Source organism: Dryas octopetala, chromosome 1 (genome assembly GCF_963921425.1).
Source record: "Dryas octopetala chromosome 1, drDryOcto1.1, whole genome shotgun sequence".
NCBI lineage: Eukaryota > Viridiplantae > Streptophyta > Magnoliopsida > Rosales > Rosaceae > Dryas > Dryas octopetala.
The window spans coordinates 30,662,880-30,806,610 of NC_141366.1; the positions used below are offsets into that span (position 1 = coordinate 30,662,880).

General features: G+C 37.9%; 10 protein-coding genes, 1 long non-coding RNA gene and 4 pseudogenes across 13 annotated transcripts; 10 read left to right on the forward strand and 5 right to left on the reverse strand.

The window, feature by feature from the left end:
• Positions 1–1,373: 1,373 nt before the first annotated feature.
• LOC147299699 (zinc transporter 11-like) lies at positions 1,374–3,238 on the forward strand. The gene is made up of 3 exons (XM_086240746.1): positions 1,374–1,901; positions 2,292–2,350; positions 2,500–3,238. Exons 1-3 carry the CDS (start codon positions 1,430–1,432, stop codon positions 3,013–3,015), a joined length of 1,047 nt encoding a protein of 348 aa, XP_086096872.1. The 5' UTR covers positions 1,374–1,429; the 3' UTR covers positions 3,016–3,238.
• Positions 3,239–3,384: 146 nt separating this feature from the next.
• On the forward strand, positions 3,385–5,686 carry LOC147299700 (zinc transporter 11-like; annotated as a pseudogene). The gene is made up of 3 exons (XR_015121788.1): positions 3,385–4,463; positions 4,772–4,788; positions 4,973–5,686. The product of XR_015121788.1 is annotated as a zinc transporter 11-like (transcript).
• Positions 5,687–18,229: 12,543 nt separating this feature from the next.
• LOC147299701 (uncharacterized) lies at positions 18,230–22,095 on the reverse strand. Its single transcript, XM_086254383.1, has one exon. The coding sequence runs from the start codon at positions 21,900–21,902 to the stop codon at positions 19,086–19,088; it is 2,817 nt and encodes a 938-aa protein (XP_086110509.1). The 5' UTR covers positions 21,903–22,095; the 3' UTR covers positions 18,230–19,085.
• On the reverse strand, positions 18,230–22,491 carry LOC147299702 (uncharacterized). The gene is made up of 2 exons (XR_015123886.1): positions 22,082–22,491; positions 18,230–18,945 (listed from the first exon to the last, which is right to left on the reverse strand). It is a non-coding gene; the product is annotated as an uncharacterized LOC147299702 (long non-coding RNA).
• A 6,165-nt stretch (positions 22,492–28,656) lies between these two features.
• LOC147299703 (uncharacterized) lies at positions 28,657–32,358 on the forward strand. The gene is made up of 5 exons (XM_086227981.1): positions 28,657–29,033; positions 29,601–29,796; positions 29,877–30,593; positions 30,778–30,980; positions 31,963–32,358. Exons 1-4 carry the CDS (start codon positions 28,876–28,878, stop codon positions 30,967–30,969), a joined length of 1,263 nt encoding a protein of 420 aa, XP_086084107.1. The 5' UTR covers positions 28,657–28,875; the 3' UTR covers positions 30,970–30,980; positions 31,963–32,358.
• Positions 32,359–36,100: 3,742 nt separating this feature from the next.
• On the forward strand, positions 36,101–41,619 carry LOC147299704 (uncharacterized). The gene is made up of 6 exons (XM_086229184.1): positions 36,101–37,401; positions 37,755–37,849; positions 37,944–38,072; positions 38,793–39,611; positions 40,317–40,530; positions 40,648–41,619. Exons 1-6 carry the CDS (start codon positions 37,107–37,109, stop codon positions 41,205–41,207), a joined length of 2,112 nt encoding a protein of 703 aa, XP_086085310.1. The 5' UTR covers positions 36,101–37,106; the 3' UTR covers positions 41,208–41,619.
• Positions 41,620–41,973: 354 nt separating this feature from the next.
• Positions 41,974–43,728, reverse strand: QRT1 (Pectin lyase-like superfamily protein). The gene is made up of 5 exons (XM_086229850.1): positions 43,424–43,728; positions 42,886–43,081; positions 42,549–42,752; positions 42,217–42,452; positions 41,974–42,121 (listed from the first exon to the last, which is right to left on the reverse strand). Exons 1-5 carry the CDS (start codon positions 43,726–43,728, stop codon positions 41,974–41,976), a joined length of 1,089 nt encoding a protein of 362 aa, XP_086085976.1.
• A 2,783-nt stretch (positions 43,729–46,511) lies between these two features.
• LOC147299706 (Ribosomal protein S10p/S20e family protein) lies at positions 46,512–50,321 on the forward strand. Its single transcript, XM_086229982.1, has 4 exons — positions 46,512–46,799; positions 47,339–47,398; positions 48,960–49,292; positions 50,009–50,321. The coding sequence occupies exons 1-3, from the start codon at positions 46,572–46,574 to the stop codon at positions 49,269–49,271; spliced, it is 600 nt and encodes a 199-aa protein (XP_086086108.1). The 5' UTR covers positions 46,512–46,571; the 3' UTR covers positions 49,272–49,292; positions 50,009–50,321.
• A 426-nt stretch (positions 50,322–50,747) lies between these two features.
• Positions 50,748–52,197, forward strand: LOC147299707 (serine acetyltransferase 1, chloroplastic pseudogene; annotated as a pseudogene).
• Positions 52,198–64,583: 12,386 nt separating this feature from the next.
• LOC147299708 (serine acetyltransferase 1, chloroplastic-like) lies at positions 64,584–66,222 on the forward strand. The gene has a single exon (XM_086245121.1). The coding sequence runs from the start codon at positions 64,682–64,684 to the stop codon at positions 65,864–65,866; it is 1,185 nt and encodes a 394-aa protein (XP_086101247.1). The 5' UTR covers positions 64,584–64,681; the 3' UTR covers positions 65,867–66,222.
• Positions 66,223–66,327: 105 nt separating this feature from the next.
• On the forward strand, positions 66,328–68,952 carry LOC147299709 (premnaspirodiene oxygenase pseudogene; annotated as a pseudogene). The gene is made up of 2 exons (XR_015120356.1): positions 66,328–68,172; positions 68,424–68,952. The product of XR_015120356.1 is annotated as a premnaspirodiene oxygenase pseudogene (transcript).
• Positions 68,953–75,949: 6,997 nt separating this feature from the next.
• LOC147299710 (uncharacterized) lies at positions 75,950–77,967 on the reverse strand. Its single transcript, XM_086231887.1, has 4 exons — positions 76,525–77,967; positions 76,371–76,436; positions 76,223–76,288; positions 75,950–76,132 (listed from the first exon to the last, which is right to left on the reverse strand). The coding sequence occupies exons 1-4, from the start codon at positions 77,965–77,967 to the stop codon at positions 75,950–75,952; spliced, it is 1,758 nt and encodes a 585-aa protein (XP_086088013.1).
• A 33,085-nt stretch (positions 77,968–111,052) lies between these two features.
• On the forward strand, positions 111,053–111,724 carry LOC147299711 (uncharacterized). Its single transcript, XM_086231922.1, has one exon. The coding sequence runs from the start codon at positions 111,053–111,055 to the stop codon at positions 111,722–111,724; it is 672 nt and encodes a 223-aa protein (XP_086088048.1).
• Positions 111,725–115,137: 3,413 nt separating this feature from the next.
• Positions 115,138–119,478, reverse strand: LOC147299712 (uncharacterized). The gene is made up of 5 exons (XM_086229386.1): positions 119,374–119,478; positions 117,724–118,036; positions 117,095–117,648; positions 116,356–116,525; positions 115,138–115,603 (listed from the first exon to the last, which is right to left on the reverse strand). Exons 2-5 carry the CDS (start codon positions 118,015–118,017, stop codon positions 115,224–115,226), a joined length of 1,398 nt encoding a protein of 465 aa, XP_086085512.1. The 5' UTR covers positions 118,018–118,036; positions 119,374–119,478; the 3' UTR covers positions 115,138–115,223.
• A 9,575-nt stretch (positions 119,479–129,053) lies between these two features.
• LOC147299713 (cytochrome P450 71D9-like) lies at positions 129,054–133,091 on the forward strand (annotated as a pseudogene).
• The last annotated feature ends 10,640 nt before the right edge of the window (positions 133,092–143,731 follow it).

Consider the following 143,731-nt stretch of genomic DNA (forward strand, 5'->3'; position numbering starts at 1 on the left):
ATAATAATTAATACAGAAAATTAGGTTTAGGTCGTTTAGGATGACATTGTTGGTGATATTAGGGATTCACAGTCAAATCCGCATAACTTATATTCACGTCCTTTTATTGAGTGCCACGTATGATTATCAATATACACGTCAGCACTTTTTTTTTTCTACAAAATTTGATTTTTCCAATTCCCAACTGTCCCTGAAATTTTTTTGCTAATAATTATCATTTAATCTATAGTTTATACCAAGATTATTATGTGAATTTTCAAATTTGAATTTGAATTTAAGTAGAATGTGGATATTCATTTACAGGGAAAAAGAATTGTACAATTCTTATGCATCTCTCTCCCTCTCTCTTCATTGTTCTCTTATGAAAGAACATACGTCTAGCCAATAAGGTAGATGACGAATCTCTCTCTGTCTCTGTCTCTCTTTCTCCTTTTCTCTCTCTATCTCTCTAGATTGTCCTCTCTTAGATCATTCTCTTACACAAAGTTGTTGCGGTGGATCTAAACAACTATTATTTGATCATATCATGATCGATGATGAACATACAATATTTGTAGATGCTATGACTTCCACCTTGGGTTTGAGTCAAGATCTATTATGGATTTCTGTGATGGTTGTTATATATACCAATAATTGTAGGTACATTGTTTCATATATAGTTAAGGGTTTTAAATGGGCATTCTTTTTAGAATTTTTGCTGGTTATGCATGTTCTCAAATGTACCACCTCTTGTATTTGTGAATATACCAATTCACGTATCGGTACGGTCAAATTGTACCAGTCCATGTGTTGGTACAGTTGAAATGTACGAACTCACGTAATGGTCTAGTCAAATGTAACAATTCAAGTATTGGCAGGTTGAAACAAAATGTACCAAGTGAAGTATTAAATGTATCAATCCGCATATTTGGTAAACTAAAATTTACCAACAAAAAATAGGTACAAAAGAAATGTACCAAACGACGTCTTTAGGGGAGATCAAGATTTAGTTTTCTCTAACTCCTTTATTTTAAAATATTTTTTATTAAATTTTTGAAGAAAATTTGCATTAGAAACAAAGGTTTTGTTGCCTAATTTGGAACCGCAACCCACCCAACAGAAAGATCGAGAGTGCGTTTGCTCCAAGTCAAGTCTTCGGTGGAGTCGAAAGAAGGCAGAGGCAGAGAACCACCCATTTATTCTTCTGTCTCTGTCATATTATTGTAGTACAAGTACAACCCACACCCAACGCAACGCTCTTTCCAATTTCGTCTTCTTTGTACTACTCCAAAAGTTTCTCTTCCACACATGTTTGTAGTTTGTACTACACAGTCTACACCCAAACCCCGTTGACCAAATTATAGCAACACCCAAACCCGTTGACCAAATTACAACAACACCCATTATACCCAATGCCCCCCCTCCTTCTCTCAAACCCACAACGCCAATCATGGCTCGCTCAAATTCCCTCATCTTCTTTCTCCTCATCCTCCTCCTCTGCCTCACCATCACTGCCTTAGCCCACGGTGGCCACGACGACGACGAACCCATCACAAACGACGACGAACCCACTCCCAACCTCCGCTCAAAGCCTCTAATTCGGGTGAAGATATGGTGCTTGATCATAATCTTTGTTGGGACCTTCATACCTGGGGTGTCCCCTTACTTCTTGAAGTGGAACGAGGGGTTCTTGGTTTTGGGTACCCAGTTTGCTGGGGGGGTGTTTCTGGGTACGGCTTTGATGCACTTTCTGAGTGATGCCAATGAGACTTTCGAGGACTTGACTCCGAAAAAGTACCCTTTTGCGTTTATGTTGGCTTGTGCGGGGTTCTTGCTCACATTGCTTGCTGATTGTGTGATTTCCTATGTGTTTTCCAAGAAAAATGATGCTGTGTCTGTTGCTGCTGACCTTGAGCTTCAGGGTAAGTACTGTGGTTATTCAGATTATGTTTTGGGTTTGAATTCTCTTTCGTTGTTCAGTTATTGGCTTTTGGCTTTTGATTCTTGTTTGTTTCCGTTATTTTACGGTTTCGGCTGTCTGATTTGTGTTTTTGCTGAGAATTGTAATTGGGGTTACTATATACTAAGTTGTGAATAATTAAATCAAGGAGAAAAAACTAGGCTTAAGGTGTGTTGTAGAAGTAGATTCGAAGGACAATATTTAATTGACTTTTTCATAGATACTTTTTTTAAGAATCATGATGCAGAGTAAAGAAAACGAACAAATCAGATATGCATGAATATTTTCTCTGCTACCGTAAGGAAGATGTAAAATTGTTGGGACAATCAATTGATAATGTTCTTCATTCCAGGGAGTGTTGAGCAGGGAAAGCGTGTTCAAAATGGCATGTCTTCACAATCACAGTTTCAGGTGAGATATAGCTCCTGTTCATATGTCTACTGGGAGTATTAAGATCTGTTATGGGGGATTACTTGGCGTGGTTTTGAGACGGACTCAATACTTTTGCTTTAATTTTGGCTAATGACTGACTCAATACTTGTTATTGAATGCCTTGACAGAGCCATAACCATTTTGCAAACGCATCTGTTGCAAGTGTTAGTTCACTTGGGGATAGCATCTTGTTGATAATAGCCTTGTGCTTCCACTCTGTCTTTGAGGGCATTGCCATTGGGGTTACCGAGACTAAAGCTGATGCTTGGAAAGCTTTATGGACGATTTCTCTGCACAAGGTATTCGCAGCTGTTGCTATGGGCATTGCTCTCCTTAGGATGATGCCTAACCGTCCCTTCTTATCATGCGCTGCCTATGCTTTTGCATTTGCTATTTCAAGTCCTATTGGTGTGGCCATCGGAATCATAATAGATGCGACAACTGAAGGTGATTTGGCAGATTGGATATTCGCCATTTCAATGGGTCTAGCATGTGGAGTGTTCATCTATGTAGCAATAAATCATCTATTGGCAAAGGGTTACACACCCTATAAGAATATTTCTGTCAACAAACCCCAGTACAAATTTTTGGCCGTGTTGTTGGGCATTGGGGTAATAGCTGTTGTGATGATTTGGGACACTTGAAGCCATGCCAAAGATTGTGCCTATATGATATTTGCTTGTGGAAAACTGCATGATGAAGCATATATGGAGTGCAGCTAATTAAATAGTAGCAAGGCAAGGGTGATAAATACATGGTTCTGTTTTATATAAATTTTTGCTAGTCATAAGTTATTAGTTCAGGTTATGACACTCCTAATGATCTCCAAGAATGTTTATTCCCAATATTTCAAATTATTACACAGATCACATATCTCTTCTCTTCTGGATCTTTTCCGTGTATTGGTTGTCAGTGTCATTCAGAATTTACTGCTTAGACGGCTTGGCAATTATCTGGATGAGTATTAATATGCTAATTAACAAAAATGAATCCATATGGTTGGGTAGCATGACAATGTCTGACTTCTGTTTATATGCAAGAAAGGGGGAAACAAAGCGCTATCTTTGTTGACTTACATATCCTGATTGTCTGACTATCACAATGTACAAAGGAGGCCTACAGTCAAATTTTGGCTTTAGGTGTGGGGTAAATGCTTTTACCACTGGAGCCACAAGTTCCTATCACCACAGCTAAATTTGGCGATGCATGAACATGTCTTGGTACAATGTACATAATCATATTAATATACAAAACATCTGTTTGATATTTACATCCAAGTCCTGTGGACTCTCTCCAGATGTTGTTCAATGGTACATGTATGATGTTTGTAATTGTACCAATCAGAATCTGATTAGGTATCAGGGTAGTTTTCATTTCTAAAATTTTATTTCATGGTGATAACTGCAGCTGATTCTTTTAATTGAAAAAAAGAAAGAATTGTAAATGAGATTTGCCTAAACAATGATATTACTTAAGCGTGCTGATACTTGGTCAAAATAAAATTCTTTTTATAAAGAAGTTGATGCCTTGTAAAATGATATCTGATTAGTGATTAATGATTGTTTTTTCCCTATTTGTTAAGTAAAGTCCAAACCACCAGTGTATTATAACAGAATATGCGCTTCAACCCCTTCCATGCACCACTGAAGAATGGCTTGCTACAATCTTCTCAGGCTCTCTCTCTTCCTCTGCCTCACCCTTTCTGCCTTGGCCCACAGCAGCCCCGACGACAATGAAACCGACAAAGGCAACAACGTTCACAGCCTTCGCTCTAAGCCTCTTATACTGGTCAAGAGTTGGTGCTTGGTTTTGGTTTTTGTCGGGACTTTTGCAGCTGGAATGTCACCCTACTTCTTAAAGTGGAACGAGGGGTTCTTGGTTCTGGGCACACAGTTTGCTGGTGGTGTGTTTCTGGGAACAGCTCTCATTCACTTTCTGAATGATTCAAACAAGACTTTCCGGGGCTTGACAGAGAAGGAGTACCCTTTTGCATTGATGTTGGCCACCGTGGGTTTCTTGATAACTATGCTTGCGGATTGTGTGGTTTCCTATGTGTATACTATGCAGAAGGGCAGTGACCCTGAAGTTCAAGGTAGGTGGTGATTCAGACTTGATTCCATTTAGCTTTTGTAAGGTGAACATTTAACCATCTGTGATTTCAAAGCCTCTGAGGTTCTTGCTGAGGCTGTTATAAGCTGTCTTTTTTTTTTGTCTGAATTATAAGCTGTCTTAAAAATTGGGTGGACTTGTAGAAAATGATATAATTACATAAGTTAATAAAGAAAATTGATCAAATCTGGTATCTTGGATATCTTCTGCTTATTACCCTAAAAAAGATGTTAATTTATTTTGACAATTCGATTTAAGATATTGATTTTACAATCTTTTTTCCTATTACAGGTAAGGACAGTCACAAGGTGAGATTTTTAACCTTATACTCTGTATAGGAGATATTTTCAATTTTTGAATCAGGATGTAGATATGATTCTACCTGATTAATGATTCATATCAGACTGCTTGACAAGATTGACTGGATATTTTGCTTGTTAGTAATTACTAGATTGACTGGATATTTTGCTTGTGTATATGCTTTGACTGCAGGGTCATGATAGCCACCACCTTGCAACAGTTGGTTCACTTGGGGATAGCATTATGTTGATCGTAGCCTTGTGTTTCCACTCTTTCTTTGAGGGCATTGCAATTGGAATTGCTAAGACAAAAGCCGAAGCTTGGAGGGGTCTGTAGACAGTGTCTCTGCACAAAATCATTGCAGCTGTTGCCATGAGCATTGCTCTCCTCCGCAAGATTCCGAACTGCCCCTTCTTATCATGCATGGCTTATGCTTTTGTATTTGCCATTTCTAGTCCAGTTGGTGTGGGCGTTGGGATCATAATAGATGCCACAACCCAAGGTGCCACAGCAGATTGGATCTTTGCCATTTCTTAGGTCGAGCATGTGGGGTGTTCATTTATGTATCAGTACACCATCTACTGTCAAAGGGTTACACAACTCATAACGCAGTCTCTGTTACCTCATTACAAGTTTTTGGCTGTGTTGTCGGGCATCGGAGTCATCGCTGTTGTCATGATCTGGGACACTTAAAAGTATGCCCAATATGGTGAAAAATTATTACGTGTGATGATAACACCACATTGCATGCAGACGTAATATTACAAATTCACACAAGTTATAACACGTGTATTATAATTTATTTGCATTCGTAACGCAACGTTGGCATGCCACATACAATTACTATCACACAATAATTTCTTAATTATTGTCGCTCCTTCAGTCTAATATTGTCGTACTTTCCTATATTTTTCTGTTAAGGTAAATTAGAATCTAATGCATATTTATGGCCTGGGAAATATTTTATTCCCTTTAGTTCAAGTTCACATTTTCATATTAGTTGCCAAAAGACATAAATTTGTACCTCATTTACACTGACAGAAAAACCAGTGTGACAGAAAGTTGAAATCAAACCATAATGGAAGGAAATTTTCTTTTGTAAATTTAAACCACATTGAAAACTTCGAAAAACTATAAGAAAAAATTTGTTCCAATTACGGAGATAAAAAATATAATTTAGTAAAAAGAAAAACAAGCTAGACGGATTGTACAAAGTACAAACTCAACTATACGGATGCCGTGCAACATATATGTTGGATTTATGGCCTGTCTTTAATCACTAGTTTATGAAAAGGAAGAAGAAAGAGAGGTTAAAGACTGCAAGTTACAGCCTCTGATTTTTTTTTTTTTTTATTTTATAATAATCGAGTGATAATTCTGCAGCTTAGGACAAGTTCCTAAGTCAACACCTAAAGAGATCTTAGCCATCCATGTGGCACTAGATCAACCAGACATAACAAGCTAAGTTAGACATTAACTTAAATAAGAAATAAAACACTTCTAAGGCTAAAACAGTAAAGGAAGACATTATATTTCAACACTCCCTCTTAATGTCTTATTGTTTAACTCCCAATAATTGCTTTAAATGGATAAATTTATCTTTAGGCAGAACTTTTGTGACGATATCAACCGCTTGATCTTGAGTCTTGCAGTAAACAACTTCAACCTCTTTGTCATCCACAATATTCTTAATAAAATGATGCTTTAAAGAAAAAGTTAAATGTATCGTTGGTTCACTTACTTTCACGTTTTTCTCAGATTGGTCTACGATCTTTTTTTTGTACCAAATTAGTCCACTTTCTTTTCGACGTTTACCTTCTTGGTCCATTCCGTCAATTTTTAACAATTTTCCGTCAAATTAGAAAGCATAATAGACTTTTCATTTATTTTTCTTCTTTTCTTCTACTTCTTTCTTTATGTTTCTGCAACACACCCCCAACCAAGGAATAAAATTTTGAGTTTCGACGAAATTTCGATGGAAATTTCGATGGAAATTTCGACGGAAATTTCGAAGATTTTTAAATTTCGACAGAAATTAGACCGAAACAATGGAAATTATTATCAAAATACAGAAATTTTGAATGAAACTTTACTATATGTTTATTTAACATATTATCTACTACATTGATAAAAAACATTGAAGAAACCAAATTATATAGTAAGTTTCATGTGATATAAGATGAATATAATGAGCGCTGAAGGTAAATATTGTGAAATAAAATTAGTATAATAAATAAATAAAATTAATATATTCTTTATATTCTATAATATATACACTAAATTCTATATACTTTATAATCTATACTCTATATTGTTTAAGATATCGTATAGGATATTAGGGTTTAGGTCCTTTAGGATATTTTTAATTATTTTTTATATAAAAATGTATTAGAGTTTATTGGTTTAGGGTTTAAAAACAATTAAACGAAACCCCAAAACAGCCAAACGAAATCTCAAATCATTTTTTTTTTCAATTTCCCAAAAACCTCAAACTAGGATATGGTATATGATATTAGGGTTTAGGCCCTTTAGAGTATTTTAAATTATTTTTTATATAGAAATATATTAGAGTTTACAAATTTAGGGTTTAAAAATAACTAAACAAAACTCCAAAAAGGGCAAACGAAAACCCAAACTATTTTTTTTCTTTACAATTGCCCAAAGGTCTCAAACCCCAATCAACCCTAAATCTTTTAATTTTTTTTCTCTTTTTTACTTTTTTTTTTTTTTTTCTTCTTCTTTTTCTTTCCTTCTTTTTCTTTTTTTCTTTTCTTTTTTTCTTCTTCTTTTTCGTTCCTTCTTTTTCTTTTTTTCCTTTCTTTTTTTTTTCTTTCTTTTCTTTCCCTTCCTTCCCTTTCCTTCTTTTCCCCCCGAGTCTCCAGCACGCCTCCACTGTTTTTCTTCTTCATCCTCTCTCTCTCTCTCTCTCTCTCTCTCTCTCTCTCTCTCTCTCTCTCTCTCCCCCCAATCCATCACCAACCCACCCTCACCCTCACCACTTTCTCCCTCATCTCCCCCTGCCGTCGCCCCTCCTGCCGCGCCACCTGCCCCTCCTGCCGCCGCCCCCTCCTCTTTCTCCCTCAATCTCCCCCTGTCGCGCCCCCTTGCCGCCCCCTGCCACCGCCCCATTTTTCTCCCAAAACCATCTTTTTCTCTCAAAACCCAGCCTCCTCTCCAAAAACCCAAAAGACCAAAACCAGATCACCGGCGAAAATTTCGCCGAAATTATCCCGAAAATTTAACAAAACTGGGTTTCGATTTCGGTCCCTCCTCAAATCGAAAATTCAGCCGAAATTTTCGAAATTTAAACCCTTGCCCCCAACCACTTTTATTATAGTTTTTTTTTTAAAAAAAAAAATTAGAAAGAAAAAAGGGGTAAAAAGAAAAAAAAAATAAAAAAAAAAAGAGGAAATAAAAAACCCAAAAAATCAAACCCACCATCCCCCTCCCCTCCCAAACCCGTGCCCAGGCCACTCCACCATTAGAAACTCACCTCATCAGCCTCCCCTCTCGATCACCCACCTGCACCGGCCCCACCACCACACCCGGCCATTGACCCCCTCTTTCCTTTTTCCTCTCTCCCTCTCTCTCTCTCACTCTCTCTCTCTGCCCCTTTGTTTTCCCCTTTCTCTCTATTCCTTTCTCTCTCTAGATCAGCAAATCCAGCTTTGTCTTCTTTGTTTGATAATTGTTGTTTTTTTAATTATTAAGTTGGTTGAATTGGATCTACAAATCAAATTTCACAATTACTTCATGGTTTGTTGGATTAGTGGGCTTTTGAATTAGATATTTTATATTTGGTTTTGGTTTGCAGATTTAAAAGAGACAGAGAGAGAGAGAGAGAAGGGAAGGGGAAGAAGGGTTGTCGCCCGATGCAGATGCACTAACACGTTGATGCCGCAAGTGGTGCCTTTGTGGCCAGTATAGATGGTGGTGGAAGGGAAGAGAAGTGAAGAGAGATGGGGAAATAAAGGGAGACAAAAAGAGAGGGGAAGGGGAAGATGGGGTCACCAGCCGTTGCAGAGGTGGGGAGGGTGGTCGGTGGGTTGCAGGCCAATGGTGGTGGGGTTGGCCAATAGGGAGGGAGGGGGTTGTGTGAGGGCCTACAGGTGGGGTTGGGGTTTGTTTTGGTGATTTTTTTTAATTTTTAATTTTTAATTTATTTTTTCTATTTTAGTTTTAATATTTTTTAAAGGGTTAATTACATATATATACCTCAACAATACATCACTTATCAACTTAGTACCTCAGTTCAAAAACTTTCATTTGGGTACATTAATTTCAATATTTCGTCAACTTTGTACTTTCGTTACTTTGACCGTTAGAAAAACCGTTAACTGCCTACTTGGCGCTGACGTGGTATACGCAAACCCACCACTAAATGTTGACATGTCTTTTAGAAATAGCCACATGTACAAAAATTAATAAAAAAAATCAACAAAACCATTAAAATTATATATAAAATAGAAAAAGAATTGAAAAAAAAGACAAAAAAACAAACCAGCCCCCTCCCTTGCCCAGCTTCACCTCCCTACCCAGCCCCCTCCCTCCCAGGTGAGAAAAATGAAAAAGAGATCATTGGTTCTTAGCTATTGTGGAGCTATCATTCTTCAATTTCCAGGTGAGAAAAATGAAAAAGAGTTCATTGGTTCTTAGCTATTGATGGAAAATCGGAAATAGATCTCTTTCTTTGTTTGTCTCTGTTAAAGAATGGTTCTTTGTATTTGGATTTGCTGCTGCATTAACATTTTCAGTACTGTCTGGGATTGTGGATAATCAGTTTTCAATTGCTTATCTTTTCCTTTTATGTTCTCTGAATTTTTCTATGTTGGTCTGAACCCTGAGATCTAACTTGGGTAATTTTCATTTCCTCCCACCCACCCAGCCTTGTCCCTCCTCCCTCATTCATAACTAAGAAATGGCTTGGAAAACAAAAGAATTGGTTTGTTGCTTTATTTGAGTTTTGGGATTATGATTTGCGATTTTGGTCTGTTTTTGTTGGTTTTTGTTTTGAATTCAATTAATTGCTTATTGGGTTTTGGTTGTTGTGGCTGGAGAGCGGGAGGAGAGAGAGAGAGAGAGAGAGAGAGAGACACACACACACACACACACACACACACGAAAGATTGGAGGTTGGGGAGGGGCTGGGTTTGAGACGGGGGCTGGGTGCAGAGTGGACGAGGTGGTGGTAGGAAGCCGAGCTCGCGGAGCAACTAGCCATCGTCGTCGAGGTAGGAAGCCGAGCTTGCGGAGCAGCTAGAGTGAGAGGGAAAGAGAGTGACAGAGAGAAAAAGATAGAGTGAGAGATAAAGAGATGCGGCCGGGAGAAGGTTGCCAATGCAGGGGGGAAGGGGTTGCCAGCCAGTGGCCGGAGAGGGGGAGGGAGGTGGATGGGTTAGGTCGGCGATGCGACGAAGGGGGAGGGATGAGAGTTTCTGTTTGCCTTTTTTTTTTTTTTTTCAAAATTCAATAATTTTTTTTTCTATTTTATATTATTTTTATTGATTTTTTTAATTATTTTTTGTCCATGTAGCTTTTTTTAAAAGACAAGTCAACGTTTAGTGGTGAGTCCGCGTGTGCCACATCAGCGCTACGTAGGCAATTAACGGTCCTCCTAATAGTCAAAGTAACGGAGGTACTAAGTTGACGAGATATTGAAGTTAATGGACCCTAATAAAAGTTTTTAAACCTAAGGTACCAAGTTAATAAGTGATATATAGTTGAGGTATATACAATGAATTAAATTTCGAGTTTCGAGGAAATTTCGATGGAAATTTCAAAGATTTTTAAATTTTGACAGAAATTAGACGGAAACGATGGAAATTACTATTAAAATACATAAATTTTGAATGAAACTTTACCATATGTTTATTTAACATATTATCTACTACATTGATAAAAAATATTGAAGAAACTAAATTATATAGTAGATTTCATGTGAAATAAGATGAATATAATGCACGCTGGAGGCAAATACTGTTAAATAAAATTAATATAATGAATAAATGAAATTAGTATATTCTTATACTTTATAAATCTATAATTTATACGCTAAATCCTAATACTAAACTCTATATACTCTATATACCCTAATACTCTTTATACTTTATAATCTATACACTAAACTCTATATATTCTATAATCTATACTCTATATTGTTTAGGATATGATATAAGATATTAGAGTTTAGGTCTTTTAAGATATTTTTAATTATTTTTTTATATAAAAATGTGTTGGGTTTAAAAATAACTAAACGAAATCTCAAAACGGCCAAACAAACCCTAATAATTTTTTTTTTCTTTCTACTTGCCCAAAGGCCCCAAATCCCAATCAATCCTAAATTTATTTTTTTCTTTCCTTTTTTTTTTTTTCTTTTCTTTTCGTTTTTTTCTTTTATTTTCTTTTATTTCTTTTCTTTTCTCTTTTCATTTTTTCTTTTCTTTACTTTCATTTTTTCTTTTCTTTTCTTTTTCCTTTTTTTTTCTTTTCTTTGCTTTTTTATTTCTTTCCTTCCTTTCTTTTCTTTTTTCTTTCGTTCTTTCCTTTCTTTTCTTTCTTTTCTTTCTTTTCTTTCTTTCCTTGCTGTTCTTGTTTCCTTCCTTTTCCCGTAACTCTCCACCTTCTCCAGTCATCTTCCCTCTCAATTTCTCATTACTTCATTAGTCACCTTCTCTTTCTCTCTCCCTCAATCAGTCGCTCCCTCGAGATATATCCTTCCCTCTCTTATCTCTTCTCTCTCCTCCATCTCTCTCTCCCTCCCCGATCTCCCTCTCTTCTCTCCGCGCGCCGATCTCCTCTCCCCCCACCGATCTCTTCCTCCTCTCTTCTCTATCCCCGACGACGACAAGCGACGAGGCCGGCTCTCCTTTTCCTCCCATCTCTCCCTCTGGTCGCTGCCTTCTTGGCTCAAGCCGAAAATTTCCATACCCCTAAAAATCAAAATTTAACACCTTCAGTATATATATGTAATTAACCCTTTTTTAAATTAGAAATAGAATTAAAAATTTATTTAATATGAAAAGACCATTCTGTCCTTCTTTTTAACATAATTTATAACAAATTTGACAGAATGGACCAAGTAGGTAAACGTCAAAAAAAAAGTGGACTAACTTTTTTTAATATGAAAAGACCATTCCGTCCTTCTTTTTAACATAATTTATAACAGATTTGACGGAATGGACCAAGTAGGTAAACGTCGAAAAAAAAGTGGACTAACTTGGTACAAAAAAAAGATCGTGAACCAACTTGAGAAAAACGTGAAAGTAAGTGGACCAACGATGTATTTTGCTCTTAAAGAAATGTGTTTTGATCAACCATGGAAGACTAGATTTTCAGTCATTGAAATTGTAGACTTGTTGTCACATAAAATTGGAGTAGACTCTCCTTGCTTCTCACCAACATCCTTTAGGATCCTCTTCATCCACATAGCATGACTGGTGGCAAATGCAGCTGAAACATACTCAGCTTCGGCAATGGATTGAGCAACAGTCTATTGCTTCTTGGAATCCCAAGATACAACACCAGAACCAATAGAAAATGCATAACCAAAGGTGCTCTTCAAGTCATCTACACTTCCTCCTCAATCACTATCACAAAACCCAACTAATCTTGGCCAAATATTCTTTTCATAATGCCAAAGTCAATTGTGCCTTGCACATTTCTTAGTATTCTTTTTGCAATTCCATAGTGAATTAGAGAAGGCATATGCATGAACCTTGATAACAAACTTGTAACAAACATAATATATGGACAAGTTGTTGTAAGATAAAGTAAGCTTCCCACCAAGCTTCTGTAAGGAGTTATGTCTGTAGCTCCACTCCCATCTTCTTTTGAGAATTTTTCATTTACAATTAGAGGTGTAGAAACAGGTTTACAACCACCCATTCCAAACTTTTCAAGGAGAGATTTTGTATATTTCTTTTGAGAGATAAAGATGCCAACACTATTTTGATAGGTCTCAATTCCCAAAAAATAATGCAAGAGACCAAAATCATTCATTTCATATTTTTTCATCATCTTCTTTTTAAAATTCAGAACCATATCCTTGTTACTTCCAGTAAACACTAAATCATCTACATAGATAGAGAGAATAATGATTTCGTTTTACCTTCAGTCTTGATGTACAAAGTTGCTTTATTCTGGTTCCTTTGAAAGCCATTCTTGATGAAGTAAGCATCAATCACCCCATAACGGAAATTTTTTTCAAAAAGGACACATACTTTGAGGTCAATCTTATTTTAGGACACGCATTTGAGTTTGTGTTAGTGTAGGGCACATATTTACAATTTGTGTTATTGTAGGACGCACCGTCAACTCTGTTAACTTTTCCTTCCAAATGAGGGATAATTTGGTCATTTCATATTAAATGAAACTTTAATTCAATTTCTAACTTAATAAATATTATTAAAACTAAAAAATTAAAAAGATTAATACTAAAAATAAATTAAAATATTTAAAATTAATTTTAAAAAGGTTAAAAAAAAAAACAATGAAAGAACAGTAGATCGATGTCACACCCTCCTCCTCACTAGGCCCTCCACTCCCAGCCCCAACCCACCTCCGACGACGGCCCACCCTCCCCTCTCTCTCCATCTCTCCATCTCTTCCTTTCTTCTTCTCTGTCTCTTTCTCTCTTTCGATCTTTATGTCTCTTTCCTATCTCTCTATATCTCTGTCACTTTCTCTCTCTATCTATTCTTCTTTCTCTCTCTCTCTCTCTCTCTTCACTGTAACCCACTACCGGAGCGGTGAGGGAGGCCGGCGAAGTCACTGCTCTTCAGATCGACGTCAAACTGATATGGGCAATTGATTGTTTTTCTTTCAGCTACAAAATTTGGGAAATTGGGGGTTTTGAAAGGCATTTGATTGTGGTTGTTCTGTAGGTTCTTGGCGTGGAGACAATCTCTTTGTGGTTGTTGTTGTTCTGTAGGTTCTGTATAGGGCTAACGAGAAGTTTGAGCAATTGCAAAATGTGATCTCAATTCTTGGGAGAGGGAGAAAGAGACAGAGAGGAAGAAAGGAATTGAAGAAATGGAGAGATGGAGTGAGTAGGGAAGATGAGCCGTCGTCGAAGGTGGGTTGGGGCTGTGTGTGGGGGGGGGGGGTGCGCTGCCTGCCTCCTCCCTTTCTTTTATTTTTTTAAGTTTTTATTTGTTTTTAAAATATAGAGAGTGAATTGTCAATTTTGCCCCATCAAAATACGTCACGTGTTGTGTACATGATCTATTTTTAACAGAATTATTAACAGAGTTGACGGTGTGTCCCACAATAACACAAATTGTAAATATGTGTCCTACACTAACACAAACTCAAACGCGTATCCTAAAATAAGATTGACCCTAAAATACGTGTCCTTTTTGAAAATTTTTCCCCCCTATACCAAGCTCTGGGTGCTTGGTTTAGGCCATACAAAGCCTTGTTCAACTTGTTCACCTTCAATTCTTCATTTGAATAACAAAGCCATGTGGTTGATCAACATAAACTTCCTCAGTTAAGACATCATTCAAGAAAGCTGATTGACATCTAATTGATAGATAGACCATTTTTTTTTAGCTGCCAAAGCAATTAGAGTCCTGATGGTATCCAATCTAGCTACTAGAGATAAGGTTTCATAGTAATCCACCTTTGGCTGTAGAGAATACCATTTTGCAACTATTCTAGCCTTGTTTCTTTGTATTGATTCATCCACATTCATCTTTGTCTTGTAGATCCACTTCACACCAATCAGTTCCTTGTCTATCACTTCGTCTTTCACTAGCTGCCAAGTTGAATTTTTCTCAATGACTAGGATTTCTTTCTCCTTAGCCTTTTTCCATGCTATATCCTTCATTTCTTGTTAAAAAGTTTGAGGTTCAATCACCAGAAGTTGCAGCTAGCATAGACATCACTAAGACTTCTCATCCTAATTGGGGTTGAACTAGAAGTTGAATCTTGTGAAACTGCATTGAGGGCTTGTATTTTCAAGTGACTAAACTGGTGTTTAGGATGATTCTCAGCTTCATTTTCATCTTCTTGGAAGTTATCATCAACTTGGAGAGTAGATTCTTGAACTGATTTCTTTTTCATTAAACGTCACATCTTTAGAAATGACAACATGTTCTTTCTTTAAATTGTAGAGCCTGTAACCTTTGGTGTGATTGTTATATCCACAAACACATACTTCTCACTTGTTTTTTCAAGCTTGTGCCTCAGCTATTTTGGTACATGAGCAAATCATTAAGAACCAAACACCTTTAAGTGATTTACATATGGTTTTCTGCCGCTCCAACTTCAAATGGTATTTTAATTTCCCTCTACTGCTCTAGTTGGACACATATTCATTAAGTAGACAGCAGTATAGACTTCTCCCAAAACACATAAGGCATTCCCTTCTCATATAATTAACATGGACTTTGCCATTTTGACAATAGTCCTATTTTTCTTCTCAACCACTCCATTTTTTTGTGGAGTATAGGCTTGTGTGAGTTATCCCTCAAGCCTCTCATTTTCACAGAACTTGATAAACTCTTTTGAATTATACTCACCACCTTTTTATTGTTTTAATAATCAGGCCACTTTTTTTTCCACCATCACTTGAAACTTTTTAAACACAAAAAATACCTCTAATTTTTGCCTAAGAAAGTAAAGCCATGTCATTCTTAAATAATCATCTAAATAAGACTAACCACACTATCCTTTTTTTCTCTGTTTCTCCCAATCTCTTTATCTTTTTCTCTTAATTTCTCTATCTCCATCTCTCTAACTCCCTCATCTCTCTATTTCGCTCAATCTCTATCTCCTTCATCTCTCTAACTTGATCCCTCATCTCTCTATCTCCTTCATCTCTCTAACTCCTTCATCTCTCTGTTTGTCTCAATTTCTCAATCTCCTTCATCTCTCTAACTCCCTCATCTCTCTGTCTTCTTCATCTCTCTAACTTCCTTATCTCTCTATTTATCTCAATCTCTCTATCCCCTTCTCTTTACTGTACCAAGGTGGATTGTGATTCATTTATTTGGTTTTTCTTATTTTTCTAGGATTGATCTACTAGATAGATGGATTGATGGCGTGGAATTGATCTACCGATTAATGGCTTAGGTTTTTTCTGTGTTTTTTCTCATGTTTACAACCATAACGCCGGAGCATTGCTGAGCACTTCGGGCGTATTCTTTCCTAGCATTGTTGGAGTTGCCACAGATGGTATTAACTCGCCCCCATCGTTGTCCTTCGGCCTTGGCCTTCTCAGTGGCCTCCTTGTCCACAAAACCATCCAACTTTCCTGCCTGTACCAAAGTCTTTATTGCCTCCTTAAAGGCTCTGCATACCTAGGTGTCATGGCCATGGTCGTCATGGTAAAGGCAAAAAACGTTCTTATTAGCCCGGTACCGTGTTTGTGGTGGGCGGGGTGGGAGCTTAGAAAGTATGTCCTTGATCTGGGGATATAATTATGTATAAGTGACAGTGAGGATGGTATACATCTTGAACCTAGAGGCATAGGATGTCTGATAATTTTCCTCCTTTCGCTGTCCTCCACCTCTACCATCACCAAAGTGTTTCTTGGTGAATTTCTTGAACTTTTTCCCGGACCCCTCATACAGGTTACCTGAGTAGGGCTCGGGCTGGGGTGGCACTATGATGGCCTGGTCGGTACTTGGACGGTCCATGGTAGGCGGCTTTTTCCCATACGTTTTGAATTCAACAGTAGCATAGGCAATGGCCTCTTGCATGAGTTCCTTGTAGGTGTGCGGATTGCGGCGGTTGATTTCAGACAAGAAGTCCCCCTCTAGGAGACCACCCTTGAAAGCAGCGAAGGCTACCTTCTCATCACAGTCGCGACACCTAGATCGCTCTAGCTGAAATCGGGTGATATATTCCCGAAGGGATTCCCTGCTGCCCTGACGGACCCGCGTCAAGTCATCCGTTGTGTAAATCTTATCGATCTGGATGATATACTGGCCTAGGAAGAGCTCTCGGAGCTCGTTGAAACAATCAACCGAGCCGGAAGGAAGTTGATAGAACCAATCCTGTGCAGTGCCAGAAAGGGTAGAAGGGAAGATCCGACACTTTGTAATGTCATCGACACCCTTGGACTCCAGAGCTGACCGGAAACTCATATATGAGGTGGTCATATGGGCCTTCCTTCCCTGTGTACGGAGCTATTTTGGGAGGTCGGACGTCGCCAACCGGGGGGATGGACAGGATGCGAGCTGTGAAAGGTCCAGGTAGCTCTCTTGTTTCCAAAGATGGGTGTCCACCACGACTTCCCCCCTCCACTCTCCTCAGGCGCTCGCTGATGTCCATGAGGAGTTGTGTGAGCTAGTCGGGTGGAAGAGATCCGCTGTTACCGGAGTCAGCGATTTGTTCGCCCGTGAAAGCATCATCTCCTGCACGGCGTCTGGTTGAAAAAGCATGCTCTTCTCCCCGTTGTCTCTTGGGACGAATAGCCTCCTCCTCCTCAAAGTCTTGGGGACGTGGGTTGGATTCACCCCAGGTCGTCCGCTGCTCTTCTCGTCTAGAACGGTTGTCGTAGAGCAGATGACGGCAGTCCCCATAAATATGGAACTCTTCAGAGCGGGTAGGATGCTCGGCAGATCGGGCCCGGCCGACCGGGTGAACAAGTCTCTTGGGGAAACCTGGGGGTGGGCGGCTAGCTTGCCTTGCGTTCAGTTGATGCGGAACATTTCGGTCCCTTCTAGGGTTCCTCCTCTCACCACTCCGAAGAGTGGTATGTTCTTCCCCTCGTGGAGAAGTCGCTCGTTGATGGAAATCCTGCAAGTATACAGGGTGGATGTAATATAGTATATGGATAAAAGGTTGTCGTACCCACGAGGATTATTAATTTAATTCAAAAACTTAAATTCCTTATTTAGATCTAATAAAAATAAACACAACTTAAAAATTAAAAAATGACTTTGAGAAGGGTATTGTGATGATTTATGATGAGAACAAATGAAAACGCAACAATTAAAAACAAGGATCAAGAACAATAAGTAAACTAATGAAAATAAAATATTATGGTTTAACAATCAATTGGAAGAACTAGGGATTCAGAATCAACCACAAGCAATCCAGTTTAGGTTTTAATACATTCAACAAATTCTTTTGATTCTTTAGATGATAATTCTCGTATCTAAGTTCCTCTCAGATACTTAGACCATAGTTTTCCTTAAGTGCATGATTCTTTCCTTCTCAGGCAAAGGTCGTATACCCTAACATGCAATTTATCCTTCTCAGGCACAAATTTAACAAATAGGATTCATTACGGTCTAGAAAACAAGAGAACCAAGCAAATCATTATTCTCTCTCGAGCAACAATGTAATTTACCACACTCAACCACAAGAAGCTAATTCAAATTATATTGCCTCTCAGCCTCAAATTCAACTTCAAATTTACTAGATGCAAAGCCCTAAGGTGCGCAGTCAAAGAACTTAACAAATAGCAACAATTAAAACAGTGATTAAGCATTCATCTAAAAGAAACTAAAAATCCATTAAATAAATATTAAAAACCATAAACATTCATGCTAGGGCATCATCCTATCCCTAGAAAAAGAGTTTAGTTGCTCATGTTTAAAGAAAACATAATTAAAAATCTAGAAAACATTAAAAAAAACTTATGAACTATGACGACGGATGGAATAAAACAATGATGGCAGCCACTTCTTCTCTCTCTTTCTTCCCTCTCAGCTCACCCGAAAAGATGATGATCTCCTTCCTTTAAATAAGAAACAAATCTTTTTCTTCTTTGGTAAAAGCTTTCCTTGTTGGACTTGGATTACTCTTATGATGAGTTGTCATTGATGATTTGGCACCCAAAATCCCAACAAAGATAGGATTAGACCTTAAAAGAATAAACCTGGATCCCTCTAGATATTTCCCAAATACACATAACATCAATTGGGCTCCAAGAAAGAAATCTAAAAAAAATTACTTTGCATTTTCGCACAAACTTTTCTGCCTGAACTGCCTTCAGTCAAATAGCCATAACTTCTCCTAGAAAAATGCAAATCACGAACCGTAAAATTCCTCGGAAAGCTAACATCCGTATCTTTCCAACGGTATAGGGCACAACATCTGGTTTGCTCCGAGGAGGTGCAGTTTATTCCGCGAACTTGACTGATTTGCCCAGTAATTTCCACTTCAAAAATATCCCTTTTGCTTTGTTTTCTCCTCTTTACTCTTCAAACCTATAAAAATATAAAACTAAATTAAAACGAACTAAAAACACTCTAAAACATAACAATAATCCAAGAACAAGAGTATAAAAGTATATGAAATAATGGTCAGATCAAATACCCCCAAACTTGAACTTTGCTTGTCCTCAATGTTAAAAGATTGAAAATAACATGCAAGGAATCAGATAAATAAGGGAGGAACAAATAGACACAGTAAAGAAGAGAAAATATATATGTGTAAAGATCAAGGAGGTTAAGTTGAGAGCTCCCTGGGTATTAGAAGTCATGGTCGGCAGCAGTGCGCGAATACGAAGGTCAAGCTCCCATCTCATCCATCCCAACACTTGGGTTGCCTCCCAAGAAGCGTTGAATTTAAAGTCGTCAGCCCGACTCAGCAAATATACATATTTTAAAGTCTTTGGAAGGGGCTTCAGTTCAAGTGTTGGAGGTTGGATGATGGAAGGAACGAGTTTGGCATGTGAGGATGGCAACACTTCGAACTTAGGATGGCTTGTAGGAGGGTAAGAGTTCACAGCTTGAAGTTCTTGGGCTGCTGCTAGTACTGAGACTTTGTCAAAATTCATGCCATGTTGAGTTATGCAAACTTCTAGAGGATCGGTGGAGCTTGATTCAATAAATGTAGTCTCAATTATGCGATCCACAGCTTCCACATGAAAACAATCATACAGATCCATGGGTTTCTTCAAAACCTCAAAGACCTGAAATTTAACAGTAGTATCTTGCACAGTCATGGTTAGTAACCCTTCTTTAACATCAATTTTTGTGCCCGCAGTGGCCATGAAGGGTCTACCAAGAATGAGAGGTAGCTTGCGGTCCGGAAGTTCAACTTCTTCCATGTCCAAAACAATAAAATCAGCAGGGAGAATAAATTCATCAACTTTGACAAGTACGTCCTCAATGATGCCTCTTGGATATTTTACAGAACGATCCGCGAATTGTAGAGATATTGAAATAGGTTTCAGCTCACCCAAACCAAGGTGTTCATAAACAGAATAAGGCATTAAGTTCACACTTGCTCCCAGATCCAGTAATGCTCTGTCAAAATTCCTTGCTCCAATTGTACATGGTACTGTAAAGCTGCCAGGATCTTTGAGTTTCGGTGGCAATTTCCTTTGAAGCACAGCACTAACTTCCTCTGACAACATCACCTTTTCATGTTCATCAAATTTCCTTTTGTTGGTGCATAAATCCTTCAAAAACTTTGCATAAGAAGGAATTTGTTTGATAGCCTCTAGCAAAGGAATATTAATTTGCACCTTCTTGAATTGCTCTAGAATATCTCCCATGTTCTTCTCTTTTCTTGCTTGCTTTGCACGTTGAGGAAAAGGCAAAGAAGTTATTGGAGGGCTGGGCAAGGTATCTTGCTGCAATGAAGCAGTTTTAAAACCTTGTTGGTCTGCATTGGAACTAAAGGACACTTGCTGGTCTGATTTGGCAGCTTTAGCAAGGCTAGTTGTCTGCTTGTCATGCTCAGATTCGACCTTTCTTTCTTCCATCTCTCCATGATTTCCAACCTTGTTATCTATTATTTTTCCACTCCTCAAAGTTGTAATAGCTTGAACTTGCTCATTATTCCTTGGATTAGCTTCCGTTTGGCTAGGAAATTGTCCTTGTCCTCTCGCCAAACTACTCACAGCAGTAGCTATTTGACTTAATTGAACCTCGAGCTTTGACTGACTTTTCTCCAAAATTGATTGGCTTTGTTTCAGTGATGCTACCTCTTGTTTATAGCTTGACATCTCCTTTACGAGATGAGTTAACATCTCCTTGATAGAAGGGTCCTCTTGTTGCACTGGAGGAGCTTGATAGGATTGCTGATACGGCCTTGAAAAATTAGATGGTCCCAAGGTATTCTGTGAGTTACTCCAAGAAAAGTTAGGATGTTGTTTCCACCCCGGATTATAAGTGTTTGAATAAGGATCATTCCGCGGCCTTCCATTGAATGCATTAACCTCTTGCACATCTTCTAATGTAGGATTCGACGGACAATTTGCGGTGTCATGAGCGATGCTAGCACACAAAGTACATGGTTGTGCTGTGACCTTGGTCACTAATGGTGCGAGAAGCTTTGTTAGAGCTGCAACCTGTGCTTCCAAACCTGTCCTAGAATTAACTTCATACATGCCTCCTTTCTTTGTTACTGGTGGAGCCGTAACTTGAGAATCTGTCGTAGGAAGGTCCCAATGCTCAGAGTTCTCACAAATAGTCTCAAAAATATCGATCGCCTCATCTGCAGTTTTATCCATTAAGCTTCCACCCACTGTTGAATCAACCATACTCCTGCTCTGAGGTTTAAGCCCTCTATAAAAATACTGGACTTTCTGCCAAGTATCTATCCCATGATGAGGACATTGAAGATAAAAATCCTTGTAACGTTCCCAGCTTTCATGAAATTGTTCGCCGTCCAGTTGACGGAAACTCATAATGTTATTCAACACAGCATTAGTTTTTCGAGCAGGAAAATATTTACTCAGAAATTTCTTGGATAACTCTGTCCAAGAGTTGATAGATGCCGCAGGAAGAGAGTCTAACCAATTCAATGCCTTATCCCTCAACGAGAATGGAAACAAACGGAGTCGAACTTGTTCCTCAGTTATCCCAGCATAGCTGAATGTGGAGCAAATATTGAAAAATGTCTTGAGATGGTTGTAAGGATTTTCTTCTTCTTTTCCATGGAAGATGGGCAAGGATTGAATGGTTTGTGGACGAATCTCGAAACGTTGCACGATCGGAGTTAAGACAATACATGAAGGAGCACTGTATTCTGCAGGGGCGGTGTAATCTCGAAGCTTCTTGGGTGGTTCTGGGTTAGGTAGTATTAGTTGATCCCCCATAGTTGGTCTTAAAATAGTCTGCTGCGTTTTCTCCCTTCGCTGATTACGGAGAGTGTGCTCAAGTTCGTGATCGATTGGAATAAGCGCTAGATTGAGCGATCGTCTCCCGTGCATACACTTTGTGCAAACTTGTACTTATTGACCCCCAAATTAAATGGGCAAATAGAGAATACCAACAAATACCGGAAAATAACCAATAAAATCCAAATACACTTTGTGCTATTTACCTCTGTTTCAAATGGATTGGCAGCAAATCCAAACTAATTAGAATCTCAAATTAAATATCAACTCACCAGAAGTCTGGAGCGGTTAATCGACGGGGCTCCACTGTGGGCTGTCGTCAAAACAAAGCTATGATACCCATTTGCTCTGCTCGACGGGGAGAGAGGGATTCTAGTGGCTGGAAGTCTTGGGAAGCGTCGACTTGGACTCAAATCGGTAGTGCCAACTTAGCTGATGGGTCAAACTCAGATCACCCAAAAACGTGATGAATCTTTGCTGTGATGCCAATGGGCTTTGCTGAGAAAATAGGAAAGGAACTTGCCGATAATGCCGAAGTCGAAGATGGTGGTTTCGGCGTCGAGCTTGATGTTGATGGAGCTTTGCTGATAAGAGAAGAGAGATCGGATATCCTTTTGAGTTGAAAAAAAAAATTCCGCTTGCTGCAAGTGAACGAGCCTTTTTGATTTGAGAAGAGATATATGTATTGCTGGTAGGAATGGATGCTAGAAAGAGAAGAAGCCCATCTCTTAGAGTAGATAATGGGTCCTACACCAATTAGCTTTCCTTGTCTTCTCCTTTTTCAATTTCAACCCCACTTGCCAAAATCAATCACGTGCACATTTTTTTTGGAAGGAAGAGATATTTCTTTTTCTTGCTGTATCTAGGAAATGGGCACAAACAAAAAAATTCAGCTCCTTATCTAGAAAGGAAAGAAAAGTCAAAATAGTCTTTTTTTTTTTTTTTTTTTAAGAAAGTAAAAATTGTATTCCTAAACTAACTAGAAAACAAAAAAAAATTAGATGAAAATTAGCAATCCAAATTCTAAACTAAATTAAATAATCCCCGGCAACGGCGCCAAAAACTTGATGGAAATCCTGCAAGTATACAGGGTGGATGTAATATAGTATATGGATAAAAGGTTGTCGTACCCACGAGGATTATTAATTTAATTCAAAAACTTAAATTCCTTATTTAGATCTAATAAAAATAAACACAACTTAAAAATTAAAAAATGACTTTGAGAAGGGTATTGTGATGATTTATGATGAGAACAAATGAAAACGCAACAATTAAAAACAAGGATCAAGAACAATAAGTAAACTAATGAAAATAAAATATTATGGTTTAACAATCAATTGGAAGAACTAGGGATTCAGAATCAACCACAAGCAATCCAGTTTAGGTTTTAATACATTCAACAAATTCTTTTGATTCTTTAGATGATAATTCTCGTATCTAAGTTCCTCTCAGATACTTAGACCATAGTTTTCCTTAAGTGCATGATTCTTTCCTTCTCAGGCAAAGGTCGTATACCCTAACATGCAATTTATCCTTCTCAGGCACAAATTTAACAAATAGGATTCATTACGGTCTAGAAAACAAGAGAACCAAGCAAATCATTATTCTCTCTCGAGCAACAATGTAATTTACCACACTCAACCACAAGAAGCTAATTCAAATTATATTGCCTCTCAGCCTCAAATTCAACTTCAAATTTACTAGATGCAAAGCCCTAAGGTGCGCAGTCAAAGAACTTAACAAATAGCAACAATTAAAACAGTGATTAAGCATTCATCTAAAAGAAACTAAAAATCCATTAAATAAATATTAAAAACCATAAACATTCATGCTAGGGCATCATCCTATCCCTAGAAAAAGAGTTTAGTTGCTCATGTTTAAAGAAAACATAATTAAAAATCTAGAAAACATTAAAAAAAACTTATGAACTATGACGACGGATGGAATAAAACAATGATGGCAGCCACTTCTTCTCTCTCTTTCTTCCCTCTCAGCTCACCCGAAAAGATGATGATCTCCTTCCTTTAAATAAGAAACAAATCTTTTTCTTCTTTGGTAAAAGCTTTCCTTGTTGGACTTGGATTACTCTTATGATGAGTTGTCATTGATGATTTGGCACCCAAAATCCCAACAAAGATAGGATTAGACCTTAAAAGAATAAACCTGGATCCCTCTAGATATTTCCCAAATACACATAACATCAATTGGGCTCCAAGAAAGAAATCTAAAAAAAATTACTTTGCATTTTCGCACAAACTTTTCTGCCTGAACTGCCTTCAGTCAAATAGCCATAACTTCTCCTAGAAAAATGCAAATCACGAACCGTAAAATTCCTCGGAAAGCTAACATCCGTATCTTTCCAACGGTATAGGGCACAACATCTGGTTTGCTCCGAGGAGGTGCAGTTTATTCCGCGAACTTGACTGATTTGCCCAGTAATTTCCACTTCAAAAATATCCCTTTTGCTTTGTTTTCTCCTCTTTACTCTTCAAACCTATAAAAATATAAAACTAAATTAAAACGAACTAAAAACACTCTAAAACATAACAATAATCCAAGAACAAGAGTATAAAAGTATATGAAATAATGGTCAGATCACTCGTATAGTTGTGTTGTGTCCTTTTGGAGGTCGAGCTGTTCTTGGGTTCGTTGGAGTTGAGCTTCCAACCGTTGGATGTATGCCTCCTAATCAGGTTTGGCAACCCTCTTGCCTTGTTTGTTACCCCAGTGGGGTGTTGTCGACTTGGTCGAGAATAGGACCTCTGTCAGACATTGCGGGGGTCGGAAGGTCGGAAGGTTTTTGCACCTCAACTGAGGGTAAAGAATCAAATGGGGAAAAGTTGTAACTTTCCCACAGACGCCGCCAAACTGTTGATGCTCAAAAATGGTAGAGCAGTCAATGTCGAAGTCAAACCACGTGGACCCGTTGACCTCCCACTGAGAGGATGCCACGTCGAGTGGAATAGGAACAAGTAGCTGGGTTTGACTAATGAACAGTGGAGAAAACGTAATATCTGAAGCACCCTGCGCAAATACACAAAAGTGAGCGGGAAGGGCACCGGTCTGGTACCGTCCGAACCTCCTCCGACGCTCAAGTCAGTGTCAAGAGAATTTTTGAGCAGAGTGAGTGAATAGTATAATATTGATTGAATTCCCTTTTCTGACAAGAAAGTACCTCTTTTATAGTAATTTTGGAAGAGTGTCAACCAATTCGGTGATGACACGTGTTCCTTATAACGATTCGCACTGTAGGAGCGCCACGTGTCACCTATTTCGAGGATCTGAATGAGTTGACACAGGTCGGGGCCTAGGAGGCTGGAGCTTGGGATGCCGGAACCTAGGAGGTTAGGGCCTAGGAGGTCAGGGGCTAGGAGCCTAGGAGCCTAGGAAGGACTTAGTCTTTGGGCCTAGGAAGTCGGTGCCTAGTAGCCTAGGAAGAGCTTAGCCTTTGGGCCTAGGAAAACCTTTGCTTAGGCCTAAACGACATGATGCTAAGCTTTATGTGACTTGTCGTTATGTTTTAGATGATTAGTCATACGAACACTACCCTAGGAAGGTATGAGGTAAACACGTATTCTATACACTAAAAAAATAATAACATATTTTTTTGACAAGGCTAGGTAATGGTTAAAGGACTTTATTAAAAAAAAAAAAAAAAACAAAGGCTTTATTTAGAAGGAAAAAAAAAAAAAAAGCCATATGGTTTTTTTTTTCAAATAAGAAATGTTAGAAAGACTGAACTCTAATTTTTTCTTTAAAAATTAAAATGATCATAGCTCAGTCTGGTCATGTCCTAAATATAGGACAATGCTATTTTACTTATCCAACTTCTTAATCTGACACAGTACTAAATACAGGATATCACTTAATATAACTTACTCCAGTCCAACATAATCCAACACAATTCTTAACAATAGTGCAGTCGAACATAGTCCAGTGTAACAAACAAAGCCTAGTACTACACCACTACTACTAAGCCGTGAATGATTTATGAGCAAATTACACAGAAGTACCTTAAGTATACTCTATATTACAACTTAGTACCTCAAGTTCAAAAAATTGCAAGTTGATACCTCAACTTTCATTTCATTACAACTGCATACCTCCGTTAGTTTTTCCGTTTGAGAGCACGTTAACTGCCTATGTGGCATACTGACGTGGCTTTAAAAAATGCCACATAGACAAAAAAATAATAATAAAATGAATAAACTTTTAAAAATAAAATAAATAATTATGAAAAATAGAAAAATTAAAAACCCTAATAATTAAATTATAAAAAACAAAAAAAAAATTTATTTTTATTTTTCTCTCCAATCTCCATCTCTCACCCCCCCCCCCCCATTATGTCTCTCTCCTCACTTTTTTCTCCTCACTTCTCTCTCTTCCCGATCTCTTTCTTTGACGCCCATCTCCGGCGAGACCACCTCCATGTTCTTCCTCTCTCCTTCTCCGGTGATTGGTGGTTCTCGAGTTCCCCTCCCCCCGATCTCTTTTCCGGCGCCCATCTCCTTTCTTTTCTCTCCTCACTTCTCTCTTCCTGATCTCTTTCTCCGACGAGACCTGGTGGGTCTCGGGTTGCTCAATTTTTGGGGTTTCAGGTGGTGGGTTGATTTGTGTGGCTGGGAGGGAGGAGGGTTGCTCGGGTGGGTCTCGGGTGGTGGTTGTAGGTTGGGGTGGGTCTCGGGTGGTGGTTTTGGGTTGTGGTTCGGCGATGGGATGTGTGGCTGGGAGGGAGGAAGGTTGCTCGGGTGGTGGTTGTAGGTCTCGGGTGGTGACTGGTGGGTCTCTGGTTTTGAGTTGCAAAAGCACAATAAAGGGAGGAGGGTTGATTTGTGTGGGTCTCAAGTGGTGGTTTTGGGTTGTGGTTCGGCGGCGGGGTGTATGGCTAGGAGGGAGGAGGGTTGATTTGTGTGGGTCTCAGGTGGTGGTTTTGGGTTGTGGTTCGGCGGCGGGGTGTATGGTTGGAAGGGAAGAGGGTTGCTCGAGCTTTGGGGGGTGGCTGTTGGGTGGGGAAGGAGAAGGGGTTGCTGGGTGGGGAAGGAGAAGAGGTTGTGGTTTGCGTTTACTGGATTTTAGTTTGATTTGTGTTGATTTATTTTGATGATTTTTGTTCTTTTTTTTTTTTTTTTTTTTTTTTTTTTATGGTTTTGGGTTGATTTGTTGGGGAAGAAGGAGGCATTGTGGGTTTGGGTTTACTGCAAATGAATTTTGGGTTGATTTGTGTTGAATGGATTTTGGGTTGATTTGTGTTGATATATTTTGATGATTTTTGTTGATTTTTTTTATGGTTTTGGATTGATTTGTTGTTTGTTTGTTATTTTTTAAATAAAATTATTGGTTTTTTTAATTTTGTTTTTATAATTATTTCAATTTTAAAAGTTTATTTTATTTTTTATTATTTTTGTTATTTATGTGGCATTTTTTAAAGCCACGTTAGTATGCCACGTAGGCAATTAACGTACTCTCAGACGGAAAAGCTAACGGAGGTATGCAGTTGTAACGAAATAAAAGTTAAAGTACTAATTTACAACTTTTTAAACTTAAGCTACTAAGTTAAAAGGTTTTTTAGCAAGATACCCACATGAACTTTAACTCGATTTGCATGTTACCACATAAATTAAAAATTGAAGCAAGTTGCCCCCTGAATTAAATTTTGTTTGCAAGTTACCACCTCCATCCAAATCCTCATGGGTTTTTTTAGTCTTTTTATAGAGAAGAACTTGGGTGGAGAAGCTTTTGCCACCTCACCATGCTGAGTGGCAAGGCCCAACCAATTACAAGTGGCCACATGTACAACCATTTTTTTATTTCTCTTTTCCTATTTTTACAAACTTTGAAAATTAATTAAAAATAATTATGGATTCAGAAAAATACACGAAAAATTCTCACGGACTCGTCTTGACTAATAGTAATTAACTGTGGAGTCAAATTATCAATTTGCCCTTTGAGAGTTTCCAGAAAATTTATGAAGTCCAAATTTATTTCTAAAAAATTAAAATACTCTGGATTCTTTAAAAATTCATAGGATAATCTCTCGAACTTCTAAAAATACAAAGTCTGCACCATTGGTCTTCTAAAAACTAATACTACCTTTCCTGTGAACACTTGCTACCCTAATAACACTACCTTTCATAAAAATTAACATTCCGGAGTTTGAATTTATTTTCCCCTAAGACCTCTCGATTTTTGGGTAGCAAGTATTCACGACAAAGGTAGTGTTAGTTTTTAGAAGACCAATGATGCAGACCTTGTATTTTTTGGAGTTTGGGAGATTATCCTATGAATTTTTAAAGAATTCAAAGTATTTTAATTTTTTAGAAATAAATTTGGACTTCCTAAATTTTCTGGAAACTCTCATAGGGCAAATTAATAATTTGACTCCATAGTAAATTACTATTAGTCAAGACGAGTCCGTAAGAATTTTTCGTGTATTTTTCTGAGTTCGGAACTATTTTTAATTAATTTTCAAAATTTGTAAAACTAGGAAAAGAGAAATAAAAAAATGATTATACATGTGGCCACTTGTAATTGGTTAGGCTTTGCCACTCAGCATGGTGAGGTGGCAAAAGCTTTCCCACCCAAGTTCTTCTCTATAAAAAGACCAAAAAATTCATGAAGATTTGGATGGAGGTGGTAACTTACAAACAGAATTTAATTTAGGGAACAACTTACTTCAATTTTTAATTTAAGTGATAATATATAAATCGAGTCAAAGTTCAGATAGTTATCTTATTAAAAAACCAAGTTAAAATCGAAGGTATACTTGAAGAAACTTCTGTTTAATTTGCTCATGATTTACATGTTCAGCCAACGAAAGCAAGCAACCAAAACATCGATCCCCACTGCCCCGCACACAATTGACCAAACAAAAAACTAGCCCCGCACAGGCGCACACGTGCGATACATTCGAAAACCCGCCAACCTCGATCGCGACAAAATCCAAAAGAAAAGACCCTTCCCAATCTTCTCCAAATTCAAACCCCAAGCCAAAATCGAAATTGGCGATTCAATACTAGGGTTCAAGTACGAAAGGGGCTTTGTCAAATTTTCATTGTTCCAGAAAAATATGAATTTGGGGGACCTAAACAAGGTGTGGGAAATCAAAGCCCTGAAAAGAAAGGATCAGGAAGAGGAAGCCAGGAAGATTCTAGAGAAAGTGGCCAAACAGGTTCAGCCCATTATGCGCAAACACAAATGGCGAGTCAAGCTTCTCTCTGAATTCTGGTACTTCATCTTCTTATTGTTCTTTTGATCATTATGCTCTGTTTGGTTGCCGATAAAGTGTGGAAAAGTAGGGAACAAAATGTTTTTGGTTTTGTGTTTTGGATATGTTTTATTGGTATTCTTAAAATGATGGAAATGTATTCAACTATGTGAAGTACTCACATTGGTATTAATTAAATCGACAATTTTTTCTTCTTTGGGTTTTTTTTTGTTTAATAATTTTTAATTTTGAGTAAATATTGCTAGTAAAAAAACTTAATGTAGTTATTTTGTTTTGATCGGCCATAATCGGCCAGGCTTTATTGCCAGTGGCAATGCTCTATTTAAATCTCTCATGCCATTTTGAATGGAAAATATTAAATTGTTTCTGTCCACTGTCTTTAGAGTTTTAGTGCTATCTTTAAATTTTTAAATTTACTGCAATTTTGATTTTGCAGCGATGTCACGGAGCATTAAATTTACTCTATATGAATTTTTCACCCTTAAAGTGTGTTTTTTCCTTGAAATGTTCATTCTTTTTTGGCCATTAACTCGTTAAGTAATGGAAGTTATTTGATGATATTGCAGCCCGAACAATCCTCGTCTTCTGGGGTTGAATGTGAACCGCGGTGTGCATGTGAAGCTGAGGCTGCGTAGGCCAAACAGGGATTGGGATTTCTATCCGTTTGATCAAGTTCTTGATACAATGCTTCACGAGCTGTGTCACAATGTTCATGGTCCTCACAATGCCAACTTCTACAAGCTTTGGGATGAACTCAGAAAGGTGTTTTTGTTATGAACCTTCATTAGTTTGGTGTTTATTACAGGATTTCTGCATCTGTTAAAATTTCATTGTTTTTATAGGAATGTGAGGAGCTGATGGCTAAGGGAATAACTGGCATGGGAGAGGGGTTTGATCTGCCTGGGAGGCGTTTGGGTTCTCATTCACGTCAACCCCCTCTTTCTTCTCTCCGCAAAACTGCACTTGCTGCTGCCGAAAAGCGAGTGCTTTTGGGATCTCTGATGACATCGGGACCTAAGCGTCTTGGTGGTGATAGCTCTATTATGGTTGCACTTAGTCCGGTGCAAGCTGCTGCAATGGCTGCTGAGAGGAGATTGCAGGATGATATCTGGTGTGGTTCAGTGTCTTTTGAAGCTTCTAAGGATGGAGAATGCTGCTCTGATAAAGCAGATGACCATGAAATTATAAATGCAAATACAGGAAGTTCAAGGGTTCACAGTGGTGCAAAAGCACAATCCTCAGATACATTATCGCAAAAAAGAAGTCGTGAACCAAATAACAATATCTTTTCTCAATCTTCCAAATGCCATTTAGAATCCAAGTTTGTAGATTTGTCCCAGGATGACTCAATATCCATGATTAATTGTGACATCAGATCTCAAAAAAGAAGTCGGGAATCAGAAAACAGTTCATTTTCCCTGTCCAGTTGTCATCCAGAATCTAGTTTTGTTGATTTATCAGGTATTTCATCTTCCTGGTCCAAATCTAATAATGATGGAACACATAATCCCAAGGAAACTGCTATGTGGGAGTGTGGAACATGCACTCTGTTGAATCAGGTAAGTGACTCTATTTCTAAGTCACAATATATGTTGTTACTGATATGGATCTCTTTCTATTCGAAGTTCAATCACATGATTTCCTTTTGGGATATCTAATGAATGTAAATCTCCTCTATACTCTTTATGTGTTGAACTTGTAATATACTTGTTTTGCATGTGAATGGTGGGTGGAACGCTGCAGCCATTAGCTCCAATATGCGAGCTCTGTAGCACACAGAAACCAAAAGATGTTGGTGCAAATTACAAAATCTGGTCCTGTGGATTCTGCACTTTGGAAAACAGTGTGAAGTTGGAGAAATGCTCAGCATGTGGTCAATGGAGATATTCACATGGCCCACCAATAGCAGCCCAACCACCAAATCTGGGCACTTGAGAAGGACAACAGTATAAACCAATTGGCCTTGGACATCTTCTAGTTTTTGAAATCGATAGTCTGATTACTTTTCTTTTTGGCATTGCTATTTAAGTTGTTAACTTCTTGTTAGCTTTCTTATATCTTTCTTATTTGGTAAGACTCTTTTGCATCATTGTAGATATTGGTATAAATTGAATGTAAAAATTATTTGTCTTAAAGCAGATGTGGAATTTCCCCTCCCTAAAAATGTTATTTATTATCATGAGACACCCATGGAGAGGCACATTACAGTACTTGTATGCTTTTAGCCGGAATCTTATCAATACAAAGTGAATCATTTAGGTTGCTGATTTTTATCCCATTCTATTTTGGTTGTTCGACCGTGAAATTTCTTTGTTTCTGTATTTCCGGAATATGAGTGTGTGACTTGGTATAATTGATCCTATGGATAGTACAGAGAATGGGTCTGTCATTTTGATAGAAATGGTTTTACTTCGTCGGATATTCATTTTGGCACTTGACAGCTTAAAGGGAAGAGGTGAGAAAGTGAAATACGGTCTATTTTATTGAAACTACGTTTGAATTCTCAAGGGGTGGGCCTGCACGTTGGAGCCAAACAAAATATGTAGTTGATGTTTAGGTGACAGAATTCATGGTGTATGCTTGTAGCATTGAAGACACCTTTGAGTTGTAGCTTCTCATAATCTTTTATGAAGTTCACCTAAGGAGTGATTGTTAACATGATGGAAATATGGTTAGTACAGATTATAATCTTATTGTCCAGAATTCAGAGATTGGAAATACTAAGATTACTTATTAAGAAAACATGAACGATGAATGAAAATAGAAGATAACGGTACAATTGTTTTGGATTATTCAATACATATCAACTTATCAAGGAGAAAATGTGTGTGTGTGTGTGTGTGTGTGTTGATTGCATGCTTCTTCAAATTCCCAAATTCTTTTCCAAAGTTGTGGAGGACTGCTGAGCATTTTCTCTATTTCTTGCAGTAAGAGGAGGATAATGGATGAGGTAAAGCACAATTTTGATTTCTTGGAGAGATGTTTGAGGAAAAGCACATCTCATGGGTGACGTGGTTGAAGGCATAGAAGACAAAGAGCCAAACTAAGACGGCAACAATGATTCGAGCTGAGAAGAAGAGGAAGTCTTGAAAGTTGATGAAGAAAAGGAGATGAGAGATGCACGCTGTAGCTGAAGAAGAAAAGGAGGTTGGATGCTGAAGAAGATGAAGACGTTGGAGGGCAATTTCAAAGAATAAAATATATAAAAACACGTTTAGACATTTGACTTCCAATAAGTTAAAAAACAAATATAAGCTTATATCTTAATGCTAAATTAAGATCGATTAAGACTTTAGTGAAAAGCATAAGCATTTAGCCATGTGCTTTGAATTACCTAATTAATACTTTATGTCAATCCTCTAATTAACACTAGTTTTTGTCAATCCTCTAATTAACACTTATGTTTTTGTCAATCTTCTAAATCTCTAATTAATACTTGAGCAAATTATAATTTAATATATCAATTTTACATGTTATTTCAACTTAGTATTTCAACTTTGAAAATTTATAAAAAAGTACCTCAACTTTCATTTTGTAACAAAATAATACCTCCGTTAGTTTTTCTGTCAAATAAACCGGTATCTGCTGACGTGATAGAAGTATTTTTATCTTTTTTCTCAAATTAAAAAAAAATAATATTTTTAAAAACTTTTTATTAAAATAAAAACCTTTCCCCCCTCCCCCTTACCCAGCCCCCTCCCTCAGCCCCTCCCCGCCTCTCTCCCTCCCAACCAACCAAGCCCCCCCGACCCACCACCTCTCACCCAGCCTCGACCTACTGGCCACCCCTCCCCGACCCACCCCCTCCCCTCACCCCTTACCCTACCCAAGCCACCGCCTCCCTTACCCCGCAGCCCCCCCGACCCCGTCACACCTAAAAGTCTAAAACGAAGGGGAAAATAAACCAGAAAAACCCATCGAGAGAATGTTCCAGAGCTTGTGAATGTCGTCGACCAAGAGCATGTCTGAGTCCAAGTAAATGACCCGGTCCACGCAGCAATCCAACATGTCGCCCAGGTAATTTCTCACGTAGTTAAGTGGGTTCTCGAGCGCGAGACGAATCGAGGACGAGATGAGGTTGATGACGGTGTCCTCGCAGAAGGGAAAGTGGATTGGACAAGTTGGGTAAGGACCCGGGCATCACGCCCAAGCCTAGTTGTTCCAAACCAGCTTGTTCGCCGTTGATCGCTCTCGTCGTTATGGGTGCGGGACTGAGTGAGGAGCGGTGGGTGGGTCAAGGCTGGGTGAGAGGTGGTGGGTCGGGGGGGTTGCGTTGGTGGGGAGGGAGAGAGGCAGGGAGGGGCTGAGGAAGGGGGAGGGGGGAAAAAGTTTAAGAAATTTTTTTATTTAAAAGTTTTTAAAAATATTATTATTTTTAAAATTTGGGAAAAAAGACGAAAATATCCCTATCACATCAGCAGATAACGATTTATTTGAAAGAAAAACTAACAAAGGTACTATTTTGACATCAAATGAAAGTTGAGGTACTTTTTTGCAAGTTTTTAAAGTTAAGGTACTAAGTTGAAACAACATATAAACTTGAGATACTAAATTGTAATTTGCTCTTAATACTGTATATCCCGTTAAATGTGTGAGTATAGAGAGTTAGTTCGAATTATTCTTTCCTAAATTAAAAAAAAATTTATCATAACCGCGAGGTATATTATGCACAAGTTTTATATACAAATTATCACTCTGATATGGTATTACCCCATATACGTAGCCAACATTTAACACTCATCCACAACTGCTGGGAGGCAAAACATTTTCACACTATTTTTCTTTGGAAGACTTTCATTCATGTTCTTTAATTTTATATTCTACAAACTAAAGCCTTAAAACTTTTAGAATTATAAATAAACTCCAATAATATTGTAACTATTCCACGTTACATAATATTGATTCATTAGTTTTTATTTTTTATTTTCACGTATACTAGGCACTGAGCACTGGCGGCCATTGCCGAGTATTCAGCAGTGCATTTTTGCTACTTCTTCGAGCCCTCAATATTGGCTTGTCGGACCAAAAATTTCAAAGTTAAAACTTAATATGCAGCTTCTAAAAAACTCCATTTTATACCCTAAGAGAGTATAGGGTGAACCCATACCCTATATCTTTAAAAAATAAAAAATTGATGACATATTTCTTTGACGTGACAAGGGTCAAATGACTTTATTTAGAAAAAACAATGGCTTTATTTAGAAAAAACAAACCTATCAAATTTCAGTCCAAAAAAGAAATGTAATAAAGACTAAACTCTAAGTTTGTTTTTTTCTTATCTTGTTTAATAAAAGTCAGTCTGACTGTCTCAACTTTTTTGATACTACTACATAATGGCTGGTTTATTATTATTATTATTATTTTGCAATTTCTAAGCAACCAAATAGAAGTTAGATATAAACTAGTTATTAGTTAAGTGTCATTTCTTTCTCAAATTAGTGTTAAGAGAGATCATTCAAATTTTTTTTTTTTTATTACAAGGGATGGGGAGGGTTCGAACCCAAGTGTATAGTGGGAGCTTTTGTTCTCGGCCAATTAGGCCAACCCCAATTCACAGGTCATTTGAATATTTAACAACAGTGTCTATTTGAGCGATTTATCATAGAGATTATGAATTATGAATTTCATAAGATATTTAACTCCAACAATCACATACAAAGCAGAACCATCACCAAATTCACCAAATTAGGCACAAAATGCTATAAAGAAATTGATTGAAAAAGATAACCAAAGCAATTGAAATTGAGCTATAAATAAAAAAAATTACGCCAAAATATGAAATTGAACTCTCCTTGAAGAAAAAGATCAAGCCTCACTGAATTTAAAATTCTGATTACTTTTTAAGAAATAATAGGAAGTGAAAACAAAAAATGGAGCCCTAACTTTCATTTTCTTTTATTTTCCTATGGTTTCTTGGCAACCAAACAGAGTTTGATTTGAAAATAAAACTTAAGAAATCAAAAGCAAAAATCAGAAACTCACAAGTAGTTTATTGAAGTAGCCGATCATGTAGAGAGATAGAAAGAGAAAATTAGAAACTCACAGATTGATTATTGAAGCAGCCGATGACGTAGAGAGAGAGTCATAGGAAAGAAGAGATGTGAAGTAAGTGAGAGACTGAGACACGTACAGAGTGAGAGAGACAGTCAGACAACGACAACTAAAGGAAGGATAAGATGGTACAAATATTAAATTGCCTTAGACACTATGTAGGCAACCATTATTGACCAAAAATTTTAATCCCATTGATCATTATGGGGAAAACAAAGTCTACATTGATTATTATGCAATTTAATTATGTTTTATTGGTTTATATGGTATTTTCTATATAAAAAATTAAATTTGTATTAATCATTCTACGTATGACTCTATGAGTAACTTTTTCTTTTTCAATAAATCATACATAAATTTTTCTTTTGTATAATAAAAGTCCAACAACTTTTTTTATAAGATTTAAATTTAAATTTTTTATTCCAACATTACCCCTAACATCATTTAATAAGTTATACTTTGCAACTTATGAGATTATATTGTAGAGATTCACAATTTAAGGTATTTCAATTTGGAATAATTAGGCTCCAGCGCTTTTCAATTTTAATTACAGACTAAAATTTTATGAATTTGTTTCATAAGAAAGAAAAAAAAAATCATTATTAAGTTTCAAATGCTAAAAAAAGAGTGAAGAGTCAGAATAAAAAAGGTCGGGTCTCCGCGGGTATATTTGCCATGGTGATATCCATACCCATACCCAAGTTGCACCTACACTAATAGTGGGCCACTGGGCCTTGTAATCCAGAGTGGAGATGGATGATTCTGAAAAGAACTCCTTCATGGGCCTACCCATTGGATAAATGGACTGGCCCCAATGGTGTCGTGGGTTGTGTTGAACCAGTTCGTCGTAGTAAACAATCCAACCTCCTCCACCAGCACCTACCTCTTCACCCAAAATTAAATGCAAGAATTTGACTAAAAAAAAAATTAAAAGCAAGAAGTAAATTACAATTTTTCTTTTTTGGTACGAATTATAAACATATTTTTAATTTAACAAATAGTTTACCTTTTTCTTGTTCAACTAGTCCCTCTGTTCAATAGCTGCACATACGTTTCCAAAGCTCTGCAACTCTCACGCTTTCCATGTCTATGGCTTCTTCAAGAAATCTTTTTTTTTCTCCTTCTCTTCCTTCATCTTCGCCTCCTCTAGTCCCTCTCTTTCTCTACTCTCCCACGTACTCACCAAAACAAACGCAAAGCTTTCTCTTCTCACCCTTCTCTTAAAACCCTCCCACACCAACATCACCTAGTCTGTTCTATCAAATAAGCTTAAGCTTTTGCAGCTCCTTTTTTGTAAGCATAAGTTTCTCTTTTGGTTCAAACTAAGATACCCATTTCATTTTTTTTTTTTTTCTTTTTCCAATTCTCTTGGAAGAAGTAGTCAAGGCAATGTCTTTGTGCCTCTTTGGGGCTTTCAAGCTGAGATTGAGTCGTATTGAGTACAGGGGGTTCAGATCCGCCTTTAGACCATCAAAGAACAGGTCTTTGTGGCTTTGGCGAAGTTTTTTCATGTACCCAGTTCTTGTTGGTTTGACTTCTTACAAGGTTTGGTTTCAAGGTAGAGTTAGTAGTGATTAAAGTGTGCCTTGATTGAATGGTATAGGCCTCCTGATGATCCCTGGTTGCTGATTTTGAAGATAATTGAACAAATTGGGTGTGGTTTTGGAAACTTTTTCCATCTATTTGGGGGCATTTTCAGCTATAAAGTCAGGGCTTTTGATCTGCTTAGGTTTCCAAGCCCTAAGCTTTTCTATATTCTGGTTAGTTTTTCATATACCAATTTTTCTTGTTTGCTAGAGGTGTTCCAACTTGGGGAGATATATTATATTTATTCCTAGGCTAAGGTAATAAATGATTGCAAGATTGAAGCTTTTGGTCTGAAAATTACTTCATTGTTACCATTTAGGCAGTGCAGTCAGGACCTTTTTTCTTTCTTTCATTTAGGCATCTTGAGCTATGTAATTAGAAATTCAAGTAGGTTTCTGGTGTTTTGTTAAACCCTCTTTGTGCATTCTGTCAAAATGTCTGGAAATGGTCCTTGTTTCGTGGAGTGGAAAGAGCACTTTGTTTCGCAGGAGAGGGGCAACCGTGTGGTTCACTATTTCTTGAAGGATTCTGCCGGAGAATCCATCCTTGCAGTTGTGGGTACTGAGAGGAGTGTTAGGCACATGTTCTATGTTGTAGCTGAGGAATTTTTGCAAGTGCACGGAAAGGAAAGCTCCACCAATGCTAACTTCAAATGGAGGTCAAGAAGGGAGGTTGTGGATTGGCTTACATCTATGCTGTCAAAGCAACATCTTCATGGAGATCTGTCCGGTATGTGTTGTCCTATGTAATTTTCAGTTCCTTATAGTGTCTATAAGATGTAGGCTTACCTTTGCCATTGTCAAAACAATGCTTTGATGGCTCTGGAGATTTAAGAACCATGAAATATGTTGTAAGGCAATATTTTGACTTTTCCATACAGGCTAGTATCAAATGAATTGATAGTTTGAGTGGCTGATAAGAAATATTAAATATGTTCCACCACTTATGGATATTAGTATACCGTTACTATTCTGAAAATCAATATTCATACGTAGTAGCTTATACCCTTTTACTGTATTTGCAAGAAATGAGGGGAATGTGTAACTAAAATATTATTACTTTGATACGTTATTTGATGACAGAATCACCTCAACATGATTCATCACAAGCTTTAGGGACTCCTGAATATCCACTGAATGGAGTTAGTGGTCCACAGACCCAAGTACCCAAGGACTCGGTGATTCTCTTGTCCTTTTCTATATAAGTATTGCTTTGAACTTATTATGCTTTCAATCTTTGTCTGACAACTGACTTTGAAACCTATGTATCAGGGCCATCTTTCGAAGAACTTCAAGTTCAAGGGACACAATCCTGACATTGTTTGGTCAGGTGTTGCATGGACATGTGGTAAACAGCTCAAGCATTTCCCGGCATTCTGTAGGGATGGGATTACAATTGCGGTAAGAATTTTCTGGTTGAAGTGGAAATGCATTTGTGAGGTGTTTGAATTTCAAGTGCATGAGGTGCAACTGTACAAGGCATAGATCTCCTCGCTTAAACTCTCAGACTTTTATATAATCTTACATTAAATATTTAAAATGAAATTATGCAAGAAGTGCGGCAGGAAAAATCAACCATTCCTGAAACAATTGCTCTGACATTACTTGTAAAATTTTATTATTATTGCATTAATATCTAAGTTAAAGTATATTCTCCACATGAGTACTTCAAAGACATTACATTCATGCAATGAAGCATTTCCTTATTCAAATTTCAAAGATTACTTAAAAGATAAAGAGAAGATTGTCTTTATTTTGTTACAGTGAACTGTGGTTGCTTTTAATAAAACACTCAAGCACAAGTCACAATTATGTGATAGAGACACTAGTTGCCTCGTGATGCCTATTAATGCATTGCATGTATAATATGCTTTATAACCTTTTGTAATTGCACCTGATCCAAGTTTGATATATTGATGCATGAACTTCTGGGGACTTAGTTCATTCTTAAAAGACTAAGAATCAAGGTGTTTTGTTGAAGATTTCCTTGATGTGTACCTGTTGGTCTAATCACTAATGCACACTTGCATTCTGTAAATGATGGAATCAACTTGCTACTCTGAGTTTTACTGTCAATTGTAATTCTTTTCCTCTGATTGTTTTTCTCCCTCTTGCATCCAGATTAAGTCGTTTGTCTTTGTCATGGCAAAGGGAGAAAATCACTATGTTGCTTATTTGGAAGATATGTATGAAGACAAGAGGGGTCAGAAAAAGGTCAAAGTGAGATGGTTTCACCATAATCAGGAAGTCAAGGGGGTAACTCCTCTACGAAATCCTCACCCAAAGGAAGTTTTCATCACTCCCTATGTGCAGGTCATTAGTGCAGAATGTGTTGATGGTCCCGCAACAGTCTTAACTCGTGAACATTTTGAAAAATGCTTAGCTGTGTTTCCTCAGGCTTTATTGGCCAGAGTACATCTTTGCTGTAGGCAGTTTAGAAGTAACAGGGTGAAGCCATTTGATTTGAGTAAAATGCATGGGTATTTTGATCAGCCAATTCTCTCTTGTTTGGGTCCAGACATTTTACCAAAATCTGAGTTTATAAGTGATAGTCTGATTGGAGAAGAAGATGAATTGGACCCAAGTGACTATGTAAAGCTGGGAAATAAGAGGACTAGAAGTGGAAGGCCATGTCAGAGGTTTGCAACTGATCGTTCAAGAGCGAGAAGTTCTACTAGCGATAGCCAGATGATGACATATGGACCTTCTCAGAACTCAAATTATGGTTTCCTAGACAGGAAGTTTTTTTCCATGAAGCTTCTGGATTGTCAGCCTTGGTATACCCCACTCTTTAAGGTTGATGAAAAGATAGAATTGCTATGCCAAGATAGTGGCATTCGAGGCTGCTGGTTTAGGTGTACAGTCTTGCAGATATCACGAAAACAGATGAAAGTCCAATATGATGATTTGCAAGATGAGGAAGGATGTGGCAATCTTGAGGTATGCTTTGCCACTGATATACTCTCTTCTTTGTTTACTGTATGGGTTGAACTATAAGTTGTGGTGTAAAATGTTAACGTTGTGTCTAATTAGGTACCCAACATTTTGGGTAGACATACATGATTTCCATTCAAGATTCTATTTTAATCAGCTGTTCATTGTAGTTTTAATTCCACATATATCTTCACTATTCTTTCTTTGTACATCCCTTTAGATTTTAAAGTTGCGTGCATCTCTCTCTTGCTAATAACGTTAACTCTGGAGTATCTCCTCTTTATCTTTGCATTCTGAACTCTTACATTGCAAAGTGAGCTAAGCTTCACTCTTTTATGATGGTGTGTCTTGAACATTACTGGTTGCATTGACCCCAACATAAGCCCCTTGTGACCTGACATCATCCGGATGTACAGGATTTAAACCATTTTGATCCAGTCAGTTTAAAACTTTTAAAGGTAAACTCGTGTTCTTAGTTTAGGGTTACAGTTTAGAAAGATGGTCCTATTTTTGGGTGTAACGGCCTTTTTGTTATGAGAGAGATGGAGCTCCCTGTGCATTTTGTTTTTGTTCCTTGTTGCCTGTAGGCATAGGCTAAATCAGACCACATAAACTATTCTGTTCTCTTGAGTGATTGTTCTGTGTTTTCTTGATTTCCTTTGGGTCCTGAACTGTATTCTGGAGGCGTGACTCTAACTCTCCAACTTGTAGGAATGGATCCCAGCTCTTAGACTGGCTATGCCTGATAAGCTTGGCATGAGGCGTCTAGGCCGCCCAATGATCCGGCCAGCCCCTCCTAAGGAGCAAATGGACCTTGCTCTCGAGGTTGGGGCTGCAATTGATGCATGGTGGAGCGATGGCTGGTGGGAAGGGATTATAACTGGAATCGGCAGCTGTGAAGATAATTTTCAAGTTTTCTTTCCAGGTATGCTTAGTAGAAAATCGATATGGTTTTATCTCTTCCTTTATGTTCCTGTTACATTTTTTTCCCTAAATTTGCTTTCTTTCCTTTGTTATAATGCAATTACTGTGGTGGTATCAGGTGAAAACTTACTCTTGAACATGCACAAAAGGGATCTAAGAATATCCAGAGATTGGTTGGGGGACCAGTGGGTTGATGTTGAAGCAAAGCCTGGTGTACTTTCAACCATATCTTCAAAAATTAGCTCATGCACTAGGCCCCTTGTGTCGTCCACTGCTGTCAAAGATGTCGACTCTTGTGGTTTTGCTTTGTCACATATTGAAGTTCCTTGTAGTACTAAACATATGGAAGAGGAAAAACTGAACTTGGCTGCATCAGTCAGTTCTGATGCTCCTGAAAATATGGACTTGGTCAATCATAAGAAGTCACCATCATTAAAAAACATTGGTACTGAAGGTGTTGATGCTAATGACAGTTGTGGTAATGTACAGGATGCCCAAAGTAATGATGATGATGACATCAAAGTTGACAACAATGGTGATGATGACAAAGATGACAACAATGGTGATAATGACAAAGATGACAACAATGGTGATAATGAGGGCCAAGAAGGCATGGAGGTGTTTGAAACTTCTAGGCAGAGCCCTAAAGCAGTAGAAATCATAGAAGTGGCATCATAAGATGTCCAACTTGAGTCGGTTCCCCTTAAATTGTGACAGTTAAATGATGTTAGTGTTGTTGGCTAATGTTGAAAGTCTCTCTCTCACTTAGGATGTCTGTAAATAGTTAACACAGAGATGTTGGAGAAGCTCACTGCATTGATTTGAGTTGGTGGCCTTCATGGGTGTACAGTAATGGGATTAGAGTCTTATGATTTTATTTTTCTGGTTTTCAATGATTGCATTAGAATTCAGTTCCTTAGTTAGAAGCCTCACAATGAGTTTAGTGACCTCGTTCATGTACTTCTGCTTGTAACTTGTACCAAAAATTCCGAAGACTCTTGTAATGTTAAATAATTCTTTTCTTGTCTCCATGTTGTTTATAACTTAAAAAATAATCTGAAAATGAAGTGTCAGAAACGTGTTGAAATAATTATCCGTTTTATACTTGTGTGCGTATACTTGGCATAGAATGCATGTGTTTTTGATTTATCTCATCTTATATGGTGTTGGAGGGTGGACCAAACTGTTGAATATATATATTTACATTATGATATTAATAGGCATGGGTTGATATTTGAACACATTTTTAACAAGTGACATCCTGTTTGAACGTACATCTTTAAGGTCACCTTGTCATTTACACTTTTAATACATAGGTAAGGGGAAAAAATACACTCAATTTCCTTGACTTGTATATTTAGCCTATTTGCACAATTGCACAGACGTGGAGGAAAGTAGGAAAGAATGAAGATAGAAAAAAAATAAAAGAGAATAATGAACAATTCTATAGTCTAAGCCATTGCTCTCCATATATGAATTTGGTATCCAGAAAAGGCCTTATCTCCTCGTAGCTGAAATACTTCAACCATGGCACCCTACCTCTTCTATCTGCTCCTCCGCCCCGGCATTGGTATTCTCCAAATTCCACAGTCCTGTAAATGCACAAATTTCTGTTCCATTAGATGCTTATGACTTTCAACATTTTCAAGAAACTATTAAGAGGCAATCTAAGAGAGGTTGTAAATACTTTTGCCTGGATGGGTAGTTCCAGTCACTCCATCCTGAGGGAGTTATTATATTGTCAATATGACAGTAGGCATATATTGCTCTTGAATAAGTTCCCCAAGCCCTTCCCAAGTAGATGTTGCCTGATCCAATGATTTTGCAGTTTACAAAAGAGAACCCTGTATCTTCATTTGGTGAGTCCCTGTGATGAGCTGCTATTGCTCCAGAGTTCTTAGCTGTTGATTGAATAACACAGTCCTGGTGACAAGGACCAAATTCAAGCATCAGAATCATGAAGAAACTTGAAGTGCAAGCTATATATAGAAATTAATGCTAGACATGCAAATATTGTACCTGGTAGAGTGATCTTGATCTGCCAAATATGAAGTCCACACTTCCTTGAATGTGACAATAGTAGAAGTAGTGTGATCCAGTCTCATCTAAGAGTGTATCCTGTGCCCCCAACACCCTCACTCTGTAGAACATGGCTTTATCACCTGCAACTCTGAGAGCTACTGCTTGCATACCATATCCTCCAGGCACTGCAACCACAGTGTTCTGCAACCACCACTTAAAATTGCATACCAATTACTTACTGAATGATTTCTGTGATCAATTTCCATGAAATTCATTTTTTTAATTTGTTCTCATTGCGTTACATGTTACATCCAAGTTCGTTATTAATCATTACCTCGAAAGTGATCCCAGTTGCGCAAAAGTAATCGGCCTCTACAGCCACAGATGCTGTTCTATATGTTCCCAGTTCACAACCATTACTGTCCATATCAGATGCCTTATTGTTCCAAGTAATTACAGTATCAGAAGTTTGATTCTGGTTCCCAATAAATGATATGTATGGCTTGGAAATTGGTACAAGTACCTTCTCTCTGCATAAATTTACAGAAAAAAGAAAGTAAAGATTAATTTAAACTCTCAAATAAAGCACATAAGCCTTGTATAGGTAGTTTTTCTTGGAAGACCCCCACTAAAAGCATTTGTAACTTCCAGTACCCACGTAGGCTACATAGCTCAAATGGCTTTGAACTCAACCCCCCAAAACAATAGAAACTGTCAAAAACTGCAAAGCCTGAAAATCCTTTTGGGTTTCCAGAAACAATTTGAGTCTCAGAATTTCATATATAGCCAAAGATCAAGAAAGAGTGAAAGAGAGGCTTGCTTTACATGCAACAAAGTAGTGTAAAATGAATGTTATTCATTGAGAGATAGACCTGTAAATTCCTGGAAGAATGTAGATTTTGACTCTTTGTGTATTATGCTGTGGAACCATATCAACTGCTCCTTGAACTGTGAGAGAATCTCCTCCTCCATTCTTGTCAACCACAATGACACGTGTCCCATTGCTTTCATCTCTGGAGTTTAACCCCACCTTATGCTCATCCACCTCCAAATCATCCCAGCTAATATAATTCCTTGCATATGCTTCACTTGCTGAGAAACCCACTTGAATCCCACCCAACAAAACCATTGCCAATGCCAAAGCACCAACAAAAGCACTAAAAGCACCCAATTCCATGACCCTGTCTCAAATTGCTTTAAAACCCAGAAAAGATAACAAATGCATGAAACAAAACGCTAATCTTCTTTGTACAAGTCTTGATGAACTTTTCTTTGTGCCCAAGTTTTTTGAAGGTGAAGAAGAGTGAAAGAGGTGAAGGCAATAAATGAAGGAGCGTGGTGTGTTGTCTGTTGAGGTCCTTGTGATGAGACTCCAAGTATGAGAATACCATAAGAAGAATCATACTATATAAAAAGAAGATGAAGTACAATTATGGAATTAAGGATCACGAAAATAGATATATGGGAAATGAACAAAGGAATTTAAAGAGACTTGGGTCAGTCATGCATCAAACAGACTTGTGCTAAAAGCAGAACAAAGACAAAACTTATGCTTAAATGGGGAGTTAATATTTGGGTTCATAATTTGCTTAGAAGTTAAAAAGATGAACACACTGAAGAAGCCAAAGAGCGGTTATGCAATTTTCTTAATTAGCTGATCGTGAAACTGACAAAAATAAAAAGAAAAAGAAAAAAACCGATTGAAATTTCAAATGGGATTTGATTATATAGAGGTAGCTGCAGTATCTCTTTGCATGAGCATTAGAGAAAATATGGTTAAGGATTCAGAAATTGCTCACACGCACAGAGCAGTTCACGCACGTTACACACGCACCTCAAATTATAGGGTCCAAAACTGCTTCATTTTATTTTTTTTTGGTCTGAAAAACTGCTTCATTTTAATAGGTAGCTACTTGCCAATTAGCACTATAGAGAAAAATATATTATAGAAAAAATTGTCTTTTTCTTTTTTATTTTCTTTAATTTGCTAACCTTAATTTATGATAATTTTCTAATAAATTAAAATCAATTTTATTAGGAAGGAGTTACAATCTTGTTAATTACAGTTAGCCTAGCTTCAAAGCTAGGTTCTAGGCTTCAAAATCTAGCAACAGCAGTAATTAATTAAGGCCTATCTTCCAAAACTTATTGTGTGTAATTACGCATCCACTTAATTATGACACATGTATAATTATTAAAATTAAAGGTTTTTATTTTAGACATTAATAATTGTATACGTGTTACAATTTGGGTAAATTTGTAACACCATATCTCATGGTGTTATTGCCTCATAGAATAATAATCTTGAATGTTATTTATTTTTAGGGCAAACAACCATTTTGATCCTTATAATTTGGTATTGTTTCAGTTTTGTCCCTATTATTTCAATTTTTTCAATCAAGTCTTTATAGTTTTGAAATTGTTTCAATCAAGTCCAAAATTAGATTTCTATTATGTTTTAACTTTTAAGATGATAAAATCGTTAAAAGAGGAGTAAATGGTCCAAGAATAAAAAAATTATTACCATAAGCTTTTTATTAAAACAATTATACTCTTACCTTAACAGTTCTACCATCTACAAATAAGGGCAATATACCGACATGTCAGATACCACGTTATGACTACTACTATATTGCTACACTCATCAAATTTGGGTACAGTCTAAACTTTATTTTTTATTAACATTAAGATATTAATATACGAGCTAACACATCATTTGATAACTATAATATTTACGCCACGTTATTTGTTGACTAAGAATTGGGAAAATTTTTGTTGACTAGTTGAGAAATAAGATTTGTTACGTGATATATGATATTTTGTGAGTACTTCTAGGCTTGTGTTCTAGCATTTACTCGAATTTTTTTTGCTGCAGCAAGTAAAAAGTAGGAATGGATAGCACTTCCACATTTGCTCACAGTCCCATGCTGAATCATTTTGACTTGCCTTAATTTCATAGTGATCGTAGGCCTTCTAGCCATGTAAAATAAATGAACAGTCATATATGGCCTCCAAGTCTTCATTGTGATTGAGCAGCTCTCTCTCTCTCTCTCTCTCTCTCTCTCTCTCTCTCTCTCTCTCTCTCTCTCTCTCTCTCTCTCTCTCAGTTCGTTGGTAACTTGGTCAAGTATGCACATGGGCTGATGATCATGTACAACTTTAATGACTTTCACCATATTCATAATTAATTAATTCAGCTAAATTTATATAACTATGCCACCATCTTGTAATAAAATTAGAAAATTAAAACCCTTTTTCGAGTACTCAAATTCCCTATAAAATCATGCATTTTTAGGATTTGATCTCCAATCTTTAGCAAGATTATGATGTTTTTATTCAATCTCTAACTACAATTAGAAGCCTGTATACATACACCACAATCTTGAAAGATCAGATGTGGTTGATCTTTAATCAAAATTATTGATAAAGAGCATTTACTCTTACACCAATGTCTAAGTGCTAACTTCTCATTTTTTTATGACTTATTTTGTAAAAATATGGGCCCTTAATCAATATACCAAAAATTCTTCTTAAAAAAAAAAAATCAATATACCAAATAGCAAGAAGGGGGGATTTTATTTACTAGCAGTCTAGCACTCCCAAAAGCATATGAGATTCGTCAAATAAATTAAGAAATAGGACAAATGAAAAATAAATATAAAGCTCTTGCATTTTCACTATTGAAGGGAAGATAAATTTTGAGCAATTGTTAGTTGCTCAAAATTTATCTGAAAACATTTCTAGATATTTTCCCATGAAAATATTTTCTGGTTTAGGTAAATTGGGAAGCCCAAGCCCACTTATAACACAATTGGGCTTCAACATACCAACCTATCACCAGCCCAGAATAGGGGTAATATCGTAATTTCATGAACTGACATTTTATTTCTGTCAAATAAAAATAAACAAAAATATTTTGGATAATTCTAGCCTTCTAGGCACTAGGCAGAGTAAGCAAACAGAGGCCTTCTTCTAAACACGGAAGAGAGAGAGAGAGATAGCAAACAGAGGCCTTCTTCCATGGCAGTTTCTTCTATGTCTGCAATCCTAATTCCTTCTCTTCCACTCTCCCATTCTTCTCCATTTCCTTCCTATAAACCAAAGCTCTCTTCTTTCTCTTTTCCCTCTGCAAACAATGCCTCAAAGCTTAGAGCTATAAAACCCTCACAGTCATCCACTAGGGTTTATGCTGCGCCTGAAGTTTTGGAGTCCCAAGAGAGCCTAGTCCCACCTCCAGAAACACCTGAGGTTTGTGTTTCTTGCCATTTGTTTTCATTTCCCTTTCTTTTAACCTGCAATTTGCTAATGTTCTGTTTGTCTGCTGAGAAAATGTGGGTAAACAAGAATCATTTTCACTCCTTTTTCTTACTCATTGTTGAATGTAGAAATATTTTGAGCAGTGGGGTTCAATTTTTATTTTGAGGACTTTAAAATTTGAAAATTTATCATACCTTATCCTGGCAGCTCACTTGAAATTGAGTAATTTTTCTGTTTGGTGATTGAGAAAACATTGAAATAGAAAGAACTTCATTTTCTTTTTAGCTGTAATTAGCCTTTTCTACCTAATTGTCTAGTTTGTTGGAATTTTTTTTTTTGAAATCTATTTTCTGAAACCAGAACAACATGAAGTGTTATAGAATTGAAATCGAGCTTCCTTTATATTCTATAGACCATCTTCTTCTCAGCTATCTAATGAATCTTAATTATTATACCATTATATTTCTGTTAATCAAATGGTGTTAATTTTTCTTTACATTTCTATCTAATGTTTACTATCTGTGATTTAGGTTGGAAGTTCCGAGACTCCAAGTACTTCATCACTCAGTGTCGGTGGGGATGCAGATAAGGTCTACTATTACTAATATATAATTGCCAGTATCTTATAGAAGGGAAACAAAATCTGAAAAGTTTAAGTATTTTGATATTTTGAACTGAGGAATAAAAAAGAAAGAAAGGTTCACACACTAAACCATTGTATGTTTAATAAACTAAGGCGATGTGTTGAAGTTCATAAATTAATTGGTAATTTTAAATGCATCTAGAGGTTTTTTTCCTTGGTGTTTTGGCTTCTTGTGAGGCTAATAGACAAGATTAAATTTCATTAATTAAAGATGCAGAAGAAGACTTTTGTTTCACAGTGTAACTACAACTTTGATGCAAATGAATCTGTGAAGTAAGTTGCTTGAATGCTAGCTGTTTTTATCAGCTGCAAAATTATATTAATTTGCATCATATACATTATGTTTGATATTTTCTACTATACTCAGTATTCTAGTTTCTCATGTAGATTGATTTTGAAATTAAATTGAACTACGATTAAAGGATTTGCAAGAAAACTGTGGTGGTCAAAGATTTATTTTCTTAGTGGAGTTTTGATGCAATACTTAAAACCATGTCCAAATCTGCCTCTATTGGATAAGGTGATGCAGACTGAAAATATATGAGTAGCCCTTCCGAATTTGTATATTGATGTCAAGTAAGAAGGTTAATGTTATCTTTTAGTAAGGAGTTGAGGGGATATTAGCGCAAGTGTGGCATCCATAAAGGAATGTGTGGAGACTGGAGAGCTAATGTTCTTGCAAGACTGCATTCTTTGGTGGAATGATGCTTAAAGAGAATTAATACTGCTGAGAATTTGGTGAGGAGGGAGAAATTTGTCGTTAGCTGTGTTATTGAGTATAGACATAACATGGATGGGAAACACCCAGCCATTTACTTTTACTTTGTTTTTTTCTTGAGTGGATGGCTTTCTTGTTGTTTGGTATGACCTGGGTTGTGCCTTGGTCCCTGAGTGAGCTTTTGAGTAAATGGTGTCCTATGCTGAGATCCTTATTTGTAACGATCTTCTCCAAAGTCTACTTTGTTGACTGTGCCATTACATATTCAGTTGAATAGAGCTTTGCCTTACTTCTTATGACTTTTCGTTGATACACCTGACCTGGGAATGGACTTTAAGTAATGAATAATTGCGTAGTGTATTGGGCATGTAGATTCTGGTGTTTAATCTTAAAGTAGAATACAGAAAGATTGTAGAGGGGCACAACCTTTTCTTTTACCTTTCAACACCCTCCAACATGTGAAGAGTTTGAGCTTGTGGCAAATCGAGCTCCATAGTTGATTCCTTACAGAGTTGATCATGGATTGCATGTAGGATTGGGGCTGTTTGGTTAGAATGATTTATTACCCATCTATCTGGGACAGTTTGGAATGGAAGATAAGTAACTTAGTGGTTGAGGACCAGCTAGATGACTCCTGACACTGCTATTCTTGATTTGTCTAATTAGACTATAGAATTTCAAAATTAAAAAGAAAAAGTCTAATTTGAGTATACTTATAAATTAAAATTATCCCCCTATTTTTAACAGTTTCACATGTATTCTGATAAGCTAAAGGTGTTGCTTTTTTCAGGTATCACCCAAGCAGAAAATCAGGATTAAACTTAGGTCTTACTTTGTGCCTCTGATAGAGGATTCTTGCAAGCAGATAATGGATGCTGCAAGGACCACTAACGCAAAAACAATGGGTCCCGTGCCCTTACCAACCAAAAAGAGAATCTACTGTGTTCTGAAATCACCCCATGTCCACAAGGATGCAAGGTTCCATTTTGAGATTCGTACCCACCAACGCCTCATTGATATTCTTTACCCAACAGCCCAAACAATAGATTCGTTGATGCAACTTGACCTTCCTGCTGGAGTTGATGTGGAGGTCAAGCTGTGAAGAAGCAGGGCAGCAGCTTAGGTAGATTTCTCTCAGAAAATTGTTGCTTCCTTTTATTAATATCATCATTTCCTATGTCTAAATAAAAATATTTGACACAAATTAAGTGTTTGAATTTGGAATGCAGGTTGATAAGAAGCTTTTTCATGTTTTCTTTTAATTGATGTCCATTTTTTTGCTCATGCATTATACTGGAATTGGTCTACTCCATTCCCATTCCCTTTGTTCAACCATTGCTAGAATGTTTTAATTCTTTTCACATGAACTGTTTTTGGTCACGCATGGTGGATAATAAACTTACATCCCTATATGTAATGCTGTAGCTCTGTTTTACATACCCTTTCTGTCGGAATTGATGTGCATGGTCTTGCTTTACTACTTCACTGTGGTCCAAGCTCAATTATCTCTCAAGTGTAATTGTCTTGTGGTTTACAAGTGAAAAATTCCTGCTCCATTTTCTAGTCCAAGCTCAATAATCTCTATTTCGTCCTTCATGATTATTTTCACTTCATGGTTTTTACAATCTTCAAAACACAACTTTTTTGGTTATTGTGAATTTGTGATGCATATCCTTAATGCTTGTCATCCTAATGCTTGTCATCCTGCTGTTCTCATAGCTAACTTTCCAAATGTTTGTTTTTATCATGTTTCTTGGGGGGTCATCTATGTACCTTTCTTCAATATATTTGCTACTATCTTCCTGTTTAATACTTTTGTTGTTGGCTTTTTCGTGTTAGGTGCTGGATTTCTTCCAAGAACAAGTATCTGAAATAGAACACAACGATTCACGTTCATTTTGTGTAGGGTGACCAGAGGCAGGAGCAAGTTTATTGATTACATTTGACCCTTTCCTGAAATTCTTATGTTTTGGGTATGTTGTAAGGAATATTATACGAAAATTAGAAACTGCTGGCCTTGGATTGGAATTGAAGAGTAGAGATAAAGAGTTAGTACTTTATATCCTTGCATTCTTTTTACTCTCTCTTTGATGTAATCATATTAGAACTTTATACACTTTCTAACATGCAATGTCATTTCCAAATTAATTCAGCATTGTTGATTTTTTTATCATTGTATATTTTGTAGGCCTCTTTTTGCTTTCTGGATAGATCTGTTGAGAAATTCTGTTGGTAATGTGTCAATTGGAGAAAAACAATCTCAAACCTTTTATTCAGTGAAAAAAGAAGTGGTCGGGTTTCAACTTCGGTTAAGAAACTCGAATCTTGTGTGAAAAGCGACCTAAAAACTTGTGTCATTGTGTGCTGTGTGGATCAAAGTTAATATATGGTCAATAAAAGAATTTCAACCCTCTGAAAGCAGATAAAAGAAGGCTGCGTTTACGCTACCTAGCTGCTTAAATTCCTAAGGATCAACAATAGTATTCAAGATTGCTATCCAATCGAATTCTGCAATTGCTTTTGGTCATTTTGGTACAAGTTTGGGGATCTTCATCTAAAATTGGGGATTAAACTCTTTTTCTACTTTTCTTAATGTTGTTGGAATCGTACTCTCTTTTTCTCTATTGGTGAAGAGGAATATGTCATTTGGAGTGAAGAAGACTCATGGCATTTTCACAACTTGAGATCTGAGATTCAGTTGCATTTGGACTCCCATACAGACATAATGCATGCCACATCCAAACCCATTTCCCTGTCAAATATTTTCAATTCCCATTTCCATTCCTTATATATTTTTACTGGACATCTCATTTTACAACATCCACCACCACTATCTATTCACATATTTCCACGTTTCCCATGTACTCTGCATAGCTAAAAATATCCAAACCTCTCTCTTTGCCTCTCAATGTCTACTTCATTTGTTGGTTCATCTGTCTTTGCAACTATCAACCCCATTTATTCTCACAAACCACACAAAACAATGGCCACATGTGTGGACAATTCAAGAACGTCTCAACCCACTCCAGGCCATCTCTCAGTCTCATATCAACCTCGTTTTGACAATTCCGTTTCCAAGTACTTGAAATTTTGCAGACCCTGTTTGACAGATCTTGTTTCACACAAACCTACTAACCTAAAACAAGAGAAATTCCCTCAAACCCGCAGAAGTGTCAGTGTCACCAAAGATCGCAACGAAGAAGACACAAAGGAAGATTATATATGGATGAAAATGAGAGAGGAGGCTTGTATGGATATTGAACAAGAACCTGTCTTGTCTAGATACTATTTTACTTCAATTTTGACTCATAATTCTTTAGACAGCGCGCTGGTGAATCACCTTGCAATTAAACTGAGCAATTCTAGCCTGCCTGTAAATTCCCTTTATGATGTTTTTGTTGGAGTTCTCAACGAAGATCAAGAAATTGTGGAAGCCATTAAAGATGATTTGAAGGCAGTGAAAGAGAGAGACCCAGCATGCACAAGTTACGTGCACTGTTTCTTGAACTACAAAGGCTTCCTGGCATGCCAAGCTCATAGGGTGGCACATAAGCTATGGTTACAGAGTAGGAAGGCTTTGGCACTATGGATTCAGAATAGGGTGTCTGAGGTGTTTGCAGTGGATATCCATCCCGGAGCCAAGATCGGACGTGGGATATTGCTTGATCATGCTACCGGAGTAGTAATCGGAGAGACAGTCATGATAGGGAACAATGTGTCAATTCTGCATAATGTGACTTTGGGTGGAACTGGCAAGGAGTCTGGGGATAGGCACCCAAAAATTGGGGATGGGGTGCTAATAGGGGCAGGGACCAATGTGTTAGGGAATGTTAGGATTGGGGAGGGTGCTAAGATTGGTGCTGGTGCAGTTGTTTTGAAAGATGTACTTCCAAGAACTACTGCAGTTGGGAACCCAGCAAGGTTGGTTGGAGTGAATGAGGACCCATTTAGGCTTGACAACACTCCAAGTAAAACCATGGACCATACTTCAATCATATCGATCTGAGTGGTCTGATCATGTTATCTAGCACTTAATGAAACATGTGTTTTTCTAATTCCCAAGTAATAATAGAATGAATAGAAAAAGTGATTCTGGAAAGAACTGATGCTATCTCATAGCAATCCCCTGGGTGATATGTGCAATTTCTTCTTTGCATTTAAATTCTTTTGTGAGCTAAATAAATTAGTCAGTATACTACTTGCTTGAAAAAAATATCAACCAGTATAATTTGCAAGATAATAGGGAATATGGGTTGAGTTCTTATTCACATGGCACTGGGCTGAGTGAACTCAATTATGGATTTCTGGTTATTTTCTTTGTCATTGCATTCAATTGTTGGATATGATGAATGCTACTAATAATAGCCAATATCAGCCACTGCTGTGCTAAAACCCACCTCGACAAAACCTTCATACAAATTAACAACATAAATGCTTGGCTTCTTACCTATATAAGGAGCCATTCCTCCTTATAAACTAATTACAAAATTACAATTTGACACGTAATTAATTGTTTGGTTAATTTCATTCGTTATTCAATTTTTTTTATCAATTTTTTATTTTTTTCATTATAACTCAATACGTGTCCCATTATGATTAATTTGTAAAGAGAAATGGCTCCTTATATTGTTCATACAAAAATCAATTTCATAATTAGCGAATTTTTACAATGCATTCAGCTTTGAGCTTAGATTTCTGGAACTAGTTCAGGCTATTTTTAATTTCTTCTCTCTACCTCCAACAACACATGCACGTTCACAATGAATTAACCATATGACTTGGGTTCAATATTCTTATCAAAGCTAGGCATCTTCTTCTGTTAAGAATTGTAGATGAAATACAAGAGTTTTATATCGGATAAACAACTTGCAACAACATTAGGGCTTTGGTGTTTTATGGAGCAAAATATGGGAGCAGCTTTCTCCTTATCTACATGCAAAGAAATTAGGAGAAGTGAGATACATAAGGAGAGTGTTTTTTTTTTTTTTTTTTTTTTTTTTTCGGGTAAAAGATACCCCAAAAATGGACATAAATTAAAAGAAAACATGAAAGTCTCATGTGCCTTATTCGTGTCCACTTTGAGGCCTAACCTTCCAGATAACCCTTTCCTCTTCAACTTTACATGATAAAGGCCTCATGGACAACGAATATATTGTATTTTACATGATAAAGGCCTCATGGACAATGAATATATTGTCTTGGATCTGCCTCTGAAAAACAAAAGCACCTTGGTAGGGAGAAATAATCTCTGGCAGTATAACTTTTTTCTTTTGGCCGGCAAGAATATTGGACAAGATCTTATAGGAAAAATTACAACATCCAATAGGTCTGAATTTGGAGAAGTCTTCAGGAGCATAAACTTTAGGTATCACCACCACCCTTGTCTGGTTCATAGATCTAAGAATGTTCCCATTAGCATGGAAGGCCTCAGGTGACTTGCAGACCACTTCTTGTACAACTTTCCAAAATTTTTTATAAAAGACCCTTGAAATTAAAATCATCTAGGTCAGGGCCGGGGTCTTTAGGGCCTCCAAGTAAAAACAACCTTATTAAATTACCTCTGGTTGTGGATAAATTCACATGAATTCAACTACCAACTATATGCTTACACATGGCTTGACAAGGGCTTACTTGGTGTTCTGACTTTTCAACGATTGACTAGGTCAAATTGACCAGCCACTCCATCACTCTAGCTCAGCTACACATTGGATTGGTCCTATCGGTCAACACTTTGACACCATCCAAGCCGAGCATGGCCGGGCATAATAACTTAGACAATCTTGCCATCACCATATTGTCTCAACACTTCGGCGCGGCTCAGCATAGCACAATGCATTTCCGATCCGGCACATTCGGCGATTCATACTTGGAAGAAATTGTGAATGACATATGCTCAACTCGGCTTGGGGACTCATTGTTCTTCTTGTAGGTTCAGATAATATCTTCAGACATACTCAAGTGGCTACCACATGACTTCCTACTATTCATGACATACTAGCTTGAGATGAGACTGCTAGGGCTCCCCAACACCCTAAAGTCATATTTGCATTCAATGTTACACTGCTGGTAGTTGTACATGCTACTATTCCGAATTAGTGACGTGGCCTCATCTCTATGACCATCAACGTTTAGGTAAATATCTTATTCACCTCTTCTTTGCCTATATATGCAAACTTATAGACACAAAGAGGGGGTTCACAAACCTAAAACATTACACACATCCTCTTAAGAGAATAGCTCAGAAAATCTTGCCTTGTTCTTCCATATTCTCCCAAGTTTATCCCTTATTCTTGCTCAATTACATTCATTAGCTCACCATTGACTTAATCATCGGAGCGTAGTTGTCTGGTACCATACTGGTACGTGCTACTTCTTCTAATTATTGTCCATGCAGGTCATCTTTATTGAAGGTCTTAAGCAAGACAACTCATCAACATCATTCATTTTCATCCTCCACGAAGGCTGAATCAGCATCTAGATCATATACTTGAAGTTGTTGCATCATCTTACGAATTTTTGCATCAACAACCTCCTCAATAGAAATAGGCTCAGCATTCATTTTAGGTGTGACAATATGCTTAACACTAGAAATAGCTCGATTCAATCTCTAGGAGTACACTCACAAGTGAATAGTTTTCTGAAGTAATTAGGGAAACCCTCTAAATATGAAGCTTAATTTAAACCCTAAACTTTGGTGAACTCCATGCAGTCAGAGAAAAATGACTGTGGGCCAATCACAACAATATACCAAACCAAGAATTAAACACAATGGAGTGATTCGTAGACCAACCGATCAATTGATAGAACAACCGATCAATTCGTAGACCAACCGATCAATTGGTAGAACAACCAATCAATCAACGAAAAAAAAAATCTCCACTTATTACTAGAATTTTATTCCAACCAAATGGTGTTTTACTTGCTTAATATCTAAACTATATATATATAAAGATAGTTGACTGTGACTCGGGGAGTCACAACAATGTACCAAACTATGAAAAAAACCACAACACACCAACTCGTAGACCAGTCAATTGATTGGTAGACTTAGTAGTTGATCAATGAAAAAAAATCTCTGCTTCGTACCCTAATTTTGCCCCAATCGAATTGTGTCTCACTTGCTTAGTTTCTAAACTAAGAAAAAAATAACTTTAAGCATATATTTAACCCTATAGTCAAGGTTTAAGTTTGAATCCACTGACAGCTATTGGATAGTTTAGTTGGAAGGGCTGTAAAATTGCCCACTCTACACCTATGTTCGATCTAATATAAATTGTAATCCTCTTTGGTACAGAGGGTTCTGTATTGCATTCATTATATAGTAAAATCATACAAGAAACCTAACTAAGGTACAAGACATCCTTTATACGGAGGATAAGTGATACATAAAGAGATAATAGCAAAGCAATCATTATCTAATAGAATCTGATGATGATCCAGTAGATGGATAAGGCCCAGGAGATAAAGACATAGCCTTTGGATGAATTGGGGACTCTTAAGGCTCTGGCGTTGGATAGACATTGGCTGAGGATAATTGTTTATCATGCCCCCGCAAGCTGAACGGAGGAAGGAGCACCGGAAGCTTGGAAGTAAGATCGTGAAAACGAGAAGAAGGCAACCCTTTGGTCATGATGTTGGCAATTTGATCATGAGAAGAAATGAACTTGACAGCGATTTCATTACGAACCACTTTCTCACGAATATAATGATAATCCACCTCCACATGTCTAGTGCGCGCGAGAATGGAAAATAGGATTAGAAGCAAGAGAGATAGCACTTACGTTGTCACACCATAAGGAAGGCTTGGACAAAGGAAGATGAAGATCTTTGAACAAATGACGAAGCCAAGAGATAGATGCAGCAGTATAGGCGAGTTGTCTATACTCTGCCTCCGTGCTGGAACGAGAAACACCACGTTGTTTCTTAGACTGCCAGGCAATTAAATTAGAACTCAAATACAAGCAATATCCACCAGTAGACACCCGATCATCTGGATCACTCGCGTAATCCGCATCACAAAACCCATTAATGTGCAAGGATCCAGGAGTGTAAAGAATGCCATGAGTAAGAGTACCCTTCACATACCGAAGAATGCGTTTAACTGCAGCCCAATGAGTGGTAGTTGGTGCATGTAAAAACTGACATACTTGATTAACAGCAAACGTTATATCTGGGCGAGTAATGGTAAGATACTGAAGAGCACCCACGGCACTCCGATAAGGAAAAGGATCAGGCAAGGGAGCACCATCAAGCAGACTAAGACGATGAGAAGTACAAGGAGTAGAAACCGGCTTGGCTTGAAGCATGTCATGTTTGATGAGCAAGTCACGAACATACTTTTCCTGATTCAAAAACATTCCTGCAGGCGAGCGGGTAATGGCAACACCCAAAAAATAATGAACATTGCCAAGATCTTTCATAGAGAAAAGGCGAGCAAGCTCAGTAATCAAAAAATTAATAGTAGCAATGCTAGTTCCAGTAATGAGAATATCATCCACATAAATAAGCAAATAGACCACAATAGAACCATGGTGATATGTGAAGAGAGATGGGTCAGCAGAGGAAGGCCGAAATCCCAATTCTTCCAAATAAGTGGAGAAGCAAGAAAACTAGGCTCGAGGTGCCTGTTTAAGACCATAAAGAGAACGTTGAAGCTTACAAACATAATGGGGGTAAGTAGAGTCCTCAAAACCACGAGGTTGCTTCATATAAACATTTTCAGAAATGTGACCATGTAAAAACGCATTTTGAACATCTAACTGCTTAATTGGCCAATTAAAAGTAACTGCAAGAGCCAAAATCAACCGAACAGTAGTGTGCTTAACCACGGGACTAAAAGTCTCACCATAATCAATACCTTCCTGCTGATGAAACCCATTGGCTACCAAACGAGCTTTATAACGCTCAATGGAACCGTCCGATTTTCGCTTGATGCGAAAAACCCATTTATTTGGAAGCAAATTAATATTGGGCGGAGGAGGTACCAAAATCCAAGTACCGGCCTGTTGTAAAGCAGCAAATTCAACCCGCATGGCCTACCGCCAAGCCTCATGTTTGTTGGCCTGCAAAAAAGAACTAGATTCCACATCAATAAGAGAAGATAAAGATGTTGATGCCCACTTAGGATTAGGCTTGACAATCCCATCCTTACCACGAGTTTGCATGGAGTGAGTGTTGGTGATTAATGATGAACCAATACCAGGTTGTGAATTAGACAAGGAAAGAGAGAGTGGTGGTGCCACTGCCGGACTAGAAACAACAGAAGCCTGAGGGGTGTCAGTCACGAGCTCCCCACTCTCACTTGCGGAAGTAGAAACAGCAACACTGGGAGTGCCGGCCGAAGAGGAACTAGGCAAGGGACTAGGAGCATCATGAACCGGACGCACAGACTCGGAAGAAGGAGAAGAGAGTGCAGGCGTTGATGAAATCCTGATAGATTTCGTAGTGGAATGATCAACACACGGAGAAGAAGGGACAGGTGGGGGAGCCGCGACTAATGGAAGAGTAGAGGGCAAAGACACCACCTGTTCAGAAAGAGAAAAACAAAGAGAATTCGTAGATGGAGAAGACAACAATGTAAAAGGAAAAAGAGACTCATTAAACTGAACATGACGAGACAAATAAACTCGACCCGTGGCATAATCAAGACAACGATATCCTTTATAATTTAAGGAATAGCCGAGAAAGATACATTGTTTGGATCGGAAGGCAAATTTATGAGGATTATAGGGACGTAAATATGGATAACAAGCACAGCCAAACACCTTAAACATCGAATAATCAGGTTTTCTTTTAAATAATAGTTGGTAAGGAGACATCTTTTTAAGACGATAGGAAGGCATGCGATTAATAAGAAAAGTAGCAGTGTGCAAAGCATCCACCCAATAAGGTAATGGCATATGAGCATGAGCAAGAAGAGTTAAAGTAGTATCTATAAGATGGCGATGTTTTCGTTCAGCGACACCATTTTGTTCAGGATGGTGTGGACAAGTTATTTTATGAAAAATACCATTATCCTGTAAAATAGTTTGAAAACGAGTACTGAGATACTCACCACCACCATCACTTTGCAATTGTTTAATGGAAAAAGAAAATTGAGTGGAGACATATTTAAGGAAACGACAAAAAACATCATAAACATCACATTTTCTGCGTAAAGGAAACACTCAGGTATACTTGGTAAAGTGATCAACAAAATTAACAAAATAGCGAAACCCATCATGTGATAAAATTGAAGATGTCCATACATCCGAATGCACTAACTCAAAAGGACTACTAGCAACAAAATCCGAAACACCAAAAGGTAACTTAGTAGATTTGCCTAACGGACAAGAACCACAAAAAGACTTGTCTTTTATTGAAAAACCGAGATCGAAACGTAAAATATTCAAAACAGCAGAAGATGGATGTCCTAAACGCGCATGCCATTGATGCACATCAGCTTTATTGGAATGATAAACTTTGAGACTGGAATCGGAGCGAGGAAGAACAATGGGATAGAGCCCATCTTTACTCGTGCCGTGGAAAAGGATCTTCCCTGAAGTTCGATCCTTCAAACAAAAAGAATCAGGAGAAAGCAAAATGTTACAATTATTATCTTTAAGAAAATGATGAACATAATGAATATTGGCGGAAGCATGAGGAGAATAAAGAAGAGGAGAAAGAGAATAAAACTTAGAATCATGAATAAAATTTTTAAAACCAGTTTTGTGAATGTTCAAACCTGAACCGGTAATCACACCACCAGTATCCCCTTGAAAATCTCGTGGATGTTGAAGATTATCAAGCGTATGTGTAATATGAGCATTAGCACCTGTATCAAGCAACCAGTGATTTGGATCATGTCCACCGTGTGAAGTGGCAGCCATGGCAGAGAGTTTACTTGCTGGCACTCGACCTTCATAAGCATGATTCATACGTTGGTAGCAATCAATAGCAGAATGATTTGTTCTGCCGCAGATTTGACACTGAACACGCCCAGTGGAATTGTTTGTGGCTGTGTGATTGCTATTTGAAAAACCAGAAGAAGAGGAACTCGATGGAGCTGGACCAAGAATAGAAGCATTTCGATTAGTTATTGAATTACCAACAGAACCAGCAGCAAACATACCAGGAGTAAAACGCCTATGAGGTGAATATGGATTAGTAGCAGGGCCGTGAGCAAATGCATGTGGAGACTCATGGAAACGAGACCCCTGGTGGTTGTGAGCCTGGTAATTAAAAGAACCTCGACCACCACGGCCTCCACGACCTCTGCCACGATTAGCACTCATGGCTTGTAATGGCGGTTCAGAATCATGTCCCAAGAGCCCTTGGTTACGATATTGTCGTTCAGCAGTCAAAAGCAGAGATTCAAGACCGTCAAGCGAGATCAAACTATCACGAGCTTGTGCAGAACTCACTGTGTTGTCATATAACGGACCAACACCGTCCATGATAATAGAAACCAACTCATTTTCAGGAACACGGTGTCCTGCCACAGATAAGAGATCGGAAAGACGATTAATTTTCTCAAAAAATGTAGAAATAGAAGCATCACCTCGTGTAGTACGCAATAATTCATTACGTAACGCCAGAATTCGATGTTGAGATTGAGAGGCATATCGTGCCTCAAGTGCCGTCCAAGTATCATGAGCACAAGTACTCAAAGCAACTCTTCCCAGAATAGGTTCAGAGAGAGAGGTGTTGATAAAACTAAGCACAGTCTGGTCCTTTTGAATCCACTCTTCAAAGGCGGGATTCACCACATCTTGTTCAAGAAATGCAGGGGGACATTTGCTGGAGCCATCCACAAAACTCCACAGACCTCTACTCTTAATGAGTGGAGTGACTTGAGCACGCCAGGCCAGAAATTAAGTTTAGTAAGTTTAACAGGAATGGTAGGAAAAGGAGAAGTGATAACAGTGGTGGTGGTGGTGGACATGATTGGAGGTGCAACAGGTGAAGCTGGGATAGGTATTTCATCCTGATTGGTAATAGGAGTACTGGGTTGTGAGATAGAAGCCATGAAAAATAGAAAAAGAAAATAACCAGAGTATAAGGAAGTCGTGTGACTTTTATGGCTCTGATACCATAATATAAATTGTAATCCTCTTTGGTACAGAGGGTTCTGTATTGCATTCATTATATAGTAAAATCATACAAGAAACCTAACTAAGATACAAGACATCCTTTATACGGAGGATAAGTGATACATAAAGAGATAATAGCAAAGCAATCATTATCTAATAGAATCTGATGATGATCCAGTAGATGGATAAGGCCCAGGAGATAAAGACATAGCCGTTGGATGAATTGGGGACTCTTGAGGCTCTGGCGTTGGATAGACATTGGCTGAGGATAATTGTTTATCACGATCTCCCCTCCTCCCAAATCAAAAAAATACAAAATACAAAATTTGAATTCAATCTCCACCAATAAGGTTTGACTAAAAAATTTATTCATGTTCGTCTAATTTTTTATTTACTATTAAACACAAGTGAGCGTTATATTTTGAAGCATAAATGATTGAAGCCAATCGATAATTAGCTTTACATATGGCAAGGATTAGGAATTGGGAGAATGGGAGGTCTAAGACTCTGAGGTTAAGAGGTAATCGCAATATGTGGCTAAATTCGTAGGCCCAAGTAGAGGGAAATGGGAACGGCCTTTTGAAAAGTGGGATTCATTTGGCAACTAGTCAACTAGAAAGGCAAAAGCGCATATCTCACAGAATATGCCACTTCAACGAAAAGCATCAAAGATATGGTATCGTGGTTCACCAAAAGAAAAAGACACGACTTACTCAAATAAAAAAACACCAAAAGATATGGTATCGTGGGCCACCCTTGTTAACTCATGACAATTCTTTTTTTGGCCAATAACTCATGACAAGTTTAAATTACAAAAAACCACAAAAATTGCAAGTTTCACTCACAAACTCACTAAAAAAATCTATATAAACTTAATTCTTAACTCTCTATTTACACTTAGGAGGGTGTAGTGTATATAGATTTATAAAGATTTTTGTAGACTTTTTTTAAGTGGACTTTTGTAGAATTTACAGATTTTCACTGAGTTTTATAGAGTCTATAGAAATCCTTAGAAATCTGCAAGAAAGAGGTCGAATTTATAATGATTTTGAAATACACATAAAAGTCTTTCAAAGTCTATTAAAATCCATCATTAAATGAATTCCATAAAAGTCAATGACTTTTTAAATACACATAGATTTTTACAGATTTTTTAAAAGTCTTAATTGAATACCACATGACTTTTATTGACTCCTTAAAATTTGTAATTGAATACATATAGATTTTTACGTACTTTTTAAAAATCTTTAAAAGCCTTAATTGAATACTACATGACTTTTAAACTTCACAAAAGTCTTTTAAAATCTATATACAATACACCCCACTTAGATCTTTTCCAAAATCCCCTAGTGAAAATATATAGACCCATTTATGATTTTTTTTTTTTAATTTCTAACTCCCTATTTACACTTAGATCTTTTCCAAAATCCCTAGTGAAAATACATAGACCGAATTATGATTTTTTTAATTATTTTAAAAATTATTTTATCCACTCACACTCACACACACACACACACACACACTCTCTCTCTCTCTCTCTCTCTCTCTCTCTCTCTCATTTTAATTATTTTAAAATGATTTTTAAAAATCAATTACTAAAACTGAGTCGATCACTATAACTGAATCGATCACAGAATTCATTTTCAGTTAATCGAAATTTGAAACTAAAATTGGATCGATTCAGTTACAGTGAATCGAAATTGAAAGTGACTGTAATTATTTTTTTTTTTGTAATGGTTTTTTTGGTGTAATTGTCTTTTAATTGTAAATATTTTTTAATGTAATTTTTTTAACTGTAATTGTTTTGTATTGCATTTTTTTTTTATAGAATTTAGAATTAAATACCAAATATCAATAGTTTTTCAACAAAACAGCATATATGACACTAATTTTTTTTAGTTTAGGTACTAACCTAGGGCAAGACATTTTAGATTAGGTCATAAATATGTACTAAAGGTGAATTTTTTGACACTGAGCGCTCGACAAAAGGTGGTTTTCCGTTAGTTTTTTTTTTTTTTTTTTTTTTTTCGGTTTGTTATATAGTTATGACTGTCGAACAGTCACAGTTGTGACTATTTAAAATTTATAAAAATTTAAAGTTTATAAAGGTTTAATGCTATTGATTTAGGCTTGGGGATGAAGTCCTACAATTTAAAGACTAAACATTAAAGTTTAAAGCTCGCAAACACTGAAAAGAGAACAAATCAGTAAAAAAGTTGTGACTGTGACTGAACAGTCACAGTCCGTCGGCATAGGCTAGTGAGGTGGGGTAGTGAGGGGGGGGGGGGGTGAGGATCGGGATGGAGGCTTATTCCCCTTTTTTTTTTTTCTTCTTCTTTCGGCTGTTTTTAGTTTTTTTTACTTTTAGTTTGTTTTTAATTTTTTTTCTAATTTATTTTTCTTCTTTTAGGGTTTTTTTCTTGTTTTTTTGTTTTTCTTCTTTTAGTTTTATTTATTTGATTTTAATAATGAGAAACGTGATCAATTTTTAACGTAAAATATAACAAACTTGACAGAATAATCTCATTTGACGCTTAAGTGAATTTTTAATCCTAACAAATGCATTTTTGAAAGATGAATCCTGATTTAATTTCGACACATAAATTGAAATATTTTTTCTCAAATTTTCCATTTTTAAAATTTATGTAAAAATTAATGTAAACAGTACTACTCTAAACAATTTATAAAGGAGGAGGATACTTTAAGAGGAGAGTAATAGTGATAGCTACGATTGTGACGTAGGGGATGAAGTGGCGCTTGACAAGTGCAAGTTGGATTGATTAATATTGGGCCAAGGGGACAAGCCGTCTGCACCCTGCACCGTTTGACCGTTGGCGCCTGGCGGCGTCCGTCGGTCTTGGGTCTCCATTACTTCCTCGCCAGAAGGAATTTATTGCTATCATCCATGTTCGATGAATCTTCTTCATTGGTTATGGTATGTAACGCATTACGTATGCAAAGAACAACATTGACAAAGACTTAATTATATATATATTATAGATATATGATTAAATTAGTCAAATTTAAAATGTCTTACGGCTCTTCTGTCATACTTTAGGACAGAGGGTTAATATTGATAGGTTTTACAATTTTTTTCTCAGGTAATATTAATCGTTCTGATTGATCATGCTAGTATTGTTATGTGTATACACATTTCACAGAAATGTTCTACAGATCTTTGACAAAACATTAGGAATTCATGATATCAAATTAACAATTTTTTGTAAGCAAACTTCATAACATTAATAGAAGGACAGATGATGTTAATATTAATGAATTATTATTGATATCAAAGAAAAAATTTCAAGTTTGGAAGGCAAATTTTTTCTTGGGCAGAGAACTTATAATTCTGATGATTAGCACAAGAGGAATTATTATCCTAATTCTATAAATCTCAACTGATGAGGTAATATTTTATTTTGAAAAATACTTAATGTCTTAATCATTTTTTCCCAACTTAATTTTGTGGCATAAATTTATTTGAAAGTGTTTATCTTTTTTTCTTAACTTTTTTTAACAAAGTTCAATATATCAATACCATGTAATTTGAGAATAGTTTGAAGGAAAAGTTTGCCCAAATAGCATAGTTACGGGGCCCACTATGGATAATATCATTTACAACATTAGTTGGTGACTAAAAGTCTAAAACTAGAGAAGATAAGTATGATTTTGCTCTCAAGATCATTATACTTGTATTAATTTGTTCTTCAGACTTTTAATTTAGAAAATTAAGATACTTGACTTTTTAATTTTGTCAATCGAGATAATTTCGTCAATTTATTTGGTAAATTAATACAAGTAATGAGTACGTAATTACTATTTTTTCTCAGTAAAAATCTTTTATAATGAGCATTTGACTTTGTGTAACGGAGCTTTGAATGAAAAACGAGTAAATTGATGAAATTATCTTAATTGACAAATTTAAAAAAATAAGTACTTTTTTCAAATTGAAAATCTGGGGCAAATTGATACAAATGCATTTGTTTGAAGAACAAAATGACATTTATCTCAAATTAAAATAAAATTAATTTTCTCCATACGGTTGTTTATAGGGTCAATTTGATATTGAGTTTTTGTTTTTTGTGTTCAAGATTTTTTAGTTTTTAACCATAAAAATTGTTTTTGTTAACCGAAAGAAGAAAGACTATACTCGACCAAAAAAGAAAAGAAAAGAAGAAGAAGCGACCAGAGAAGATTAGAATATTATATGTGAGATGGTGAGCCATACAGCAATGACCAATTAGCAAACATGTTTATGACAGAGATAGTACATTTCGCTATATAAATTATGTACCTCCTAAAGACCAGGCCTTCTCCACGGAACATCCACACAATCCATCTACATATTTCTTGTATTTTGGTTTATCTGTCTTTCACAAAAAAAAAAAAAAAAAAAAAAAAAAAAATCTTATAATTTTCCCAAGAAAATCTCTCATTTTCCATGAAAGTTATGGTCATAGCTCCACAGCCTCCACCCCTATATAAGGCCTCCCTATTTCTCTCAACACCAAAACTTCTCTCGCACCACTTCTCTATCCGCACAAATTTCCAATTGTTTTCACCCGGTTTCTCACTTCCCAGACTGCAAAAACTCTTCAATCCCATGGCTGCTTGCATTGACACTTCAAGAACTGCCACACCCCAAGACAAGCCACTTTCTCGGGATCCAAACAGGTCCCAAGCCGATGAAAATCATTACAAGTTTATGAAATTTTGCCGGGTCAGTTTCTCTGATCAGGTTTCTTGCATACCCATTTGCCAGAACCGCTCGAAAACCACACAAACGCGCAGAGTCGTCGATGATCTTGATCAAGATGACGATATATGGCTGAAAATGCAAGATGAAGCTCGGTCAGATATTGATCAAGAACCCATATTGTTAAATTACTATCACAGTTCAATTTTGTCATATAATTCTCTAGAAAGCGCTTTAGCCAATCATCTTTCTATCAAATTGAGCAATTCTAGTCTTTCTTCTGGTACTCTAGTTGATATTTTCATGGGGGTGTTCACAGAGGATCAAGAACTCATGAGGGCTGTGAAGGATGATTTGAGGGCAGTGAAAGAGAGGGACCCAGCTTGCATAAGCTACGCCCACTGTTTCTTGAATTTCAAAGGCTTTCTTGCATGCCAAGCGCATAGGGTGGCACATAAGTTATGGTCTCAGGGTAGGAAGGTCTTGGCCTTGTTGATTCAGAACAGGGTGTCTGAGGTTTTTGCGGTGGATATCCATCCGGGGGCGACGATCGGACGTGGGTTATTGCTTGATCATGCTACCGGAGTCGTGGTGGGCGAGACGGCTGTGATCGGAAACTATGTGTCAATTTTGCACAATGTGACCTTGGGAGGGACTGGTAAGGCCTCTGGGGACAGGCACCCAAAGATTGGTGATGGGGTGCTCATAGGGGCAGGGACTTGCATTTTGGGCAACATCAAAATTGGTGATGGTGCTAAGATTGGGGCTGGTTCAGTGGTCCTAAAGGATGTGCCACCAATGACTACAGCAGTTGGAAACCCTGCTAGGTTGCTTGGAGGGAAAGAGCACCCAATTAAGCTTGACAAGATTCCTAGTTTTACTATGGACCATACCTCCCATATTTGTGAGTGGTCTGATTATGTTATTTAAAGGCCTATTCTCATTTTTGTTGCTGGGCTTTTTTGAATTTCAATTAGGTACTTTTGTATTTTGGGGCTTTCTGCTTGTGCTTTAAGTGAGAACTCAAGTTCTCCTATTAGCAGACAGAGAACCTTGGAGCTGATAAGTTATGTGAAGCAGCTCTTCTTGCTTTCTATATGTAATTCTGGTTTGTGTTCTTAGTGAGAACTGAGGTTCTCCTATTAGCAAACAGGTCTTGGAGCTCATAAGTATGTGCTGAATGGCTGTCTTGTGATTTTATGTACTGTTTTGTATCCATTTAAGTTGTTAAGACCATTCTCTGTTATATAAGATGAACTTATGAAGTAGTATGGTTACTTGTTATAGCTGATTGTAACTTTTCATTGTTCTTTCTCTTGCATAAATAGGATTTGATTTGACATGGGCTGAGGTTACTCTGTCACTGCTATCTTTGGGACACTGTGCTTTCTATTTTTCCAGTAACTAGCATAAGCATTAGCAGTTCTCTAAGGTACCACCTATAGATATAACATCTGTGTTTCTGTAGATTGAAACTAGTAAGTGTATTATAGATCAAAAGAGATAAGTCAAAAGGATCTCTATTCAAAGATTCCACAGTAACTCACAAAATTTGGATGATGCTCTGAATTCAGGCAATTTAGATAAGATTTTGACTATTGGAAATGGATCTTAAAATAAGAATTCAGTGATCCACTCAAAAGAGGACACTAATTGGTCAGTTTACAATAAAAAATGAAGTAACATTGATGAAGAATATATTTGAGCAACCAAATCTGAATGGAAGTCAAAGGTTGTGGCCTCAGATGGTTGGGTATGCAAGTAGCCAAGAGAGAGGATGAGGCACCCAGTGTGTGGAAGAGCTACAAGCTTCTCACTATCACATTTTACTGTTTGGAATTTTTTTCCTCATTTCACACACCATTAAAATTAAAATGGATATGAGTCAGCTCCTGAGTTCTGAGTGAGCAGCCTAGGCTGTGGATGTAAATATAGGTCGAAATATATGACTACTATTGCAGTGACATTTTAAGCCGCCTTGTAAATTACTAATCTACTGGTCGATCAAACAAAGGAAACTCATAGTGGTTTTGTTCAGGAATTGAATTTAGTTGCTTACACTGAGAAGTTTGTCTTCTTGCTTCTTTTAACACACCCTTTGTTTAGAATGAATAAGCATAATCTAGAATACAGAATAAAAAAAAAATACTAATATAACTCATGTGTCCATTTTCATTTCACAATTGCGAAGTACTTTTAACAATAGTAATATGCTATGCCACTAAAATACAGAACTAAAAGCCAAAAAAGTATCTTTGCATGAAGCATCTTTCCATAATCCTAAACATGTATAAAACTTAGTTGCAGAGTCAAGCTTGATATTATACTCCCCTCTCTCTATATTTTCTACATGGAGCTTCAATTTTCCTCTGGATCCTATCCTACCCTCTTCACCTTCTGCCTCTTTATCTTCATTGTATTGAAGATATGCAAAAGATCCAAAACCAACAATTCAACTTTATAGCTTCCTTCAGGGCCATGGAAACTACCAATCATTGGAAACATGCACCAACTTGTTGGTTCTCTACCCCATCACACCTTGAGGGACTTGGCTAAGATCTATGGACCCCTCATGCACTTGCAACTTGGTGAAGTTTCCACTGTTCCACACCAGAAGCTGCCAAAGAGATTGTGAGAACTCTTGACAGCATCTTTGCTTACCGGCGACATCTCCTTGCTCCAGGTATCATCTCTTATGAAGGCTCAAGCATTTCTTTTGCACCCTGTGGAGATTACTGGAGACAGATGCGAAAATTTGTGGATCAGATCAGTGCTGCTAAACTCAAAACGGGTGAATCACTCCAATCAATCAGGGAAGAAGAGGTATCAAATTTAATCAAATTTATTTCTTCAAACATCGGAGTGCCTAACAATCTTGGCAAGAACTTTTTTTCCATGACATATGGAATCACTGCGAGAGTGGCATTTGGTAACAAATGCAAAGACCATGAAGAACTCATAACAGCAGTGAGGGATGGTGCAGAGGCAACTGGTGGCTTTGAGGTTGCAGATGTATTCCCTTCCATCAAAATACTTCATGTGATAAGTGGATTGAGAGGCCTAAACTTGATAAGATTCATTGAGGAATTGTCAATTAGCACAAAGTTAGCAAGGATGCAACCAAGACTACAGGCAAGGACAAAGCAAATGATCTACTAACCGTCCTTTTAAATCTGCAGGAGCATGGTGAACTAGAATTTCCTTTAACAGACAACAATATCAAAGCGATTATTCTGGTTAGTATTTTTATGCTCTTATCAGGGTTTTCATATTTTCTGCTAACGAAGTTTACTTTGGCAGCCAATAATGTTCACTCAATCTATGTTACACACATTTGCCAAGTTGTACTAGTAAGATTAAGCATACGATGGATTTAGAGAGAACCTAACCAACAGGAACTAGTTTCTGAAGTAATTTTATTTGTAAACATGCACAAGAAAATAATATTTGGTTATCATACTGAAGTTTTCAGTCATTCTATATTCAGGACATTTTTACTGCTGAGAGTGAAACATCATCTTCAACTGTAGAATGGGCAATGTCAGAGATGCTGAAAGCTCCAAGGATGATGGAAAAGGCACAAGCAGAGGTGAGGGAAGTCTTTGGCAGAAAAGGCATCGTTGAGGAAACAGGTCTTCAGGAACTGAAATTCTTAAAGGCAGTAATCAAAGAAACATTGAGATTACACCCTCCTATTCCTTTGTTGCTTCCAAAAGAATGTAGTGGAAGTTGTGAGATTAATGGACATAGGATACCTATTTCAACTAAACTAATTGTGAATGCATGGGCAATTGGAAGAGATCCCAAGTATTGGACTGAAGCCGAAAGATTTTATCCAGAGAGATTCCTTGATTGTTCAGTTGATTACAGGGGGACTGATTTTGAATTTATCCCATTTGGAGCAGGAAGGAGAATGTCCTGGCATAACATTTGCTATACCCATTATTGAGCTTCCACTGGCACAACTGCTGTACCATTTTGATTGGGAACTTTGTAGACACCGAAATTTTGATTAAATCAAATTGGTAAAAATTGCAAGTTTCACCATTTGACTAGTTAAAGATAACTGGTGAAAGCCATGGGCCCCACACAAGTACATGTGGCACGTGACTCATCAAGATAAAGTAGGTCACCAAAGATGACATGTGTCGACATCTAAGATGTCCATCAATCAAATCAAGTCAAAAGGCTAAATTAAGAAATTAACTATCCTTAATTAGTTAATTGACTAAATTAATGCAATTGATTAGTTAAATATTCTCAATCAATGAGACTGATTTAAAACATGAGCTAAATCAAATCAATCAGCTTATATTAAATCAAGCATGCATTAATTCACAAATCAAGGTTTAATCCCACAAATCAAGAGATTTAAATCGTGAAAATTAATTCCTCTTTCTTGCCTATAAATACAGCCTTCTGGTTCAGAAGAAGAGACCTCTGAAAACTTTGGCAAAATTCAGACAAACTTTCTAGCCAAAGATAAAACACCCTAAACACTCTCAAAGTTCTTCATCAAGCTTGTCAAGAATCAACAAGAACAATACATAGGTGCCGATTCTTTCATCACGAAAGCCAAAGAACAATTACCAAGTGGCACACCTCGTGGACAAAGATTGATCAAGATCAAGCCTTAACGACCCTTGATCAAATATCAATTGTTCAAGAAGACTTGAAGATTCAACTGTTCGATTCAAGAACAAGTGTTTATCACCCTTAGCTCAAGCACAACCTTGGTGATTAAATCAGATGAATATTTTTTGTAAAGAATAGACACACAGAGATTGTAATCCTCAAATTAATTAAATACAAATATTTTGTACACTTTTCTTGTCTTATTTAATTTGCAGAAAAATTGTGTTCCCAAATTTGGCACACACAGTAGGACCATCTCTGTCTTCATCTCTTTCTCCAACACTTAAGTTTGCAATTATATTCCAAGAAATGGAATTCAATAGGATTCATGTCGCGTTGGTGAGAAAGAACAAGAAAGGTGCTGCTACCTCTACAACGAGTTGCGACTTCATCGACACTGTAGCTCGGAGAAAATCGAGAGCCCTGCTGTCAACTCAAAAATTGACTTCCATGGCTCTACCATCCAAGAAGCGTGAATCGCAACTCAAACATCAACCAGTCATTACTTTCGCATCGCTGGGGCCAAAGAAACATACTTCACGAAGTACAAAGAGATGCTTGGATGACTCGAAGAAATCAAAGGAGCGATCACCCTCCTTTGTTTCTGATGCTGACTCAAGTACGAGGTCATACTTTGGATCACCAACTGAGGATCAGACGAGGGAGATTTCAACAATTCCCTCAAAGTCCTTCGATTCTTTCTGCTTTACAACCGTGCAATTTATGATGATGGGAGCTGTGAACGTCGAGGAATAACTAGCTCAAATGGCCCATGCCATTGCCAAATTGACAAAGACTGTTGAAGAGAAGGACATGCATATCGCTTCTTTCATGAATAAGCTAGAGTCGCGACATTACGATGATTCAAGTCAAGGTCCAAATCACCATATGAAAGAACAGATTCGAGAATCTGACTCCTAACAAAAGGAGAAATCAAAGCCAATTCCACCTTGGTAGCTTCGTTATCGATCCAACAACTTCAAGATATGATCGCGAACACCATCAAAGCTCAATATGGCGATTCTTCAAGGGATTCCCTTACGTACTCCAAGACATACACCAGGAGGTTGGACAACCTACGCATGCCAACAAGGTACCAACCCCCCAAGTTTTTGCAATTCGATGGAAAAGGTAACACCAAACAACATGTAGCCCATTTCATTGAAACATGCAATAGTGCTGGCACAGAAGGTGACCACCATGTGAAACAGTTCGTTCGTTCTTTTTGAGGAGCCGCGTTTGACTAGTACACAGACTTAGAGCATGAGTCCATTGATAGCTGGGAGCAAATGAAAGGAGAATTTCTGAATCGCTTCTTCAACACTCGCTTCACAGTAAGTATGTTGGTGTAGCAACCCAGATTTTTCATCCTATCTTGTGTTGATACGTGTTTTTCGAAAACTCTTTTGCACTTAGAAGCTTAAGGTTTCTTAAAGGAAATTGAGTTTCCTTTGTCTTTTGTGTAACTAACTTGTACCATTAGTTGCTTAGAGTTGAGCTCTATTACGTACCTTGTACACAATTTTGGTGATTACCAAGTTTGAATTAAATTTTTGGGAATTAAATTTATTGGAGTTGAATTTTTCTTTAATTGTTTTGAAAGAAAAATTGTTGTAATGAGGATATAGAAAATTAGTACTCATTGAAACGATCTCGTAGGATTTTTTGGAGAATTATTTGGAGTCCCGAGCTATTTTTTGGACAGGCGGACAGAGCGCTGAGTGAGCGAGCTCACGGTGAGCTGCAAAGGATGCGCCACACCTGATCAATCCATGTGTTTTACTCTTGAGCATTGGAGCTCATTAAGCCTAGCCAGTCTCAGCCATTGATTTTGTGTGAAGACTAGTCACCAGCCAACCGGGTCATGTTGACTCGCGTGTTCTTCATCTGGGCCGTTTCGTCTCTGTAAGTGGGCCATTCAACCGGGTTTTCTTGACCCAATTTGAGTTTTACTCCTTGTTTTGTATTTTTAGTGCATTCTATCCCATATTGAAAACTTACAACTTCTTCCCACCCTCTACTGCCTATAAATAAGGATCATTGTTTCTCATTTTCACTTGCACAACCAAGATAGGACCGTACACGAATGTGGAAGGTTGTGGAAGAGAATACGTGAAGAGCATTGGATTCCATGTAGGGGGGTTTATCCTACATTCCCAACTATGGACTCTTGTGTGTGTGTGTGATTTTTAAACTGTTATAACATGCTATTATAATTATATTTCTTATGATGGGTTTAAGAGTAAGGGTTACCAAAGTGACCTTGGGTTCAAATCCCTAAATCTTCTAGAAGGGTTATCATTAAAGTTGTGAAGGGACTAGCCAAGTCATTACGTTGCAACGTGTATTTGGACTAGCAGATGCTCAAAACTTATAGGTGGCAGGTGGTATGGTTATTCAATTGAGAGTTACTACCTTTGTTGACCATGTCACTCTCACTATGGTAGTTGTTTCTTTTGATTATGGCTAGCCGTAGTAGTACCTAATGTGTATCAATCATCTGAGTAATTGTTATTTGTGGGTTTTTTATGCATGTTTCTCATATACTGCTACAGCTGAGGTGTTCAAATGTTTTGTGAAAATATTTTGGTGTTTTGGAAAACAATCTTTCACTGGAAAAGGTTTTAAAGGTTTACAAACCTAGAAGGGTCCCCTGAGGGAAGCTATGATCGTATGTGATGCTTACACCCTACTTTCTTTGTTTTGTTTTGTTTTCTCTTGCTTATGCAGGTTTGCCTTTTGGAGGAGATCTTGATTGAAGGGTGCGCAACTTTGGAATCTCTTGTCAGGCGTCTGAAGGTCTCTTTGCTCATGTATTTTCATTTGTAGCCGTTCCTGCCTTTCATTGGTTATTTTATGTTTATTTCCATTCAGAACTTGTTTAAACAATGATCTTTATGTTTTATCGAATTTACTCAATTTGTAAACTTAATTGGGTTTTGCCTATACTTTGGTAATCCTTTTTAGGGTGTTGATTTAACTATTCTACCTTAGCGGGTTGGTTAATTTTATCTATCTATTTTGATTGTATTATTTTCTTAAAAGATCCTATTATGTAATGGGTACTTTGATCCAACCCAATCTATTTAAACAAAAGGTTTAACTCGCCTTGAGTATCTTGGGAAATTAATACTGGTCTATTGGTATTAATTTCATGGGGCATTCAAGGTGGGTGTCTCTGCTGCATACTTGGGGTTTGGGGTGCGACAGTTGAAGTGGTATCAGTGCATTTTCAAAGTGCACATGAAGTTTTCCTAAACATTTATAAAACTTGTCAAAAGAGTTTACAACTTTTCGAACTGATTTTGAAATATTTTTTCGAAAAGATTTCCGAAAGTGTTTTTTGAAACGTTTCTAAAATGAATTTTGAAACTCGAAAGTTTTTGGTTGTCGTGTCTTCATTGATTATCCCGTTCAAGTATTTGTTTCTACTTAAACACTTTGTTGAGACCATTTTTCTTTCAGTCTTGTCGACAAGATGCCACCCAGTCTCGAATCTCCACAGTTTAACCCTCAGCAGATGACAAAGTTTATACAGGCATTCCTTAATGCCCAATCGCAGATACCTCGAGCCGAAAGGGAGGAAAAGAGAAAGAGAGAGTACTTGAACAATCTCCTAAGGATGAAACCGACTAGGTTTCATGGAGGCACCGAGATTGGGAATGCTGAAGTTTGGAGTCAACATGTCTTGAAGAAACTAAACGCTGTTAATGGACCACCTAAATACCGAGTATGGCTAGCAGCGCAATTCTTGGAAGGAGAAGTCGACGCTTGGTAGAGCGTAATCACCCAAACTGAGAATATAGCTCTTATGCGCTGAGAAGCATTCAAAGTACACTTTGATAATCGATATTTTCCCATTTTCCCAAGCCAGTTCGTTTGAGCAGAGTTAATGAATTTATAGAATTGGAGTAAGGAAATCTGATTGTTGTTGAGTACATGGCTAAGTTCACTGATTTGGGAAGGTTCGGACAGTCAGTTATGCAAGATGATGAGATGAAGATGGCTCGATTTCTCATTGGATTAAGGGATGGAATCCGAAAAAACATTGTGAGCAACAACTTCGCCAACTTTACTGAGCTAATGAATGCAGCTTATGCACAAGAGCAGGACTATGTGCATTCACTAAGTAAGAGGACCGAGAGAAAGGACAAAAAGAGGAAAGGATTGGCCATGGACAAGGCAATGGACAATCTAGTGGAGCGAGTGGTAGTGCACAGAATTCGAAGACTTGTTACCAATGTAGAGCTAAAGGACACTTTAAAAATCAATGCCCACAAATAATAGAAGTACAAGGCACACCACAACACGCTCAGACTCCGATCACCGGGCAATGCACAAGCACGTACACCTTTTCAGCAGCAAGGACAATAGAAAACTCTGCCGAATATAGCACACGGATAGTGGAGAAGACCTGGACCTCGACCAAAACAAGGAGGAAGAGCGTATGCACTCCATGGAGCAAACAATGAGGCAGCATTGAATGGTAAGTTACTTCGATCTGTCTAATACACTCGCCAATATTTTGTTTGTTACTGGTGCATCGCATTCTTTTGTATATGTTTGTCTCGCTTGAAAGTTAGGATTATGATCCGAACCATTGGTGGGTCTGTTTGACTTAAGCGTACCTTTGGGAGGAAAAGAGGAGATCAACCGAATTTTTAAAGACCGTCATATAGTGATACAAGAACTTACGCTGTATGCAAATTTGTAACCACTAAAAATGGCGGACTACTGTCACGCCCTAATCCTGAATAAAATTTAGGGTTAAATACATTTTTGGTCCACGAACTTTGAGAGATTTCTCAATTTGGTCCACAAATTTCAAAACGTGACAAAAATGCCCACGAATTATCCAACTTTTGTCAATTGAGGAAATCTGTTAGCTTCCATCCACAAAGCTAACGGAAAAGGCCATGTGAGAAACATGTGACCACATCCCCATGGGTGGTTTCGTCCATTCAGACCCAGTTCCCTATGTCCTTCCACTTCCCTCCACTCTCTGCCAATTTTCCCACCATTGTACATTCATTTTCCCAAAAAAAATCTAATCTTATACTATTTATGTCAGGAGGTAGAGATGTTATTAAGGCTTGGGTTCTGAACAAAATAAAGCATTTAGCATTTAAGAAACATTTGGATTTTTGGATTTTACAGTTGGGTTGTGTGAGAGAAATCTGAAACAAGGAAGAAGATGGATCCAATTTTTTGTCATTGTTCAAGGTTGGCCCAACAAAAGACATCATGGACTGATGCTAATCCAGGGAGAAGGTTCTTCGCATGTGCAAGATATCAGGTGAGTTTTATTTTGATTTTAATGAGAGATCAGTGAGGGTATCATACCTGGTTTTTTATTTCACTATATTTCTTCATGTGACAGAGCCATGGTGGTTGTGGGTTGTTCATGTGGATTGATCCACCCATTTGTGAGCGATCCAAACAAGTGATCCCAGGGCTGTTGAGACGTATTGGGCAACTCGAATCCAACAAGAGTAGAGCAAGAGAAAAGATTTTGTAGTTGTTGTTGGTTGTATCTTGGTTGGTGATATTGGTGATGTGGAATGGAAAATGCAAATAGTCATATGGGTAGTTGATGTAGACTGTGTGGTGGGAAATTTCTAGTGTGATGTAATGCTAGTTTTAGTAATGCTTAGGTATTTCTATTCTATATGCTATGTAATGTATGGGTGTGGGTGGAGTAGTCTATTTTGGCTTGTGGGGTTGGAATATGTACTGACTGCTTTTTCAAATGAATATGTATTGACTCTTTTGAACTAATGAATTCAATGGCTACAAGCACATTGTCTTACTGGACAAATTAATGGAACGTGACCAAATTGACAATTGAAAATTTACATTTGTTTAAAGAACAAAAAGATGGAGTTTGTTTAAAGTAAGTGGGGTTTGTGGGATAAAGAACAAAAAGAAATGAAAAAGAAAGTGGGGGGTTGATTAAAGAAAGGAAATGGAATGATGTTGTTGTTTAAAAATATTGGCTTACTAGACAGTTATGGTACCATTTCATTTCATCTGAAAGAATATTGCACAATATTGCCAACATTTTTCCACAAAATATCATTCATACTGATTATAGGATTTTGCCAATAATTGCTACAAAATATACATGAGTGAATTCTCACCAAAATGAACACTACTCTCATACAAATAACATTCATATCCCATCACATGGCCAAAATAACATTATAACTATATCAGGGTAATCTAATTGTGCAATATTTTAACCCCTTACCAAAATAAGTCAAATTAATAAACTACAAGTCCCCTAAATAACTAGATTTATAATTTCCAAGTACAAGTTCCAAAATAAACACTCTTAAGAGCTAATTCATCAGCTTGATGTCTCAAATTAAGTCAATTTCATGCATACTCCCCACCCAAGTCAGTTTCAGAATTGGCATTCTGTGATGGCATCCATTGAATACTTGATTGAGTATTGGTCTGCCCAGTAGGCTGAAATGAGATATTTCCAGTGGGCTGAGATGAGATATTTCCAGTGGGCTGAGATGAGTGATTCGTAGTGGTCTGTCTTGTCCTTCTAACCTGTAGTCAAAGTGAGTTATGGCTTCAATTGATTGCAATGAATTTTACATACAAACACAAAAAGTTAAAGGCCTTTATCTGATTGCTTACAGGGCATTTTTTGGCTTGGCTCACATGTGTCTGGCTCCCTTGAGTGTTATGTGCTTGGTTGCTCCCCTGCATTGATTAATTAACTATAGTCAAAGTGTGCATTGATGCTGTGATAGAATATAACAGCAAATAATTACTAAAAGCATACCTGAGTATCTTTTTTTCTAGGTGGTGCCCTCCTTGATGTTCTAGCTTGTTCTCCACCAGAGGTTTCCTACATGAAACCAGGTGCATATAGTCAAATGAATTAATTAGTAAACAATTACAACCATCTATACCACATCATTTTGATTGTGCCATACCTGAGTTGAATTCTTCCTTCTTTGACAAGACCTGATGTTATGACCTTCTCCACCACACATGCTACACTTGATTTTAATATAAAGCCTCTTCAACTTTGTTGGATCATGCTCATAAGTTGCAGGTACCTCATCTGGCTCTTTGTTTCTATTCTTCTTTGGCCTCCCAGGTTGTTTGTGGTACACTGGGGGAGAAATTGGATGATATCCTGTCTTAAACCACTCTTGTTGATCCCTAATTGGATTGATATAAGGCTCATATGCCTTCAGATATGTGGACTTCTTGTAGTACTCATCAATATAGTCAAGTGGATCATGATCTTTCCAGAAAATTGCAGCAAGGGCATGTGGACATGGGATACCACTCAAGTCCCATTTCTTGCAACTACACTCTTTTGCATTAAGATCCACTGTCAAGGTTGTACCATAGTGACAAGTTACTTGGAATTTCCCTTCCCCATTCCAATGAGCCAAGCACCAACCAGCATCCACTTTGTTCTTCTCCAGTATCTTATGAATTTTAGGCCCAATATCGTCATGCCACTTCTCCACAGCTTGCCTTCTAACTGCCAATCTGTTAACAACATACATCCTAACCCTTTCAAGCATTGTAAGGATTGGTTTGTCTCTTGCTTGAATGATAGCTGCATTGAAGGATTCACATAAGTTGTTAAGCAATATTTCACATTTTGGGAAGGTATGAAAGTGAGACCTAGACCAGTTTGTTGGTGAAAACTTTTGCAACCAGTTATATGCTTCAACATCTGCCTCCTTGATTACATCCATTGCATTGGTGAATTTTCCCATTGTAGTTGCTCTAGCTGCATCCCAAAGCATATTCTTCAATGTGAGGCCTTTATGATCGACTTTAAAATTGTTATAGAAGTGGCGCACACAATGCCTATGGTGAGAGTGAGGTAGCTCAAGTTCAAGAGCAGGAACAAGGCCTTTTTGCTTATCTGTAATGAAGGTCCAACCATAGCTATTGTTGATCTCCAGATCAACCTTCAAATGTTGCAAAAACCAACACCATGAGCTTTTGTTCTCAACCTCTACCACTGCCCAAGCAATTGGATATAGTCCATTGTTGGCATCAATACCAACAGCTGCCAACAGTTGCCCTGGATGAGGGCCTTTGATGTGGCAACCATCCAGGCCAATCAAAGGCCTACAGCCATTCCTAAACCCTTTCTTTATTGCACCAAAGCATATGTAAAGCCTTTTAAAGATGATCATATTTCCATTATTGTCTGCATCATTCTGCAGTTCAATTGTGCTTTCCGGGTTAGTCCTTCTTAGTTCTTCAGCATAGTCCCAAAGACAAGCATATTGCTCCATATAGGTCCCTTCAACAGCTTTGAGTGCCCTCCTCCTGGCTCTATACAATGATGCCATTGAAATCTTAACAGAGTGGTCTTGTTTAACAGTCTCCCCAAATGCAGTCATATTCCAGTCTGGATTAGTTCTAAATACATTCAATTATTTCTCTGAGATCCATTTTGCGGTTGCATTTCTGTTTTTCACCATCCTTGAACATTTATGTTTGTCAACAAACTTTCTAACCTGAAATGTACCACTTGCATCTGCCATGTTTGCAGTGATAGTCCAGGGACACTTTCCTTGACACTTTGCCATCATTCTCGTAGAATCATTTTTCACAATCTTAATTTGTCTGCCAATCTTGATTGCATATGCTCTCACTGCTTCCCTAAACAACTTCTTCGACTCATACCACTGTCCCAATAAAAACTTTGGATTTTTTAGATCTGTCTTAGGATTGAAAACAGGAAATTTTGGCAACTTTTTTTTGGGGTTCCCATTTCCATCATCTTCAGAATCACCATCCACACTTCTCAGCTCATCTTCAGATGCACACTCATCTGCAGACTCCACAATTTCTGGCTCAACCTCATGGTTTATTTTCTTTGATGTGCCGACTTGAGTTTTGGTCCTCTTTAAAGTCCCAGCACCATCAGTTGTCTTAGCTTGGCTAGGGCCTACATACTCACACTCAGGATCTATACATTCATCAAAATCCAAGTCATCATCAGTTTGCTCATACTCAGAATCCAAAAAGTCAGGATCATCCTCTTCATTATCACCATCCTTAGCTGACTCTACATAGTCCTCAATAAGCACCTCATCTTGTCTCTTGTGTGCATGCATTGACTCATGCATTAGTGGGGAAAACTCTTCATCTCCATCAATAACAGGTTCTATAGTAGACAAATAAACATTTATCACTTTGTTAATTGGCACACAGTTACACATATCATACACCTGCAAGTCATTGGTGAGTGCCATCAAGCCTTCATCATCTATTGTACCTGGAAGTTTATAACAAAACTCACAAGCCCCTGTATATCCTTCAACCTTAGCCATGTCTGTCAAGTCTAACATGGACATAAATTTCTTGTCACAATAGTCAAAGTATGTTATTGAGCCACCCACATATATCCTGTGCGACTCATTTGCACCTATATTGAAGAATCGTCCCCCATGGTGCATTTCAACAGTAAAGTGTCCATCATAATTATCTGCAATTTAAGGCAAAACATAAATACACATGAATGTCACTCCTAATATTCATTAGTTCATTTTGTAAAAGAAATCACGTAGTCAATAGATTTAACCATCAATACAATGATAATGCAGACTAATATGGTATACCATAATTTGAATATGAATTTTGACATTAATAACCTGTAGATTTTACTGGTTGTCCTTCTTTTTTTTTAGTATGATGGTGGGCCTAAGCCCACAAATTAAACATAAACAGGAACAATCCTAGCTCTACAAAACTGATGGACATACATGGCTCTAGAAACTTAATGTAATTTCCAATGAATAGATGAGGCCACTACCTCTTGAGTATCTGTCATATGTTTTGGGCAGCATAAAGAAAGTGTGGACTCTAAAAAAAAGGCAGCATAAGGGTGCAAATGAGTGTGGACTCTTTCAACTAGTAGTCATTTATTGCAGGGAGTAGTGCTTTGTGTTATATATTGCAGGGAGTAGTACGTGCTTTGTGTTAAGAAAATATATATGATCCAATATGCAATGGCAAAACAAAGAATTAAGATACCAACTCCAACCATGGTAATAACATTGTGAAAATAAATTATTGTATTCAATGCATAGATCCATATAAATAATACCCACCAACCAATTGTATCAAAGCTGCCATAACTTATTGCAATGCAACAAAAATAAAACCCTAAAATTCAATATTGGGAGACCACATGAAAAATCCATAATCAGCCAGACATACTGGGACCACAAGTGAAAAAACAAAGGAAAAAGTATAGATCACAGTACTAAACAAGAGAATAAACTATAGATCTTGGGTCAAACACTGACCATATACTGGTTGCAGGCTTATATTAGTCCTTCTTCGAAAATTCATCCTAGCTTTGTTGAAATTTCAGACTCCAAGTGTCACAATAGCACCGATCTTACACCTAGAACTCACACTTTCTCACTTACCAAACAGGAATTCATCTTAACTTTTCTCTGCAAGATTCCTCATGTTTTCTTTCTGCAAGATTCCTTTTGTTTTCTATCTTCAATACTTTACGCAGGGAGTGGAAGGACATAGGGAACTGGGTGGAAAGGGGTCTGAATGGACGAAACCACCCTTGGGGATGTGGTCACATGTTTCTCACATGGCCGTTTCCGTTAGCTTTGTGGATGGAAGCTAACAGTTTTCCTCAATTGACAAAAGTTGGATAATTTATGGGTATTTTTGTCACGTTTTGAAATTTGTGGACCAAATTGAGAAATCTCTTAAAGTTCGTGGACCAAAAATGTATTTAACCCTAAAATTTAATATCTCAGAGTGAAGCGTGACTTACGTCCTAATCGCAGATTAATAAAATTATTTCTACAATTAAGACGTGAAAAGAAAATAAAATAAAAGAAAATAAAATAAAATAATTGAAGATGTTAGTTTCTAGGATTTGTTATATTGGCTATTTTCCTTGTCAAAACCTTTGTATTTAATTTTATTAATCACTCACAAGCTCTAGGCTAGATTAAGGACAAGTTCAGCTGTATTGAAGAAGTCAAGAATGAACAAAGACTCAAGGTATACTGCACTTCATTCATTTCATGAAAATAACAGTTTTTTGTCTATTTGACTAGTCATTCACTGAACATAAAGAACAATGTTTTTCACGTACAGTGGTTGATACTTAAGTCACAGTCACTACAGTGGGGCCATTTCGGGTTTTACTTTTAAAGCCCATTTCATTGAAAGCCCATGTTCTGTTTTTTACTAAACATGCATGTGCATTGCACATGGCTTGGTTCCCCTACTGTATCAATCAGATCTGATTGCTTCTTTGCCATTCACGCCATACACCTACACACATCAGCACTATTCATCATCTTCCCCATTTCTGATTTTTGCAAAATAAAGCAAAATTCCTTTTTACAGCTCCTCATTCCTATCCTTAGTAATACTAGGATACCCCTCTAGGACAAAGAGAATATGCCCCTTATTCGTCTCTTGTGGACAGCCATTGATTGGCTTCCACGTGGCTCGGGCAAACACGGAATTGGTGTGTGTGTGTGTACGGGTATATGAGGTACTCTGTTCAGATCTTTTTGGCGGGTCTATGAGCATTCTCTGTGGGTATTTTCGTGTTTAAGGTCTGGGTATTTTTGAGGGTGAGTGCTCAATTTTATCAAGTCAGAAAATGTTCATTTAATTCTTAAAAATCAAAATGATTTTCTGAACTTGTTTGTTTCATCTAAAATTCTAAATGGGTTTGAGTGTTTAAATCTTTTTATATATTCTTCAAACACATTCATTTTAGATTTTAGTTGAAGGATTCAATATCAACCTTTTCATGCCTCTAGCTTGAGAAGGTTGATCTTCTTTTTAAGAATCCTACATTGGCATATCATGTTCATGCATTGATGAATCTACTGGGCTTGGTGCGAATTGGTGCCATGGGTTGATGAGCTTGGAGTTGGAGCTGCCTTCTTCATGAATGATCGATTGCCTTGCTTATGGAAGTTGCACAAAGGGGTAAGAAAGCTGCCACTTAGTCTAGGACTTAGTGATTGAGCTTGTGTGTTGTGTGCTCCCTTTGTATTGAACTTCTTATTTAGTGGATTGCTTGGTCAGCTGGAAAGACCCCCAGTTTTTAACCGTTAGTGGTTTTCTGGGTGAACAATTGTGTGGCTTGTTTGTGATCTGTTTTCCTATGTGTTGCTGATTATTAATTCGAAAATATCTTCACAAGATCACACACTTCACTTTAGCATGTTAACATAGACCATGAATGCTAAATGAAAGTTTGTTAAATCTGTCCACACACCACTTTAGTTGTTTATAGCACTGGGATGCCTACATTGATGGATCCTTTGAGTGCATAGGGTGTCACTCAATTACCTGGTGTGTTCTGACTTGTGGTATTTACTGAAGTTGATTTAATTTTACAAGTAAATTTGGAGGTTCAGATTTTAGTTACTGCATCGTCAGAGTTGTGTCTGTTTGACTAGTTCATGAATGATCATATAAAATTAAAATTGGGGTCCGATCACTGAAAGTGAATTTAATCAAGTTAATTAAGTGAATAGATCACCTAAATTAAACTTTCAATTGGTATCAGAGCGCTACTCTAAAAGCAAATAGAGAGGTCCTAGGGTATTGTTTGTTTTCTAGGTGTGTCTAGATGGAAAGAGATCGAGTCGCAGGATCTTGCAACTCTCCTCCATTCTTTGATGGCAGCAACTACGCTGCTTGGAGAGAGAAATTTGAAATTTTTCTTGATGCCTATGACGAGTTGGCATATGAGTATCTCACTGTTGAGTGGATTCCTCCCACACGAACTGTTGATGGGATTGAAACTCCTAAGCCTAGGTCCGAATGGTCTTTTGTCGAAGTCACGGCCTCTAGCTCCAACAAGAAGGCTAGAAATGCTATTGTTACTGCACTATCTTCCTCACAATTTGCACACATACAACATTGTGTCACGGCTAGGCAAGCTTGGAACAAACCTAGGGTTGTTCATGAAGGGGACAAACAAGTTAGGTCACTTAAGCTTCAAATGGTACATGCCAAATTTGAAGAAATTAGGATGAAAGAGTCCGAGTCATTTTCCGAGTTCTATGAAAGGTTGGAAGCCCTCACAAATGAAGCCATGTCCCTAGGTAAACCCTATGAGGAGTCTACCATTGTCCAAAAGGTTCTTAGATCTCTACCTAAGAGATTTCAATCTAAGAAACATGCAATACAAGAAGTCCAAAATTTGGATGAACTCAAAATTGGCAAATTGGTAGGAAAGCTTAAAACTTTTGAGATGGAACTTGAAATGGATGAAAGGGACAGCAAGAAGTCAAAGGATATTGCTTTGCAAAGTGTCAAAGAGATGAGTGAAAACTTGAGTGAAAAATCATCCATGTCCGATGATGAGGTTGCCCTTTTTGTCAAAAGATTTAGACGAATTCTTAGAAATAAAGGGAGAGAAGCTAGGACTAGTGGTAACAACTTTAAGGAGTTCAAATTCAAACCTCAAGGAGAGAATTCATTTGAGAGAAAACAAGAGAAGAAGTCTAACTTTAAGGAAGGAAGAACAACCAAGAGAGATGTGAAATGTTACACTTGTGGTGGAATAGGTCACATAGCAATTGAATGTGCAAATAATAGAAAGAATTATTCTTCAAGTAAGAATAAAGCCATGAAAATCACTTGGAGTGATAGTGAGAGTGAGGACTCAAATGATTGTGAGTCTTCTTCCGATATTGAGGGTGATGAAGTTGCATTTGTTGCATCAATCAAGGAGATTGAACAAGTTGATGGTGGGTCTGACTCAGAATCTGCTCCTGATGATGAGTCTTACACAGCACTTTGTGATAAGTATGACTTACTTTTCACCGAAACTCTTAGCATAAAGGAAGAAAATCAGAAACTAAAGAATGCTAAATTGAAATTGTGTGAGAAAATTGAGTCATTAGAGAGTGAATTAGAAAGTGTGGCTATCTTGAAACAAAATTTTGAGAGTCAAGTCAAAGTGCTCAAGGAGAGCAACATCTACTTTAAATCTTTGAATGAGAAACTTCAAAAGGAAGTACATGAAGCAAATGAGAGCATCGTTGAGCTCACCATTGGGGCTGAAAAGGTTGATAGGATGCTTAGGATTGGAAAGCATCATGGTGATAAGACCGGTTTGGGTTTTAGTGAAAATAGTCCTAGTGTGTCTAATACAAAGACCATTTTTGTCAAGTCAAAATCTGATCATGGTGTCAAAAAGGGTCTAGGTTTCATTGACATTGGTCAAAATGCATTTCATTCTAAGTCAAGTCAAGCTACATCAAGTGTCACACAAATTGATTGTTCTACTTCACCTAGAAAAACAAAGTTTGTCCCGGTTTGTCATTATTGTCATGTCAAAGGTCACATTAGACCAAATTGCAACAAACTTAGAGGAAAGAAGTCAAGTGAACCAAAGAGAAATATTTCTCTACAAGAGCAAGTGAACAATCTACTCAAAGAGGTAATCAAAATTGCCTTACTTGTCACCCTACTTCCCAAAAATAAGCCAAGTCCACATCAAAGATGGGTTGTGAAGAGCTCCACTAAATGTCTAGTAACTTTGAATGCTTTTTCAGCCACTAAGAGGAACATTTGGTACCTAGATAGTGGGTGTTCCAAACATATGATGGGAGATAAGGAGGTCTTTACCTCACTTGCTCCTTATGATGGTGGTAGTGTGACTTTTGGAGGAGGTGAGAAGTCCTTTGTGAGTGGAAAAGAGGTTGTACACATTTCCGGTATACCCGAATTGAAAAATGTAAGATTTGTTGATGGGCTGAATTCTAATTTGCTTAGTATTAGCCAACTTTGTGATGTATGAGGTGGTGAAGTATGTATGTCCAAGAGTGGATGTAGAATTGTTGACTCCCAAGGAAGGGAGATCTTGAATGCCCCTAGGTCTAGGGATGATTGCTATGTGTTTGATGGCAATGTTGGAAAAATTGAGAATACTTGCAATAGAGCTATTGATGACACTAGCTCTCTTTGGCATCAAAGACTTGGTCACATTAATATTCATGATCTTTACAAGTTGTCTAAGCATGAGGTTGTTAGAGGTCTACCAAAGATAGGAAAGCCCGAAACTTTTATTTATGGTCCATGTCAAATGGGGAAACAAACCAAAGAACCACACAAAAGAGTCAAAGACATAGGCACCTCTAGGACACTTGAACTAATTCACTTGGATTTAGTTGGTCCTGTCCAAACCTTGTCAATAGGTGGAAAGAAATACATTCTAGTCATGGTAGATGATTTTTCTAGGTACACTTGGGTGTCATTTCTTAAGGACAAGTCGGAGACATTTCATCATTTTGTCAAGATTGTGAAACTGCTGAAAAGTGAAGGTATGTCAAGTCTGTCAACCCTGTCCAGAATTAGATCAGACCATGGAACTGAGTTTGAAAACTCTCAATTCGATGAGTTTTGTTGTCAAATGGGTATTAAACATGAATTCTCAGCTCCAATAACACCCCAACAAAATGGAATCGTTGAGAGAAAGAATAGGGTTTTGATTGAGATGGCAAGAGTGATGTTGAATAGCAAAAATCTTGCTAAACATTTCTGGGCTGAGGCGGTCAACACAGCATGTTACATCATAAATAGAGTCTACCTTAGGCCGGGAACCAAAAAGACTCCCTATGAACTGTGGAAGGGTAGGAAACCTAAGGTTACACACTTTAGAGTGTTTGGGAGTGCATGTTACATCCTTAAGGATAGAGAACATTTGGGGAAATTTGATTCTAAAAGTGATGAGGGTCTGTTTTTAGGCTATTCATCCAACAGTAGAGTTTTCAGAGTTTTCAATTTGCGAACAAATTCTATGATGGAGTCCATAAATGTGAAAATAGATGATCATGATGCATCTATTGAAATGGCTGCAGATAAGGATGGATTGTTCCCTCAATCTGATCCTAAAGAGGATAATTTGGTTAAAGAAGAGTCCAAGTCAGGCAGTGATGAACTTACTGATGACTCAAAAAATGTTGAGTTTGATAAGTCAGAGAGCGAACAAAATGACAAAACCTTGAGTGACAGATCTGAAAAACCAAGATGGGTGAGGTGTAACCATGGTGAAGATGTAATTCTAGGTTCTTTAGACCAACTAGTTAGGACTAGAAAACAAATGGCCAATGAACTTGCTCATGTGTGCTATGTGTCCATTGTTGAACCTAAAAATGTCAAAGAAGCACTCAATCACGAGGAATGGGTGAGTGCAATGCATGAGGAATTGAACCAATTTGAGAGAAACCAAGTGTGGAGTCTTGTAGAAAGACCAGCCAACACAAATATCATTGGAACCAAATGGATCTTCAAAAATAAATCTGATGAATTTGGGAATGTAGTTAGAAACAAGGCTAGGCTTGTTGCTCAAGGGTACTCTCAATTAGAGGGTATTGATTTTGATGAGACTTTTGCACCCGTTGCTAGACTTGAGTCCGTTAGGTTACTTTGTGCCATTGCATGCCATCTTAAGTTCAAATTGTATCAAATGGATGTTAAAACGGCATTTTTAAATGGTTACTTGAATGAGGAAGTTTTTGTGGAACAACCAAAAGGTTTTGAGGATCCTCACATGAGAGATGGTGTTTATAAATCGAGGAAAGCCTTGTATGGGCTGAAGCAAGCTCCAAGAGCTTGGTATGAGAGACTCTCTCATCACTTGTTGTCCAATGGGTATCAAAGAGGGTCGGTTGACAAGACCCTATTTGTAAAAAGGTTAAAAAATGATGTCTTGATTGCTCAAGTTTATGTGGATGATATTGTCTTTGGTTCAACTTCAAATTTTCATGTTAAGAGATTCATTGATGTAATGTCTAGTGAATTTGAAATGAGTCTAGTTGGTGAAATGAATTTCTTTTTAGGGCTGCAAGTTAAGTAAGTAGATAGTGGGATATTTATCTCCCAATCTAAGTATGCTAGAAATTTGGTCAAAAAGTTTGGGCTTGAGTCTTCCAAAGTGGCTACTACTCCAATGAGTAAAAGCTCCAAACTTTATAGGGATCCAAGTGGTAAGCAAGTGGACCAAACCTTGTATAGAAGCATGATAGGAAGTCTCCTCTACCTCACAGCTAGTAGACCGGACATATCGTTTGCGGTAGGAGTGTGTGCTAGGTTCCAAAGTGATCCCAAAGAATCTCATTTGTTTGCAACAAAGAGGATCATCAAATATATAAGTGGGACTCTTGACTATGGGTTGTGGTATACCCATGATACCAACACTAAATTGGTTGGATTTAGTGACTCTGATTGGGCTGGGTGTAGTGATGATTTGAAGAGCACCTCGGGTGGTGCTTTCTATGTTGAGAATAACTTAGTGTCTTGGCATAGCAAGAAGCAGAATTCTGTCTCTTTGTCGACTGCTGAAGCTGAATACATAGCAGCAGGGAGTTGTTGTACACAACTCATTTGGATGAGACAAATGTTAGCCGATTATGGAATTGATGAGAAAACCTTTCTTATCTATTGTGATAACATGAGTGCTATAGATATCTCCAAGAACCCGGTGCAACATACTCGAACCAAGCATATTGACATAAGACATCATTTCATTCGAGATCTTGTGGAGAGTGGAACTCTCACTTTGACTTTTGTTCCTTCCGAACAACAACTTGTAGACATCTTTACAAAGGCTTTAGAGAATCCAAAGCACATTAGTCTTCGGAAGTCAATTGGCATTTGTACACATGCATGATTCTTTGTAGTTAAATGTGCTTCATTGTTTAAGTTTCCTTTCTTTGGTTTAAGTAGTTTCGTTTTTTTAATAACCTTTTTGAAAGGTCTTAACATTACTTGTCATACTCTCTTTGATATTCAGAAAGGTTCTTGCATCACATGTGTCATGTCAATAAGCATAATCCTTTCTTCTTGTCCAATGTTAGCTTTGAGATCTCTTTCTAGTTAACACTTTGTCATGGTCAATCAAACTTGTTGCATACGTTTCAAAGACAATTTGTTTGAGGATGCAATTTAGCCTTTCAATATAATTTCTCCTTTGTGACCCATCTTCAGCTAAATGTTCCTCATTTGAACACATGTGCACCATCCAACAATAACAAAAAAAAAAAAGTGGAAGTGTGACCAAAGAAGTCACGGCCCTAGAGAGAAATAAGGTGTTTTTATGGTGTTATAGGGTAAAGAGTCGCAAAATTGGACCAAATCATTGCACTTAACTTGGGATGTGCCTAAACAAAACAAATGAAAATAATTTTCTCATAGTCATTGTCATGAGTTGAAAAACTTTGCTTTCAAGATTTGTTCCCAAAGTAGAAATTCTCTTGAGTGGCCAAATTCTAATCTCTTTTTGTGGATGAAACTTATTCAACCTCTTTGGTTGTCTTTGACATTGTTTTTCCAACTAGAACAAGTCTTGAATGCTAGCATTGACCTCCCTATATCCCAAATATGCTTATTTTCTTGCACAAAATTTGCAATCTTCATTTTCCATATCTATTAGAGTGTTGACATTGGTGGTTAATTCTTTTTTCAATTGTGTTTGTTGTTTTGTCAAAAATAAAATCCCTGAAGCACATCTAACTCGTAGATTTTTCTTGTGTGTCATTGCTTCCAACTCTTCCAGGATTCCTCTATCTTTTCGTCAAATTCCATGACTGCTTTATGTCCCAGTTCTGTTCTGTACGAACTTTGTCAATTTTGACTGGTCTGCAGTCGTCATGTACAGTCATTTTAACACGACCATTCAGCTCTTTGGGTTACTGTTCATTAAAGGGCATTTCAATCTTTTTTGCATGCCTATTTTCTTCTCTAGCTGCCCCTCATATTATATGTCTATATTCTGCAAGTCCGGTATTGAGATGCTGCAGCTGCTGCAGATTATCAGCTTTAGGGAGAGTTAGCTTTTAGGGGGAGTTAGTCTTTAGGGGGAGTTCATCTCTAGGGGGAGTTCAAATTTCAGGGAAGTTATGACATTTACTTCAGTTCCTTTTTGATCATGTTGCCATTGATTTTTCTTGCACATTTTCCAACTCTATGCTCTCTTGCACTTCACTCTTCTTTTTATGTATGTCCTTTTGTCTTTCCATGACAAAAAGGGGGAGAATGTATTTGATTGCTTGCTGCTTTAAAACTGCATTGGTTGCTGTACTATCATATTCTGTGTTGTGCAAGTACTTCTTATTGCAAGTACATTATAACATAGTGTTGGGCTGAGTGTTGAGAGTCTTGTGAGGTGAATGGGTTGATGTTTTGTCAAGGAAAGCCAAAGGGGGAGATTGTTAGTTTCTAGGATTTGTTATATTGGCTATTTTCCTTGTCAAAACCTTTGTATTTAATTTTATTAATCACTCACAAGCTCTAGGCTAGATTAAGGACAAGTTCAGCTGTATTGAAGAAGTCAAGAATGAACAAAGACTCAAGGTATACTGCACTTCATTCATTTCATGAAAATAACAGTTTTTTGTCTATTTGACTAGTCATTCACTGAACATAAAGAACAATGTTTTTCACGTACAGTGGTTGATACTTAAGTCACAGTCACTACAGTGGGGCCATTTCGGATTTTACTTTTAAAGCCCATTTCATTGAAAGCCCATGTTCTGTTTTTTACTAAACATGCATGTGCATTGCACATGGCTTGGTTCCCCAACTGTATCAATCAGATCTGATTGCTTCTTTGCCATTCACGCCACACACCTACACACATCAGCATTATTCATCATCTTCCCCATTTCTGATTTTTGCAAAATAAAGCAAAATTCCTTTTTACAGCTCCTCATTCATATCCTTAGTAATACTAGGATACCCCTCTAGGACAAAGAGAATATGCCCCTTATTCGTCTCTTGTGGACAGCCATTGATTGGCTTCCACGTGGCTCGGGCAAACACGGAATTGGTGTGTGTGTGTACGGGTATATGAGGTACTCTGTTCAGATCTTTTTGGCGGGTCTATGAGCATTCTCTGTGGGTATTTTCGTGTTTAAGGTCTGGGTATTTTTGAGGGTGAGTGCTCAATTTTATCAAGTCAGAAAATGTTCATTTAATTCTTAAAAATCAAAATGATTTTCTGAACTTGTTTGTTTCATCTAAAATTCTAAATGGGTTTGAGTGTTTAAATCTTTTTATATATTCTTCAAACACATTCATTTTAGATTTTAGTTGAAGGATTCAATATCAACCTTTTCATGCCTCTAGCTTGAGAAGGTTGATCTTCTTTTTAAGAATCCTACATTGGCATATCATGTTCATGCATTGATGAATCTATTGGGCTTGGTGCGAATTGGTGCCATGGGTTGATGAGCTTGGAGTTGGAGCTGCCTTCTTCATGAATGACCGATTGCCTTGCTTATGGAAGTTGCACAAAGGGGTAAGAAAGCTAGCTGCCACTTAGTCTAGGATTTAATGATTGAGCTTGTGTGCTGTGTGCTCCCTTTGTATTGAACTTCTTATTTAGTGGATTGCTTGGTCAGCTAGAAAGACCCCCAGTTTTTAACCGTTAGTGGTTTTCTGGGTGAACAATTGTGTGGCTTGTTTGTGATCTGTTTTCCTATGTGTTGCTGATTATTAATTCGAAAATATCTTCACAAGATCACACACTTCACTTTAGCATGTTAACATAGACCATGAATGCTAAATGAAAGTTTGTTAAATCTGTCCACACACCACTTTAGTTGTTGATAGCACTGGGATGCCTACATTGATGGATCCTTTGAGTGCATAGGGTGTCACTCAATTACCTGGTGTGTTCTGACTTGTGGTATTTACTGAAGTTGATTTAATTTTAAGTAAATCTGGAGGTTCAGATTTTAGTTACTGCATCGTCAGAGTTGTGTCTGTTTGACTAGTTCATGAATGATCATATAAAATTAAAATTGGGGTCCGATCACTGAAAGTGAATTTAATCAAGTTAATTAAGTGAATAGAACACCTAAATTAAACTTTCAGAAGAAACTAAGTAAAGTGAAAATAAAAAAAATTGATTTTATTTAGCAAACTACCGTTCCAAGAGTACCATACCAGATGTTCATCTTCTTATATATTACAATTTATTGATAAACAAACAAAACATAGTACTCCAGCAAATTCTCTAAATTTTCCTTGGGTATTCCACATCATTGGTCATATTTCCGTCACCTGCACGATCTATTAGGGTGTGAGCTTTTAAGCTTAGTAGGGTATAGTGATCTCTCATGCCCAGTTATCACATTTAATCAATGTCTCAATACAAGAAAAGAAATTCAAATAATGATTACAATTATATGCAATGAGAATGTGTGTACTCACTCCTTAACCATTCTCGTTGACACATACCCAAGACAAACAGGCCTACACGTCCCATACAGTGCATCCTTCCACTGTATCCCCGAATGTCCTAAGTATGAGCCAACACCCATCCGTCCCTTAAGCCCAAATATTTTGAATATTATTAATTTCATTTTTCCTTCAATAATTCTTCCACAAATCATGAGATCACCAGGTACATCTCCCTTTCTCCATGGTGTCTCTAATAAATCAAGAGACCACCAAGTTCATCTCCCTCTCTTCTTGGTGTCTCAATTAATCATTTTCTTAACATTGTTCACAATCACACTTTCCTTATGCACTTATGATTATGCATGTAAAGATAAACATTAATGTATATGTAGAGAAATTAAATTGTACATGCATAATAATTCAACCTTACGCAATTTGAGTGTATCACAGACTTTGAAAATTTCACAGTGCACATACAAGATTAATAATAAAAGCTTATTCACAAATATAATGCACTTGATACATTTAATGAAGAAATATATAGCATCACAATTCATAAGTAATAAAGATAAATAATCACAAGAAAATAAATCACACAACATGACACAGGATCAATTGTAATATAGTCCAATCATTGGGAAAATAGAGACCCTACCTTAATTTCTTGAGCACGGGTTCCTTCTTGGTCCGTTCCTATGTGTTCGGGTCCAAAAAGTTTAAAAAAGTATAGTTTAGATAATTAAATTTAAATTTATTTCACTCTCTTTTTAAGGAGAGTGTAACTCACACTCTAACTTAGAAGTGTTGGATTGACGCAAAACTTGTACCAATGGACTCGTATCGAAAAATATAGTTAGGAGGGTGAAAATTGGGCAAAAACGGTCGCCGGAAACAGCCGCACGCGCCACCATGCGCCGGTGGTGTGAGTGGGGGTGGCTAGCCAATCACTGTTCATCATCTCTTCAAAACAGCCCCTGTTTTCCAGATTTTCCAGTTTTTTTAGCTCATTTGTTTCTCAACTTTTGACCTATCAAAGCTTCACCAAATTGAGCAAACTTATACTTGGTTTAAAGCTCTGCATCACCTCTTTACAACCATATAAAGAACATGAAAAATAGACGGTTAAAACTCAAGTTATAAGGCCCGAAAGGAGGCCATACGAACATGCGAATTTTCTGGAAAAATTTCCAGATTTTTCGTTTTTCTTGGTTTTTCATTTTCTTTCGTTTTCAACCCTCAAAACCTATTCCTATGGCTATAATAATGTTATAAATGACCTATTTTTAGTTTAACAACATTAAACAAAGAGGTATAAACAAAATTTGAAAATAAAAATTTCAAAAGAAAATTGCTAAGAACACCCATGGTTCCTTGAGCTCACCTTCCTTCCTATCATTTGGAGTTAAAAAGCGGCTAAACTTGTGATTCCTACAATAAAAAGAAAAACCATAGAGACAAAAAGATGTTAGTTCAACTGTTTAAGCAAAGTCTAAAAAACTAAGAAGGATGAAGTTTAACTTTGAACTCTAACTTTGTCAAATTTTTTCCCTCTCCTTTCTGTCTCTTTCTAGTTCACTCACTCTCTCTCTCTCTCTCTCTCTCTCTCTCTCTCTCTCTCTCTCTCTCTCTCTCTCTTCTTCTCTGTTCAGTTTTGCTACTTAAGGGTATTCTTAAGCACACTTACATAGTTTATTTATAGCTAAAATCTTGGTTAGTGTAACCATCTAATTGGCTTATTCAGTTAAGAAGAAATGGGGCTAATCATTATTTAGATAAGGACTTATCCCTCTAAAGGGATCATCACCATTGATCTTACGCTTAGGTGTTCCAAATTAAGAGGGCAGATGGACGTTGGTGTAATCCCTTCTTCCATTTTTTTTTTTTTAAGTTGGGCTTTGTATCTTGTAGACAATTGGGAAAAAGCCCAAACTTAGAAATGTAGCCCAATTTTAAAGCCAAAATAAAAATAAGTTTATTTATCTATTTATTTTCATTATTATTATTATTATTTTAGGACATTACATTCTACCCTTCTAAAAAAAAAATTTCGACCTCGAAATTTAAACGTACTTGTGCTAAGAAACATCTCTGGATATTTATTGCACATGTCAGATTCTAATTCCTATGTAGCTTCTTCTATATTCCCATGTTGCCACAAAACCTTGACTAATGGAATGGTCTTCGTGCGCAAAACTTGTTCTTTGTGATCGAGTATCTGAATTGGTCGATCTTCAAAAGATACTTGCTCATCAACACTAAGTTCTCCCCAGTCCAAAACGTGTGCTGGATCCGATTTATACTTCCGAAGCATAGATACATGAAAAACATTATGGATACTAGAGAGTTGTTGAGGTAATGCTAATCGATATGCTACCTCTCCAATCCATTCGAGAATTTCAAACGGTCCAATAAATCTTGGAGCAAGTTTCCCAGATTTCCCAAACCTCTTGACTCCGCATCGTGGCGAGACTTTGAGAAAAACATGATCGCCCACGTTGTTTTCTAGTGGCCTTCTTCGTTGGTCTGCATAATTCTTTTGACGACTCTGTGCAGTAAGCAAGCATTGTCTAATGATCTTTATCTTCTCTGTGGCTTCTTGAACCAAGTCCGGCCCTAACAAAATATCTTCTCCCACTTCAGCCCAACACAAAGGCGATCTACAAGGTCTTCCATAGAGTGCTTCATAGGGTGTCATCCCTATACTAGACTAGTAGCTGTTGTTATAGGCAAATTCTGCTAGTGGTAGGTGGTCTTCTCAATTTCCTTGAAAATCTAGTATGCATGCCCTCAATATGTCTTCCAAAATTTGGATAGTTCTCTCAGACTGTCGGTCAGTTTGGGGATGAAAAGCGCTACTGAGGTTCAGTTTCATTCCAAGTGCATGCTGTAAACTTCCCCATAATCGAGAAGTGAATTTAGAATCTCTGTCTGAAACGATCGAAATTGGGATTCCATGTAGTCTTACTATCTCCCTAATGTATAGCTTTCCTAGTGTTATGGTGGAATCAGTAGTTTTGACAGGTAGAAAATGAGCGGATTTGGTTAAACAATCTTCAATAACTCATACAGAATCTCATCCCTTTGACGATCGCGGTAGACCAGTCATGAAGTCCATTGTGATGTTATCCCATTTCCATTCAGCTACAGGTAGTGGTTGGAGCATCCCTGCTGGTTTCTGATGTTCTGCTTTCACTTGTTGGCACGTAAGACACTTTGCAACATATGTTGCTATTTCTTTTTTCATGCCCTTCCACCAGTATTGTAGCCAAAGATCGTGATACATCTTAGTGCGACCTGGATGGATGGTGTAGGTAGAAGAATGAGCTTCATACAGTACTTCATCTCGCAATTTTGGGACTTCAGGCACTTATATCCTTCCTAGGTATCTCAATCCACCATCTTTGGGAATGGTCCATCCTTCATTTTCATCTTCTGCGGCGAGCTTTTCACGTATGGATTTGCATAATGCATCTTCTTGTTGCTTTTCAATGACTTTTTCCTTTCAGCTGGGTTGAGCAATTAAATTGCAAAGATAAGCATCATTGTTATTGGCTTCAACGTATAGATCATATTCACGAATGGCTTCTACAACCTTCCACTTCTGAATCCGTAAGCTTCCTACCGTTCTTTGAGATTTTCTACTTAATGTGTTTTCGACTACGTTAGCTTTTCCTGGGTAATAATGTAGTCCAAAATCATAGTCTTCTAAATACTTCATCCATCTTCGTTGTCTCAAGTTAAGTTCCTTTTGAGAGAAAAGGTACTCCAAACTCTTGTGATCGGAATAGAGTTCAAAGCGTTTGCCATATAAGTAATATCGCTATACCTTCAAAGCATGAATAATTGCTGCAAGCTCCAAATCCTGTGCAAGATAATTCTTTTCATGTGACTTTAGTTGTTGAGAGGTATAGGCTATGACCTTGTCAGATTGCATTAAGACACTTCCTAATCCTTGTAAGGAAGCATCAGTGTATACTACATAGCCTACACCTCGCTCATGAATGATTAGTACCGGATCAGTGGTTAATCGCATTTTCAATTCTTGGAATGAATTCTTGCACTCCTCGTTCCACTCGAACTTTGCCCCTTTACGTGTCAACTTTGTCATTGGGGCGGCTAGTCGGAAAAAATCTTTTATGAATCTTCTGTAGTAGCTGGCTAGCCCAAGGAAACTCCGTATTTCAATGACATTTTTTGGTTGATTACATTTCAACATTGCATCAACTTTGGAAGAATCTACTGATCTACCTTCTTCAGAAATCACATGCCCTAAAAATTTTACCTTGTTAGCAAAAACTCACATTTGCTAAACTTGGCATATAACTTGTGTTTTCTCAGCATTTGTAAGACGTAATACAAGTGTTGTTCATGCTCTTCTTTAGATGAGGAATAGACAAGGATGTCATCGATGAATACGATCACGAACCGATCCAGGTAAAGTCGGAAAATTTGGTTCATCATATCCATGAAAGCTGCTAGTGCGTTCGTTAAGCCGAATGGCATCACCAAGAATTCGTAATGCTCGTATCGAGTTCGGAAGGCTATCTTTGGTACATCTTCTTCCTTAATACGAAGCTGGTGGTATCCAGATCGAAGGTCTATCTTGGAAAAGAAACAAGATCCTCTCAGTTTATCAAATAAATCATCGATCCGAGGCAGCGGATATTTGTTCTTTATCGTGACTCTATTCAGTTGGCGGTAATCGATACACATCCTGAGAGATCTGTCTTTCTTCTTCACGAAAAGAGCTGGTGCACCCCATGGTGATGTGCTGGGACGAATGAACCCTTTTTCTTGTACTTCCTGAAGTTGAGTCTTCAGCTCCTTAAGCTCTGCCGTTGCCATTTGATGTGGAGGTATGGAGATAGGTGATGTGCCTGAATAAACTTCTATGGTGAACTCTATTTCTCTTTTAGGGGGTAATCCGGGCAAATCATCAAGAAATACATCTTCGTATTCTAACACCACTGGGACGAATTCAATCCGCGGGCCATCTTCTTTTTCGATCTTGAGGTTAGCGATTAAGCTCATAAAGTCATCATCTTTTAAGTTAACAGTTAATCTAGGATGGTGAGTTTTCCTATCTTCATAAAATTTAAATGTTTGTCCATCCGGTGTACTTACTGTTACCATTTTTCTACTACAGTCAATAATAACTTGGGATTGTGTGAGCTAATCCGTTCCGAGGATGATATCGTACTCCAACATGTCCATTATCATCAAATCAAAATATACTTTATGACCAGTTATTTCTATCACGCAAGTTTTACATATTCTATCGATTTTTCTAGCACCTCCTAACGGAGACCCAACTTTCAGTGAAAATTTCATGAATTCAGATTCTAACCCAAGGATGGATGCAAATGACTTTGAGATGAAAGAATGTGTAGCGCCGAAGTCAAACAATATTTTAGCCCAAGAATTACATACTAGGAATGTACCTTCCACCATCTCTAGTTCTGTTGATTCCGTCTTTGCTCCCATAGCATACACTCTTGCCTGGGCAGGTTGTTCAGAACGTTTTATACCAGGTGGAGGTTTAGGTCTTATTTGAGTGGGTTGCCTTCTGGGACGTGGTGGCTGTTGTACCATCGGTGGCCTCCATTGGTTTTGTTGTGGCGGGTTCTGAGTACGGTACTGGAATTAAGGTGCGTGAGGAGCCGGTATGTCTGCAATTGTGGACAAAATCGTTGGGAATACCCAGCTTGCCTGTAGTGGTTACAAATTATTGAGTCTTGGTTTACCACATTTGATCTTGGTGGCGGAAGTTGAGAAGGTCCAAACCTTGGGCGCTTGCTACTTAGTCATCCACTTGCATTCTTATGAATCCAATTTTTCCTTACCTCTGAAGTACTTCGTTCAACTATAAATGCTCGATCTACGACATCTGCATAAAGAGTTAATTTGAGGATATCCACTTTTTATTTGATTGTAGGTCAAAGACCTTCCTCAAACCTTTTTGCTTTTGTAGCGTCATCAGGTATCATGTAAAGCGCAAAACATGATAGTTCTTCAAATTTGGCTTAATACTGGACCACAGTCATTTCCCTTTGGAAAAAGTCGCAAGTTTTACATATTCTATCGATTTTTCTAACACCTCCTAATAGAAACCCAACTTTCAGTGGAAATTTCATGAATTCAGATTCTAACCCAAGGATGGATGCAAATGACTTTGAGATGAAAGAATGTGTAGCGCTAGAGTCAAACAATATTTTAGCCCAAGAATTAAATACTAGGAATGTACCTTCCACCATCTCTGGTTCTGTTGATTCCGTCCTTGCTCCCATAACATACACTCTTGCCTGGGAAGGTTGTTCAGAACATTTTATACCGGGTGGAGGTTTAGGTCTTATTTGAGTGGGTTGCCTTCCGGGACGTGGTGGCCGGCTGTTGTACCATCGGTGGCCTCCATTAGTTCTGTTGTGGCGGGAATGGAGTATGGTATTGAATTGAGGTATGTGAGAAGCCTGGTATGTCTGCAATTGTGGACAAAATCGTTGGGAATGCCCAGCTTGCCCGCAGTGGTAGCAAATTATTGAGTCTTGGTTTACCACATTTGATCTTGGTGGCGGAAGTTGAGAAGGTCCAAACCTTGGGCGCTTGCTGCTTGGTCCTCCATTTGCATTCTTATGAATCCAATTTTTCCTTACCTCTGGAGTATTTCATTCTGCTATAAGTGCTCGAGCTACAACATCTGCATAACGAGTTAATTTGAGGATATCCACTTTTTATTTGATTGTAGGTCGAAGACGTTCCTCAAACCTTTTTGCTTTTGTAGCGTCATCAGGTATCATGTAAAGCGCAAAACATGATAGTACTTCAAATTTGGCTTGATACTGGACCACAGTCATTTCCCTTTGGAGAAAGTACATGAATTCACGTGCTTTTGCTTCTCGTATAACTCCAAGAAAATATTTTTCATGGAAGATCCTCTCAAACTCTTGCCTGGTCAGATTTTATGTGTCTTGCATCCCTTGAACTGATCTCACCAATGATATGCCTGTCCCTCAAGATAAGAACTGACAATAGTTACTCGTAGTCCTTCTAGTACCCTCTGATTAATCATACTTCTTTTGATTTGACGTAACCATTCTTCTGCTACTATTGGATCTGGTATACCCTTAAAGACAAGGGGTCGAGATTTTCAAAATTCTGCTTGAATTCGCATGACTCGTTCCACTTCATCTTCTTCGTGGCGTCCTCGGTTGCTTTCACGAATCGTATTTGCCATGTTTTGAATAGCGGCGATTACTCCATCATTTCCATTCAACATGTGGTTCGCATCCTCTGTTCCTCCGACCATCTTAATAAAATAAGAGTTAATGCTAGTTAGCATTTCTACAAAGATAAAATAATTTCCAAACTTATTTACCCTACCGCAAATATATATATATATATATAATCTATAACCACACAACAAAAAGATTAAACAAACATTTAATATCATAGTTAGACATCCAGGCATATTGTTTTTTTTTTTTTTAGACTTTTTCATCTTTTACAATTCCTACTATCCATTTTCATTATCCTACTATCTAAGTCAAAATATTTTCAAAACATTCCCCAAAATATTTCCAAAACATTCCTCAAAATATTCCCCCCAAAATATTTCCAGTTGCCAAAATCAACCCCCTTAAATATGGTCATCTTTAAATTAATTTCTAGTGCTCTCCATCCTACTCGTCGTCAGACTATCATCTGTGACTGGTGGTGGGGGTGTGTGGGGCTCGCCACACACTAACTCTGTAGAAATCTTTGACACAGGTGCCACTGCTGCTATAGGTATTGCTTCCATAACCTGTTGTTCTCCATGTAAATTTTGTGCTACTGCTATCACACGGGAAATCTCATAAATCTCATCATCCATAGCCAACTCTAATGCCCCAACTAAAGCCCGAGCATGTCCTCTTACACTGTGTCGAACCATTTCCCTTTGAGATTCCGGTGCAAGGTGAGGAAACAAAATCAAGATATCTCTAATCTCATTAATAAGAAAGTTACGAGCATCCTGATTGATCGCTTCGTCATATAGCGCTTGGTGAAGAGGAGCTATCCCCTCAGGACCGATGCGATAAACCCCCCATCTATCCATTCCTTCAATTACTTCCATACTGTCAACACAATTAATTTGTCCACAGGGTTAGTAGAACATAAACAAATAATTGACTGTAAACAGCAAACAAAAATCATTCATATACATACATATATTATTTCTTTTACCTTTACCTTTTAAATCGTAGATGAAATATAATCCTACCCAATTAGTCTCATTTCTCAAACCTGACTTTGATACCAACTTGTCACGCCTCAATCCTGAATAAAATCTAATATCTCGGAGTGAAGCGTGACTTACGTCCTAATCGCATGTTAATAAAATTATTTCTACAATTAAGACGTGAAAAGAAAATAAAAGAAAATAATTGAAGAAACTAAGTAAAGTGAAAAAAAAAAAAAAAATTGACTTTATTTAGCAAACAACTGTTCCAAGAGTACCATAGCAGATGTTCATCTTCTTATATATTACAATTTATTCTTGTGTCATGTTGTGTGATTTATTTTCTTATGATAATTTATCTTTATTACTTGTGATGCTATTTCTTCATTAAATGTATCAAGTGCATTATATTTGTGAATAAGCTTTTATTATTAATCTTGTATGTGCACTGTGAAATTTCTTAAGTCTGTGATACACTCAAATTGCATAAGGTTGAATTATTATGCATGCACAATTATGCATAAGGAAAGTGTAATTGTGAACAATGTTAAGAAAATAATTAATTGAGACACAAAGAAGTGAGGGAGATGAACTTGGTGGTCTCGTGATTTATTAGAGACACCATGGAGAAAGGGAGATGTACCTAGTAATCTCACGCTTCACTCCGAGATATTAGATTTTATTCAGGATTGGGGAGTGACAACTACGACCTAATCCTAGGAATGGATTGGTTAAGGAGAAATTAAGCACAAATCGATTGCGAGAGGAGACAAGTTCGTATCACAACACCTAGTGGAGAAGAGTTAGTGGTTCGTTTAGATGAGGAAGTAATTTCTCAAAACCCACTATGGAAGGAGAGCCTTGGAAGTAGAAGAACCTTACGATGTTATTTGACAATTTTATCAACGAAGAAAAAGGAGGAGATGGAAGGGTGTGAACTCGAGCAAGAGGAGCCCACAGAAGTGACGTAGTCGAGCGAGCGGTGCGTAAACTAGCTCTAAGTGCTCTACGTTGATTCTACACCAAGTGTACGAAAGGGTACAAATCCGAGCAAGAGGAGCCCATGGAAGTGATGTCGTCAAACAAGCAGTGTGTAAACCCTAAGTGCTCTATGCGGGTTCTACACCAAATCTACGAGAGGGTGAAAACCCGAGCAAGAAGGGCCTACAAAGGTGATGTCTTTGAGCGGTCGTCAACTTCGAACCTGCCACAAAAAAAAAAAAAAAAAAAACAACACAAAACACAGAAAGAAAAAAATAAAGGGAATGATATTAATTTATCATGTGGCACCTCCATGCACTTATGTTGGATGCAAAATCTATTGATATATATATATCCACACAAAATTGGATGTATATATGTAATGAGATAATGATCTTGGTTGATAGCCTTCAAAGAAGAAAATCATGCATTGCTTTTATATAGGCGTTCAAAGCACTATCTTCACTAGATCGACATTATCACACAGGGCCAACTTAATACTCCATGATGGCAAACGAAGATGCACTGCACCATATCATACTGCTTCATGTCATCTCTCTCAAGAGTATTGAACACTTTGATATTTTGAGGTGCAATAAGTTACAGAGAACGAAATGGAGGGCAGCTTCTTCACCTTCTCTCTCCCTATCTCACACATGCACACGCAGCAGCATCGTCTCTCACATTCACGCCAAGCTTACCTCCACCACCAAAGTCACCGACGGCCATCGCTTCACTTTACAAAGTGATCATTGTTGTCCTAGCTAGAGCAGCGCCGCCCAAGAGCTTCCTCCTACGCTGGTTTTCTGTCCACCAACCTGCGCATTACCTCCCTCTGCCAGCCGTTGACCACCTGTCGTGCCGCTGCCAAGCTTTTCCTCGCTCTGCCACCCTCTAGCCACGTCACAGCTCCCACGTAGTTTGCTTCTTCCTGTGCCAACTCCTTTAGTTGCTCCAACAATCCCTGGCAACATTTGTTTCAACCACCAGCCGCCCGAAGCTTCCTCTCCCGCTTGGTTCTCAGCACTGGTCCTTCACTCTACAGCCTCCCACGCTGTTCGCTATCGCTAAGGTCGAGCTCAACCAGACCTAATGCGTTGGCTTCACCTTTAGTCTCACCACAACGCCAGAAACAACTCCTCTTGTGCACCTGTTCTCTGTTGCCGACACCGTCAAGGAGACCACGCATGCCTACAACGTTGTCGCCTCTGCCAACCCGCACCGTCGACCCTTTCTCCCTTGCCACGTCGTTGCTGTTAACAGTGACAAGGCTTCTTTCGAAGTTCCCTTATAGGCAGTGCGCACTCACAAGGAAAAAAAAAAGTTGAAGGAAAAGAGTCAAACAAGGAGAAAATATTTTTCTTTATGGTGCATTTGGATGAAGTAGTTTGAAAATACTAAGGAATTCACAAATGACGGAATTTAAAACGATGGTTATGGTGGCAACAATAAAAATGATGTTTGTGGTGAGTTGACGATGGTGGTAGGGGTTTTGTCCCACGGGCGGTGGGAGAAATGGTGGCGCACAAATTGGGGTGTTAGCGGTGGCAGCGACAGCGGTGGTGGTGATGGTGGCAGCGGCGGCAACGATGATTGTGGCTGCGACGATAATGGTAGAGATGGTGGTGGTCGCGATAGTGGTGGTGGTGGTGGTAGTGGCGGCTGTAACGGTGTTGGTGGTGGTGGCGGCAGCTGTGTTGGTGGTGGTGGCAGTGGTGTCGACGGAGGCAGTGTAAGTGGTGGTGATGGTGGCGGTGGTGGTGGTAGCGACAATATGGTGGTAGTGGTGGTGGTATTGTGATTAATTGGCAAGGTGATTGGTGAACACAAATTATTTTTCTTTTGTAAAAATTGGAATTTTGAAAATGACACCAATTTAGGTAGAATTTAAAGTTGGAATTTACAACCCTCAAATCCCAAGTTTTTTTTCACAGAATTTATAAAATTATTTATGAATCCAAATAAAGAAATTAGAGCATGTAATTTCTTAAATGCTAAGTTTGTTTTTTTTCCATCCAAACACACCATTAAAGGATATTCTTTTCTTCTTGTTTTGCCTTACAATAAAAAAAAATATGGTAGGCTGCTTGACAGGTATAAACCATGAAACTTGAGTGTGTTGTATGTTAATAAAGAGGTTTGCATCTTCCATATATAGAGAAAATGTAATAATCAAGTATCACAATTCTTGTCAATTTGTAATAGAATTGATACGGGATTTTCTTGCCATACATGACTGTAAGATTGTAGATTCACTTACCCTTATAGGATCAAGCATGGTTCTCAATAGTACAAACAAGATTTCATACCATGGTTGAAGAAAAAGTGGCAAGATATTTTCCACTTAATTAGCTATCTGAGCTAGCCTCCAAGAAAGTAATGGGGAAAGAGACAAATTAACAAAGAAAAAAAAATCTAGAGCCAATTTTGAAAAAAAAAAAAAGAAAAAAAAAGAATGAAAGTTCTAGTACGTCTCATTATATATGTTGCAGTATATTGAAAGATTTAAGGTTTTCTTGAGTGGGTTCTAGAATGGGCAACAAAAGAAAAGATTTTATGTAATTACTTTGATTGTGCTTGTATGTTTGGATTTGAATTATTCAAGAAAAGGAAAGTTCAAGATCTCACAATCACATTGATGGAGGAGCGCTCTATGTGTAAATGAGTAAATTTTCTTTTAAAAAATCTATCAAATTAAAGGGTGGAGATTGCATAATCACTCTATACATTCCATACGGTGAACGTGAAGCTTTCCTCGAAAAGATCATCATGTGTCAAGAAGTGGATGTTGTCCAAAATTGCTAACACATCAAAAGTTCATGTTGGCAAACACAAAAAAAGAAAAAAGAAAAAAGAAAAAACTCATCACAAGTAGTGAACAAGCATTGTGGTTGTCAAGAGTGGCTTCAAGCTACGCCTCCTACAACAAGAACATGTCTACAACGCATCTTGGAGTGGGTGCATTTGTAGACACCGAAATTTTGATAAAATCAAATTGTTAAAAATTGCAAGTTTCACCATTTGACTAGTCAAAGATAACTGGTGCAACCATGGCCCCACACAAGTACATGTGGCACGTGACTCATCAAGATAAAGCGAGCTACCAAAAATGACATGCATGTGTCGACATCTAAGAAGTCCATCAATTAATCAAATCAAGTCAAAAGGCTAAATTAAGGAATTAACAGTCATTAATTAGTTAATTGACTAAATTAATGCAATTGATTGGTTAAATCTTCTCAATCAATGAGATTGATTTAAAACTTATTTTATGCATAGCTTCAAGTTAGTACAATTAATATTTTGGGGTGTTAATTGGCAAGAGATGTAAATGAGTTTGCTTCTAACTTTGTAAACTCCAATTCTAATTTAATGAATTTATTGATCTTTTTGAGTTGTCCATATTTGTGGATTTCTAATTGGATGCAAGCAAGTTAGAATGTCTTCCTAAACCATCTACACAACTGAAATTTGCAAAAAATGTGTCAATCAAACAAACAACAATTGTTAATCTAAAAATATTGTGTTAGTGAAACCTAGATAACGATTTTAGTTGAAAAACCATTGTATAAGATATCTTCTAACAACATTTAATACCTAAACAATGATGTATATTATCACTCTATACAACGGTTTTTTTTTTTATATATAAATAACGATGTTTAACTTGCCTTCAGACAACGTTTGTAATAATAACTATTGTGAGTAATACTTGATAACAAGAGTTTTGTCTCTAAAACTGTTGTGTAGGTTTGTGCAAGACAACGGTTTTAGTTGAATTACCATTGCATAACTGTTTACACCCTAAATTGGCACCGGGCCTGAGTCACGGCCAAGCCCAAGTGCTAGCCTTGGTGGACTAGGAGACCCAAATAAGCTAGGCAAGAGGTGGCATGGATGACTTTGGCATGAAGTAATGGTATGAAGAGTTCAAGTTCAACAAGGAAAAGGATTTCCTAAAGCCTAGGGGATTGATCACTATATAAAGAAGGCATTGACATTCAGATCGAAGTCTCTCTCAACACATCCAACACAAATCAAAAACACAATTCAAGATCAAAGCATCTCAAGTTTCTCAAAGTTTCATCAAGTTCTCAAGCAAATTGTATCTTTTGTTTTAGCTCTGCTAGGGTTCCCTTAGTATCGGTTCTCTTTTGGTTTAATCATCTGTTTTCTTGTTATTTTATTATAAGATTTGTTATTCGAACAACAATTGTTACTCAATTCTATGATAATCAGATCATCCACACTTTCTTCATTAAAGTACATTACTTTTCTGTTCACCCAATCACCCAAGCAGCCATTGTTCGCACGTACGATTTCGAGCATACAGTTATAGAAACCAATGACAACTAAAATTCTTGAGGATCAAGGTAGGCAGGACCTTCGGCGAGAACTTGTTCCTTGCTCGCTTACAATTGTTTGGATAGAAGTTAGGTAGGTCCGGCGCAAATCATCAAATCAATTCAATTTCTATTACGGTCTCTCGGCCGAGAATAGTGGCACGCCTGTAAATTAACTAGGACTTCAATGTTCTTATCAATCTTCTCGGCAATCTTTGCCGTGATTTTGAAGGGTAATAATAACATATCTTCTAACAACATTTAATACCTAAAAAATGATGTATATCATCACTCTATACAATGGTTTGTTTTTTTAAATAACGATGTTTAACTAGCCTTCAGACAGTGTTTATAGTGAATAACTATTCTGAGTAATACATATACACAATAGTTTTTTTTATCTAAAACCGTTGTGTAGGCTTTTGCGAGACAACAGTTTTAGACCAAATATAAGGTTTTTCATGCACCATATACAACGGTTTTAAATAAAACATGTTGTATGAACCAACTTAGACAACAGTTAAAAACCATTGTATGAAAGGGCCATAGACATCAGTCGCCTAGACGACGCAAATTTGAGGTAATAGACAACAGTTAAAAACCGTTGTCTATTAACTTGATTGTAGTAGTGTCTGTCTTGACCTCTTCTCGGTTAGGACCCTTTTTACAATCTTTTACCGATCGTGTCTTGAACTCTGCTCAATCAGGACCCCATTTTATGACCTTTTGATGGTCCCTTTGTCTTGACCTCTGCTCAGTCAAGACCTCTGTTATGACCTTCAAACAGTTGTCTCTACATCGACCTCTGCTCGGTCAAAACCTCTTTTGTTCAAAACTCTCGGGTTTGGGGGCTTGTTTACCCTCAGGTCAGAGTGCTAAAATGAAAAATAAGACAAATTATCAAGTCTCATCAAACTGAATGCTTTCAACTCCCAACCCAAGGGATCTAGCTTAGCTCGGGAGCTGGGAGACTTCTGTTTGTGGGTAAATCCACCAATCTAATTCGACTAATGACTAATTGCCACGTATCCTATCCAAGCATCCCATTTGACGCGTTGACTTGTCAATGGAGGAAGAACGACAGAAAACTAGGCCCCGAGCCAACCATTAGGTGAAGTCTCGGGCTATCTATCGGACCCCTGCGTTAAAGAGTTTGATGACGGAGGCCCAACAGAAAAAGCCCATCAGTTGCCTATAAAAGGCTCATTTGCCCACTTGGCCCAATGGCCCGTTTTCTTTCTTATATAAAACACCTTTACCCCTAAGAGTTTAGGGGGGCTGATTTCGTTCACATATTTTTACAGCTTTTCACAAGTCCCATACAATTGTAATCCCTCCAAATATAGAAAAACAGAAATACAAATGGCTGTGGATGTAGCCCAAGTTGGGTGAACCACCTCAAATTCCTTGTGTTCTTGATTCTCTACTTTTCTATGCCTACAACCCATCTTTTAAGTTGATGTATTGATTTTTGCATCAACAATCATCAAAGAAGACAAACAAGAAATGGTAACAACAAAAAGTGGTGAGGGTAAAGCAGAGGAAGACCGTGTAGATGTTCTCCTAAAATTTCAAGACCATGGTGGTGCCCTATAGTTTTCCCAAACTACTGAAAAGATAAAAGCAGTAATCCTTGTAAGTATATACAATTTTTGCTGACACCATCATGCTTAAAAAGTCAAAACAATTTTCAATTTATTTCTAATCCGAGAACCAATTTCACTTCTTGTTCCAAATGCATGACCTTAATTAATTAGTATCAGCTTTGGTACCAACTGTTATTAAAGATGCATGCAAAAAATAAGCAAAACAATAAAGAAAAGACTAGGATTTCCGATTCCCCTTTGTCCTATGTCTATGCATGGAGATGCACGGCGAGATGATTACGAAGAGGTCACTCACATTCAAAGTAACCCTACAATTTGGCTCCACTTAATATTCTGAACTATAGAAAATATAATATAGTTGACAAATTGGCTATAGTAGGTCAGGATTCCAATTGCGCATCATTATGCAAAAGTGTGAATCAACACCCTGAGCACCATTTTCTTCATATGTTGTTCATGTATATAGACAGAGCGTTTCACATGCATGAGCCTATTGTTCCTTATATGTCAATGACAGTACTCTTTACAAATTCAAGGCACTTTAAGCAAATCTTTGTTGAAATTAAGGCTCTAAACTGATTGCTTAGTTGTTATTAACTTTTACTGCTATATGGTTTAGATTGTATAAAGTTGTTTTTGTTGAATGGCTGAGATTAGTCAGTTAGCAATCTTAGGCTCAAATGTGAGCAAGTGTCTTTGTCTTATAGGGCAGTGAATGTTTGGCTGAGATGAGATTATAGGCTCTCTCTTTCTTTTTGTAACGTGGATATATGGCCTCATTATATACAGCAGGTACATGAAATATAAGTGTGAGAGGAAGCATAACAGATGCTAAGAAAATATCTTTCTCCTCATCTTATTCTTTAACATTGATCCCTGAATCTTTCTATAACAGAGCAAAACCCACTGATCATAGAACCTCAACAATCTTTACCTGGGTATGAATTCAGGCCTCATACATCAAATTCTCTAACCGCCTCTTCCTAAAGCCCTTTATGGGAAACTCAAGCACAATAGACATTCGAGTCCAAGTAATGCCTGACCTTGTCTTTGAAAACCGGATTTGTTAACATATCAGTTGCATTCTCTTTGGTATGAACCATAGATTAAGATATATCTCCTGATGCAATCAACTCGTAAATCATCTGATACAGAATTTCTATGCACTCTGACAACAAATGAAAGACTTGATTCTTAGCTAATAAATAGTACTCTGACGATAACACTACATAGGAAACACTACCATGCTTAAACCCAAGTTCTTCAACCAATTCTCAATCATAATGTTTCTTTTGTTTCCTCTGTATCTACCATTTATTTTGCCTCTATGGTAGAGAGAGTGATAGACTATTGTATTTTGTAAGACTGACTTCCATAAAATAAATATTTCATCATGATGACCAATCATAGACCTCCTATCATCAAGATCCTGAGCATAGTGCATACCCTTTAACCATTGCAAAGGTTGTACAATGATCAAACAATATACAAAAATCAACCTGCAAGATATTGAAAAATCAGCTTCATAGTATTCCGGTGCTCTTTACTAGGATTCCCCATAAACCTTCTGACAACACTTACTACATGCATATGAGATGTTCAATCTTGTACATACCATCGCATAGATGACCTATCATACTGCATTTTCATATGGCACTTGAGACATGTATTCGACCGAATCCCTTTTTCTTTGGGCATAACTTTGAACAGCGACTGAAGTATGCTTCGACAGGAGTCTACCTAGGTTAGTTTGATCAACATACTCTAAAACTCATATATGTAAGATTTTAGTCTTCGCAACAGTAAGAATATGATGACACCATTAATGCATTGAAGCACTTGTACCATTGCCTACAGATTGTTTTAAGCCATACAATGATTTACTCAGTATACATGCTAGACCTTACTTGGTTCTTTAAACCCCACAGGCTACAAAAATATACTTTTCAAATCTCAACTGCCACAAGAACAGATAATTGAGAACACCTTTAGTGCAATAAGATTGTGGTAAACATGAATCTTAGGTTTTCCATAAAGTATTTCTAGAAGTCTAACTTGACAGTTTCACTCCCTACAACAAAATATTTTCTCTAATTCCATCAAACCATGCTCACTTTGATGAGCCAAACTTATATGCCACAATGCTTTATCGTCACTGCTAGACTCCACTGTAGTGTCCCCAATCATTTTTAAACATCTTCTCAACTCTCTGTTTCTTGATGACCACAGAAGTACCTTTTATTAATTGCCTTCCAAGATTCAAGTGCTCCTAGAGAATTCAAATTCTCCCCAACTCAGGAACATGTCTGATGCCACTAAATATCCTCACAATATCTTAAAAACATCTTCATCGTACTACCACGTCCTATGGCTTTATAGCTAGCATAATTACCTATTAAAATAGTATGTACCAGAAACACAAGCCTGATATTGTTGTGCCTATACGTAGGTGGAACCAAGAAATTTTAAAGATGGGTGCTAAAATCTAATTTGATATATCTCTAAAACATTTTATCAGATCTAAAATCCCTCCAAGAGTTTTTTATACATAAAAAGGAAATCTGAAGTTGACAAATTTCTTAAACTCTTTACTAATAATTACAATAGACTCTTCCTTATTAGGCATAAGTAGCTAGCTAATTAAAAAGAAGAGTAATTTGAACATTTACCACTCATACTATAAGGGTGTGTGCAATTACCACCCAAACAAAAAATTTAAACTGTTTGCCACCTAGACTTTGCATCATGTAGCAATATGGCACCTCCGATCACATTCCATCCATTATTCTGTTAAATCATAAGTGTGTTTTCGTAAAATCATTGTATGTGTTAAACATTCATCAATGAAGTATGCATAAGTCATGGGCTTTCTATTTATTTAAAAGAGAGTACGTCTGCTCATGGGTGGCTGTGGTATATTCCATTAACTGTTGAAATCAAGGCACTGGTGGATAAAGAGGGTTGGTTGCCGCCTTACATGTGTCGAGTTCAATTTTACTACCTGGGTAGGACAGACTCGGCCTCCTTTCAATTCAAAAGCTGCGGGGTTCACCTAGTATGCCAACAGGATGATTTAAACCAATGAATCCTCCAAAATGAAAGCATATTGAGGAGCAACCTTCCACTTTAGATGACAACATGCTTTAGTGGCTTCATTTCTTATCATGGGCATCCTTTAGACTTTAGTTGGTGATTTGAGGCCTATTGCATTCAAATGTGATTTCATTAGGATGAGCATTTCAATTTTTTGTTTTCTGGTGTGGGTGTATGTTGAGGCTGCTTCTTTCAAACTGACACTCTGAACGAGTTGCTCAAACTAATGTCCTTAATTACAGAACAAGGAGCACATTCTTGTGTAAGGGTACTCTCCTCCTAAAAAAGCGGGAGTTTTTTCAAAACCTAACTTCTACGCAAAGTTTTGTGCTTTGACGGCTAGGGTTGGTTCCTTTTTGCATCTGGCCGGCGTCGCTGTGCGCAGATTTGAGACGTCCATCCCCTCAGAGGTGCTTCTTCGACTGGGACTGGGCCGACCGATGGAGGAGATAGAAACAAGTTTCTCCAGAACTCTGACTCTGACTGAAGACGAGATCGATTCCATTCAAATCGAACGACCACGCTCAACGGCAAACAGCGAGGTCATGCAGCGTAGTTTGGTGGGACATGTGTTGACGGGGAAAACTTTCCACAGGACAGCTTTTAAACAAACAATGGTGAAGATTTGGGATGCGTTGGGGGCTGTGACAGTGAAAGACTTGGGACCCAATCTTTTCCTGTTCACGTTTGCCTTTGAGGAAGATAAGAAGCAAGTGATTTCTCAAGCGCCCTGGACTTTCGATAAAGCACTTGTGCTACTGGAAGAACCGAATGGCAGTATAGCCCCGTCCCAGATGCAACTCAAGTTTGCAGATTTCTGGGTGCAATTCCACAATCTCCCTTTTGACTATATGACAGAGGAAATAGGAAAGATAATCGGCGATGGTATTGGACAGTGCATTGAGGTTGCTGGAGGTTTCGAAGCACACCTGGTTGGCAGATTTCTTCGTGCTCGGGTGCGACTTGATGTAACCCGACCGATCCCCCGGGTCAAAAAACTTATCCTTGATGAAGGAGCGATGGCTACGGTGGAGTTTCGCTATGAACGCCTCCCCTATCACTGTCATGCGTGTGGGAGGATTGGGCACAGTTCCAAAGTTTGCAAGTTCATCTCGGAGGATCAGCGGAAGAAACCTTCGTATCAATGGGGAGAGTGGCTAGTGGCACGAAACGAGCCTGGCAAGTTTACTCCGGTGGAGGTTGGGAAGGGGGGTCTCACAGAGGAGGTAAGAGAGGAGATAGAGGCTTTAGTAGATGAGGTGACGGATAGGGAGGGCCAAAAGTCACAAGAGAAAAAGAAGGCGCACCAGTTGAATGTTGGCCCCAGTGATGGTGACATGGTGAGCCCCTTAGACGAGACAAGGCCGATTCCGGTAAAAGCAGTGTTTGAGAACATTCAGGCTGACCTCGGTGAGAGACAAAGTGCCTTAGCTCCCACGTCTTCATCCGATAATGACACACTGGCTTCGGTAATCCAAGCTGCGAGGACGGAGGAGAAGCAGAAACGCAGTGCACGGGCAGTAGGAAAGGAGAAAAAAGAAATAGGAAAACGGAATGGGGGGAAGGAGAAGACCCCGGTGGAAGAACAAGGAGTATCACAAGGAAGTACAATATCCAAACTTGGCAATGTGCTCAAGCAGGTTTTACAATCTCCGAGTGGGGCATCGGAGATGAGGGGGGATGGTGCTAACACTAGGACCCCAGTGCCAAAACCAAAAGTTTCACCAGTGAGACTCTCCCCCCGGCTGGCATCACGGGAGGGGGGTCCGACTAGTGGGGGGTTTGTGAGTGGGGGCAAACGGAAAGCACAGGCGGAAGACAAAGCTAAAGTGTTTGCTCAGAAAAAAGCAAGATTAATGGAAGATACACAAAGCCCAATCTCAGGGGCTAAAGTGGTGGGTCCGGATACCCCGGCCCACCACGAACAATGATACTGCTAAGCTGGAATGTTCGGGGTCTCCGGAATCCCCGGACATTCGCCTCTCTCAAGCATCTTTTGAGGGAAAAAAAACCGGACGTCATTTTTCTAATGGAGACAAAAATGACGAATAAACAAATGGAAAATTTATACTCCAAGCTGGGAATGAAAGGCTCAATTTTTGTGGGGCGTACTGGACTAAGCGGGGGTTTGATTATGCTATGGCGTGTTGGCTTGGATATGAAACTTCTCTCCTACTCGCAGGGACATATAGACATGCAGATATTTCAGGACAGCGGCTCGCACTTCCGCCTTACTGGTTTCTATGGCAACCCTGTGGCAAATCAAAGAAGACATTCATGGGAGTTGTTACGGCGACTTGGTGGGGTCCAAGATAGCCCATGGCTGGTCCTTGGAGACTTCAATGAAATCCTCAGACCGGAAGAAAAATGGGGGGGTAGGGAGAAGTTGGCGAGTCAAATGAGGGAATTTAGGGAGGCTCTCTTGGACTGTAATCTTTCAGATGTGCCTTTTGCAGGGGATCCTTTCACTTGGGAATGCCGACGAGCTGGGGTCTGCTTTGTTAAAGAACGTTTGGACCGGGTGGTGGTGAATCATGGCATGTTCGATTTATTTGGGGAAGTGACGACCCAGCACATTCAACTCCCGGGTTCGGATCACATCCCAATTCTGGCCAGATTAACATCCCGCACCTCCAATCTTCAGTCGATACAGCGTCGGCGCAGGTTTCACTTCGAGCAAAGATGGTGTCGGGAGAGGGGTGTGAAGATATAATCCGAAATGTCTGGGAGGACCCAACGATGGAGGGGGCTGGTTTAACGCAAGGAATAAGTAATTGTGCAAGTAAACTGAAAACCTGGAGCGCCAAGCTCTTCCGCAGCCGCCAAAAACAAATCTCAAAGATACAATTAGAGATCGAGAAGGCCAAGGCGGCTGCCAACCCCACCATACGCTGCGGTAAGTTAAGGGAATTGGAAGTTTCACTGGAAAAACTGATAGAAGAAGATGAAATCTACTGGCGGCAGCGCTCTAGAATTTCCTGGCTGCGGGAGGGCGATAAGAACACCCGCTTTTTTCATGCTTATGCCAGGGAACGAGGCCGACGAAACCACATATCTGGCTTATTCGATGATCATCACGAGTGGATCACTGATGATAATGCAGTGGGTAACATGTTTTGTGACTATTTTAATTCCCTTTTCACGTCGACTGGCGGTATAGAAATGCAAAGAATCCTGGACACAGTGATGCCGAAGATTACAGTGGAGATGAATGCCCAGCTATTGCTCCCTTTCACACGGGAGGAGGTGGAGCGAGCACTTTTTCAAATGTTCCCAACAAAAGCCCCTGGGCCGGACGGCATGCCTGCACTATTTTATCAAAAATATTGGCATATAGTGGGAGATCGTGTGGTGGATTTTAGTCTAGCGGTTTTAAACGGTACTTGTAGTGTGGGCTGTGTAAACGACACTCTTATTGCGCTCATTCCCAAAGTCTCTAAGCCAGAACGGACCACGGATTTCAGGCCTATCAGCCTGTGCAATGTTCTCTACAAGCTTGTTGCTAAATCTTTTGCAAACAGGTTGAAAGGGGTGCTCCCACACGTGATCTCTGAGAATCAAAGCGCCTTTGTTCCAGGCCGCCTAATAATTGATAATGTGGTGGTTGCTTTTGAGACCACCCACACGATTAAGACACAGAATGTCACTGCATCGCCCAAGATGGCGATTAAACTCGATATGGCTAAGGCGTATGACAGGGTGGAATGGAGTTTTCTAGAAGCAATAATGCTGAAAATGGGTTTTCATGAGCAATGGGTTAGAAGAATCATGGACTGCATCACCACTGTACAGTTTTCGATACTTTGGAAGGGGATTCCATTGGGCAACATTATTCCACAACGGGGCCTGCGTCAAGGCTGCCCTCTATCCCCCTATTTATTCTTGCTATGTGCAGAGGGGTTTAGTGCCTTGCTCCACAATGCAGAACAAAGGAAGCTCATCCAGGGAGTTAAGGCGGGCACCTCCGCCCCCCCCATCACGCATCTGTTCTACGCTGATGATAGCCTTTTATTTGCGGAGGCGACAACTGCGGCTGCTTGGGAAATCAAACAGATTTTACAGGTATACGAAGAAATCTCCGGACAAGTGGTGAATTTTTCCAAGTCGGCTATCTGTTTTAGCAAGAACGTTGAGCACCTATACCGCACAATAATTTCCCAAGTATTGGGCGTCCCGATCGTCCAATGCCATGAAAAATATATGGGGCTGCCTACAGTTGTGGGTAAAGGAAAAGAACACCTGTTTCACCAATTAAAAGACCGTGTGTGGCAACGGCTGAATGGGTGGCAAGAGAAATTACTTTCTAAGGCGGGGAAGGAGGTGTTACTGAAGTCGGTGATACAGGCCATCCCCACTTACTATATGAGTTTCTTTCGCCTATCCAAGAAGACCTGCAGAGAGCTCACTTCTCTAGTCTCGCGGTTCTGGTGGGGAAATAAGAACAAACAAGGTGTGCATTGGCTAAAATGGGGGCAAATGTGTGGTTCGAAGCTAGAGGGAGGGCTGGGTTTCAGGGAAGTGGAGAGTTTCAACAAAGCTCTGTTAGCAAAGCATGGTTGGAGGCTGTTAACAACACCGAATGCGTTGGTATGCCGGGTTCTCAAAGGGAAATACTTCCCTTCGGATCAGTTCGCAAACGCCTCCCTGGGGTCCAGGCCTTCACAGTTTTGGAGGTCCCTGTTATGGGCTAGGGAATTACTCTTGGCTGGGATGAGATGGAGAGTGGGCACAGGTGAGAACATTTTAGTATATGAGGATGGATGGCTACCTTCCCCGACCACTTTTCGAGTGCAGTCGCCTCGCCTGCTTGCCACTGACCTCCGTGTAAGCGACCTCATCACCGATGGGAGCAAGTGGAACTATGAGCTCATTTATGCGCATTTCGCTCTCCACGAGGCTGACATGATGGTCAGCATCCCTCTCAGTCGTATGAGCGTGGCTGACATCCAAATTTGGCATTACTCGAAGAATGGCTGCTACTCGGTTAAAAGTGGGTATTGGTTGGCAGTCAATGAGAAACGGAGGGCAGGGGGTGCAGAAGGATCCTCTCATAACTCGCAGGAAAGTTTCTGGAGAGGGGTGTGGAAGCTCAAAATTCCAGGAAAGGTGAAGCTCTTCTTGTGGCGTTGGTGCTCTGGAACTCTTCCTTGCAACGCCAACTTGTTCCAGCGTAAGATTCGGGCTGACCCCTCCTGCCCCTGCTGCCATCATCGGGCTGAGACTCCCTTACATGCCATATGGGAATGCAAAGGTGCCAAAGCCATATGGAGACACTCCTCTTTGAGCGAGGCTGTGGGTTGGCCAATGGGGGGGTCGGTTCTCGAATTCTGCCAATATGCCCAGCGGGTTCTCTCTATGGATGAGCTGACCCTCTTCGCCTTTCTTTGCTGGGGCATCTGGAATTGGAGGAATAATTGGGTCTATAACAACATCAGAGAGGCGCCTGAGGATGTCTATCGGCGTTTGGCTCAATTCGCTTTGGAGTTTAAGGAAGCAAATTCAAGTTTGGTGGAGCAGAGTTGCGCGGGACCTGAGCCAGGCCGATGGGAAAAACCGCCAGAGGGGATAGTGAAAATTAATGTGGACGGGGGAGTTCTGAGCGGGCGACGGCGCTGCGGACTGGGCGTTGCAATTCGTGACTGCTCGGGCAAAATTCTGGTGGCAGCGACCAAGCAGGTGCCGGGATCCTTCTCGCCACAAGCCACTGAACTTCTAGCCGCGGTGATGGGGCTCACACTGACTTTGGATTTGGGCGCTCAACGAATCATACTCGAGATGGATGCCGCGTACGCAGTTAGCTGCATCAATATGGAAGGCCCTTGTATGCATGCAGATGGTGTTTTAGTGGAGGAGATTAAGCTCCTTTTGGCCTCCTTTGCGGGAGCTACTTGCCAGTTTCGCAGTCGCAAGACCAATTTGGTGGCTCATAAATTAGCTCAGTTTGCTAAGACCCACATGGGTGTTTATTTTTGGACTGATGTAATGCCTTTATGGCTTAGTGAAGCAGTGAACACTGATATTTGAATAAAAATTGGCACAGCTTCTTCTCAAAAAAACTGACACTCTGAACCCTGTGTAGAATTCAAAACAAACTAAGTTTTCATTTCATCCAGAACTACAAGAAAGTTTAGTTTGAGTCAAATCTAAGAATTTAACAAAAAATTTACATGACAATGAACAAGCATAACATCATAGTAAAACCTAAAGGCCTTTCAGGGTTTGCTTCGTAACTGTGGAAAGATGGAATCAACAAAGGCATGGTGCATCGGATCTGATAGCCAGAGATTAGCTACATGATGATGAGATGAGGTGCGCCTATGGACTTCTTCAATCAGCCAGATTGTGGCTTCAGCTTTACACGGATGAATGATGGTATCCAAAGGCCTGTATTCGTCCTCACCGCCAATCCTCAAAAGGTCCCACTGTTTTAGGAGAATATTGGTGAGGTAATGCAAAGGCTGTCCATACAACTGCTTAATGGACTTGCCTAAACCTATCCAAGAGGTAAATGGAATAACAGAGCCATGGTGTGTCGGGATTGGGATCTGCTTCATGTACTCCTCATACATCTCTGCCCTTCTGATCAAAGCATCTGCAGTTTAAAGCAAGTTTAAAGGACTTAGAAGTCAAATAAGGAAACAAAGCTATCAATCTACGAACAGCAATGGGCTACGGTACCATGAAAGGAATACGGCAAAGTTCCATAATGATACAAAACAGCAATTTGTTATCCGCTCGTTTTTTCTAAAGAAGTTCTCACATATTGAGGTTACTACATTCAGTGAACAAAAGCTCCCACAACTGCAACAATAACATCCATGAGTACACATTTTCTTCATCCTTCATTAATAGCATATTCATACTATTAAGTTTAAGAGTGGCCAACTATGTTGTAGCTACTACAGTTCAAATTATGGAAAAACAAAACTTGTTCACTTAATAATCTTAAGCCAATAACTGTTTTTGGTAATCAAATGCGAAACTATAAATCCATTTACTGGAACAAACAGCATTGCACAGCTTGGATCAGAGATTTCCAGAGGTGGATAATTTTTCCATGGCATTAATGTAATCTAAACATGATAGAGGTGCACGATGTTCCAGTTATCAATACAAGGTGATAATAAGTGTCTATAATCATAAGTTTCTCGAAACTTGAAGTAAGTTAAGACATTTTTCAAAGCATGTTTGAAGGATCTCAACTGAACTATGTATTTCTTAATAGTTTATTGAAAAACATAGACTCATTGCTCTGCAACATTATAACAAACTTTAATTGATATTATGATTTCAATTCACCAATCCCAGTTAAAAAAAGGACCTAAATCTTAACTGTGTAAATACCTTCAAATGTTATTTCTTTGGTAGGTTGATCCATTGTAACATTATTGGTTAACTGCTTGCTATCATTCTCAGTAGTGGCTTCCATCTCTACGTCTGAGGAAGAAGGGTCATCTGATGATATAACATCAACCTGCTCATTCCATGGAGCTGCCTTCTTCATGGTATATAGACTGTAAACCCGGGGAAACACTTATTTAGCATCCACAGCAATTGAAAGACAGGATAACTGAAATAAAACACATGAAAAAGTTAAGAATCCCACAGAACCATAAGGCCTTCCACAGTGGTTTAGTGAGTGTGATAGCTATACATAGGTTACAAAGTGGCCTGCATAGTGATTTTGTGATCTGAATAGTGCTGAGAGTAATAGTCATATATGCTGAAGCTATAGTGATGCTGAGAGTCATATCTGTGTACCTAATTAAATTAAGCCTAATTGAGATTAAGTAATGGTTAAGTTATAATCTATAAAAATTATACCATTGGTTATATTTTAAAGAGATCTTTAATATAAGATCAATATTGAATATATTTGGATTTATAATTTTATGACCCAGATTATAATTTCTATAATTTTATTACCTAATAATAGGATATTTTATTTCAATTCATAATACTACACGATATAATGTACACAAATATTGATGAAATGCACACAAACATAAAGTAGACGACAAACATAATTGAAAATAAAATGAAGCATTAGTCAAATGGTGAAAAGTTGGTGTTGGGATAGTACCCTCCCGAGCTTGACGTGCCCTGATTGGCCTCGTTAGCAGCACTTGCATTCCATCTTGCCATAACTTCACGTTGTCTTGCCTCCCAAAACGCTCGTCGTTCTCCGAACATGGTGGTGAGGTTCATTTCCATGATCCCCAAGTCTTCCTGCCTTTGTTTGTATTTGTTGTGCTCTTTGATCAATCGCTCATGGTTAGTAAACAACGTCTTGGTCTCTTGGCAAAGGTTGTTGATACTCTCAGCTGCTTGGGGACTATCTTGTCTGGCCTTTTTTGACTTGTTTCTGCCAGGTGGCCTAGGGCAACTACCGCCAAGTGGTTGAAAGGCCGAAGCATCTTCATTTGCGCTCAATTGAACCGCTTTAGCATCATTGTTATTGGCATCGGCATCGGCATCGGTGGGGGTGTCGTCGGCCTCAGTGGGGGTGTCGGTTGGAGTGTCCCACGGTTCATGTTGCCACTTCACAAAGTGCTGCATTTTGACAAAACAATGGTGCCAACCAAAAGGACGGTTGTTTGGGTGGGTTGCTTGGTATCGTGCACTGGCAAAGCTCACCTAATAACATGAAAACAAATTAATGAATTATAAATGGTACAAAAATATTTGAATTTAATTAACAAAAAAACTCACCACATCAATTTGGCTTTGCCCGCTTGTGCGTGCTCGTTCTGCTGCCAAGATACATTTATGATACTTTGAGGTGGCACCCCCTATCTTCTTGAAGTGAGCTATGGCCGCCCCAATTTGTCGCCCATTAGCCACGACTCGAGGACAATTCTTAAGCAAATGATTGTACACTTTCTCCCAAAAATCCATGTTTCTTTGATTGGAGCCGATGCAACGATCTTCAGAGTGTTGCATCCAAGCTTCAACTAGAGCTACCTCTTCCTCATAGGACCAATTCTTCCCTTTTGGATTTCCCATGAATGAAAAGAAAATTTTTCTACAATAATTTAGTATGCAAAAGATAGATGTGTAAGTGCAAATATGGGGTGGAAATGACCAATTTATAGAAGAAATGTTAAACTAACCGTTACAAATTTTTTCTGAATTTTGCCATTTTTTCGGAATTTTTCTGATTTTTATTGATTTTTTATCAATTAAATAAACCTATTTCAACGGGCAAATAATCTCAGCCGTTAGATCCCAACGGGATGGCCTAAGTTACAGATTTTGTGCAACATACACACCCGCCCACCATAAAGCAGCAGTACAATAAATTATCTTTTTTTTGGTCAATCAGTACAATAAATTATCTAATGGGAAGAATTTTAAAATGACAGTAACTTGTGAAATATCAATCAATTACCTTAATGTGTTCTCTGTATTTACTCACATTAATTAGTTATTAAATTCCCAACTAGTAAGTAAATGTCATTATCTTCCCGAAAGTATCCCTTGCCATCCATTGTTATAAAGTTGAACTAGCATCCTACGGAATAAACCCCTTAATTCTCTTCTGTCAGTCACAAAATGCTCTTTCTCCAGTATCTTTGTTTTCCTCAAAACATAAGCAATGTGTACTAACACCAAGAGACTCTGAAGAATTCAACCTTCCAAAGAAGCACAAGAAAAGCACAAGAACCAAATGACATTCATCCTTTTTTTATTAAAAAGAAAAAGGAACAGAATTAAAGCACAGAAAACAACAAGGAGAAACCTGGATTTGCAAAATAATCCAACCGGTGAAGAATCTACAATAAGATACCAAAGAAATGATCCAACCGGTGAATCTACAACCGATGAACGGGGATAATTTAGGCGGAGATTCAAGGCACTGGTGTGTTTTGTTACCAAGAAATTGGTCAAATTCACAAAATAAGCGAGAGTAGAAAATGTTATGTTACTGAAAAATTAGTTTTACGTGCTCAATGCATCCTTGTATATTAAAACTTACTCTTTGATTAAATTTACACATAAATTGGGCTACATCCAATTTTTCAAATTAAGAATGGCAAACGCAGAACAAAACTGCTTTCCTAGAATGAAAAGACTCGAACCCAACTAATTTAGAGCGACTTCCTCCGATAAAGTTACGAGACTTTCTATAGTGAAATTGAAAGTTCCCCAACAGACAACTAGTTAAAACATTCAAAAATGGAGGTTTATATGCTCTCATTATCACATCAACACCAGTCAGCGATCATGAATTCGAAGGATGAAAAAGAAGTTACAGGGAGTCACAAATATGTAATACCCAGAAACCAAAACAAATTAAAATTGTCACAAAAAACTTGAACAGAAAATAATACTTTATATTTTAGAAGTGAGAAGAGAGACCTGGTTGCCGGAATGTCAAGCTAACTACGACGTCGTCCTGGATGAGCTCAGATGCGACGGTGAGTGAGAGCGGGAGAGAGCAGAAAACAAATGGGTTAGGGTGGGTTAGTCGGGTATGGGCCGTCTAACCCATAATTAATTGATCAACAATGAATTACCTTTTAATGGCCAAAAAAAAAAAGAGGATGAATACCTTTTAGCCAAAAGAAGAAGAATGATGAATTACCTTATTTTAACTAGAGCTATTTACAGGTCCGGTCTAATTTTTTCTCCTCTCTTAAATTAATATCTTAATATTTTTTAATTTTTAATTGAGATCCAAAAAAATTATAGAAAATTAGGATTAAATACCAAATGTCAATAGTTTTTTAATAAAGGAGCAAGACACTAATTTTTTTTAGTTTAGGTACTAACCTATAGTAAAACATTTTGGATTAGGTCACAAATCAGTTTGTTATACAGTTGTGACTGTTGAACAGTTACAGTTGTAATTGTCGAACAGTCACAGTTGTGACTATTTAAAATTTATAAAAAATCCAAATTTTTAAGGGTTTCATACTTTTGATTTAGGTTTGAGAGATGAAATCCTATAACCCAAAGACTAAATATTAAAGTTTAAGTCTTACAAATATTGAACAAAACAACAAATTAATAAAAAAGTTATGACTGTTAGACAGTCACACTTCGATATAACCATGTTTTTTAAAGTTGGTATCTAAACTGAAATTTAGTACCTAAAGTGAAATGATATAAATGTTTTAGTAGTTGAAATGAAAAAACATTATAATTTGGTACCTAAAGTCAATAGACCTAAAAAATTATTCAGTTGTTTTTAATTTAAAAAATGTCTAATATTATCCTAAAATTAATAATATTTAAATCATGATATTATCCTAGTATTATCCTAGTATTATTACTATTTTTATAGTACCTTAATATTATAATATTACTATATTATCATATTATCATATTATCTTAAAATTAATTGTAGGATTTAAATTATATTAATCTAATAAAAATGCATTAGCCTAAAAAATAGAAAATAATCAAATAAGAAAAAAAATTCTTTATGGGTATATTTTAATTGTACCGATCAATGGTTTGTTGGCGTTTATGTTAGTATTTAACTCTAAAATTTTGGGCGTATACCCTAGGTGTAATGCTCCGAACATCGGGCCCATAAACACACTGAAACTTTGTCATTTAAACCTATTTTTAAAGAATGAGTCATACACTTAACATAATAAATAAATACATAAAATAAATCAGAGTGCGAGCCCAAAAATATTTATGTAAAACCTCAGTATAAAAACAATTACACAAATCAAAATGGGTCTCATTGCCTCGTCTTCTCCTCACTGCCTCCTCAACATGCTTAATCTGCAAAACATCAACAACCACACTGCGCCAAGTCCATGGTACACCGGGTCATTCAAACAAACAACCCGGTAAGCTCACTAGAGCTCGTATGAGTGAAAAGACTTAAACAATTAACCTCAATAATTTCTTTAATTCTCATACTAAAAAAATAATCCACAATAATATCTATAATTACTCAATCACAAAATATTTCATCACCAATGATCCAAACATCAAATTAATAATAATTCCTCATATTCACATCAAATCCTATCAATAATAATAATAATCATTCTGACAAATCAATTGCCTAATGGTCAACTATTAACCTCAACCTCAAATCATTCACATCTTAAATAATAACCTCAATGCATAATCATCCTCATTTCCATTCTCAAAGATTCAAGCGTAGACTTTATCAAGTCCTAGTCAAACCAATTCCTAGCAAACAAATGCATACATGCAAGTAAACATAAACATCAAACTATCTAATTTCACTCACATCGCTCTTTGAAATCCCCCAATTTTAAAACCATTTCATAAATCCATTTTTAAATCATCTCAAAACTGTAAATCGAACTCTGAAGAACAAATAATACTCTCAAGCTGTAAAACAATTAAAATGTCTGAAATAAAACGCAATGTCTTACTGAAACTGTCATTTAAAATGTTTACTGATGAAAAATCATTTCTCAAAATACTTCACAACTGAAACCTCATGCCACACTAGTACTCGGGAAACTGCTAGTCATACACTGAGGTAATTAAGCTCACCACATCCCGTGCATAGGCACGAGTAGGCAGATAAGCTCGCCACTTCCCGTGCAGAGTGATCTCGATGCACGAGCAGGCAGGTAAGCTCGCCACCTCCCCTGCAGAGCGAATTGATGCATGGGTAGGCAGAAATGCTCGCCACTTCTTGTGCAGAGCGAATCAATGCACGAGCAGGCAGGTAAGTGGGCTCGCCACTTCAATTCTCATGCAGAGCAAAACAATGCACGGGCAGGCAGGTATCCTCGGACAAAAGTCTAGCACAATGTTCTCAAAACTAACTCATAACTATCATTGTTTCACAAAATAATGCCTCTTGTATATTCAAATTCATCACCATGTATGCAACATCACCAACACATGCTTGTGAGAAGATTTATACTTAAAACATAGATTCGAAACCCAAATCAAAACTTAATTTAATAACCAAGAAGCTAGCTACACCCATAAATAAAGTTAAAGCTTCCAAAGCATGAATATTAAAATCCAATTTAACATTTACTCTCCACCAAACAAAACTATTCATAATATCTCAAAGCTACACAAACAAAACCTTTTTGACATGAGAGATCAGCTATAAGATTATCAGCCACTTAAATATCACTCAAAGTTTACTCAAAACTTGAAATCTATTTATTCTCAATAATTAATTGTATAAAAAATCACGTGAAAATCATTTAGCTCTCGCTACTCTTAAACCAAGACAAGACATTCATCTCATATAAAGAAAATGTCATTTAATAAAGACTCATGATGACATTGTATACTTTGAAAATCATAATTCATTTAAAATAAAGCCACATCCAAGATCTTTTAACTTAAGTCATACTCAATTAAACCGAGAAAGAATTAAACTCATTAAATACGCAAAATATTTCGAAAAAGTAAAGTCCACTCACTGTTTACTCCGAACTATGCCAAATCCTTTCCGAAATTGACTCCTACTCACGACCCCTCACTTGTTTGCCACTCAAATCATACCATACTTCCTCAATAAGTAAATTGATTATTCTGTAAAATAATTGCTTAATCATCATTCATTAACCTCGACAATAAGCATTTTTTCTCTAACTCGGCAATTATTCTCAGGGCAACTCTATAATTCCTAATTAATTCCTTAGCCTCAAATCCTCATCAATTCATTCTCATGATCCAAATCCTATACTTAGCCTTCTCTACCATATAACAACAAACACACAAAACAGACAATTCACTAATGGTACTCTACTCACAGTGTAATCATGTAAAAAGACCGAAATGCCCTTGAACGGCAACACACTCGGATAATAAATCCAGCAGCATGACCGCATCGTGAATAAGATTTCCCGAGCCCGTATACCTGTTAAGACCAGACAACCAACTTAAATCACAATTCAAAAACACAAACGCCCGCTAAACGACTGAAATAGGCTTCGGGTGACTGGCCAGAGGCCAAAAACCAATAATTAGAGTCATCAACACGACCAAACACTGCGGAAACCGCGTGGTCTGTGGTGGTCAACCTGCAAAATTTCCGAACTCAAAATCAACCTAAAAAAATTACACAGCACGAAGGAGACGTCGAGAGGATCAACTTTTATACCTGGATCGACGGCTAAATCTCACCGGAAATGGCCGAAAATAGGAGGTGGAAGCCCTTTCTTTCAAATGTTTGTATCTCTCAAACCGTAACTCGGATCGACGCGTGCTACGTGTCTACGAACTCGTGGACTCGAGACCCTTCTAACAAGCACAAATTTGAAGTCAAAAGCCCGTTAAATAAAAAGTCAACCTTTTAGTCAAACCCAAATTAAAACTTAAATTAAAAATAAATCCAAAACCTTTTTATTTTTCAAATAGATTTCCAAAATGATCAAAATAAATTCTCAAAATATTTAGAACAAATCCTTGAATAGTATGGAGTCTCACACTAGGAGGGGATGAGGTGAAAAGATGAGGATTTACCCTTAAAACTCGGGGAAAAAAGCAGCATAGCTGAGCGATTGGCAGCTAAAACTGAGCGTTCGGATTAGGTGCATACCTAATTGAATATATATATATATATATAGAGAGATGAGTGCTTTAAAATTAACCAGTTAGCAAGTTAATACGAAGCTAACTATGCTTTTGGGCCTACGACATAACTAATCTCATAATCCAAACCATCAATTATTTAGGCCCTACTTCAAAAATCATTATTGCAAAAAATCAACTAAATCGAAACTCATGTAGTCATCTAATTGAAATCAAATAAATAGACGATCAGTATTTTCGATAAAAACATATAAATAATTCTTATTATAATCAAATGGCTAAATGACTTTCGATTTTAGAGATTTTTTACAGGGATGATCTTTGAAGTAGGGCCTAAAAAATAGCGGTTCGAATTTTAAGATTACATTGTGCAGTGGGCCCAACAGGGTGGTTAATTTTGTATTAACTTACTAACCAGTTAGCTTTAAAGCATTCTTGTATGTATATATATATATATATATATATATAAACCTAGGTATTGGTACAATTGAAATGTATCTATATATATATTTTTTATTTGTTTGATTATTTTCGATTTTGTGGGTTAATGCATTTTTTTTATATTTGTATAATTTAAAAGGATATTATCTTTTATTATTTTAAATTATAAAACATAAAAACTAGATAATCTTGAATGTTTTAATGAAACAATGTAAAAATTAAAAATTTCCTGACGGATATTATCTTTCATAATTTTTAAAATTAATTCATATTAATTATCTTAATTTTAAGAGATAATATGAGTCAAAAATTTTAGCAAGTCCATTTTTTGGACTTTAGCCTAAAAAATTGGATTTAAGTACAAAAACAAATTCCTATATGGTTTTAGTCCGAATGACCCTCCAAAATTGGACCTACTTCTAATTAACTGTTTTAATTATGTACTAAAGCCTGGCAAAAAAAAAAAAAAAAAAAAAAAAAAAAAAAAACCAAAACTAGGTCAAAGTACATTTTTGGTCTCTTTAATGAAATTTTCACTTTGGTCATTGTTCTTTCAATTTTGTCAATTTCAATCTCGTACTTTCATTACGTTTGCAATTATGTCTAAACTATTAACTCCGTTTATTTTTTAGATAGAAATATGACGTGACAACGCATATGAATAGATATTTTAGACATTTCATGATTAATATGGTCTAAAAAACTAATTTAAAAAGTTAAATAAAATATAATTAAGAAAGAAAGAAAAGACGAAAACTTAAATAATTAAGAAAGAACAAAGACATTTGTCCAAATGTACGTGATTGGGCAACGTCACCCGATTCAATGAGTTCCACGCATAGGTTATTTAAAATGTCCAAAATATTTCTGTTACACCATATTTCCGCCAACAATTTAAACCTAATTAACAATTTAGACCCAATTGCAAACGTAATGAAAGTATGAGACTAAAATTTTCAAAATTGAAAGAACGAGACCGAAGTGGAATTTTCGTTAAAATACAGAGACCAAAAGTGCACTTTGGCCAAAAAACTATGTACCAAAGAATTACCTATTGTAACTGTAATTGTGGGTCAAAATATCATTACACCAATATAGTTGGTTATTTTAATTACATATTTAACTACAAATTATGATGTTCATATTTAACACATTCCTAAAAATAGGGGTGGGCACGGGACGGGGGGGACGAGACTGACCTCATCCCGTTCCCGTCTCATGCTTTGGGTTCGCGATCGGTATGGGACGGGGTGAGCGTTTTGGGGCTATGGTACCGTCTCGTCCCGGACCAAAACAGTTCGGTACTGGTTCGATACCAACCTGATCCCAGACCAAATCACAATTAAAGGCCTCGATTGTTGCAGCTGGTGGTCGGCCAGCAAGGGAAAGGGACAAGAAGTGATGGCTGGCGGGAGGGAGTCACTCCGGTGGCCTTAGGTCGCTGAGAAAGTGGTCGGGCGAGGTGACTAGGTGGCTGGGTATCGGGGAGAGAGAAAGAAAGTGAAAACGGCAAGGTGGCTGGGTGGCTGGGTGGCTGGGTGTCGGGGAGAGAGAAAGAAAGTGAACTGAGAAGGAACTACGGTTGGGTGGCTGGGAGTCGGGGAGAGAGGAGGAAAAAAGAAAGAAAAAAAAAGTGTGGGGGTGTCAGTTGTCACAGGAAGGGGGAAGAAAGAAGGAAAAAGATAAAAAAATGAAAGGAAGTGTAAAAAGTGTAGAAAGTGGGGGGTTGTCAGATTGTCATGGGAATAGAGAAGGAAGTAAATAAAAAAAGTGACTTTGGATAGGGAGAAAATAAGTTTTTAAAATTAAAAATAATAAATTAAATATATTACGGGACGGGATAGGATGGGATGGTTTTCAAACATCAAAACCATTCCCATCCTATTTAGGAACGGGACGGGATGAGGGGAAAAATTTTTGGGATGGGACTGATCGGGACGGAATGAGACGGTTTCGGTATTTTCGGTCTTAATGCCCACCCCTACCTAAAAATGTGCTTACCAAACATGAAAATAAAATTTCATACTTATTCTCAAATTTCAAATCCGCAAACAAAGCAAATCTAAGAAAAAAAGTCGCACCAATTAATTAAATTCCACAACAATTAATTAATCAACATGATCGCTGGCAAAGTATATAATATATATATATATAGAAAATTAAAAATTTGATCCACTTATTTTATATCTAGTTCAATTTTGGTCAACAATCTTTTTTAAGTTCAATTTTGGTCTACTTATTTTATACCTAATTCAATCTTGGTTCACTTATTTTATACCTTGTTCAATTTTGGTCCACAATTTTTTTTAATTTATGATTTTAAATCTTTTTTATTGTGTTTTCTTCAATTATAATTGAAGTATAAGTCACATTTTATCATTTCTTAGTCATAGGAACCAATTTGAAGTATTAGAATCGAAGAAAATTGAAGGTTGGTGAAGTTTGAAAAATCTAAAAATTTTCTCGGAAAAATTGGTATTTTCGGATACCCTACTTTGGGGCCAATTATCTTGAGTTTTAGAACTCCGATTTGAATGATTTTTATATGGTTGTAAAGAGGAGATGCATAGTTTTAAAACAAGTATATCTCTGTTGAATTTCGCTGAGATTTGATAGGGTAAAAGGTGAGACATATTTGAGAAAACAAATCTGGACCTTTATTGAACAAGTAGAACAATTAGTGGACCAAAACAGAACTTAAAAAAGATCGTGGACCAAAATTGAACTAGGTATAAAATAAGTGGACCAAATCTTTAATTTTCCCTCTATATATATATTTATTTATTTGTAAGGATGGCATATCTGTTGTATAATTCCAAGTTGTTTGAGTTAGAGCATGATCTGGCTGTACATTTCTTGTAGTTGTAGGCATAGCCAATGCACGGGTATCCATTTCAAATATCAAAAATTGATCTCTAGCATACCCTTCATTAGTGGCACAAAATGGTGTTGAAATGAGTGTCTGCCATTAATGGTGTAGAGTCAACGTTTGTCATTAATTGAGGTTAATTGCCTAATGCGCTGCATAATTGGATGCTTAAAATCATGCATTTGCAATTAAGTTAGATTTGTAATTAAGACAGATTAGTTGACTTTGTGTAAAAGCTTTAAGTTTCTCCTATATAAACCTCCCATGAGGAGAAGAATAATAACAAGAAATTACCCCAAAACATTAGTTTTGACATGGTATCAGAGCCAACCTCAATTTCCTTCTGAAATTTCTTAAGGAATTGGGGCTTGGTTGTTTTAGGGTTTCTGGGTTCAAAAAATAAAGGAAAAAAAATGTCAGATTTAGTTCCTGCCAATTCCTATGGTTCTAGTACATCACCAGTTCAAGCCCAGGGCTCAACTTCATTCGCCAATACAACCTATTATGGGAATGAAGATTGGTCTTGGTAGAAAAAAAAAATGATGGTGATTATGTTATGTCAGGAAAGAAGAAGGAGGAGGAGAAAAAACAAAAAAACAAAAAAATAAAAGGAAAGAAAAAGAGAGATGAAAAGAGTTATTGGGTTTGGAGCTTTTCCATATATAAAATTCCATGATTTGGGTTTCCCACACTTGTTATTGGGTTTCGGATTTTTTCCATAAAATTTCAATATTTGGGTTTATGAATTTTTTCCATAAAATTTCCATACTTGGATTTCAGAATTTTTCCATAAAATTTCAATATTTGGGTTTAGGAATTTTCTCCATAAAATTTCCATACTTGGGTTTCGGAATTTTTCCATAAAATTTCAATATTTGGGTTTAGGAATTTTTTCCATAAAATTTCCATACTTGGGTTTCGGAATTTTCCACAAAATTTTCATTATTTTGATAGTTTGTATGTGAGACACAGGTTGTCATGAAAAAAAAGTAAGAAAGAAAAGTCTTTTCTGAAACAAAGAGAAGCAAGAAGAAGGAAAAGTCTTTTCCAAGACAAGGAGAAGCAAGAGAGTAGATCGTGACTGATTGATCGAGACAAGATCAATGTTGCTGGGTCTAGATGAAAAGATACTCTTCAAGCTAGACATTTGAGATATCTATGTCCAGCTGGAGGGGGGTGTTGAAATGAGTGTCTGCCATTAATGGCGTAGAGTCAACGTTTGTCATTAATTGAGGTTAATTGTCTAATGCGCTGCATAATTGGATGCTTAAAATCATGCATTTGCAATTAAGTTAGATTTGTAATTAAGACAGATTAGTTGACTTTGTGTAAAAGCTTTAAGTTTCTCCTATATAAACCTTCCATGAGGAGAAGAATAATAACAAGAAATTACCTCAAAACATTAGTTTTGACTAATGGGGTGACAATTAGGAACTTTAGTCCCTACTGCCCAATTGACACCCATTTTTGTTAAAATTGAGGCACTTCAATCCCTATTGCCTAATTGTCATCCCATTTTATGCCACCAATGAGGATGTGCTTTACTCATATTTCTTGTAGTGGAAGGTTATAGGGGATCAACCACTACCATCGGGTCAAGAAAGAGACCCCTTTTTCCCTTCCCTCAATATATATGGCACACTTGACTAATATAATGCCCAAGTCAAGGCTCCATCCTACTCGTTGCCAAAGCCTTGACTTAAGCATTGTACAAGTGCTTAAGGCTCCTTCGGGCTATGGCAACAAACAACCATTATATAAGCAAGGCTTGGAAGCAAGCTACCAGTGCCTATCGGCGAGAACTAGGCTTGGTTAGTACTGCTGCCCATTCTGACTCGCCCGGCCTGCCGGCCCGATTTGACAATTAGATTAAGCACTAATTAATTAAATTCCTACAACAATTAATTAATCAACATAATCGATGCAAACATGACACCTATCGATATTTTTAAAAACTAAAGCCAAAAGTTATTTCTTTTTTATCTTTGGTCAATTCCAAGTTATCCTTTGATAAAGGAAAAGCAACAAACAGATACCAATCAAAATGACGTTAGCAGCTTAGTTATTAATTACAAAAAGAGAGATACCAACCAAGTTGAGAGAATTTTTGCATCAGGAAAAAGACATTAATTGTTACATTCTCTGTTTGTGTTATACATACATAGATGTAAAATGCACACAATTTCACCGTAAGCCACTATCATCAGAACTCATCTTTATTTTCCTCATGGAGCTTCAATGCCCCTCCTTCCAAATCCTGTTTACCCTTTTTCTCTTCATGATTATGGTACTGAAAATAGGGAAGAGAGGCAAAAAATAAGACTCTGCTTCAAATGTACCCCCAGGTCCATGGAAGCTACCGTTTATAGGAAATCTGCAACAGCTCATTGGCTCCCTACCCCATCATGGACTAAGAGACTTGGCCAAGACATATGGACCCCTTATGCACCTTAAGCTTGGAGAAGTTTCCACCATAGTTGCTTCATCACCAGAGTTTACAAAAGAGGTGATGAAAACCCACGATGTTATCTTTGCATCCAGGCCCCAAATCCTTGCTTCAAAGATCATGGCTTACAATTGTACAAGCATTGCCTTTGCACCATATGGTGATTACTGGAGACAACTACGAAAAATTTGCACACTAGAGCTTTTGAGCACAAAACGTGTTCTATGTTACCGACCTATTAGGGAAGAAGAGGTACTGAATCTCATTAAATGGATTGCTTCAAAAGCAGGATCACCTATCAATCTTACCAAGGAAATTTACTCATTAATATATACCATCACTTCGCGAGCAGCCTTTGGTAAAAGAACCAAAGAACATGAAAATTTCATATATGTTGTGAAGGAATCTTTAAAGGTTGCAGGAGGTTTCGATCTTGCAGATGTTTTTCCTTCTGTTAGTTTGCTTCATCTGATAAGCGGGATAAGGCCTAAACTTGAGAGGCTGCATGAAGAAGCTGACAGGATACTGGAAAACATCATCAAAGAACATAAACAAGATATGGCAACAACAAAAAGTGGTGAGGGTAAAGCAGAGGAAGACCTCGTAGATGTTCTCCTAAAATTTCACGAGCATGGCGGTGGCCTTGAGTTTTCCATTACTACTGAAAACATCAAATCAGTAATCTTGGTACGTATATACAATTTTTGTTGATACCATCATGCTTACTAAGTCAAACCACTTTTCAATTTTTTCCTAGTCCAAGAACCAATTTCACTTCTTGTTCCAAATGCACAACCTTAATTAATTAGTATCAGCTTTGGTACCAATTGTTATTAAAGATGCATGCAAAAAATATGCAAAAAACTAACGAAAAGATTATAGGATTTCCAATTTTCGCCTTTGGCCTCTGTCTATGCATGGAGCTGCATGACGAGAGGATTACGAAGACGTCACTCACATTGAAAGTCCTTTGCCCAATATACACAACCCTCACAAGATGACTCCACTGTCTATTCTGAACTAAAGGGTATATTATATAGTTGAAAACATTGGATAAAGTAAACTAGGATTCCAATTGCACATCATTATGCAATAGTGTGAATCAACACCCTGACACCATTTTCATCTTTAATATTATAAAGTCAGAAGAGGAGTTTGGTGTTACAAGCTTCACTAAAAATGAGATTGCTTAAATTATTCTTCATTCAACAAACAATCTTATAAAAACAACATAATAAATGAGAGCATAGTTGTAAAATACAACTACTAAAATAAAATTTAATAAATATAAAATACCCCACCTATCTTAAAACGTGGAGAGAGTAGTGAAAAGTTATAAAACTAAGAAAAAAATACAAAAAGAAAAAAATATAGTAAAAATGTCAATTGACACGTGCAGAGCACGTGTCAAAAGGTTATTCATATGTAAATAGACAAAGTGTTTCACTTGAGCCTACAGTTCCTTATATGTTAATGACAGTACTCTTCACAAATTCCAGACACTTTGAACAAATCTCTACCTTGGTATGAATTCAACCAAGCCTCATATATGAAATTCTCTAACCGCCTATTCCTAAAGCCCATTCTGAGCAACTCAAGCGCTACAGACATTGAACGAGTCCAAGTATTGCTTGACCTCGCCTTTGACAACCGGATTGGTCAAACATATCAGTTGCATTCGATCTCTTTGGTATGAACGTTAGATTAGGATATCTCTCCTGAGGCAATCCACTTGTAAATCTTGTGACAATGAATTTCTATATGTCTTGACAACACATGAAGGACTTGACTCTTAGCTAAATAAATTGTACTCTAACTATCGCACTACATAGGAAACACTTCCATGCTTAAACCCAGTTCTTCAACCAATTTCTCGATAAATTTAGAAAACTAACCTATTTTGGTTGCCATTAAAGATTTTTAACCATTTTTAAAATTTTTAGAATTTTAACCCTCGAGTAGTGCTCAAGCTCTCCTCGAAAAGTGCTCGAACCCCTCTCGAGTAGTACTCGAACCGTATCGACTAGTGCTCAAGGGGTGTTCGAGCACTTCTCGAGAGGAGTTCGAGCACTACTCGAAGGTCAAATTTCTAAAATTAAAAAAAAAGGTTAAAAGTCCTTAATTGACTTCAATTTGGGTTAGTTTTCCAAATTCTCCAATTTCTCTGTATCTGCCATTTATTTTTCCTCTATGGTAGAGAGACTATTGTATACTGCAAGACTGACTTCTACCAAATAAATTAATTATCATGACCAATCATAGACTGCCTATCATCAAGATCTCAAGCATAGTGAATACCCTATAACCATTGCAAAGATTGTACAATGATAAAAAAATTATACAGTAATTAACCAGCTAGATATCAAAAAATCAACTTGATAGCATTCCGGTCTTCTTTACTAGGATTCCCCATAAACCTGCTGAAAACACTTACTACATGCATATCAGATGTTGAATCTTGTACATACCATCGCACACATGACATATCATACTGCATTTGCACATGGCACTTGAGACATGTATTCGACGAAATCCTTTTTCTTGGGCATAACTTTGAAGATAGCCTGAATTGTGCTTCCCCAGGAGTCTACACACGTTAGTTTGTACAGTAAGCATATGAAGCACATGACACCATGAATGCATTGAAGCACTTGTACTGTTGCCTATTGTTTTAATCCGTATAATGATTAATTGTATGGTTAATTAATCTCAATTGTTATGAACTTTAATCTACTTTGAGACCACTTGTTCAAGAAGAAAATAGAAAAGAATGCAAGAAAAAAAGCGCACACGGAATTACATGATTTATTTTATGTCAATGGGTAGAAACAGCATGAATATTATTCACTATAATCAAGCTAATACAGCCAGACCTCACAAGATGGCTCCACTTTCTATTCTAAACTATATAATACAGTATATAGTTCAAAGTTAAAGTCACTTTGAATTATAATTGTGCATCATTATTTTAAGTGTTGATTGACACCCTAAACCCAATTTCATTATGTGTGATTAACTGAACAGAGCATTCCACTTATATGTCAATTCTGGTATTTCCTTTTAATTAAGATTTCTTTTGAAGGGTCTAAGAAATTAAAAATACAGTTTTTTCCCTTAATTATAATTGCTGGCAATCCATGGAGGAAATTATTTTTCATCGTTTAAAAATTTAACCTTTTTGCAGGATATTTTCAGTGCTGGGAGTGAGACATCAGCTACAACTGTAGGTTGGGCAATGTCAGAAATGATAAAGAATCCAAGAGTAATGAAAATGGCACAGCAGGAGGTGAGGGAAGTGTTTAATAGAAAAGGGCAACAGGTAGATGAAACGGGCATTAAAGAGATGGAATATTTACACTTAGTAATTAAAGAGACACTGAGATTACACCCTCCTGGTCCCCTTTTACTTCCAAGATAATGCGGAGAGAGGTGCGAGATTGGTGGATACGAAATACCTGTCAAAACCAAGGTGATTGTGAATGCATGGGCAATTGGTGAGACCCCAATTACTGGACTGAGCCTGAGAGCTTTAATCCAAAGAGATTCCTCGATAGCTCCATTGACTACAAGGGTTCAAACTTCGAATATATCCCATTTGGTGCTGGAAGGAGAATATGCCCGGGCATATCATATGGTCTGGCCAATGTTGAGCTCCCACTTGCATTGTTGTTATACCATTTTGAATGGAAACTCCCCAATGGAATAAAGCATGAAGACCTAGACATGACTGAAACCTTGGGGCTTGCAGTCGGCAGGAAAGAAGATCTGCACTTGATTCCCATTCCCTATCGTCCTCCTCTGCCTACTGAAAAATCCTAAGTATGAAAATGTTAACTGCTTTTATTCTTGGGAAAGCAATCGCAGTTTGTTTACAACTTTATAGCATCCCATAATTCCCATTCCCAGTGTGATCAGATTCAGAACTACAAAAGACTTTGTTTAATTCAATTGAGTTGAGAACCATACATACTAATTAATGCATTTATTATCATCATGATCATGAGCAAATTAGAAGAAACACAAACAGCTGAAACTGCATAACTCCCAATTGTTGGTTTTGAGTCTTGACTCTTGCAAGTTCTGTAGCACAAGATCAATGGAACAGAGATGGAACAGAGGAAAAATTGAAGAGAGAGAGAAGAGAGTTTTTGAAAGTTCTGCACCAGCTCCTTTTTCTGATTAGATTAACTTAGGGAGGTGTCCCCAACTTAGATTTCATTGGATTTTAAAAGTCCAATGAAATCTAAGTGTCCCCAACTTAGATTTTAATGGATTCCAATGAAATTTAGGTGTCCCCAACTCAGATTTTAATGGATTCCAATGAAATTCAGGTGTCCTCAAAAAATTATGAATTTCATTAAGTGAAGGGTTTTAATGGATTTGGATGGATTTGATGCATTTTTTACACATAACAAATTCCATGGGAATTCCATCAAATTCTTTTAGATTTTGATGAATTATATGGATTTTAAAATCCATTAAACTCCTTTAAAATCTGAGTTGGGGATACCCTCCTTAGCTTAACTTGGTTGTTTCATTACAACCCTAAAGCTTTAACTAAAGCAAAGTCTGAAACAGCCACATAAAGTGACTAATGTGGCTAAACATGAGCCAAGTACTATTAACTTAATATTACAACAACATAACAGTAAATAAAAAATATAGTTATTTCCGCCCAAATTCAGTCGACCAGATATAGAGATTAAGACGACCAAATGTCTCAGATGGAATTCTCTGGTTTAGGAAGCTCCAGCATGATTTTGCAGAGAGTTCCAGTGATTCTGCAGAGAGTTTTAGTCGACCATATGTTTAGTTTATGTCGACCGGATGTATCAAAAAGACACAATCGATCATGCTAGAGGGAACGATCGATCATGAGATACAAAAATCAATAAAGCATTAATATTTTAACACTCCCCCTTAATGCTTTGTTGAATAACTCTCAGTAGCTTTATGAGATACTTAAACTTGTCCCTTGGCATTGCCTTGGTGAAAATGTCAGCAATTTGATCTTCAGTCCTGCAATAGACAACATCAATCTCATTGGCTTCAACATTATCTCTGATGAAGTGATGTTTCCGAGCAATATGCTTGGTTCGATTGTGAAAGACCGAATTCTTTGCCATTGCAATTGCAGACTTGTTGTCACATAATATTGGAGTAGGTTTCCTTGCTTTTCACCAACATATTCCATGATACTTCTCAGCCACATTGCTTGAGAGGTTGCCAAAGATGCTTAGACATATTCTGCTTCTGCAGTTAATAAAGCCATTGTCTTTTGCTTCTTTAATTGCCATGACAATACACTTGTTCCAAGAGTGAAAGCATATCCAGAAGTACTCTTCAAGTCATCAACATTGCCTCCCCAATCACTATCACAAAAACCATATAGTTTTGGCACAAAATTTCTTTCAAACATGAGCCCAAAATCTATTGAACCTTTAATGTATCTTAGAACCCTCTTTGCTGTCCCATAATGAACTTGAGTAGGCTTGTGCATGAATCTTGACAATAAACTTGAAGCATACATAATATCTGGTCTTGTTGCAGTAAAATAAAGCAAGCTCCCAACTAAGCTTCTACAAATTGATGCATCTGCTTCTTTGCTTCCATCTTCTTTTTCAAGCTTTTGATTAACTACCAAAGGTATAGCTACAGATTTACATCCTCCTAGGCCAAACTTTTTCAAAATAGTCTTTGCATACTTCTTTTGAGAAATAAAAATGCCATCTTCATTTTGACAAACTTTAATTCCCAAAAAATAATGCAACAGACCCAAGTCACTCATTTCATACTTTTTCATCATCTTTTTCTTTTTCTTGAAATTCAAGATCAAACTCTCACTACTTCCAGTAAAAACCAAATCATCAACATATAAAGAAATCATCAGTATGCATGTCAATGTTACCTTCAGTTTTGATGTAGAGAGTAGGTTCATTTTGGCTTCTTTGAAAGCTCTTCCCAATGAAATAAGAGTCTATCTCCTCATACAATGCTCTTGGTGCTTGCTTCAAGCCATAGAGAGCCTTCTTGAGCTTGTAGACCTTCATTTCTTCTCCTTTGATTACAAAACCCTCAGGTTGATCAACATAGACCTCTTCCTTCAAGACTCCATTAAGAAATGCAGATTTCACATCTAGTTGGTGTAGAAACCACTCCTTTTGAGCAGCTAGCTAGGGAGATTACACTCCTAATTGTATCAAGCCTTACCACTGGTGCCAATGTTTCATTATAGTCAATTCCGGGTTGTTGAGAATACCCTTTTGCAACCAGCTTAGCTTTGTTCCTTTGTATGGAACATCTTGATTAGCTTCGTCTTGTAGATTCACTTTACTCCTATGACATCTTTGTCACTAGGTCTGTCCGCAAGTTCTCATGTGTTGTTCTTCTCAATCACATTGATCTCTTCCACCATAGCTTTCTTCCAACTTTCATCTTTCACAGCATCTTCAAAGGTTTCTGGTTCAATGAAACAGAAATTACAGCTTGCATATACATCATTCAAACTCCTCATTCTGATTGGAGTTGAACTAGGAGATGAAGAACCAGATGATTGTGATTGTGATTGTGATTGTGGACTGCCCATTGGAGTTAGTTGTTGTGGAGATCCTTCAACAAGCTCATCTTCATTTTCAGAATTCTCTACCTCTTCGTTAACATCAATGATGGGACCTTGGACTTCCTTTTTCTTCCAATCCCAAGAGGATTTCTCATTGAAGAGAACATCATGATCTCTACAAATCACAACCTTATCTTTCTTCAAATTGTAGAGTCTATAGCCTTTAGTTTGATTGCTATAACCCACAAAAATGCATTTCTCACTTGAATTAATCATCAAGTTTCTACCTTCTTTCAATTGGAACATGTGCAAAGAAAATAGAACCAAACACCTTGAAGTGATTAACAGAAGGTATTCTGCCACTCCATGCCTCAAATGGTGTTTTGTCTTCCAATGCCTTTGTTGGACACCTATTCATGAGATAGACTGCAATGTTTATTGCTTCTCGATCCCCAAAATTCATGTGGAATCCCCTTCTCATTCAACATACTTTTGGCCATTTCAACTATGGTTCGATTCTTTCTTTCTGAAACTCCATTTTATTGTGGAGTATAGGCTACTATGAGTTGTCTTTCTAGCCCTATGTCTTCACAAAACTTGAGAAACTCCTTTGAAGTATACTCTCCTCCTCTATCACTTCTCAAAACTTTAATCAAATGCCCACTTTGCCTTTCAACCATCACTTGAAACTTCTTAAATACAACAAAGACATCTTTTGCCTCAAGAAATACACCCAAATCATTCTAGATAAATCATCTACAAAGATAATGAAGTACCTATTGTGACCATGAGTTTTTGTCTTCATCGGACCACACACATCACTTTGGACCAGCTCCAAAGGCTTAGATACTCTCCATGCTTTCCTTTTAGGAATTGATTCCCAATGGTGTTTCCCAATAGCACAACCTTCACATACTTCACTTGCTTCTTAAATTGATGGTAAACCATGAACCATATTCTTCTTTTGTAGATCCTTTAAACTCTGAAAATTCAAATGCCCATACCTCCTATCCATAGCCAAGAGTCATCTCTAGAACATCAACTTTCAAAGCCACTTTGCTTGGATATTGAAAAGATATAGGAAAGCTACTATTCTTCTCCATTTTGATTCTTTCTACAACTTGGGACTTGCTTCCCTTGTGATAAATTGTACAAATATTATCTTCAAAGTGCACCAAATAGCCATGCTCTTGAAGTTGCTCAACACTCTAGAGGTTTTGGTCCAATTGTGGAACCAACAACACCTCATTGATGAATCTTTTTCCTTTCTTTGTTTCAACCACAAGTGTGCCCTTCCTTTTTGCTTGAACTAAATCACCATTGCCCATCTTCACTCTAGTGCTCACAGATGTGTCAATATTAACAAGAATTGACTCATTTGCTATCATATGATTACTACATCCACTATCAACAAACCAAATTAACATTGTCATTTTTTGGTAGAGTTGCTACTTGACAAGCAAAGAACATGTTGGCACCATTGTCTTGTTCCTCCGTGAAGTTAGCTTGATAATTCTTGTTGGACTTGCAATCTTTTTGCATATGCCCAAACTTGTTACAATTGAAGCATCTCTTTTGCCCCTTAAACCAACACTCACCAGCATGAGGTTTGTCACCGATCTTGCACTTTTGTTGAGGTGTTGAACTCATCTCACCACTCTTCTTCTCAAAAGTACCATTTCTTTCCCACTTCTTCTTGCCTTTCCAATTCTTCTTAGGCTTAGGCATGTTGCCTTTACCTTGACTAGAACTAGATTGTTCTTGTTTTGTATCTCCTGAACTAAGGCTAAGTGTTTGGAAAGCATTCTTTGTGTCATTCTCAACATGCCTACTTAGTCTTTGATCAAAGGCCTTAATTGATGCTGTTATTGTTTTAACACTCAATGTCTCCATATCTTTAGTCTCTTCTATTATAGAAACTATAGAATCATAATTTCTAGTTAAGCTTATAAGGATTTTCTAAACTACCATTTTTAATTTTTGGTATAGTTTCACCATAGCATCTCATCTGATTCACAACATCAGTAAGCCTAGTAAAATAATCCTTAAGCAATTCATCCTCTTTCATTCTAGTATACTCAAAATCTCTTCTCAAAGATTGAAGTTGTATAGCTCTAACCTTTGAATCACCTCTGTATTCTTCTTGAAGAACATCCCAGCAGCTTTTGTTGTCTCCTCATTTGAGATTCTTGGGAAGATGTCCTCTGAGATTGCACCTTGTATGAGCCCCAAAGCTTTTGCATCTTTTTTAATGTTCCCCTTCAAGATTACCTTTTGAGCTGCTGTCAAAGCTCCCTCATCTTCAGAAATTTCATATCCTTCTTCAACAAAGCTCCAAAAATTAAACTTTTCCCCATTGAATATTGGAGTTTTGAGATCACTACTGTTACTTGAACTTGCCATGGCTGCTTCTTCTATCACTTTTCAGATCAAGGGTTTCAAATCGAATTTTCTCCTCTTTTAGATCTTCACAACGCCCACAAGATTTGATCTTAGAGAGCTCTGATACCAATGTTGGTTTTGAGTTCTTAACTCTTGCAAGTTATGTAGCACATGATCAATGGAACAGAGGAAAAATTGAAGAGAGAGAAGAGAGTTTTTGAAAGGTTTGCGCCTCCTTTTTCTGATTAGATTAACTTAGCTTAACTTGGTGATGCAGAACGGATGGCGGAGAAGTTTATACAACAGCTTGATCGTCGCAAACCCAAGAAATTGGGGAAATGATTTCTACTAGTCGGAGGGTTTGGCTTTGAAAGTGGTACCAATGCATATCGTTTCGAAGGGAATCGCGAGACGAATCAAACTCATCGCTATGCCATGACGTATGGGCTTTTTCGACCATCCGAGATCGTTTAGGGCCTCAAAACTGCATTCTAAACTTTTAGACATTTTATTTATTTTCGTTTATATTTTATTTGGGTTTGTAATTATCCGTAGGCCTTAATTATATGGTTGCTTGTGCCCTAGGGTTTCGTTAAGCGTACTTAAGCAATTTTTACAATTGCTAGCGGATTATTCTATTATTATTTTTATCAAACTTATTGTTGAGGTTTTCTCTCAATTTCCTGGTGGATTCCAGGCTTCTTGTTCTTTTAGGTTTACGTTTGTAAACCTTTGGCTGATTGTACTGCATCAAGTGGTATCAGAGCAGGTCTCTCCTCTTCGATATCGTTGATTCAAGCAATGGGCGACCGTGAAAATGCAGAACTAATCACTCGAGCGGATCTGGATGCTCAGAACCGTCGAATTGACAATCTGTCTGTGCAATTTGGTGAGATTCGAGATTTATTAAGGCAAGCGGTTGGCAATATTGGTGTTAATAATGGGGGAGTAGTCGCTAATAATGGTGGTATCAATCAGGGGGGCGAAAACGTGGGAAACCCCGGGGGACGTCGTGTGCAAGAGAGTGACTCGGAATCTGAGGAGGAGATCGAAGAACTACCCCAGCAAAATAACCAGAATCGTCCTAATAATAATCACCGTTTTGATGACTATCGGATTAAAGCAGACATTCCGAACTTTGCGGGTAACCTAAAGATTGAGGATTTCTTGGATTGGTTGGTGGAGGTGGAGGTGGAGAGGTTTTTCGAGATTATGGAGATTCAGGAGTCCAAGATGGTGAAGATGGTCGCTTTCCGTCTGAAAAGTACTGCGGCTGTGTGGTGGGATCAATTGCAGAATACCCGCCAGAGGCAAGGAAAGAGTCGTATTCGGACGTGGCGAAGGATGAAACAACTCATGATGGGCAGATTCCTTCCTGCAGATTACGAACAAATTTTGTATCGCATGTTTATAAGCTGCGTGCAGGGCAATAGAGCAGTGGCTGATTACACGGATGAATTTATGCGATTGGCAGAACGTAACCATCTGCAGGAGACAGAAAACCAGAAGGTTGCAAGGTATGTGAACGGGTTGAAATCATCTATTCAAGAAAGAATTGGATTGCAGAATATGTGGACCTTGCAGGAGGCGATTAACACAGCATTGAAGGCCGAGCTAATGGAAAAAGAGAAGCGCCAATTAACTTATCGGAGGAGTGTAACAGATTCCTTTGAAGCGAGTGCTGTTGTTCCTGCTGATAAAGGGAAAACTGGGCAGAGTAGCGGGGGTGCATCGAAATCTTCGAATTTCCCAGCTAGAGGAACGAATGAAAGTAGTGGCAGGAATTTTGATAAAGGAGGGCAGTTTCGCAGCCAACCCCAAAAACAAAACCCGTACGCCAGACCCACTACAGATATTTGCTATAGATGCGGCAAACCCGGGCATCGTTCGAATGTTTGCCCTGAGCGAAGACAGGCCAACTTAGTAAAAGTGGAGGAACCTGAAGAAGAAGAAGAAGAAGCAGCTGACAATGATTATGCAGGGGCTGAGTTTGCCCTTGAAGAGGGGCTGGAAAGAATTAATTTGGTGTTACAACGAGTTCTTTTGGCTCCAAAAGAGGAAGGGCAGCGGCGAAGTATCTTTCGTTCTCTCTGTTCAATTAAAAACAAAGTGTGCAGTGTGATTGTCGACAATGGCAGCTGTGAAAACTTCGTGTCGAAAAAGGTGGTCGAGCATTTCCAGTTACCAACAGAGCCGCATGAGACGCCTTATTCGCTGGGCTGGGTGAAGAAAGGACCTTCAGTTCGTGTTACTGAAACTTGCCGAGTGCCACTCTCCATTGGTAGACATTATAGGGAAGAAGTGTTGTGTGATGTGATTGACATGGATGCGTGCCATGTACTGTTGGGACGCCCTTGGCAGTTTGATTTGGATACGACATTTAAGGGACGGGATAATGTGGTGTTATTTACTTGGAACAAGCATAAAATTGCTATGGCTCCTATTACACAGTCAGGACAGCTAAGTGTGCCAGAAAGAGGGAATTCCAGTTTCCTGACCTTGACTAGCAGTGAGCGGGAGATTAATGAAGCAATAACTGAAGCTGACTCTTTCTTTCCTGTGGTACTGAAAGGTTTGTTAACGGTACACAAAGACACCACCATTCCTCCTGAAGTGCAGCAGATGTTGAGGAATTTTCAGGAGCTCGTCGCTGACGAATTGCCTAATGAACTGCCACCTATGAGAGATATACAGCATCAAATTGATTTGGTACCCGGCGCTAGTTTACCAAATCTTCCCCATTACCGCATGAGTCCGAAGGAAAATGAGATTTTAAGGGAACAGATTGAAGACTTGTTGAAAAAAGGGTTCATCAGGGAAAGTATGAGTCCTTGTGCGGTTCCGGTCCTTTTAGTTCCAAAGAAGGGGAATGCGTGGCGTATGTGTGTTGACAGCCGGGCCATCAACAAGATTACAGTCAAGTACAGATTTCCTATTCCGCGCCTAGAAGACATGCTAGATGTGCTTGAAGGTTCTAAAGTGTTCACAAAAATAGACTTGCGAAGTGGCTACCACCAGATTCGAATTAAACCAGGTGATGAATGGAAAACGGCGTTCAAAAGCAAGGATGGCCTATTTGAGTGGCCGGTGATGCCTTTCGGATTGTCCAACGCGCCTAGCACCTTCATGAGACTTATGAACCAGGTTCTTCGTCCATTTATTGGCTCTTTTGTTGTAGTTTATTTCGATGATATATTAATCTACAGCAGGTCCAAAGAAGAACACTTGGTTCATCTGAGACGAGTCTTGGGCGTACTGAAAGAAAATTCGTTGTATGTGAATCTGAAAAAGTGTACTTTCTGCACCAACAAGCTGCTGTTCTTGGGATTTGTAGTTGGTGAGGACGGTATACAGGTTGATGATGAGAAGGTTAGAGCAATCCGGGATTGGCCGACTCCAAAATCAGTGACTGAGGTGAGGAGTTTCCATGGTCTGGCCACTTTTTACAGGCGGTTTGTGCGGAATTTCAGTACATTACTGCGCCTATCACGGAGTGTTTGAAGCGAGGCCGATTTAATTGGGGAGACGAGCAGGAGAAGAGTTTCGCTCTCATCAAAGAGAGACTTTGCACCGCTCCGGTTCTAGCTCTTCCAAACTTTGAGAGAGTATTCGAGGTCGAATGTGATGCTAGCGGAGTGGGAGTGGGTGCCGTGCTCTCCCAAGAAAAAAGACCAGTAGCTTTCTTTTCTGAAAAACTAAGCGAAGCCCGTCAGAAATGGAGTACTTATGACCAAGAATTTTATGCAGTTGTAAGGGCATTGAAGCAATGGGAGCACTACCTGATCCAGAGGGAATTCGTACTGTTCACAGACCATCAGGCCCTGAAGTTCATTAACAGCCAGAGATATGTTAATAAAATGCATGCCAGGTGGGTGACTTTTCTGCAGAAGTTCCCATTTGTTATTAAGCATAAGTCTGGAAGTCTAAACCGGGTTGCTGATGCCCTAAGTAGAAGAGCTTCCCTGCTGGTTACTCTTTCTCAGGAAGTTGTGGGGTTCGAGTGTTTGAAGGAATTATATGAGGCTGACCACGATTTCAAAGAGATATGGGCGAAGTGTGTTAACCACGAACCAGTGACAGAATTCTTTATTAATGAGGGATATCTTTTCAAGGGTAATCTGCTGTGCATCCCTATGACATCCTTGCGAGAAAAGCTTATTCGGGATTTACATGGAGGGGGTTTGAGCGGACATTTGGGCCGTGACAAAACTATCGCAAGCTTAGAGGAGCGTTACTATTGGCCTCAGTTGAAGCGTGATGTAGGGGCTATTGTTAAGAAGTGCTACACTTGTCAGGTCTCGAAGGGTCAGGTTCAAAATACCGGTTTATATATGCCTTTGCCTGTTCCTAACGATATTTGGCAGGATATTGCTATGGACTTTGTGCTAGGATTGCCCCGAACACAAAGGGGCGTGGATTCAGTTTTTGTGGTGGTTGACAGGTTTTCCAAAATGGTGCACTTTATTGCGTGCAAGAAAACAACTGATGCATCCAACATAGCCAAGCTATTTTTCAGAGAGGTGGTCCGACTGCACGGGGTGCCGAAAACTATAACTTCTGATCGTGACACCAAGTTTTTGAGTCATTTTTGGATCACTCTGTGGAGAATGTTTGGAACTTCCTTGAACCGAAGCAGCACTGCTCATCCCCAGACTGACGGTCAGACTGAAGTCACAAATAGGACGCTGGGAAATATGATACGAAGCATTTGCGGAGAAAAGCCCAAGCAGTGGGACTATGCGCTGCCACAAGCTGAGTTTGCGTATAACAGCGCAGTTCATAACGCGACAGGGAGGTCTCCATTTTCCATTGTATACACCGCTGTGCCTAACCATGTGGTGGATTTAGTGAAGTTACCTGCAGGTCATGGTACAAGTGCTGCTGCTGAAAATATGGCTGAGGAAGTGCTGGCAGTAAGAGATAAGGTTAAGCAGAAGCTGGAGCAGACCAATGCCAAGTATAAAGCTGCAGCCGACAAGCACAGGCGGGTGAAAGTGTTCCAGGAAGGAGATTCCGTGATGGTGTTTCTAAGGAAGGAGAGGGTCCCTGCTGGTTCATATAGTAAGCTTAAACAAAAGAAGTATGGACCATTCAAAGTGCTGAAACGAATCAATGATAATGCTTATATCATTGATCTGCCCGAGTCAATGGGAATGTCCAACACTTTCAACGTTGCAGACCTTCATGAGTTCCATGATGATGAGGCGTGTTATCTTGAAGATAACTCGGGGTCGAGTTCTTCGGAAGTAGAGGAGACTGATGCAGAACGGATGGCGGAGAAGTTTATGCAACAGCTTGATCGTCGCAAACCCAAGAAATTGGGGAAATGATTTCTACTAGTCGAAGGGTTTGGCTTTGAAAGTGGTAGCAATGCATATCGTTTCGAAGGGAATCGCGAGACGAATCAAACACATCGCTATGCCATGACGTATGGGCTTTTTCGGCCATCCGAGATCGTTTAGGGCCTCAAAACTGCATTCTAAACTTTTAGACATTTTATTTATTTTCGTTTATATTT

Coding starts and splice junctions, on each gene's coding strand:
- LOC147299699 (XM_086240746.1), top strand. CDS start 1,430: ATGGCTCGCTCAAATTCCCTCATCTTCTTTCTCCTCATCCTCCTCCTC. Junction 1,902..2,291: donor TGCTGACCTTGAGCTTCAGG/GTAAGTACTGTG, acceptor TCTTCATTCCAG/GGAGTGTTGAGCAGGGAAAG. Junction 2,351..2,499: donor CTTCACAATCACAGTTTCAG/GTGAGATATAGC, acceptor ATGCCTTGACAG/AGCCATAACCATTTTGCAAA.
- LOC147299701 (XM_086254383.1), bottom strand. CDS start 21,902: ATGCACGGGAGACGATCGCTCAATCTAGCGCTTATTCCAATCGATCAC.
- LOC147299703 (XM_086227981.1), top strand. CDS start 28,876: ATGAATTTGGGGGACCTAAACAAGGTGTGGGAAATCAAAGCCCTGAAA. Junction 29,034..29,600: donor AAGCTTCTCTCTGAATTCTG/GTACTTCATCTT, acceptor ATGATATTGCAG/CCCGAACAATCCTCGTCTTC. Junction 30,594..30,777: donor CATGCACTCTGTTGAATCAG/GTAAGTGACTCT, acceptor GGAACGCTGCAG/CCATTAGCTCCAATATGCGA.
- LOC147299704 (XM_086229184.1), top strand. CDS start 37,107: ATGTCTGGAAATGGTCCTTGTTTCGTGGAGTGGAAAGAGCACTTTGTT. Junction 38,073..38,792: donor GGGATGGGATTACAATTGCG/GTAAGAATTTTC, acceptor TCTTGCATCCAG/ATTAAGTCGTTTGTCTTTGT. Junction 39,612..40,316: donor AAGGATGTGGCAATCTTGAG/GTATGCTTTGCC, acceptor TCCAACTTGTAG/GAATGGATCCCAGCTCTTAG.
- QRT1 (XM_086229850.1), bottom strand. CDS start 43,728: ATGGAATTGGGTGCTTTTAGTGCTTTTGTTGGTGCTTTGGCATTGGCA. Junction 43,082..43,423: donor ATTCTTCCAGGAATTTACAG/GTCTATCTCTCA, acceptor AAATTTATGCAG/AGAGAAGGTACTTGTACCAA. Junction 42,122..42,216: donor AACTACCCATCCAGGCAAAA/GTATTTACAACC, acceptor GTGCATTTACAG/GACTGTGGAATTTGGAGAAT.
- LOC147299706 (XM_086229982.1), top strand. CDS start 46,572: ATGGCAGTTTCTTCTATGTCTGCAATCCTAATTCCTTCTCTTCCACTC. Junction 46,800..47,338: donor CACCTCCAGAAACACCTGAG/GTTTGTGTTTCT, acceptor TCTGTGATTTAG/GTTGGAAGTTCCGAGACTCC. Junction 47,399..48,959: donor TCGGTGGGGATGCAGATAAG/GTCTACTATTAC, acceptor TGCTTTTTTCAG/GTATCACCCAAGCAGAAAAT.
- LOC147299708 (XM_086245121.1), top strand. CDS start 64,682: ATGAAAGTTATGGTCATAGCTCCACAGCCTCCACCCCTATATAAGGCC.
- LOC147299710 (XM_086231887.1), bottom strand. CDS start 77,967: ATGACTGCATTTGGGGAGACTGTTAAACAAGACCACTCTGTTAAGATT. Junction 76,437..76,524: donor GAAGGAAGAATTCAACTCAG/GTATGGCACAAT, acceptor GGTTTCATGTAG/GAAACCTCTGGTGGAGAACA. Junction 76,289..76,370: donor CTAGAAAAAAAGATACTCAG/GTATGCTTTTAG, acceptor TAATCAATGCAG/GGGAGCAACCAAGCACATAA.
- LOC147299711 (XM_086231922.1), top strand. CDS start 111,053: ATGACGAATAAACAAATGGAAAATTTATACTCCAAGCTGGGAATGAAA.
- LOC147299712 (XM_086229386.1), bottom strand. CDS start 118,017: ATGGGAAATCCAAAAGGGAAGAATTGGTCCTATGAGGAAGAGGTAGCT. Junction 116,526..117,094: donor GGCACGTCAAGCTCGGGAGG/GTACTATCCCAA, acceptor CCGGGTTTACAG/TCTATATACCATGAAGAAGG. Junction 115,604..116,355: donor CAAAGAAATAACATTTGAAG/GTATTTACACAG, acceptor TTTAAACTGCAG/ATGCTTTGATCAGAAGGGCA.